The sequence below is a fragment of the Durotheca rogersii genome, assembly GCF_024521655.1.
Source record: "Durotheca rogersii strain YMJ 92031201 chromosome Unknown GGS23scaffold_19, whole genome shotgun sequence".
Classification (NCBI taxonomy): domain Eukaryota; kingdom Fungi; phylum Ascomycota; class Sordariomycetes; order Xylariales; family Xylariaceae; genus Durotheca; species Durotheca rogersii.
Window position 1 is genome coordinate 104729 of NW_026251250.1, and position 103018 is coordinate 207746.

General features: G+C 56.1%; 25 protein-coding genes across 25 annotated transcripts; 9 read left to right on the forward strand and 16 right to left on the reverse strand.

Annotated features, from left to right (window-relative positions):
• Window positions 1-1100: 1100 nt before the first annotated feature.
• On the reverse strand, window positions 1101-6921 carry GGS23DRAFT_155006 (uncharacterized protein). The gene is made up of 3 exons (XM_051511383.1): window positions 3148-6921; window positions 1345-3076; window positions 1101-1282 (listed from the first exon to the last, which is right to left on the reverse strand). The coding sequence occupies exons 1-3, from the start codon at window positions 6754-6756 to the stop codon at window positions 1221-1223; spliced, it is 5403 nt and encodes a 1800-aa protein (XP_051369847.1). The 5' UTR covers window positions 6757-6921; the 3' UTR covers window positions 1101-1220.
• Window positions 6922-11667: 4746 nt separating this feature from the next.
• On the reverse strand, window positions 11668-13708 carry GGS23DRAFT_577187 (interferon-related developmental regulator-domain-containing protein). The gene has a single exon (XM_051516908.1). The coding sequence runs from the start codon at window positions 13318-13320 to the stop codon at window positions 11941-11943; it is 1380 nt and encodes a 459-aa protein (XP_051369848.1). The 5' UTR covers window positions 13321-13708; the 3' UTR covers window positions 11668-11940.
• A 2533-nt stretch (window positions 13709-16241) lies between these two features.
• Window positions 16242-19428, forward strand: GGS23DRAFT_612106 (uncharacterized protein; the record flags this gene model as incomplete). The annotated part of the gene is made up of 4 exons (XM_051520461.1): window positions 16242-16776; window positions 16850-17070; window positions 17128-18067; window positions 18140-19428. Exons 1-4 carry the CDS (start codon window positions 16740-16742, stop codon window positions 19426-19428), a joined length of 2487 nt encoding a protein of 828 aa, XP_051369849.1. The 5' UTR covers window positions 16242-16739.
• A 630-nt stretch (window positions 19429-20058) lies between these two features.
• Window positions 20059-21396, reverse strand: GGS23DRAFT_577194 (uncharacterized protein). Its single transcript, XM_051516909.1, has one exon. The coding sequence runs from the start codon at window positions 21337-21339 to the stop codon at window positions 20275-20277; it is 1065 nt and encodes a 354-aa protein (XP_051369850.1). The 5' UTR covers window positions 21340-21396; the 3' UTR covers window positions 20059-20274.
• Window positions 21397-22283: 887 nt separating this feature from the next.
• On the reverse strand, window positions 22284-23729 carry GGS23DRAFT_155160 (uncharacterized protein). Its single transcript, XM_051511384.1, has one exon. It carries the CDS (start codon window positions 23563-23565, stop codon window positions 22417-22419), a length of 1149 nt encoding a protein of 382 aa, XP_051369851.1. The 5' UTR covers window positions 23566-23729; the 3' UTR covers window positions 22284-22416.
• Window positions 23730-24444: 715 nt separating this feature from the next.
• Window positions 24445-27020, reverse strand: GGS23DRAFT_577198 (uncharacterized protein). The gene is made up of 3 exons (XM_051516910.1): window positions 26596-27020; window positions 25801-26539; window positions 24445-25727 (listed from the first exon to the last, which is right to left on the reverse strand). The coding sequence occupies exons 1-3, from the start codon at window positions 26604-26606 to the stop codon at window positions 24912-24914; spliced, it is 1566 nt and encodes a 521-aa protein (XP_051369852.1). The 5' UTR covers window positions 26607-27020; the 3' UTR covers window positions 24445-24911.
• Window positions 27021-27829: 809 nt separating this feature from the next.
• Window positions 27830-29279, forward strand: GGS23DRAFT_577202 (uncharacterized protein). The gene has a single exon (XM_051516911.1). It carries the CDS (start codon window positions 28028-28030, stop codon window positions 29120-29122), a length of 1095 nt encoding a protein of 364 aa, XP_051369853.1. The 5' UTR covers window positions 27830-28027; the 3' UTR covers window positions 29123-29279.
• A 1000-nt stretch (window positions 29280-30279) lies between these two features.
• Window positions 30280-38776, reverse strand: GGS23DRAFT_155202 (putative polyketide synthase). The gene is made up of 3 exons (XM_051511385.1): window positions 37996-38776; window positions 31939-37889; window positions 30280-31732 (listed from the first exon to the last, which is right to left on the reverse strand). Exons 1-3 carry the CDS (start codon window positions 38623-38625, stop codon window positions 30406-30408), a joined length of 7908 nt encoding a protein of 2635 aa, XP_051369854.1. The 5' UTR covers window positions 38626-38776; the 3' UTR covers window positions 30280-30405.
• A 1172-nt stretch (window positions 38777-39948) lies between these two features.
• On the forward strand, window positions 39949-41825 carry GGS23DRAFT_155211 (FAD/NAD(P)-binding domain-containing protein). The gene is made up of 4 exons (XM_051511386.1): window positions 39949-40299; window positions 40490-40819; window positions 40878-41374; window positions 41456-41825. The coding sequence occupies exons 1-4, from the start codon at window positions 40113-40115 to the stop codon at window positions 41804-41806; spliced, it is 1365 nt and encodes a 454-aa protein (XP_051369855.1). The 5' UTR covers window positions 39949-40112; the 3' UTR covers window positions 41807-41825.
• A 1520-nt stretch (window positions 41826-43345) lies between these two features.
• On the reverse strand, window positions 43346-46317 carry GGS23DRAFT_612110 (uncharacterized protein). The gene is made up of 4 exons (XM_051520462.1): window positions 45813-46317; window positions 45410-45743; window positions 44088-45294; window positions 43346-43946 (listed from the first exon to the last, which is right to left on the reverse strand). Exons 1-4 carry the CDS (start codon window positions 46072-46074, stop codon window positions 43794-43796), a joined length of 1956 nt encoding a protein of 651 aa, XP_051369856.1. The 5' UTR covers window positions 46075-46317; the 3' UTR covers window positions 43346-43793.
• A 1080-nt stretch (window positions 46318-47397) lies between these two features.
• On the forward strand, window positions 47398-49044 carry GGS23DRAFT_577222 (NAD(P)-binding protein). The gene is made up of 5 exons (XM_051516912.1): window positions 47398-47637; window positions 47734-47833; window positions 47890-48038; window positions 48108-48347; window positions 48411-49044. Exons 3-5 carry the CDS (start codon window positions 47981-47983, stop codon window positions 48947-48949), a joined length of 837 nt encoding a protein of 278 aa, XP_051369857.1. The 5' UTR covers window positions 47398-47637; window positions 47734-47833; window positions 47890-47980; the 3' UTR covers window positions 48950-49044.
• Window positions 49045-49098: 54 nt separating this feature from the next.
• GGS23DRAFT_155300 (Clavaminate synthase-like protein) lies at window positions 49099-50739 on the forward strand. Its single transcript, XM_051511387.1, has 3 exons — window positions 49099-49886; window positions 49969-50266; window positions 50346-50739. Exons 1-3 carry the CDS (start codon window positions 49560-49562, stop codon window positions 50723-50725), a joined length of 1005 nt encoding a protein of 334 aa, XP_051369858.1. The 5' UTR covers window positions 49099-49559; the 3' UTR covers window positions 50726-50739.
• A 1458-nt stretch (window positions 50740-52197) lies between these two features.
• Window positions 52198-57860, forward strand: GGS23DRAFT_577234 (ATP-binding cassette transporter). The gene is made up of 6 exons (XM_051516913.1): window positions 52198-53476; window positions 53535-53702; window positions 53761-54711; window positions 54765-55644; window positions 55715-56105; window positions 56179-57860. The coding sequence occupies exons 1-6, from the start codon at window positions 52716-52718 to the stop codon at window positions 57429-57431; spliced, it is 4404 nt and encodes a 1467-aa protein (XP_051369859.1). The 5' UTR covers window positions 52198-52715; the 3' UTR covers window positions 57432-57860.
• Window positions 57861-58023: 163 nt separating this feature from the next.
• Window positions 58024-60673, reverse strand: GGS23DRAFT_577240 (cytochrome P450). The gene is made up of 6 exons (XM_051516914.1): window positions 60110-60673; window positions 59703-59980; window positions 59490-59646; window positions 59037-59354; window positions 58955-58984; window positions 58024-58885 (listed from the first exon to the last, which is right to left on the reverse strand). The coding sequence occupies exons 1-6, from the start codon at window positions 60445-60447 to the stop codon at window positions 58339-58341; spliced, it is 1668 nt and encodes a 555-aa protein (XP_051369860.1). The 5' UTR covers window positions 60448-60673; the 3' UTR covers window positions 58024-58338.
• Window positions 60674-64213: 3540 nt separating this feature from the next.
• On the reverse strand, window positions 64214-65667 carry GGS23DRAFT_577244 (Alpha/Beta hydrolase protein). The gene is made up of 2 exons (XM_051516915.1): window positions 64780-65667; window positions 64214-64678 (listed from the first exon to the last, which is right to left on the reverse strand). The coding sequence occupies exons 1-2, from the start codon at window positions 65501-65503 to the stop codon at window positions 64410-64412; spliced, it is 993 nt and encodes a 330-aa protein (XP_051369861.1). The 5' UTR covers window positions 65504-65667; the 3' UTR covers window positions 64214-64409.
• Window positions 65668-67666: 1999 nt separating this feature from the next.
• GGS23DRAFT_598680 (Nitrilotriacetate monooxygenase component A/pristinamycin IIA synthase subunit A) lies at window positions 67667-71363 on the reverse strand (the record flags this gene model as incomplete). The annotated part of the gene is made up of 5 exons (XM_051518817.1): window positions 67667-67985; window positions 69662-70453; window positions 70578-70928; window positions 70994-71195; window positions 71279-71363. The coding sequence occupies 5 exons, from the start codon at window positions 71361-71363 to the stop codon at window positions 67667-67669; spliced, it is 1749 nt and encodes a 582-aa protein (XP_051369862.1).
• Window positions 71364-72137: 774 nt separating this feature from the next.
• On the forward strand, window positions 72138-74730 carry GGS23DRAFT_606369 (sodium/proline symporter; the record flags this gene model as incomplete). Its single annotated transcript, XM_051519898.1, has 9 exons — window positions 72138-72219; window positions 72295-72358; window positions 72428-72812; window positions 72920-73179; window positions 73237-73282; window positions 73341-73487; window positions 73544-73648; window positions 73731-74429; window positions 74497-74730. The coding sequence occupies 9 exons, from the start codon at window positions 72138-72140 to the stop codon at window positions 74728-74730; spliced, it is 2022 nt and encodes a 673-aa protein (XP_051369863.1).
• A 3203-nt stretch (window positions 74731-77933) lies between these two features.
• Window positions 77934-80150, forward strand: GGS23DRAFT_577269 (quinon protein alcohol dehydrogenase-like superfamily). The gene is made up of 4 exons (XM_051516916.1): window positions 77934-78141; window positions 78218-78239; window positions 78332-78827; window positions 78900-80150. Exons 1-4 carry the CDS (start codon window positions 78120-78122, stop codon window positions 79554-79556), a joined length of 1197 nt encoding a protein of 398 aa, XP_051369864.1. The 5' UTR covers window positions 77934-78119; the 3' UTR covers window positions 79557-80150.
• On the reverse strand, window positions 80132-83435 carry GGS23DRAFT_577271 (ARM repeat-containing protein). Its single transcript, XM_051516917.1, has one exon. The coding sequence runs from the start codon at window positions 83096-83098 to the stop codon at window positions 80687-80689; it is 2412 nt and encodes an 803-aa protein (XP_051369865.1). The 5' UTR covers window positions 83099-83435; the 3' UTR covers window positions 80132-80686.
• Window positions 83436-83815: 380 nt separating this feature from the next.
• Window positions 83816-85688, reverse strand: GGS23DRAFT_155749 (FAD binding domain-containing protein). Its single transcript, XM_051511388.1, has 2 exons — window positions 85066-85688; window positions 83816-85014 (listed from the first exon to the last, which is right to left on the reverse strand). Exons 1-2 carry the CDS (start codon window positions 85559-85561, stop codon window positions 84002-84004), a joined length of 1509 nt encoding a protein of 502 aa, XP_051369866.1. The 5' UTR covers window positions 85562-85688; the 3' UTR covers window positions 83816-84001.
• Window positions 85689-88583: 2895 nt separating this feature from the next.
• On the reverse strand, window positions 88584-89813 carry GGS23DRAFT_598685 (homoserine kinase; the record flags this gene model as incomplete). Its single annotated transcript, XM_051518818.1, has 3 exons — window positions 88584-88925; window positions 88999-89297; window positions 89381-89813. 3 exons carry the CDS (start codon window positions 89811-89813, stop codon window positions 88584-88586), a joined length of 1074 nt encoding a protein of 357 aa, XP_051369867.1.
• A 1592-nt stretch (window positions 89814-91405) lies between these two features.
• GGS23DRAFT_598686 (uncharacterized protein) lies at window positions 91406-92209 on the reverse strand (the record flags this gene model as incomplete). The annotated part of the gene is made up of 4 exons (XM_051518819.1): window positions 91406-91525; window positions 91595-91708; window positions 91776-91796; window positions 91904-92209. The coding sequence occupies 4 exons, from the start codon at window positions 92207-92209 to the stop codon at window positions 91406-91408; spliced, it is 561 nt and encodes a 186-aa protein (XP_051369868.1).
• A 333-nt stretch (window positions 92210-92542) lies between these two features.
• Window positions 92543-92904, reverse strand: GGS23DRAFT_598687 (uncharacterized protein; the record flags this gene model as incomplete). The annotated part of the gene is made up of 2 exons (XM_051518820.1): window positions 92543-92747; window positions 92807-92904. 2 exons carry the CDS (start codon window positions 92902-92904, stop codon window positions 92543-92545), a joined length of 303 nt encoding a protein of 100 aa, XP_051369869.1.
• Window positions 92905-95099: 2195 nt separating this feature from the next.
• GGS23DRAFT_577319 (Ctr copper transporter) lies at window positions 95100-96002 on the forward strand. The gene is made up of 4 exons (XM_051516918.1): window positions 95100-95584; window positions 95642-95737; window positions 95800-95864; window positions 95920-96002. Exons 1-3 carry the CDS (start codon window positions 95214-95216, stop codon window positions 95846-95848), a joined length of 516 nt encoding a protein of 171 aa, XP_051369870.1. The 5' UTR covers window positions 95100-95213; the 3' UTR covers window positions 95849-95864; window positions 95920-96002.
• A 568-nt stretch (window positions 96003-96570) lies between these two features.
• On the reverse strand, window positions 96571-98930 carry GGS23DRAFT_598689 (S-adenosyl-L-methionine-dependent methyltransferase; the record flags this gene model as incomplete). Its single annotated transcript, XM_051518821.1, has 7 exons — window positions 96571-96883; window positions 96964-96999; window positions 97082-97221; window positions 97295-97643; window positions 97959-98218; window positions 98356-98588; window positions 98735-98930. The coding sequence occupies 7 exons, from the start codon at window positions 98928-98930 to the stop codon at window positions 96571-96573; spliced, it is 1527 nt and encodes a 508-aa protein (XP_051369871.1).
• Between the last annotated feature and the right edge of the window lie 4088 nt (window positions 98931-103018).

Consider the following 103018-nt stretch of genomic DNA (forward strand, 5'->3'; position numbering starts at 1 on the left):
TTCTTCGTCCCCCTCGCGCACTTACTACTACTACTAACCCGCGCGAGACCGATAGAACGGGTGCGATAGACACGGCTCCGATATTTCATAATCGCTTCCCAGCGGTAGATCGACCCGGTTTCTATTCCGCCGGATACCCCCAAACCTCTAGCCGCATCCGTCTGCGACAAGCCTAACGAGCTGACTTACTAGTTAGCCTAAGCTCGCTTGGCTTCGTTGCCTATTGTCCCGATAATGTCTACCGTTCCTACATCACTAAGATTTTCGCTATGCCAGGTCACGACGGGTAGCATTGCCATAACCGCAAGCAAAGAGTTGATGAGAGTCTTGAAAACTAGTCTTTGTGAGTTCTTCATTTCGGATATCTGAATCGTTATCAACTCGCCTCGGCCGAGAGGAAGATCTCAGCGACAAGTGAGGTGGTCATATCACATTACATTCATTCGTAAGTGTCGTAAGAGGTGGTGTGCGAGCGGGACAGGAAAGAGAGAGTATGCGACAGAGAGGAAGAGAAGGGGAAGAAAAAGAGAATGACGTTTCTGGGATATCACAAATCATCTGCCTTTTTTTTCGGTGGTATCTTTCACGCCTCTCAGTCCCCCTCCTCTCTCCGTCCTCGCCCCAGCCAAAGCTTAATGCAAACCAACAATAGATCAAACAATCCCCCACAACTATCATATCGTAACCCACAAGATATGCCATCACGATACACCCCTGTGTGTGTGTCTGCTTGCTGTGCCATGCCATGCCATGCCATACCCAACTCTTGCTTTTTTACCCTTTTCAAGCTTCTCCTCCTCACCTCCTCGATGAAATTTGAATGCCGTCCTTATTGTCCACCCTCCTGCTGGCTTCTCTTTCATTTTTTTCTTTCTCAGATGTCCTTGCGTGATGTGTTTCTAGATGTGAGAGGGAATACACGAAGAATGGGAAGGGGCCCGAAAAGTGCTGATGGGGCTCATGATGTGGTTGAGGTTTGAGGGAGAAGTTGCAACATCAATGTTAGGTTACGCATCCGAGGGGCAGTAATTAAGTAGGTAGTAATATCTAAAAGGGTTGAAGGTGGCCGGAGGCCACTACGCGAACCACCCAGCAGTCGCTTTAACATAGCTGAAACACAGCAGACTCTCGTCCGTTCATTTCTTGACTTTACCTTCGTCGAAATTCACGTGAAACGGCGAAGCCGGCGCCATCACACCAAGGTATGGAGTGCGTTTCTCCTAGAACGTCTCGGACTCTTGGCTGATGACGCTCGATGGGCTGGCTACCGTACCAAATGTGTCTGAGAAGCTCAAGTTAGTGGCATGCTCGCTACGGGAATTGGACGCGGACCAGAGGACTTACCTCGCTTTCGGCGTCTCTCTTCCATCTCCTCGCTGCCTCGGCTCGGGGTCATCGCCCTAGGCCCACTCGGCCTTCGCGCCGGTACTCCTAGAGCACCGCTCAGGTTCCTGTTCTCGAACTTTGGGCTTCCGGAATGATGGCTCCCCGCATGCGTTGCTGTGGCAGTGCCGTAGCCGCTCTCAACGCTGTGGAATGGCAGCGGGCTTTGCTTCTTCTGCAGCTTGCTCACCCTGTCGTACTGAGGTGGCGTGTTCGCAAATGCGGAGTGGTCGTCCAATGGTTCCTTGGGGGGGCGCGGTGGCCCTTGAGGGCTAGGCGATGCCATGTCTTGCCAGTGATAGTCGTCACCTCCGTGACCCGAGTGCATGGCACTGTTATCGCTGTATCGGTTGGTGTTCTGGCCAGCGTAACGCGGTAGTGAGCTGGCCGAGCCAGCCCAGTCTGCCGATTTCGGCGACATTGGAGTGTCATAGTCTTGAGCCGAGGTTTCCAATGCCGTTCTAAACCGTTCCGTCTGGCCCTTCTGAGGCTGTGGGTGCTGCAAGTTTAGCGAGTTGCGATGGGCCCGGTATTTGGGGTCTTCCGGGGTAGCGTAGGTAGCTGGCGCTGCGTTCAGCTGTGGCATTATTGGTGTTTCCGGGACGTAGTCGGGCACTGAGGGTGCCTGAGCAGGATGGAGATCTTGTTCGGAAAAGCCCGACTGCAACTTATCACTCGCATACACGTCCCTGTTTGGGAACTCGTCGTAATGCCCCATATCGGAGGCGGATCGGGAGGGGGGGTGTTGTAAAAACTCCTCCGGAGGGTCCTGCTTTTTAGAGGCCCCGCTGCTACGGAAGACTTTTCCGAGACTAGAGGTTGTGGTTTCAGACCAACGTGAGATTTTCGGGAAGAAGCTAGAAGAGCCTCGGGATTTGTGCTTCTTGCTTTCTTCGGTGCGAGGCGTGTTCTCGTTGCTCACCGAGTAACCTTGCAATTGCGGCTGTTGCTGAGGTGGAGTTCCTACCGGCGCTGACCCGCCTCGGATCCTCTCTCCGCTGGGGGATAGCATCCCTTCGGGCGCGCCATATTGGCTGGCTGGCGGCACGGAGTGGTCGTTGTACTCGCCTTCGTCTTCGGGCACGGTGCTGATCCGATGATCCGAGAACTTGCGCTCGTTACCCAGCTTGTTGGATGCACCACGAGACGGTGGGATCGAGAGATGTCCAGACTGGCTGGCGTGGCTGGCGGTTGATGTCCCAGCATGGCCCTCTGGCTCGTAGCCTCGGTCTTGCTCATACTGAACCTCCGGTTGCATATTGTCGATCGACTGCGCCCGGGTGCTTAACGTGCCCATGGGTCCGACGGTCTGATGCTTGAGGACGTCGACGTCGGTGAGCAATTGCATAAGCATATCCTCGATCCGGCTAAGGTCGGTCGTGCCCTTGGCGCTTAGGCCCTGAAGTGCGCGTCGGAGGAAATTGCGCTTCTTGACGTTCGGATCGTCGGTACCAGCCTGGGAACCGCCCTGGATCGATCGTGCACTACTGCCCGGGAAGGGCCGAGGACCACCTAGGTGACGCTTGACCGTCTTTTCTGTGTTGTCCTTCACCTCGTTGATGATTTGGTCCTCGCTATCTGCCAACATCCTCTTGATATCCTCGAAGGAGTTGCGCATCTCGGCCGCAGACCGGACGAGCGTGACGAGAATCTCGGTGTCTCGAGCGCTGCGTTGCGCATCGCGAACCATGAGCTGCAGAGCAATTAGTGTACATGCACAGACAAACGTGCAGGGGTGCGCTTTTATCGGCGGTGAAGGCTTACATGCTCCATTAGGGCGATGATATCTTTCGACTGGATCCTGTCGATTCCGGTTCCGGTGGCCGGGTCGTAAAGGGGCGTCCCCATCGCCTGTGAGAGACCTGTAAGGTGTCGGGCATCCTTTGGCGCATAGAATGGGTCCCCAGCCGTCGCTAGGTTAGTTTGGCTCAGGACTCCGACATCGTTGCCCTTGGGCCCGTCACGCGCCTCATTTGGCGCGGCAGAGATATAGCCTTCGTCGCCTCCGGGTAGTCCAGGACTACCTGTGTGGAAACCGCCTCGGTAGGCGTCTTGCCCGAAGCCTGTAGCATTTAACATGTTCCCGTCCAGGCCGGGAAGATTTGCGATTGGGCTCGCTCCTTCATACGGATTTGTGACAAGAGTATCTCGCTTACGATCGCATGATGTTCTCTGCCACTCATCCTCCTGATCCTGGCTCGGATGTCGGCTGTGTGAGGTAGCTAGTGCCCCCGCAGCCGCCAGAGTAGCCGCTGCGGCCGCGTCGGAAATCCCAAGACCATGGCTGTTGCCCGGGGTGGTGTTCGCCTTTGGGGTCACTGTCCCGTCATACTTATGGGCAGCCTCGTGAGTCGGTGTCTGTTCCCTCGGCCAGTGGTCTCTGTTTCCCGGGTGAGATCCTCCAAGTGGCCCTTGCACAATTGAGGGTGTCTGTTCGTCGAAGCCGTACCCAATTTCGGGGATGGGATGCTCCAAGTCAGGGGCACCACTAGCTCCCATCCTAGGTTGGTCGTACTCGGAGAGGCGGTCGACGCTGTGACGCGGAGTAACATCCGGCTGGTAACCATCCTTCGCCCGTTCCTTGAACGATTTGTTTCGGGAGACACCCTCGCCGACGAACTCCCCGTCATGAGCCTCGGCGTTCTCGCTCCAGCTCCGCCCCTCGTTCTTTCGCTTGAGCGCCGCGGCCGCGGCCGCCCGTCCGAGAGCGGCACTAGTAATGGCGGACTCGGAGGCGGTGGGAGAGTTCTGGTACTTGGATCGAGGGACCTTCTGGCCGTACTCGTTGATTTCGTACTCGGAGAACTCTCGAGAAGCAACCGAGGGATCGCGCTCTTTGGATGGCGCTGGCGACTGTTCCTGGAGTTGCTGGGCGGCCTCGTGACCTGCCGCCGCTGCGGCGCGCTTAGTGGGACTCATTCCTCTCGAACCAATCCCTCTTGCGCCATCATCGTAGGATAATTGTGAATCACGGTATTCCTGACGCACGCCGGTGGAACCGCTCATGAGAGAAGGGTCGAGCATCGACCCCTCGACCAGAGATGCCACGGCAGACTCGGGGGCAAAGTTCTGATGCACCATCTGCGGGTTACCCCCGATCATATGTACTGCCCGTCCCGAAGTTACTCGGTCAACTTCGCTGTCTTCGGTGTAGGTAGGGCCCCTGTAATTCGAGCTGAGGTTGCTAAACTCGTCAGTCAACCCATGGCTTTGGATGTTGCTAGGGGCCAAATTTGGCGACTGCTGGTCGCGATCGTGGTAGGACGACTTCTCTGGAGACGAGGGCGAGCTTGTGGTATGGACCGTTCTCGAGTCTCTATGAGCATGTATATCGCTTTCCCCCTCTGTGTAGCCCGACACACTCTGAATCGGGCTGAGCCCTCGCCGCTCCTGTTGGTAGGGGACATATCGTAGAGGGGCGGGGACATCTTGGGATCCGTAGAAGGACTGCATGGCTTGTTCATCCTCGTACATGCCAGGCTCGGAGAGCTGGCCCTGTTCTTCGTATTCTTCGTACTCCTCTCCATCGCGGGCAGGATATTGGTTCCCAAACTCGTCGGTTCTATAGTCCTCCCGATACTCCATCAGTCCCTTGCGGGGGAGGGCTTTCAAGTCGCCATGCGATATATTTGCATGATGGGCTCCCAGCCCTTGCAGGGTCTGGGCGGGGGATTGTGTCGGTGTGGGAGTTCTCTGTACGGAATCCCTCAAGGCAACTCCTCTCGTAGCTTCCCTGACTGGCGTCATCTCTTCGCTAGCAGAGTGCGGCCGATCCGTATCTACTGATAATATCGATGTTCGTGTCATGTCCGACGGGTTGACCTCGCTTTGAAGAGGCATGGGCGGCACCACCGCATGCTCGTGATCGTCAAAGCCCTCTCCATACCTATCGCTGTGGTCACGTTTCGGCGTTTCAGCTCGCCTTCTCCTGCGCTGCCTCTTCTCGTCCCCTCTCGATCTCGATCGCAATGCGGCACCTGTGACTACGGCACCTATGGCAGCATCTGCAAGCCTGTCATGGTTGCCACGGTCGCGACGCGGTGTGAGATCATCGTCCTGGGTATCTTCGGTGACAGACACCTGGTCAAGGCTACTTTGAGGCGACAGATCGTTCCTAGCTTCTCTATCTCGTTTGTCCTTTGCCTTGGCCGATTGAGCGGCATCGCCGGACTTCCTCTTCTGTGCGGGAGACGCATCCTCCCGGGACGCTGATGTGAGGCTAGATAACGAATCTCGATCTTTGCCCTGTCGAGATTCCCGCTGGCTTCGTTCCCTCTTGATCGCGTCGAGCTCTGGTAGGATGAGTCGCCGGATGGCGTCTTCGACGGTTTCGAGCAGCTTAGGATTATTTATGGAGACTTTCGACGAGACATGTGTGTCATACGAGCGGTGACTGGCTGTTATTTGTGACGAAAGATTGCTCGAGTCGGCAGCTGAGACCATGGATTCCTTGTGACTCCCTTTCGATCTACGTCTCTCGGGGTCCTTCTCACCAGAGCTACTTGTCCTATTCCTCGATTTGTGCCGTCGTTCTGGCTTGCTTGCCTTCTCAACCGCCTTCTGCATAACGCTTCGATCATGGCTCGAACTGCGGATCTTTCGATGCAGTCTTTCTGACGCAGCAATGGCAGGAACAGACTCGCTTCGCGGGCTTCTGGGCCGTTTTTCGCTTGTGCCACCTGTGCCGCCGGTGCCACCGGTGCCGCCAGACCCGTCTAGAAAGCTGTCGGTAGGAATCGCTGAGATATCCGACATATTTGGGGGCAGATAGGCCGAGGCCTTGCTATCCGCGGCGGGAATCAGCGGACTCGATACCTTTCGGCGGCGATGGGGACGACTCGAGTCGATCTCCACCTCAATCGGGTTGCGGGAGACATTAGACTCCTCTGTCGCGGAGGCGCAGGAATTCATACTTCTCGCGTCTTCGGGGTCTGTCATGTCCAACTCGCTGCGAGTGAAGTGTGGACTCGCGGGCGCTTTCCTCGAATGGGATGTCTTCCGCGAGCTCCTGGTCTCGGTAATCTGGATATGGTCGTTTCTGCCTCGGGTTTTGGAGGGGGTCAGTCGCACGCGGACACTGGGTTTGCGCTCGGTAGAACTCGAGCCAGCGCCCGAGATACCGCTAGTCTTCCCCCCTTCGAAGTACTCGATGAGAAGAGAGGTTTGGGACCGATTGGGCCTGTGACCGCGGGTTTTTATGGTGACAGGCGTTCCGTCGTCGGGAAGGGAATAATGAGATCTATCGTCATCGGCCGGTCTCGAGACGTCGGATGCAGCAACCTCTGTTGGGGTGGTGAGAGACTCTGACTCGGTCTCAGTCGGGGCAGGCAATGGGGGAATCTTTGTCGTGTCGACTCCCATCTTGTTGCTCATGGGTGTCTTGGTCCACCAAGCTGTACGGCCTCACCTCTGCTCGGTTCGGCCGCTTCCACCCTGTCCTGTTGTTGCCCCTGCGGACCTCCCAGCTCAGAAGCGCGTATTCGAGCTGCGCACTCAGGAGCCAACCAGATTTAGCTGGTACGAAGGGAGGATCGGGGAGCCAATGAACTCCCGTCCGCCTGGAGGAAACGTTGATGAGGACGTCGAAAAAAAAAATTTAGGTGTGGATTAATGAATAGGAGTGCGAAAAGGCGAAGAAGCTGGATGGTGCAGGTCAGTATACCGGAGGATCAAAACAATGGCAAGACTGTGCAGAAGTAAGGGAGGAACTATGGACGAATGCAATCGGCCGACGCTGTCGCGGTGATCGCATAGAGCTGGATAGGGTGGCGAGAGAATAGGGAGAGCGGGGGCCGGTATTACTGGACGATGTTGCAAATGCGGTGTTGGTGGTGGCAATGAGGCAGGAAATGGTGAAGCAGTTCGGGTGCAGCTTGAGATGGTCGGTCGGATCCCAGCCCCCTCAATTGCGCCGAGTGACCAGCGCAACCCACCCACGCCGAAAGTCGACGCTAAATTGACACCAGACATGGGATGGCCGCAATTACAAGGCAGAGAGCAGAAGAGCAAGAGCGCTCGATTGACACATACGTACCGACGTGGAAGAAATGGCAATACAGGCGGCACGAGATGCGACGAACGAGTTGAACAGGCTGCGGGATGGGTAGATGGGTGCGCACTCGATCTGTTGTTTTGTTTTGTTCCGGCAGAAGGAAATGCCTCCCTCTCTCTCTCGCCCTCTCACCGTCTCGCACTCTTTGCCGAGAGAGAGCGGTAAATTGGAGAGGGAAAACACCCCCCTCAGCTCCAATCCGGTACAATTCGTGGGCTGTATGGATATGCTGGAGCCACCGGGCCGTGGATAGAGTGCAACAAGCCTCGAGGCTCGCTCGCTCACCCACTCTCGAACGGACGTGGGAGAATTACGAGTCGTGGGGGGGGTGGGAAGAAAAGAAGGGGGGAAAGGGCGATAATAGGCCTGGGAATTTGTTACGATGGTTGTGGAAGGGAGGGAAAAAAGTTGGCAAGCCGTTCAGCAGATGGAGAACAGACCGGGGCTGGAGAGGGGATCCTCCTGCGCTGCGCGGGCGGTAGAGGCAGTATGTCGTATGCAGGTGGGTGGGAGGCGGTGGTCAGTGGTGGTGGTGGTAGTGGTGGTGGTGGTGAGGTTGCTGGGGTGCGAGGGGGAGAGGATTGATGCGTTGGCGGTGCTTGGGGAACCGGACCAATCGCCTCTCAGGAGGGGAGACCCTGACAGGACGGACAGGGCCCGGACCGGCTGCAGCAACAGGGAGAGAGGAGGAGAGGTCGGGATAGGCCAGGCGGCGCCCAGGGTGAGTCGGGCTGACCGGGGCTGTCCTGGAGGAGGAGAGAAGCCAGATGCGACGAGGTTCTGTATCTATTGCACGTCGGCGCCCGCACATCACCTTACTATACTACCTAACTTACTACCATTAACGTCGACATATTATATGCCCACGGCCAGCCCCCAATGCCTTAGGCACCCCTTACCTAGGAGGTATCTAACATCGTGGATGGAACAAGGTCCTTAGGAAGTACCTGCCCACAGGTAGGTTAGGTACCTTAGGTAGGTACTTACCTGCCTTATCTGCCTCCTACTTTAGGTACCTACCTGGTCAGGCAGGTAGGAGGTATCTGGCTGTACCGTGTCCATATAGGTACCTATAGAGAAGTACCTCAGCATGGGGGGAAAAGGGGATACCGATGTATTTACCTACTCCCTACATCGGAGGTGAGGTAGACGGCACAGCAAAAATCTATGAGTATACCTGCCTCCTCACATCCGAGAGTGGTTTTTTTTTTCCCACGAGCGGATATATAATATTATCCTGTCGAGTCTTTTTCATAAACCTGTTTCGCCTGAATTGACACGGATCCATGTGCGACGTAGTAGGGCGTTGCAATGTGCCGCGGACATCGACGCGCATGAATGTGTCGGGTGCTGCTGATGTACCTACCTATTCTACTGGCCTCCGTCTTATCCTCGAACGGCTCAGAGGGGCACATACGGGTGCGTGATGTGACGTGACGTGCAGGCAGCTCACCAGAGCTCTCGGTACCTCTTCTTACAGGAGCTTAATATCCCATCTTCCATCCAAGGTTATGGGTCAAACCGCTGAGCGCCTAAGAATAGCCATATGCCACAGCAAATCGGTGCGTGAGAGGCGGCATAGGTTGGTAGCCATGGCTTTATTTCCTGCCTAGGGAGGCAGTCCCAGACACCCGTATTAGGGCCATGCATCCATCCCGTTGCAAAGTTGAGCCCCATGTGGTTCCCATCCTTCGTAATTGGGCTGTCTTGGATCAAGATGCAGCCCGCGCCATGCCACCTCAGCAGGGTGGGCCAAGGACAGGCTCGATTGACTGACCGCGGGATTCGAGAGAAGGTGTGTCTCCCCGTCTCTTGCGTTTGTTTCTCATTCCCCTCCGCCCCCCCTCTCTCTGTCTTCCCGAACTTCCTCGAAGGGGGATTTTTTTTTTTTCAGGTGCTCTCTGCATTACATCCATGTTGCGCCCGGCCACCCGACATATCTGTGGGAAGAGGCTGGCATCTACCCAGAAATGAATATACCGAGGTATCCCGAGATAACTCGCCTTAGCCTAAGCTAATAACCGGTTAGCTAGAGGTAGCTGAAAGGGACACCACAGATCCGCGTAAAGCTGGAGCTCGCCCAAGCCGATAACAGCTAACCCGGCTGGGTGGGCGCTGTTTGCTGCCCAATATCTTCCCCGTGTCTTGCCTGCCTCTACTTCTTGCATTCTCCATGTCCTTGTTGGGGATAAATTCATGAGATGAGATGGGAGTTGGGCTCAGAACGTAGGCAGCCCCTCGGTCCAGCTAAGCAGACGAGCCCGGTCCCACGAAGTGGCTCCGACTTCTTCGCTGGGCGCTGAGCTTTGACGACCAGGTCGTTCTCTTCGCTGTCTGTGCCACCTTTAGGTCGCGATGGTTCTGGAATGGGACGACGATCCGCACGTTCGAGTGGACCCGGAGGGGGGGAGGACCCGTTTGGATCGAAAAGTTGACCAGCCCCGGCAAGCCCTACGCTGGTTCCGCTACCGAATCTGAGCTACATATGTAGGCATCTGTATGTGTAGGTATATGCCTATGTAGGTAGTCGACGTCCACACCTGGTCCGTGGCCAAGCAGGCAAGTTACGATGCAAAATGAGATGCTGCGGCTGAACACATTGGTTCCGCGAGCAAGTCATCCATCGTGCGTTGCCCCATCTCCCTTGCCCTGCAGATCTCTCCCTCTGGGCCAGCGATCGTGAGCTGCGCGCGGGTAGACTCTGTAAGAGAGGTAGGTAGGTATCTAACACCGACTTCTCTCTTCAACCTTCTCGCCCAATCCTACGCTAAAAGCACCTACGTAACCTACCAGAAGTCGGATCGGAAGGGAGCGTGACGGATATTCTCGATGCCGACCCACGTATATTAGAGGAGGTATCTACCTAACCTAGGTACTGCCTAAGAGAGTCGCATAGACACCCGTTAACATCGCCCAACGCGCCTAGCGGCAATGTCCCTTGTGGGCTTACCATCACTTCTCGAATGCGCCATCCCACTAATACCATTCGACCTAGGTCCGAATTCCTGCGATGCCACTGCATAGGACGGAACCATCTCTCCGGGTTGTGTAGGTACATATTGCGCACTCACACAACACACACACACACGCATATATACACGTACACACATGCACGGATATATAATGCGCGTGCGCGTGCGTGTGCGCCAAGTCCCAATCACGATGAGCAGCACTTCGATGCAGCGTCATCGCCAATTGGATGTTAGGTATCATCTCCCCCCGCGGGACAGTTCCTCTTTCAGCACTCAGTGAAGTGGCCCGAGAGGCATCAGGAGGAAAATGCCCATGTTCGCGGCTAGTTCGTAGCATCGCGGTTGTAGGTAGGTTGTCCAGGCTTGGCCCCGTGGGCTCCCGCGCAGCTGCGGCCACGAGGCATTCTGCGACCGACGAGAGCAGCAGCCAACTGCGTGCGGTCATACAAGTCACCCGAAGTGGCGAGCGAGTACGCGGCCGTCTGGATCTTGAGCAGAGGTCCCCGGGGCTGGTGCTCCCACAGTTGGCGGGCCACTGAGATCGAGGTGCCGTTTTAGAAACCGTGCCGATTCGACTCGTCAAACCACCTGGATTTCAGCTGGACCAATGTGGAGCTATGCTCGTTCGTGATTCGAAACAAGGCTTCGTCGACGCATCCGCCATTTTCGCGCTTTGTTAATACCTACCCACTCATCCACCGTCGTGCGCCTACTCTATGTTCGTAGCTACTGTATCAGATATCGGTAGGCCCAAGACAACACACACACACACACACACACACACACACACACACACAAGCCGGCGCGGCCCGGGTAGGAAAGTGCTCGACATCCCCTGCAATTCCCAACAGCCCCCTTGCTCTGCATCTGGCCGTCGGCTTCGGCATAGGATGAATCAACTGGATGTAAACTGGAAACCGGCCGCGAAGCCCATCGGGATGCATCGTAACGAACGAGCACCAGTATCGTAACGATGCGAGTTTCCAGCGTTCGAGATTGCGCAATCATCTCTCAGATCCGACAGGTTCCTACATTTAGCTACGCAACGAAGGATCATGTCGAGAGATCGCTTTGAGAGGCCATATTGCGTTGCGCATTTCGACCGCCGGGCCTTGGGTCGGGTCGTCCTACACCAGGAGGTAACGCCAATCATGCAGGCGGCCGCGTGGCGTGCCACAGACGTAAATCTCTTCTTTCACGGTTTTCCGAAGGTCTATACCTATGGGCACATATTAAAAATCGTACGGCTACACAGTGAACTGCGAAATGATCCGATCGATTGCTACGCTCCTTATATATCTAACTAAGCTGGGCTATCCGATGCGTGAAAATAATGTTCTCGAGTAACTGTATAGGCATAGGCGCGGGCACGCACTCTATCAACCCGTGGGCCCTACATGTGCGACCGCGAATTAGAACGGCACTCGAGCGCATCCAAGGTTGGGTGGTCTCTCGAGCCCGGTATGGTGCGCAAGTGACAAGGCGAGAGGGGCCGTCTCTATCACTATTATATATGTGGACGAGAGATGACGGTCAGAAACCACCCTTTCCTCTTGATGGCCTTTTCCCGCCCTCGGACGACTTATCACCCCTATTCTTCTTCTGTGCCGACGATTGGGTGTACTCAGCGTGGGCACCGCTCAGTAGCCCTTTAACCACCTGGTTGTCCGTGTAGTGATTGGCGAGGCCACTGCCGAGAACGGACTTGAGCATCCTTACTCTAGCGGACAGGGACCAGGTATCGATGAGGATGGTAATGTTCTGAATTCGTAGCTTTTCTCGGTAACCGTATTCTTGAAAGTCCGCCCGGAAGTCGGTCTTGTTTCCGCCGGTGTGGGGGTTTGTTGCCAGGCGGCGGGCAGTCGAGTACCCGGGACCTTTGCCATGCTGCAGAGAAGTAATGACGCTGTTAAAACTCGTATGAAGATGTCTTCGGTCCTTCTTGGATATCGATTTAGAGGATTCCTTAGTGAGAGCAGCCAGCTGCGAGAGAAGTTGGTCCTGGTCGTAGCGCATGTTCCAGGCTTCCCCCGTCTCGTCCTCATACACGCGTGCGGCCTCTAAGAGTAAGGCGATGTTGGATCCGGCGGCGACCTGGACGTCAACGTCGGTACTGTTAAGCTGTTCCGAAAAAGCCTCCAGCGCGCGTGTGCTCTCTTCTTCGAGGTCGTCGATATTGCTGGCAACAAATCCCCAGGCATCTAGAGCTGCGGCAACCACAGGGCCGCTGTCGCCAGCCTCTATGACGTGCCCGTCGGTCTCAACGATGTCAAGAAGGAATTCCATCAATTCCTCTGCTTCCGCTGTGCCACCACCACCACACATCGTCGCAACGCTCATGGCTCTGATAGCTGCGACCTTGACCGATTCATCGTCCAAGTCCTGGCAGATGCCCTTCAGCGTTGGATACACGCGACCGTATGCCGTCTCGAGCTCTGTCGAGAGGATTGTCACCGTGAGGGCTTTGATAGCGTTGACCGTCTCTAGCGATGTTATGAAACCCCGCGCGGCCTTCAGGAACAAAGGGATGAGGTCGTTGATCTGCTGATTGATCTCGTCGACAGCGGCATTTGGGTGGTGTCGGAGCATGTGCGCGTAGGCTGCGAGTTTGACTTCTCGATCTTGTACGCTGCTGCGCTTCTGATCTAGTAGGTCCACAATGTGGTTATGCAGGGCCTCCGAGCGGGATGCCGGAGGCGTGTCGTCACTGTACTCCGAGTTGGCGACGGAAACGGTCAAGCCATCATCCCAATCGGTATCGCTGGAGTGCTCGTCATCAGAGGGCTGTAGGCTGGGGGCCCGAGAGCCCGCACGGGAACTAGCCGGCGATCCCTGCCCAGACTGCTGGCGAGAGCGAGCCTTTCGAGAGATAGTCTTGTTGCTCTCGAAAACTTTCTTTCGCAAGTCGTGCATTCTTACGGAGCGATATTTGAACGTTGCGAGGTTTTGGAACGAGGTCGAGTCAGTCCGCGGACAGTCGCGGTAGGTAGGAGAGGTTCGTATCAAGTCTTGGATCCTCCGGTACGCGAATAGCAGAGTGACGGGCGGGCAGTTTGCGACTTGAGTTCCATGAGGATGGATCGAGAACCCTCGGATGATTTATTCGAGATGTCAGAGGGGCGGCCTTTCTGAAAGGAAAGACAAACGAAGGGATAGTTCTTAGGAACAATGCAAAGGACGGAGGATTGTGCGAAACGTACGTATGTATGGGGGTGATGAATAAAGAAGATCGATCCCAACAATGCGCCCGTACCAACGTCCGTTATATACTGCGATGTCGTAGTACCGAGGTACCTAGTATCATGATTGGCGTGCGGGACCACAATGACATGGATTCAGCGAGCCAAGAGGAGTCCAATATGTAACTCACTGTGCAGAGATGCCCATCCGGAGCAAGCCGTATTGATTTACGGTTAGCTTCATCGGCTCTACCTATACCTCTTAGTACTACTTGAACACGTACCATACAGGTACCAAAGCCTACCTCCTTAGAAACATAGGTACCCCTTACGTAGGGACATGCCAGGTACTTTTCCGTGCCCCACCAGAAACTGCCGAGTACATATACGGGTACGTTACGTGCTACAGACACTAAGCCACCAAGTTGGAAATCGGTGAATCGGCAAAAGCTGGACCTGTTCGCACGCAAAGGAATCAATCTTATTCATAGAGACGTACGTGTAGGTGAGGCGCATGTAGCGGTAGGATCCAATGGCAAGGTGAGAAACTTTCCCATACTTAACATATGCAGGAACTTTGGTGTTCGATGTCACTGAAACCGTCCAAGGGATCGAGTTTACATAACTGCGGGCACGCATGAGGTCCCAATTCGGAGAAGGACGGCGTCATATGGTCCCTCACGTCATTGGGACGACTTGCTGTGGGGCCACCTCGAACCTGTCTCTCGTTGAACCACAAGTGCCTCTCTCTCCGCTCGTATGTCGGCTGCTAAATAACAGCCCGCTCCGAAGGAGGGAGGCGCTACGATAGTGCGCGGGATATATCGGTAGGAATCTACTGCGGAGTAGTCCGACGTCCGTTTTAGCGCATCGCCAGACCTCGACTCGATCAGGACGAGAGAGGAGAATCTACCTTGGTAGGCTGGCTGCCTTAGGCATCGAACCTTGGCACGCGGGTACCTCCTCAGGAGGTTCACGTAAGAGCATGTAAATGATGGAAGACGTGCATGGCCGCCAGGTATATGTAGAATAAACGTTCACATGCCACGACGCTGTAGCCCACCTCACCTCGATATGCACATATTGTCATTCGCATTTAGCCCCTTGGGGGTGAGTATGAGTACATCTGATGCCGACTTTCCTACATCTACTAGGCGGCAGGTGTGTATGGGCACAGTTGGAGTCATTTGTACCGCACGATATCCTGTGGTGTGTCGGGTATAAGCTACCTGTACTCGAACCACGGATTTGCTGCCGCCGATCTTGATGAGTACCCACTGGATCATCAATAGCTGCACCTAGGTAGGTTACCCACCTAAGGTAGGTAGGTACCTATACCTGGTAGGTTAGGTACTTGCCCTCTAATCTGCCCGGCCGTTGCCGGTAATAGAGTAAATCTTGTCTGTAGTACAGAGGCATATATACCTGTATTTACTACGCCCCTCGTATAAATGTTGCATCTTGGATTACCTCCCATTACACCACGATTGAGGGGTATCCCAGGTAGAGGTATCTAGCGGTTCCAACATGCGGTAGAAAGTACCTGTATCAAAGTATCGGAGGCACACTATCATGTCGTTGTTCGCGGGTATCAGCTGAAGGTTGAGAGTCTGAGGTACCTTACGTAGGTATCCATTCAAGGTAGGATGGACGTCAGTGATTACCTGGTCTGTGACTCAACCCCGCCATCCCACCAATGCAATGTAGGAAGCCCCACTTAGCTGAAGCCGACAGATCCCTGCAATGTCTTATCGTGCCTCGGGCAGGGGAGCTCAAGTGCGCCAGTATCCTCACCTTCCTACGGTATAACGGCGGAAACCTACCTAGGTGGGTATGCTAGCGAGGACGACGCTATTTACTGCGGGAATCAACTGTATGGGATGCTCTCCCGGCGAAAAACCGACGCAGAGCCGGCCTCATTTGAATCCGGTAGGCCGTGAAGGTTTGCGGGTGGCAAATACTGATAGGGCGCTTATCAGGCTATGTGGCAATCGACCCACATAAGCCTTGGGTGGACTCCGCCCCCTCAATTCCTGGTGGGTACACCAGGCTACATAACTACCTACCTATCATGCTGTATGAGTAGGAGGTAGGTAGGCTAGAAAGCAGCGGGAGAGGTATATTAGGTATTTTGTCGAGCTGGCGCCTCGAACACCTTCTTCAAGGTTGGATCTGAAGTAGGTTATGTGGAGGCAGGCAGATGCCTGCCTCTGACATGTCCCGATTCATCCGTGGGTGTGTCAGCGGGGGGGTTCTGCTCATGTACCTTCACCAGAGTCCTGTACCGCACGGCCTTCCTTCCCTCCTCGCCATAGGTGCATACCTTAGGTGCGTTATGCCTATTGACGGTGGTGAATCTTGGTACGTACCCACGTAGCACATTAGGTATCTTGCCGGACACATGCCCAGGACTTCTTCTGCCTAATCCGTACCCGGTCAACTCCTCTCTCCTACACCATCAACCGTTCCGCTTCCTCAACAGCCTCATATTTGTACGTGCAGCGCGACCAGGGCTGCGCGCCGACCATTACCTCGACGAGAGTCATCGGTTGAGTCTCCGTATCCTATCGCCGAGCCCCGACGAGAGCTCCTTTTGGCCGACCGGGGCTGGTTGGGCGAGTGTATTTCCCTCGAGTTGCATGTTCAGGTAGGCAGTCTGGCCCCGCTCACCACCGCACCTCATCTCCCCTCATTACATGCCCTGCTGCTGCCTTCCTAAGTGCATACGGCGGCGCTGCGGCGCTGGTAGCTACCAACCGGGTCCTGCCTGCCAGGTTGCATGGGCCTTCTCAGCGCCCGTTCCCTCCCCTTCTCGCGCTGGCGGAGGTTAGACGTATCTGACACTCCACGTCTCCTCCCCCACCTCCCCTCGTACTTCTCTCACTCTCCCTCCCTCTCTCTCTCCCCTTTTCTCCCGCCCGCCCTGCTTCCTCGACTCTGCTCGGCCAACACCACCGCCTCCGCTCGTCCCTGCGTGGATTTCGTCACCACGTCCTATTTCTCTCCTCCTCTCGCCTATCTCGTCGCTTGAAAAGGCGGCGGTCTCGTGCACCGGATTTCCTGTTCGGATTTCCTGGGACACTGAATGTCCCCCTTGCACTCCTGAGGCTCGACAGCTAATCGTACCTGTGTCGTCAAGCAAAGGCGAACAAAATGGAGGAAGACGCCCCTCCTCCCACCGAGACCGGAGGTATGAATCTAGCTCTCTCTCGTTTCTCACCCGACCATAGTTAGGACCGAGTTAACATGCCTCCCTCTCCCAGTTGTCTTGACCCTTATTTCGCGACCTACTAGCTCTCACACCGTCGACATTCCTGAGCGTCAATTTGTTCTCAGCCGCAAGAACCCCTCCCTATCTATCGGCCGAGCATCCAAGGTCCCCACCAAGGGTTTTGTCGCCGCGGCAGATAACGCCTGGTTCGACAGCCCTGTAATGTCGCGGCGCCACGCCCAATTTATTCTGGACCTTGAGAATGCGCCCAAGGTGAGGTCGTCGTGCTTACTATCTCCGTCTCCCGCATCTGCTGACGGTGTCGTCTAGGCTGTGTTTGTCAAAGATATCGGATCCCTTCACGGCACCTTCCATACCCCCAACGACTTGCTCCGAAAGGAAACGAGACTAGAACCGCAGACGGCTGTGAAGCTGTCCAATGGTGACTGCCTCCGGTTCGGAATCGACGTGTTTAGGTCTAAGGAAACCTATCCTCCATGCTCGGTGAATGTCTACATTATGGAGCAGGAAAATACGCAGTGGGTTGACGACGCTACTCGTAATTTTTCGCTCAACACTGACCACTTCACTAGGCAACAGCTCTTGTCATCGGAAGTCAGCCAGACTACCAACCGCGTCTTCACTGTACCTGATGACGACCTCGATGATGACCTCGATGATGACCTCGATGATGACATTGATGATGAGGATGAAGATGGGGATGGGGCAGACGACAGCGTTATCATGCAGGAGACGCCACCCCAACGCCCTAGTCAAGTTAATCCCCGCCCTGGCATATCAATCGACCTTACTCGGGATGAGATTGACTCGGATGAGGATAACAGATATCCATCCAGTATGATGGCTCGCGTCAATGCCAACCCGGACATAATCGACCTTACCTCGGAACCCGGCCAAGATGCAGACTCCAATTTGGATGTAGCCACGCTTGCCCCGACGGCCACGTCGGTCGTACCCATCGTGCTGGGCCCGCCCGTGAACACTGAATTATCGGAGAAGCCCTCCAGTGCTGATGTCCCGCCCGGTGAGGCTCCTATCCAGTGCGGACATCGAACCTACGAGGAACTCGATGAAGAAATGGGTAACGGAGATATCGAGTTATCTGATTCGGAAGTTGGTTCGTTGCCGACGACCGAAGAATTTGCCACCGATGATACGAGTGATGAGGGAGACTATATGGAAGAGGAGGACGATTCTCTTCTAGATTTGACTAGTGGGGGTTCGGACTGGGACGAAGTTGACGAGAGCCGTATGTAATGTGTCTTTCTTTCCCCTTCGGTGCCTTCGTAGCCTTGGAAAACTAACGACCGTCTATCCTCAGAGCCATTCGCGCCCCACGCTGATAGCGACGATTCTTCGTCCAGCGACGGGACAGATATCCTATCGAACGAAGACTCTCCGGCCCCTGGTTTATCTCCACGTTCCTCGCCTGTTCCACAGACGCCGAAAGAACCTGCCGCCAAAAGCCTCGTGCCCAAAGTTTTTGAAGGCGAGCAGTGTTCGCCCGTTTTTGTCACGCCATCCTTATTTTCGGAACTTGCGGAGCGTAACACGTCGACTTCTCAACCCAGAGAGCCGAGCCCTTCGGATGCTGCGATGTTTCAGAGCCGTCCTGCCCTCACGCGAATCCCAAGTAGCCATAGAGCTCAGGCTCTTGGCGAGAAGTCAGGAAAATATCAGTATTTCGCGGCGAGGGAGAGCAATCGCATGGTTATAGACCAGTTTTCTAACCCACCTGTTTCGGCCATTCGGGAAACACTCTCCAACAACGCAAATCAGCATGCTGCTGGTACGACCTCAGAAACCGTTGCAGGCCCATGGGATGAATTTGATCCATCCACAACGATGCTCACCGGAGAGTCTGCTGATATTACCCACGTTTCGCTGAAAGGTCCACTCCAGACTAGCACCATTACAAGTGACGATCTTAAAACTGCTCCGGTGGTACAAGACTCGGTATGGTCGGCGTCTGGGGAGCGGTTCATCAACAATCCGCGAAACGAAGACCTTGCTTGGGCCTGGCCCGAGAGACCCCAGAGCCCAGAATTAGATATGACCAGTGCATATGCGTTCCAACAAAGCAAGCTGGCAGCCGACAGTAACGCCACCCAGGGTCTCCGCCGGGTCGGCATCCAAGATTTATTGACGCAGGAGCCCAGGGGTCGCCAGGGTGCGTTCACTGGTCTTAATATGAATGACGACGTTTCGGTCCCGACTCATTTTGCTATGGGTACGGGCCCGCTTAACTTGAAGCGGACTTTCGAAGATGCCTTCAGCAATGATGATTCAACCCGACAAGGTGATGCGCGTCTCCGTTTGGATGAAAAGCCGGCTCGGGTGCCCCCAACTCAACAAACACATGATGTGCCCCATGCCGAGGTGGAAGAGGTTCCTGGTGTGTCCGACACACAAGCTACTATCCCAAGCGCTGACATAGCAGTCCTCGACACACCGGTGCCCGACACGGCAGTGCGTCACGTCCCTGTCCCCACGAGACCAATTAATGTCCAGCCCTCCAAGAGGCGTCGGCTGGTCCAAGCAGCGGCCTGTGTTGCCCTCGGCGGTGCTGCTGCATTCACATTCATGGTCTCTACGGCGCCCGCCCTGTAGAGAAGTATTACTACGCTGACCACCCGACCGCGAAAGGTAAATAGACTCGGCGGATTCGGTACAGAGACTCCTCTCAGTTTGTCAACACAAATACGGTATACACTCTCGCAGATGCGTCTTGTGGAGCCGCTCCGGGATACCAAGACCTTCAAATCAATATTTGATTTGGTACAAGTCGTATGAAGATGGAGTCGGAATGGCGTTGCGGTTTCTTTACCCTCGGATGGACCATTAGGCTCGGTACATAGCATTGCATTTGACTATGGGAAGAAGGGAGGGTCCGACGGTTGTGGCCGTCTGGGGACAAGGGCAAGATAAGGGATTCAAGCCTCTGGCCCTTATATTGCCTGTCCCTCCACGCAATCGGGGACTACCGTACTTCGTAGCTTAGCTCAACTTTCATCCCAAGTACTTGTTCACAATGACTTCCCGCATTCTGCTTGACCGTGAAGTTCGCAGTAAGAAGCCACTGGATCTTCACTGCCTCGAACTTGCTTGGCCAACCGACAAAACGTACCTGGCTCAATTTCCCTAGTTGCAATGTGATATATGCACCCCACGGATGCCGCCCAAGCAGATCAGTCTCGTTTAATCTTGTCGCAGATGATGTGGATACGGGATGAAGAGCGTAGGTATTACACGGTAGCGACTATTAGAAACTAGAGCAGTAGACAGGAAAAGGAAATTTGCTTTCACATCCTGGGGGTTTGATATATATCAGATTGTATAAACTTCGCGGGGCGGATTGTGGACCGTCGGGAAAAACTATATACATATTCTTGCTGGGAGGAACTCCAATAGCTTCGGCGTCGTGATCTTTCCGAGGGTCGTCGGCAATATTCACATTTAACAAATGGTCTTCTGGGCATTGCCCTGGATGGACCAGGCGATATTCTGGCCGCATGGGGACTCTCTGACGGTGTTATCGTTCACCGTGAGGCTAATTGAGATGTCGCGGTTGTTCGGGAATTCGCTGCGAGCGGCGAGGCGGACCTCGCCGCCGCCCTGGACGGTGCCGCTGCGGATGGCGACGTTGTAGCAGTTCTCTATGAGGATCGCGTTGTTGCCATTGTTAGCGAGGTCGACGTTTTCGATGACGGCACCGCCGGACTGGGAGACGCAGAAGACGCCGCGCCCGCCGCCGCGCGAGACGACCTTGTCGACGCGGACGTTGGTGTTGTAGGCGCCGTCGGAGGTCTGGCCGTTGTTGTTGGCCATGCGGAAGGTGGCGTAGCCGTTGCCGGCGGCGACGTTGTCGCCGTCGACGAGCTTGACGCGCGCGTTGGTGGTCTTCTGGAGCAGGAGGCCGCACTCGCCGACGTTGCGGGCGATGACCTGGTTGACCTCGAGGCCGTCGATGTTCCAGGTCTCGACGGCGTGGCTGCCGGCGCCGGTGACGCGGACGACGTCGATCTTGACGTTGGCGTTGGCGGCGTTGTCGCGGTCGAAGCGGATGCCGAGGCCGCCGCTGAGGTTCATGGTGATCTGGCCGAGCTCGAGGTTGCGCGTGCCGTAGAAGCGCAGGCCGAAGTACGGGTTGCCGGTCAGGCTGAGGTACGGGATCTTGACGTCCGAGGTGCCGAGCGACTCGATGGCGCCGCGCCCGGACCGGTTGCCGACGTCGATGGTACCGCAGCCCTCGAACGTCTTGCCGCTGCTGATCGTGATCGTGTTGGCGCCGATCGAGCCCGACGCTATGACGGCGACGCGCTGCCCCGAGCTGATCGAGTCCAGCGCGCTTTGGATCGCTGCGCGATAGTCCGACCCCGAGTACACCGTGCTCGACCCCTTTGACGCCGTGTAGGAGCCGCTCGAGCCCGTCACCCGGGCGTCAGGCGTGCCCGAGCCGCACTGCGCGTTGACGGCAGAGGCGAGCGCCAGAACCGCCGCGACGACGAAGAATCGAGCCATGATTGCGTTTCCGTAGCGTTTTTTTTTCCGTTGATGTAGATAGTCAGGACGAACTACTCGGCCATGCTAGCTCCCCACGCCGCCTCGGGGGAAAGCGAGGCGACCTACTCATATTTATGCCATTCCCCCCTGGAGGCCCGGCGGGCATTTGCATCAAGCAACAACCGTCGCACGTACCTCGATCGAGCATAGCATGTTTATTAGAGCACTTGGCACTGCCGACGGAGTAATCGATTCCACGACAGATATTCGGTGCCAATACGCACGATCTTTATCCACCCGGCCCCCTTTCGTGGGAGGGCCCTCGTCGTCTTTCGGCAGGGGTCGGCCGCGCATCGTCCAGGATGGCCCTTGGCGGCGAAAAGGGGCACATAGCTCCGAGGCTACTCCTTAGAGTACGTCGCAATAATTACCGCCCGATCTAGCCTCCGAGGTGAGCAGGGATGCCGACTAAATACCGCCTAATACCGCCCACCGCTGCGACAAATCTGGGGATATCCTAACCGGATCTTGCTACGTATGGCGTACCCGTAGGTAGATGTCGATCACTTTCCCTGTATGTGCGTAATATGCAGGACACGGACTTCCTACACTCCCACCGCTCTTGGAGAGGGAGTTCGGGTAAACTAGAGGCGACATCGCCTAGGGTTGAATGGTAGGCTACTCCCGGCCCTTGTCGGTGTCTTTTCTTTCGGTGCGGCCGTTGGGTGGAGTCGGCCGCCCGGGGCAAGAACGGAGCCGTTAGACGGATCGGCCGGGATAAGACCGTGCTGAGTCAGCGGACACCGCCGGGTTCCTGGAATCGTGCTAGGATCCGCGGAGGGGGACTACGAATATAGGTGTTGCTATTGGACGATTTCGGGATCGAAATAATACATATCCTTGATTGGGAAAATACGAAGACAGAATGGGGCAGGCCAGGACAGGAATGACAAGACAGTTAGTTGACTGTGTAATAGTGATTGGGTAAATTGTCCTTTTGTGTGGACATCTAAGTAGCCTTGAACACAGCCGAGACTCCTTCTTATCCTCTCTATCTGCCGATGTACTGATTCAACCTATGAATTCCAGAGCGACTTAGAACACTAGAGACACCGATCCGTTCGTCTGCTCGGAGACTACCTTCTCGGAGAGATGTCCCTTCTCGCTTCCGCCGTTGGGGGTGGCCTGCCCCTTGACAAAGGGGGCAAGTATGCGGGCCATCGCCTCCGTGATCGGGAAGCGGATGTTTCCGCGCACTCGTTCGTGGTATCTATCCATCATAGGGACATACAGCAGGCCCGCGGACGCAAATCGCAGCAGGTGCGCGGTAGGTTTCTTGTCTAGATACTCGAGACACCGCAAGTATACCCAGCGCAGCTCTCTCTTTAACTGTGCTCTATCCCCAGCTACCGTCTCGGTCTTCTCGCCTTTCAGCACCCCTATGGCCTCCTTCGCCGTGTCTAAACTCAGGCAGTGGGACACCGCCGCCACCTCCAGCACGTCGTCTTCCAGGCCCAGGAACGGGATTCCTTCGGTGTGCAGGAGGAAGGAACCGCAGCCTAGGGTGTTCGCCGTGAAGACCCGGTACTGCGTCATCAGCAGCGTCTTGGACATCAGCAGCGGGCGCAGGCCCGGGTCGACCTTCTCTAGGTACTGGCAGATCGCCTGCCGGCAGAGGCACATCTCGGCGAACTTGACGTGCTCCGGGGATATGCCCTCGGCGAGCAGCCCCTCCCGGCACTCGTCCCACGTGTATCCGAGATACCGGAACGTGCCGTCCATGAAGTCCCGCGGGGGCACCTGGACGTCGTCGGGCAGGGTGGCGAACCCGACGTACATCTCCTTCCAGTAGTGGCTGGGGTGGTGAGCGCCGCCCCACTGGACCCACCAGCAGATGCTGTCGCGCATCGTGTACAGGCTGACCTGGTCGATGTCGGTGTCGCCCTTGTCGCTGGTGATGGCGTAGTCGTCCGGGTGGCTGCCCGGGAAGGTCTCGACGAACTCGTCGATGTGCCGGATCAGCGCCTGCATGTCCTGGCACGTGCAGGGCGGGGCGTAGGCGTCGCCCATCGCGGTGAACAGGGGCATCGCCTCCTCGTCCAGGTACATGCCGCGGCGGATGTTGTCGCTCTTCTTCGCCGGCCGCTTCATCTCGCAGCAGTGCACGTTGTACCGGAACGGAGCGGACCCGGGGACGTAGCCGTCCCCGAAGTACTCCTTGATGGTTTGCCACATTTCCTTCATCTTGGGCGCTGTTTCTTTGGCGAGCTTGACGTCTTTTGGTGTTGGCGGCGGCGGCGCTGGGGACAAGTCAAGGGGGCAGCTAGTGACTGGTAACTGAGTGCCGCCCGTGGTGGTCAGCTAAACCGTACGGCATTATCTCCGAGGGCGGATGATGCGGACGGAGGACCTTATGTGTAATTTGTGTATCATGTTGCCTCTCCTCCTCCGGCTGATTGAGGCCTAGTATCCCTTCTATCGGCACACGACAACATGCCCACCCTCCAGCGAATATTGTGAATTGTCCAGTCTATCACGGCGATAAAAAAGAAGGAGGAGGTTGCGCCGTGGAGTTAAACGGCGGATATATCGGTGAGTTTCCGTGAGGAGGTTCGGGTAGTATTTTCTTCGATTCCATCGTCCGGATATGAGCTGCATCTGAGTAAGCGGTATATTATCGGTATAGACCCGAAACGGCGAACCGCACCCGGCGAAGTATTTGCTGTCCAATAACAGCACGCCTGTTTAGTAGTGGCAGTCAGAGCGTAGGCAGTTAAGGAGATCGGCATCTCATGAACACTCTCACCCACAAGCCACCCCGTCTACACCGATTCGAGGGTTATGTAGGGCCGTGTACGTTGTGTAACGTAACAACAAGTTCCCGCAAGTTTTACGAATAGCCCAGAACTGTTGGCCTTGAGAGTCTCGGCGATCTCCCCAGCGAGCCTGTCTTGAGACAGCATGATGGCTTGTGCTAGGTAGAATCTGTTGAGAGCTGCCGGCGGTCTGCACGGCTTGATGGGGCCTGACTTCGCCTCTCGATGATGGATGAGATGTTGCCGTTGGTGTATTCTGTATTGATGTTAACCGGGCCGCTATTGGTCACCTGGCTCTCCATATTGTCTATAGAACGTGTTACCGTGGTCAGCAAATGGGTGGTTAGGAGCATCAACGCATATTAACTGCCATATTAAGTACACAGTGGTTCGCAAGACGGCTTAAGACGTAGTCTCGGAGTATTGATACATGGCCGTTTCGAGGCATGATTGACTCCCTCGACCAATTGCGCCCGCAGGCCTTCTTAAATAGCGGTCTAACACGCAGAATTTGAAACATCTGCAGTGTCGAAGCCCCTTAGAGCGTTAGTGATGATCTACATAAAGTGCCGTAGTTGGGTCATAAGACTATGGCCGAAGGCCCCTCGGCTTGTCCCGCGCTTCGGCCGGGAACCTTGGGATATCTTTGCATAGCGCCGTCTCACGCCCGCCTTTAGTTCCCTGTATTATCATGGAAACTCCGCCCTCCTTTTCTCCGCTGTTAGTCTGTGGTTCTGCGCAGCTCCTTAAAAACTCCAGACCCGGAGATTTCTGTTACGCACACATCCTGAGTTCTTGTTCCATGGCCTTCATGGTGTTCTGCAGAGCGGTGAGCAAAGATGCTACGTTCTCGGTCCCTAGATTTGGCGGGATAGGGGCGTTGTGAGTAAGTTGTCTCTGCGCCTCCTTCGACGAACCCGGATGCATGCTAGTAGGGCTTGGCGGAGTATTGCTGCTGATAATGCCAAGCTCAGAGATCGGGAACGTCTTTTGCCGGCCTGTACGTTCCCAGACGTGGCGCAAGGCAGCCGAGATAACGTGCAAAGCTCTCCGGATAGCCATGCTAATAACTTCGGCCTTTGCGTCCCCCGTCAGTTCGAAACTGCCGACAGAGACGGCGATCTCCGAGGGGGCGTCCGTGTGGCGGGGGCTGCTCCCGTTGAGCTTCTGGACGAGGGATAGGAGGATCCGAATGCTCAAGGCAAACAAGAGGAACTCCTCGGTCTGGTTATCTTCATTCTGGCACCGATTACATTGCGCGAGGCTTTTCCAAGGGCCCTCGGCCAATTGCACTCCGCGCAAGACTGAGTCGACAGAGGGGCTGTTCAGTTGCGAATGCCTCAGGTCCTCCAGGTGGTAAAGCAACCTCACCAGCTTCTGAAGACACAAGCAATGCGGGGGGTTTAAAGAAGATGCCGCGCATAGCCCCCTGAGATTATTACTAGGGAACACACCACTGCCAGGGCTTGGCAGAGAGGCATCGGTAGTTGGACTGACAGTACCGGTGCCATAGCCACTGTCATACTTTGGGAATTCCAGTGCTTCCGGCCGGTACGGGCCGGATGGCTGGCGGAGTACACCACTTCCGGTCTGAGGGGGGAGAGGATGGTAAGTAAGTGTCGGGCGGGGGGGGGAGAATCATCGTTCATCTGGACGTGCTTACCTCAGTAAGTAGAGCTTGAAGGTTCAAGGTTTCGTCCGCTCTCATCGAGTCAATCAACCTCATGTTGGGATCGAGCATAAGGTCACCGGCGCTATCGGCGACGAGGCTATCAGCGAAAGCAGAATCGAACTCGTGATCGATGTCGAAGTCGGAAGACATGGAGTCGACGGGGGGTGTTAGTTGTTGTTGGTGGTGCTGTTTCTCAAGTTGGTGCTGCCCGGAATCCCACTGAACGACGTCTGCGCCGCTTTTCGCCGCGTCCTTCGGGGACTTATCACTATCCTTGCCGTTTTCTCGCATCAAGGACCGCTTGTTCTTGCTTCCCTTGGGTCGCCCCAGCCGGCTGCCCGGGCTATAGGTACAACGAGTCTGCGACCATTCACAAGTCGAACATGGGTTCCCCCCAGAGCACCGGATCTTGGACTGATGGCACGAATCGCAGGCAGAGCGCAAGCGACCGGTTGTCTTACGAGTCTCGTCACGACCGGCAGGCGGGTCTCGCTCGTTAGGCGGAGTAGATGGGGGAGACTTTCGACTACTATGCGGAAACATCCCTAACGCGGCGTCAACGTCAAGTGACAAGACGTTACGGAGACTATGCAGATATCCGATTAAATTTCGGTGTATTAAAAGGGGGTTGGTTGGCATTGGGTACAGGTCAATTAGAGGTGCCGGCTGCTTGGCGTTAGCCGTGGAACGCGCCCAGATGTTATAAGAAGTGAGACACGGAATCACGCCCCTTTGGTCAGAGCTATGCCTACTTCCCCGCGGGATCGTTCGATGTAGCTGACAAGCAGTAGCAACATCGCCTAACCACTACGCGGTCCGAGCTCGTGTTGACCTGATAAGATGGCTGGTATGTAAAACGCGAATACCTGTGCCACCCACCTCGGCCAGAATGAGTCCAGTCATACTTGCGGCACAGGAGGGATCCCGTCGATGTGATGGGCCAGCCGTCCCCAGTCCCATATCATCGAGGACCCTCGATACGTGAGTGGTTACTAGCGCTTACATATGCACCGTGTTGGTCCTGTCAAAAAGTTGAAATCTGACCGTTTCTCGGCGGTTCAGCCACACGATTGCGTGCCATTTACTTACTACAGGCTCCCCGGTTCGTCTTAGTCAAGGAGAAGGGTGCGCCTCAGTACCATCGCACATCGGCAGCATAGTCGAGAGGGGCCTGCTGCAGGGCCTTATTAATCGTACTAACGGGAATTCAGGTAAGCCGCATTGAGGTGACCCGGTACTGTTACAATACCGTTATGCGGAATACTGGGCTATGTGGCTCAAGCTCATTAGGTTGTGCTCTGTGACGTGTGTCTGTGACGGCTCTGAATCCAGGTTGAGTTCCACGGGGATATTGAGTGTGAACATGTGAGTTTGGCTCGATACGCCTCCGGAACATATGGAACCTGTCGCTCCCGGAAGCGGGTTAGGCATTCAGCGACACCACCACTTGGCTCCCCCAGTATTTTCCGAGATACACTTTGGTCCATCCCCTAAGCTTCTATACGGCCCCGAGCATGCGTCATATTCTGACATCAGGAAGTAGGCGTGAACGGGGACAATAAACAGACAGGCAGCCTTTTGTCAGATCCGTTGGTCCTGGAAAGGGTTTGGGGAAGGTCATGGTGTACTATGCGTGGCCAATGAGGTGTGAAGACGCCCGGATCCCTCAGACCAGGTGGTCTCGCGGAAATATCCCCCATTCAACGCGTAGAGGCTCTGAAAGACGTGATCGGCTCCTCCATTACACCTGAATTTGTTAATTAAGTTCCGTATCACAGCCCGGTCTCAGTCACGGGGAGTTACTCTGCTCTGTAAGCCACTAAGAGGTCTAGATGGTAACGGCTACCTGTATTTTCGCCTTACGGAGTGGCCAGCAGCTCTCCGGGGTAGTATTTTTAATATCGGTAGTGTCAGCTGCCCGTCTGGGCCCTCTCAGGGTCAGGTTTATGCTGAGTCCTGGGACGTCGGGCACTTTCTGATTGGTATTTCTATGCCCCGAAGTGGAAAAAAATAAGACACACGCCGTAAAAACCACCTACCCAGAGAGTAGTGGCGCATAGGAAGCTTATATTATATCTACAGTTGGAATAGAATCAGCTAAGTATTAAAGCAGGTCGTTAGACAGGTGGGAACCAGACCCGGCCCTCCACCATCTGCAAGCTGCAAGTAACTATAATCTCACCCCTAACCCCCACGTCTGGTCGAGAACAACGAGGCCATGCGATCTTCCGCCTGCTCCGTCATCCTAGGCTTCCTAGCCTACACACCAGGCCTGGCACTACTACCGCGCGATAGGCCGGGTCCTGTTCCGTTGCCTAATCGCCTGCTCCACCATTGGCCGAACGGGACCTGGGTGGAAAACATTTCGGTGCGACCCAATGGCAACTTGCTGGTGACGACGTCCACACCCACTGGCTCGGTATTCCACGTTAAGGAGCCGTGGAAGGACGACCCGGAGATCGAGCTCGCGTACGACTTCGACGAGTGGGTGGATAGGCTGATTGGCATCGGCGAGACCACCCCGGACACCTTTGTCGTCGTAGGATCGCGGTTCTACGCTCCCGACGCCGTCTCGTCACCAGTTGAGCGGACCTTCTGCGCTATGGAGCTCGACTACAGCCGCAACCCAGAAAAGCCGACGGCTCGTCTGATTGCTTGGTTCCCCGAAGCTTATCTGCTCCAATCTGTTGCCGCCCTGCCCTGGGACCCCACTACCGTGCTCATCTCAGACCAGTATCTTCTAAAGCCGCGGCAGAATCAGACCGATTGGTCGCCGAGCCCCGGCCAGGTCTGGCGCCTCGACACGCGGACGGGTGAGCATAGTCTCGTCATGACCGACTACGTCGAATTCAACTCCACCGGACTCAAAGGCCCCGATACTGGCATCAACGGGGTCAAGGTCCGAGAAAACTACTTCTATTGGGTTAATCTGGACACTGGGTACGTATACCGGCTGAAGATCGACAAGAAAGGCGTTCCTGTGCCCCCTGGCAAGCCCGAGACGCTGGCTTACTACGACACGTTGTGGGACGACTTCGCCTTCGGCCCGGGCAACAAGGACACCATCTGGGCGACGGGTCGCAACGCTGTGTTCGCCATCTCGCCGAAGGGCGAGGTCGTCTCGGTCGTTGGCGTCGGCACGAGCGACAACCTGACCTTCCCGGGGCCCACTGCGAGTGCGTTCGGCAGGCACAGCAACGACAAGAACATCTTGTACGTTACCGGAAACCTCATCAACTTCCCAGAGAATCCGCTAGATGGCATCCTCGGCGGCTGGATCCGGGCGGTCGACACGACTGGCTTCCACTTTTGAGCTTGACGTCTTATCCCCCACGTTCACACCCTCTCCCCCCTAGCCGGGCAATCCTGCCTCAGCTCCCCTCCAACATACAATCCTTCGGGTGTCGCAGGGAGGTGAGAAGAATGGGAGGAGGAGGAGGAGGGGGGGGGAGGACGTGAGGGAGGAGGGGAGAAAAGAGGGGAGGGGAGGGGGGAGGGGGGAGGAGGGGATGTTGGGAGAAGATAGTACAGAAGACGGAGGATGCGGGGACGGCCGAGAGCGGAGATAATTTCGGCCGACACGTCTCGCTGGCATTTCTTTCGGGACTAAGAGGTAGCTGTCCCGTAGATCCGTCTACGGGCGGTTATGTCTGGTTTTATATACACGAGAATTCATTCATGCGAGATTACATTTATCTAGGTATAGGTATATGAGAATTCATTCATTTGCACTTTGCGGCTTCTGCGACGATGGGTGTATTTGCCGCCACCATTCCCATGCTATCCGTGCTGGTGCACGCAGAGCGAAATACCTGCCCGTAGGTTACAACGCTGCCGACGGCGGTGTTGGGGGACGGCCCCGCCGGGTTTACTGCTAGAGCTAGCCTCGTTTTGCGGGCGCATGTTGGCTGCCTCGGACTTACTTGGCTGACTGGATTCGCTCCACGTCCGATATACCTACGCTACACCCATAATTCAAATCGCCTGCCATCCCTACGCCCCCCCCCGTGCTTTCATCACCCGTAGCTGGAATGAGTTATGCATGTATCCATAACGCGGAGAACCGGGCGAGGGACAAGGCGAGATAGGTAGATAGGTCCAGGCTGTTGTGGTCAGCTACGGGATTACCTCGCCGTTACGTGGTTACGTGGTAGGTAGCATGGTAACATGGTAACATTGTCTATATATGTATGGATGTATATATGTATCGGATGTACAGGTGCCACCCGGCACGCGGCAGGGAGAAAGGGCGAGATACGAAATACAAATGTAGGTAACGAACACAAGCCGCGTCCAAGAGAAATCCCCTGCGCTAGACTGCGAGGCAAGTGCCGGAATGGGTAAAGAGGCAGGTGCCAAGGGACTACCTGGTCCCAATCTAAAAAAGCTTAACTCGACGTGGCTACCTCAGACGGTCTCGGGAAGTGGCATCCCATTCGACGGAGTCCAACTTCGTTTCCCCTCTCCGCCTGAGCCCTCTCTCTTCTCTAACCACGAGAAAGACACGAACAAGAAGAAAAATAAGAAGAAGAGCGACAGGAACGGTACGTGGTGCGAAGACAGGACGAGAAGACGAAAAACGGCACCGTGACGCCTCTAAGCCAGGAAGCCCATCTGCTGCCAGCTCCGGATAAACAATCGGATGAGATCTTCGCTGACGGGGCCCAGCTTGGCTAATGTGGGGGAGTGCTCCCTCGCCTTCGCCGTCCCCATCAGAAGACCGCCGCAGCTCATGCGGATGAAGTTGGTGTCTAGGAAATCCACCAGTAGGTATCCAGGGTTCGCCCCTTCGGGCCCGTTGTCCTCGCGTCGCGGCCAGGTCCGCACGCGCTGCACCCACTCCTGGAACGGGATGATGCTCGAGGGGCCCCGGGGGATGGATAGCGCGTCGGCTAGGATGGCGGTCACCTCAGACCACGGCTGCCGGAGCGGGTTCTCGATGTGGTAGATGGGATGTAGGGCCACCTCGTCCGGCTGCGTCAGGATCTCGATCAGGCCGGCCGCCACGTCGTCGGCTGGCGTCCACCCCATGCTGCCCGGAAGGTCGGGAAGGGCGCTGAGAGTCTGGGACGACTTGATCATGAAGGACACGTGCTCCATGGAGTTCCAGTGGCCGTTGATGGAGCTGCCGGCGATCTGCCCCAGGCGCACGGCCGTGGCGCGGAAGCGTCGAGGGAACCGGTGCAGCGTGGAGTCTAGCATGCGCTCGCATATGTACTTGGCGTCGCCGTATCCGGTCGGGAGGACGCTCTCGATCGGCACGCGCTCCTCCGGCACCACCGGCTTCCCCGTCCAGAGTGGATGGTGGCCGATCGTAGCGATCGAGGACACGAACTCGAACGTCACCAGGCAGTCGCTTGGTCGTCGCAGAGAGATGTCGCGGGCTAGTTCCAGCATGTGTACCATGATGCGTAGCTGTGGTTCAAAGCGCTTGACCGGCCACTTGGAGTGCATGAGCCAGGCGTTGTGTGTTATGTGCGTCACGTCCTCGAGAAGGGATTGGTACTGGTTGTCAGAGAGGCCGAGTTGGGCGGGTTGTCCTAAGTCAGTTTCTAGCACGTCGATCTTGGCTAAGACGTCGGGGGCCAACTCGAGGCCCTTCTTGCGTAACGCCTGGATTTGTCTCTCTCTCGGATCCTGTTTACTTGGTCGGTTTAGGCATACGACGCGCTTAACGTCGCTTCGCAGAGCGGCCGTGGCGACCAGATGCGCACCTAGGCCCCCGGTGGCTCCTGTTATGAGGACGCATTTGGCCTCGGGCCGGTACCGACGGGCTCCCGATTCTCGTGACATCGCTTCGTCGAAGCCCTGCGTCAGCTCGCGCACGTATTTGCTGACGACCTGTTCGCGCGCTTCGCAGTCGGCGGTGGCGCCTTTCTTGGGCAGGTAGCCGAGAGTGGCTACGTTTTCCAATCGTTCGGACCTGACGCGCGGGTTCAAAATACTGTCAGATACTGGGCGAACAGGAGAATAACAAGGAATCAATCAGGCAGCTTGTTTGCTCGAAGCCGAAACGATGTGTATATTCTATACAACATCCATACATGTACGTACAAACGAAAGCCGCGAACCTCCGGCGCGGTAGCATGAATGACACAAGGCCCACCACCCAAGAATACTATCACTTACCGACTAGTTAAGCTGGCGGCGGCCAGTATCAACTTCTCGATCTCGCTCTCCTGCCTTTCGCCAACCGTCCAGTCCACGTGGCCGTAACCGACAGCCTGCAGGTCCTTCTCCCACCTCGACTCGTGTGTCAATGCGTGTCGGCGACCGTCGTCGAATAGCCACCAACCCTCAAAGAGACCGAAGATCAAGTCAACCCAGTAGGGCGTGCGCGTCATTTCGAGCATGAAGAGATACCCGTCTGGGCGGAGGGCTTTGCGCACGTTCGCGGTGCTCACGCATAGGGAGTGTGTTGCGTGGACTGCGTTGCTTGCAAGCACGAAATGCTGTGTGCTCTCCAAGTCCGCGTCAGGTGCTTTCTCGATATCGTGTGCCCGGAACTTCATCCAGGGATATTGCTTGCCCCACTTCTTCCGTGCCGCCGCGACAAAGGACGGAGCCAGATCGGTAAATGTGTATTCGACCGGTATCTGGAGCTGCGCCAGCAGCGGTACGATCCGCTTCGTCGTGCCGCCGGTACCAGCTCCCATCTCCAAGATGCGGAGTGGCTTGCTCTCGCTGAGTCCGTTGGGCCTGGCCCGAAGCTTCTCGGCCAGACGCGTAAAGAAGTCCTCCATCTGCGCATACATAACTCGGTTCAGTGGCCAATCGGCGTAAAAGGCACCGACAAGCTCGCGACCCTCAGTGCTACCGAAGATGAGTTTTACCCCATCCGTCTCGCCCGAGAGCACGCGCTTGAGATTCGCACCGGCATAGTAGGTGAGCTTGTCGGCCGGAGCTTGGTCGGGGTAGCTTCTTGCCATTTCGTCATATATTTCTTTGCTATGCCGTCGCGGGAGAGGAACTGCTGTCCTGGTAATGGTGTCCCCGTCCAGTTTAATTATCTGGGTCTCGGTCTCCAGCATCTCGTACAGGTACGTCACAAAGTGCACATGCTCCTTGCCGTGCGGGATGCGCGAGAGCTGCTGACCTGGCTGGGCGTTGCTGAACCCAGCACCCAGTGCCTCGAAGGCCTCGATCGTAAACGCCACCGTGAGCTCATTTTGAAGCGGCAACGACTCGGCTACGTAGTGAGTCTGCCCCATGGTGGCGATGCGGCTATCAGTCAACTTCTTGGTCTCGTTGAAGGCCTCCATGACCGTTGCAAACGAGAGCTTGAAATCGTCTGACTCCCCATATTCTTCTTTATCCACAATGGACTCAGGGGAGGGCGAGGTGAGGTTCGTAAAGGCGGGGGCACCATCTGACGAAGCCATGCTGGCCGTGTCGGTATCTAGATCTTCATTCGGCTCCTCTGAATCGGGATGTGATTGGACGTCCACACCCATCGCCCCGGCCACGCACTTCATCAGCTCGGGGAAAGTTGTGACGGTGAGGATCTCGGCCTCCGGAAGATGCACCTTGAGAGTCGTTTCGATCTCGTGTACCATCTCCATGCCGGCCAGCGAATCGATACCCAGGTCTGCCAGATCGCTATCGTTCTTGATCTCAGAAATTTCTAGGCCGGTTAGGTCTGCAAGGATGGCCTTCACCTTCAGAAGCAGATCATCCTGGGACGCGCGTTTGCTTGACTTGGGCGCCTTCTGCTCTGCCGCGGGATTTTTAGTAGATGGGGGCGTCGTCGGCTGGTGCACCGATGGGGATGCTTTCGTCTTTTTCTGTACGTCGTCCAATTTCGTCAAGGTTATGGGCGAGGCGAGGGATGGTACGTTTGCTGCCGGACTCTTAGCCAGCCACCCCGGCTCAGTCAGGCGTGTCAGTAGTTTTTCCATGGAGGGTTTCGGAATCTTGACATATGCGACACCGAGGATGACCTCAACCAGGGATCCGTCAGCCGCGTCAAACACAAAGACGTCGGTTAGAGATAACCGATCAGACTGGCGGTGATGCACAGCGAAAGCGTTGAATTCGTTCGAATGCTTTCCAGTAGGGACCGCCCTGATCCATTGGTCGATCCCATTTGCAAGATACACATCACCCCGAGAACGGTCCGTCATGCAATTAATCCAGAGGCCGCCTAGTTGGCAGAAGGTGTCGGAAAGATGAGGGTCAAACCATAGGTCGGGGTCTGAGTTGACGCGGACGACATGGCCCGCAGTCTCGTTCCCACGAGTGACCATCTTCTGTAGGCCACGGAACTCATCGCCGTAGTCGACGATTTCAGAAAATATGCGGTAAATGCTGCGGTTGGCGAGCACCTCGTCGACATCGGTGCCCTGCAGGAGGTCGGTCGCCCGATTATGGCCGAATAACCGCTCGAAACGCACCATCTGACGCCTCAGGGCCGGGTCTTCTGGGCTGCTGAATGAGATCTTGCCGGTGGTGTGCACCATTCGTGCTTGTGACTGAGCTTCGGTGCTATACACCTCAAATCTCCACTCAGAGTCGCCCGAGGCGTTGTTCTTCACATCGATCCACGTCACGCGCGCTGAGTTGGCGCAGATAGGAGACTGGTACTCTACGTCTTGCATTTGAGGCTGCGTCTTCGCCTGATACTCCGGGTGCAGGCTGCCAATGGCGTCAACCACAAACCCAATCTGTATTGTGGCAGGGCATATAGGCGCGGTCTCCATTGTCAGGTGGCCTGAGAGGAGCTTCTTATATTTTTCCGTCGACGTATTTATGCGGAACCGCGCTTCCCTCTGGGTTGCACCGTCCTGGTACCCGAAGAAGGTCAGGAGCCCTTCCGGCTGCTTCTGCTCGATAGCTCCAGCGGTCTCTTCTTCGACTGGTAGAGACTTAGGGATGGCCTTCAGCTCCATCCAATGTCGTGCTTCGGGGTCGAATTGGTAAGGCGGGAGCAGCAAAGGCACAATATCCGCTTGGTGGTTTCTCTGCAATCCGTGATGCGCCCAGTGCTGTACCCGCAGGCCCGTTTTCCAGAGCGACACGGTGGTATCGGTTAACTTATCCCAGGCATCGTCGCAATTTGATATATTAACGCTGTGGAAGGAATACGCGCCCTTCACATTTCCAAGCGCACGGGCAGCCATGGATGTGATGGTTGAGTTAGTCCCGGCTTCGAGGAAGACGCAGGGCGATGAGGCGTACCGCCGCGCGAGACGCTCGACTGCATGGTGGAAATAGACCGGGTTGCGCATATGATCGGCCACAAACTTTGCCGTCAAGTCCACCTCTCCTGCGTTTTCCTTGGCGAACTCAAGCGGTATGACGGGCTTGCGGAATGTTAAGCTCTGAGCACCCTTCTCTAGGCTGTCGACTAACGGATCGACAAGCGCGGAGTGGAAGGCGTTTGTTACATTCAGTCTCTTGGTTCTGAGGGTCTTGGTGGGAAACTTTTCGACTTGGGCAGCGACAGCGTCAATGGCACGAGTCGAGCCCGCAAGGGTGAAACTCCTTGGCCCGTTGTAACAGGCGATACTAGCAGGCTTGTCCGAGTGGTCGCCATTGGCGGCAGCCAGCAGTTGCTCAACGTCGCTTAGGTCTGCTTCGATAGCCATCATGGCGCCCTTATCAGAGCCCCAAGAGTCTCTCACCAAAGTAGCTCGGCGCACGATCATCTTGATGGTATCTTCTAGCGACAAAACTTGCGAGACGCAGAGGGCTGTGAGCTCGCCGAAGCTGTGGCCGACTAACGCCTCCGGCTGAATTCCCGAGTCGATCCAACTGCGCGCACAGGCATATTGCGTAGAGAAGAGCATAATTTGCAGCTGGGCGGTATCCAAAATCGGCTCTCGCTGGAAGATCCCCGGGAAGATGCTCGGGTGGCCTATGGACTGGACCACGGCATCGACGTGGTTGAGGTGCTTGCGTAAGACTGCCACATTATCGTACAATTGACGGTCAAGTCCAACGTAAGTGGAAATTTGGCCTCCGAAGCACAAGATTACAGGCCGTTTCGTCGCCGAAGAAGCCGAGGGTTCTGCCAAAACATTGGAGTCATCGCTCTTCTCAAACGAAGCCAGGTTGCGATCCAGCTCCTCGATGGAACGCGCGGAAAACATCAAGCCCGACTCCAAGGTGCGGTTGCTCTGTCGAGCGACGTTAAAGGAAAGATTGGCAAGCGACGTGTCCCCCCCCGACCTGGAGATATATTTCCGGAATGCCTTCACGTATCGATACAGGCTCTTCTTATCGAAACTGCTGATCCAGAAAGGGTACTTTACATTTGCCGGGATTTGCGACACATTCTGAAGCGCTTTCCCGAGAGACGGCGACTGAGTAACCACGAGCGAGGCGTTCGATCCCGATGCACCGTAATTGTTGATAAGGGCAGCGCGAAAGTCGACGTCCCACGGCTGCACTCGGGTGGGTATGAACATCTGATCAGCGTCTGTGGAATTCAGAGCCGGATTCAGAGTCTTAAAGCTGGCCTGCGGGGGTAGCGTGCCCTTGTTCAGCATGAGGAGGACCTTTATCAAACTGATGATACCGGAAGTACACTCCATATGGCCAACAAGTCCCTTGACTGAGCTGACCATCAAGGGTTGTCCGGAACGGTTTGCGCCACCAAGAACCTTTCGGATACTATCATATTCGGCGGGATCGCCAACGGCGGTACCGGTGCCATGGGCCTCGACCACCGATATCTGCGACGGCTTGATATGTGCTTTAGCCGTCACGGTGCTGAAAAGGTCGCCCAACGAAGGAACGTTGGGGACGAAAATTGGGGTACAGTTTTGATTTTGCTGCACAGCCGTGGCGGCGATAACGCCTAGGATGGGATCCCCATCCGCGACCGCCTTGCTCATCTTCTTCAGGAAGACGGCGCCGACACCCTCACCCCGGCAATAACCGTCCGCCTTGGCGTCAAACGGCTTGCATTGGCCCGTAGGGCTGAGGAAAGACCCTGCTGCTAGGTTCTGGAACCAAGAGGCCGAGGTCATGACGTGCGTTCCGCCTGCGAGCGCCGCCTCGCATTCCCCGGTCAGGATCGACTGGCAGGCTTGATGTACTGCTACTAGCGACGAGCTGCACGCTGTGTCGATGGTGAGCCCTGGGCCAGTCCAGCCAAAAAAGTGTGACACCTTGCCCGCGATGAACCCCTGCAGGTTGCCGGTCGCGGTAAAGGCATTGGCGGCATGACAAGCCACGTTGTTATCGTAATCGCCCAGGCATACGCCTACGTAGCATCCGATCTTCGCATTGCGCTCCGACTCAGCGCCCCGGAAGTAACCACTCTGCTCGACCGCCTGGTAGGCCACCTGGAGAATCTGCCGTTGCTGCGGGTCCATGGTGGCGCTCTCGCGCGCGCTTTTCTTGAAGAAACGGTGATCGAAGTGGTCGTGGTTGTCGAGCAAATTCGCAAACCATTTCCTATTCATATTGGCATCGGAGCTCGTCCGAAACGGCGTGTCGTCGAAGGAGAAGCGGCTGGAAGTGCTGATTTCCCGGTGCTGAGACTCACCCGCCACCAGCAAGTCCCAGAAATCCTCCAAATTGCTAGCTCCGGCGACTCTGCAGGACATGCCCACGACGGCAATGTCGCTGTCTCTCCACAGGCGATCCGGTCGCCGGTCTATTTTACTTCTGACGCGGTCGGAGAGATAGTCTACTTTCAAATTTGGTCGCGAGGTGAGTGACAGGGGTATGCTGCGCTCCGGACCAAAATCGAAAACGTGCACGTTCTCCCCATTCCCCCGCAAGGTAGCAGCGGAGAAGGCGTCAAACCAACGAGGAGGCTGTAGAAGAATGGACCTCAACGCATGAGCGTGCAGCGCGCCCTCTTTCAGCAACGAACCGGCAAGGTCGTTGCCCCGTGTCGGCGTGGCCAGGGAAGCGGCATCTGAGAGTTGAAATTCGCCGCGAAACTCGCAAAAGGTGATGGCTTGCTCGACGAGGGCCGAGTTGCCCGCGAAGTGGAAGCGCCCGTATAGGCCAATTTCGGACGCGCTTAAGCCTGCGGCTTTCAGCCGTCGGGTTAGATCCCCTACGTGTTCGGCGGACGTGGTGATAGTCGCCCGATTCTCGTCAAAATGGACAGAGACGTACGTCTAGGAACGGGTTATTATCACGTCGCAGAAACAATTTTGATGGGCCGCAGGGAAACTGAGGGCTTGGAAAGCGGGAGAGGGGGGGCGACGGGGGGTTGCGATTTACCTCTTCGGAATCCTTCAAAATCTTGATCATCTCCTCTTGCCCTCCGTTCGGGCTCCAAGCTGCGCTTAGCGACCTATAACGGCCCTTGCCCGACAAGGCGTCCTGGTTATCGATCACCAGGCCAACAAGAAGAGCCAGTCTCACGGCGGCGGCGCCGTATCTTCGAAATTCCTCGGCATTGCGCGCGCTCGAGGCAGCAAAGGCGGATAAAAGGCCCGTGCACAAGCCCAGCGTCTGCCTGCGGTGCGAGACCCAGGCGTTCTCGCCGTCGTTTCCGAGGCTCGCCTGCTGTACAAAATCGGCATACAGAGCTAATTGGTTGATGGTTACGAGGGGTATTAGGAGTGCGTTGGGTAGCGGAAAAGGCGTCTCGGGGAGTCGACCTGTGGTGAAAGCATCGCTGAGGTCGGTTACTTGACTGCGGGCCGTGGCCACCGAAGCTTGTAGCCCAGGGATGCCGGATAGAATGGCGTCGCAGTCTCGGGGGAGCGTCCTGACCACGTCGGCGAGCCAGGCGCTCTCGTCGCTCTCTATAACCGCTTTTCGCACTTGCTGGAACGTCGAAGCGTCGAAGGATAATGCAAGCGACCCGAACAGCAGGGTGTCGGGGCCGCTACTCTGGTCTACCATGTTGAATGCCAGGTGGACGTCGTCGGCGACGAACTTCTGTCTCGCTTCGAGGGGGACAAGTGAAGTTCAGAGCATACAGCCTCAACCACAAGCATGCTCGACCGACTGTGCTCCCTGTTATCGTTTCGTCGAATTGGCTCCTTGGCGGAATTACAAGGGGAGTCCCGTCTGTCTACGGTTACTTAAGACTTGTATTGGGCCTATTCAGGGCGGAATGTGGTTGTCCCCCATCGACGGCACCCGCGCGTTCTTTATATTTTCGGTTACTTTCTTCCGATTCTATTTCGGTATATTTTCCATATACTAGCCGTATCCTCCTGCGGCCCCCGTGTCTCCCGCGCGCGCATCCCCCGCCTCTCTCTGCATCATGCTGTTTCTTAGGCACGGACAGGGAACATGAGCCATAAGCTTAGATCCAGCTTCTACTAATCTTCCAACAGCCCCCTGTCTTTCCCGTCTGGGTAAGACGGCCCCGCAGGTTTCTGTCCTCTTTTGTTGACCCGAGCTCAAAGGAGAGGGTGCAGATCCTACCGGAGTACCTAAGTGGTAACGGATTTTCTCTCGCGCGCGCGCAAACGGCTCGCTCTCGCGGTATCTCTCCCACTCTGCTTCTACGCCAAGCATGATCCTCTCGTGGCGTGACATAGCAAATGGGAGCCCGTATGCAGTTAGTCAGGAACCCATATGCCCCCTGTAGTAATGCGGGACGGGTGCGTTGAGCACTGCGAGGCCAGGACCACGTTGCATTGCATACTGCGTGTTATCTAAAAAAGAAGGGATGGGCTTCTGGTACATGCTACGTAACGGGCCATTGTTTGAGGCGCATTCTGTATTATGGCGAGCTCACGTTGGCCCGGAGCGGCTTGGGAGGATCGCCACCGTCGCTGAGTAATCTCTCGTGACTGGGGCTATATGCGGGCTCGAGCTGAGCGCCCGGAGTGGTTCGAGATAGGAGCGCAAACGAGATGCTCCGAGCCGAAGAGGATGATAGCGTCCCGTCAGATCAGATGCGCAGGCGGCCAGCGTGAGAGGGCTTGCGACTGGCCAGTCGAGTGTGCTTCCGAGCCGACAGCCTCTCTCACTGCCCGCCTCTTATCCGGGACGGTGTGTAATGCCGAAGTGGATGGGCCAATGAAACAAAACTCCGGCCTCGCGTAGTAGGATTGCTTGGGGGCTGTTCTCGAAGCCGCCGAGACCTCGACCAGGTGATATGGGGGTTCGCATACGGCTTCTCGTGAGGCGACTCGAAGCAGCTATCATGACTGATAACCCGCGTATCCTCTGGGAACACGAGAGTTAGAAGAAGACGTAGACGAGTCGAGCTTTAGCTAGATCTACCTACGACGCATACTACTCCTCCTCCTCCTACTGCTACCGCGGAGTAGCTAATCGCAAGTCGCCAGCGCCTAAGGCTGAAGGAGATCAACAGTAGCCTCTGGGTTTTCTCCCACCACCCATAATATCTCTCGCCTCCACGTCCCGCAGCTATGGGTGATGCCATTGTGACGACAGCGAAGCCGCCGCAGATCGCGATCGTGGGCGGCGGCATCGTCGGGATCATTCTTGCTCTCGGGCTGACCCGGCAGAACATCCCAGTGCGCGTCTACGAGCAAGCACGCGGGTTCCGAGAGGTCGGTGCCGGCATCGCCTTCTCGGCGTGCGCACGCCGCTGCAGTGAGTGGTTAGAAGTCTTTGGCATCACGCGTGTGACCCTATACATTCACGTCGCATACATCTCTCCGCTCCCTTGCCCCGGTCCCCCCCTGCTTTGCCCTTGGGGGCTATCTCTTGCTCTGGATCTCGAGGAATACGGAATAGGCAACGTTGCCGTTCTTTGATGTCTGCAGCTGACGAAATGGTGCAGTGGAACTCATTAACCCAGCGGTCGTCGACGCTCTAAGACGCTGCGGCGCAGTATCCATATCGGATGACGACGACAGCGACGATTACCTGCGTTGGATTGACGGCTACAACCAACACCTCAAGGACGACCCCACCTACCAGAAGCCGCTATCCCAGATCAGCGGTGGCGGCTTCAGGGGTTGTCGACGAGACCAGTTCCTGGAGGAGCTCGAAATCGACGTTCCTCCCGGCACGATCGAGTTCGGGAAGCGGCTAGAAGGGCTGGAGCAGGCCAAAGACGGGAGGGTCATCCTCAGCTTTGCCGACGGAACCAGGGCCGAGGCCGATGCTGGTAGAGCCGACTCGAGCGTCCTGCTGCTGCATTACCTACGGCTAACCTCATGGCACAGTTATTGGCTGCGACGGCGTCAAGTCCCGCGTCCGCCAGCATCTCTTCGGCACAGACCATGAAGCGTCCCACCCTCAGTACACGCACAAGATAGCGTACCGAGGCCTCGTGCCGATGGATCGCGCGATCGACGTGCTGGGCGACTGGAAGGCGCATAATTTCCACCACCACGTCGGGCCTGGCGCCCACCTCACCCACTATCCGGTAGCCAACCACAAATTCCTCAACGTGGTCGTCTTCCTCTCCGATCCCAACCCGTGGCCCGACTACAACAACATGGTCGCCGAGGGCACTAGAGAAGAAATTGAGATTGCCCTCCGCGGGTGGCACCGTACGGTGCTCGACCTCGTGAAATTGCTCCCAGACAAGATGATCACCTGGGCCCTGTTCGACCTCGGAGAGTTCCCGGTACCGAGATACAACACCAGAAATATATGTCTGGCCGGCGACGCTGCGCATGCGTCCAGCCCCCACCACGGTGCAGGAGCTTGTGCCGGGGTAAGTTGACCATCGTCACAGGCTTGGCCGCGGTATCGTTGCACTAACAATCCTACGCGATGGGCGTACGCATCTACGCAGGTCGAAGACGCGCTGTGTCTCACTGCCCTCCTGGGCCAGGTCTGCGCGACACCGCCGCCCGATGGGGACTACGTACGCGCTCTCGGGGCAGCGTTTGAGACGTTCGACGCCGTCCGGCGCTCGCGCACCCAATGGCTCGTCAACAGCAGCCGACGCGTCTGCGACCTGTACCACCAGTCCGAGTGGGCGGATCCCAGGCGCTGGATCAAGGCCGAGACATGCTTCGAGGAGATCCGCGATCGCTCATACAAGATCTGGCAGTTCGACGCCGACGACATGGTGCAGCGGACCCTGGCGGACTTCGAGAGGAGGTTGGCGAAAGAGAGCAACGGCGGAGTGACTGTGCACTGAGATGAGAAATAAGGATCCTTGGCAACTCATGCCAATGTCACGCTGCGTGTAGCAACATGTACATACATACGTAGGTGGATTCTCCTGCGAGTGCAGCTCGAATCCCTGTACGCTCTTTACTTTGTGACGGTTTTTTTTCTGGTCTCTTCTTCTTACGAGAGAAAAGCCTGTTGTAGAAAGGGGGGGGGGGGGTAACGGAGGGGGAGGGAGGGGGAGGGAGGGGGAGCAGTCAGGCATCTATGTATGTATCGTAGCGCTTGGTATGCACTTGTCTACAAGTTCGCATAACCAACTATACCTTGTCGATAGCATTCCTCTCTATTATTTCGTGCCAGAGCAGCATTCACCATTCCTTACATATACGCACGTACATATGTATGTACGCTAAGCGTACGCAACCCCGGTTCAGATCGGTAGCAACACAGACGGTGAGCCGGCGGTCATTCCAGGGGGGGTGAGCACAAATGCATACCCACCCACACACACAAACGCACACACATACAGAGTGGCTGCCACGACGACGTGCTTGGCAGCGGCCCACGGGGATGTTATCGGTAAATATACCCCTGAGCCAAGCCAACGGGCTGCTTTTTCGTCGTCTCCCTTCTCCCGGTAAGGCAACATGGTCGGTTGGTTGATGCTATAAGACGCTATCAGACAACAATTCTGGACTCGTGTACGCTTCTCATTCGCCGCAGGCAGACGGAATACGCCGCAGAACCAGGCGGGTTGGGTGTGGGGGGGAGGCAAAGAAAAAAAAAAAAATAACCGCCAGCAAGACGGGACGGCAAGTGAGGACTTCTTCTGCTGACCCAACGTCCAACGGAGCTCCCGCTTCACACCACCTCGATGAGGACCCGGAGATCATCGCGGCTGTAGAAGATCAGAGCGCGCGCCGTGCGCAGGTGCAACTCCCCACGGCCGGCTCGTGCCAACCATGCGAACCATTCCACGCGACTCTGCCGTGACGTGACCTCGCGTGGATCCGAGCCCCGACGGTACGACTCTGCGTTGATTTATGCTGCAACGGTAGCTACACATCACAATATGTCTTTCGTATCGCCGCCCTGGTCCATCTGAGAACATCGCGGCCACCCCCCCCTGCGGGTGGAAGTATGTACGTAGTAGCCTAGAAGGAATTCTCTACGTGGTGGTAGTGGTAGTGGTACCCTCCCGCATAGAGAGGTCCCCGCTCGATTGGGGGGGGGGGACTGATGATCTGCACGTATGTATGTGTATGTATGTACAGAGACCTGACCGCATGGAAGAAGAGAGAGAAAAAAAAGAGAAAAAAAAAGAGGCCCTCCCCGTCTGCTGGTGTGGGCCATTATCGCCCGCCTCGACCGAGGGAGACCCTAGAGAGGAGGCATGCTCCCCATACATAGTACATATGTATGCACACAACCTACATATGTAGTCCCTCTCGCATCCTTCCTTGACGACTGCAAAGTAGGCGTGTCATGTATGATTGGGAACTATGAGAAGATAAACGGCTGCAGATTCGTGCATCGGAACCAAGTCCTAGTTGGGTATATATATAGCCAGGTAGTCAGTTGCTCCATCGGTGTCTGTTTCTAAATAGAGCGACGCCGTCGTTCCCCACGGGCCCCAAGAGGCAGGGTAGAGATACAAAACCAAACTTCCTCCCCTCTTCCCGTCCCCACGGTGTCCGTGGGCAGTAGCAATACTCCCGTGCGCGCGACCTGCCCGTTTGATGCCATGTGATTTGACGGGAATCGACGACTGGGGAGATGCCAGCGAGGGAGACGAAGAGGAAAATAATAGGCCGGGGGTATATGGACAGGGGTCAGGGGTGGGACAATCGAGCGCACTACCTATATTGGTCGCAACAGTCTTGGAATATTGAACTAATCCGTTATCCACTTACATATACCTCCCAGGAAACAAGAAGAAGGACAGCGGCCCCCCCTGCCCAGCGCTAGAGCCGATGCGCCTTGGGCCGTCTGGGGAGGCAACAACTTTTGATCTATCTCGGATGCATCTCGAGCCTAGAGCATCTTAGTCCCGGCATGACCTCTGCGATATTCTCGAGTTGCCGAGAGTAGGTCTCGCCAAGCTCGCGGTTCGCACCGAGGATTTCACCGCAGACGGACAACGGTATGGGTAGGAGAGGGTGCAGCTGTGAAGTGCGCGTGAGTGAGAGAGAGAGCAGAGTCTACGTCGAGGAGAGCATCGGAAAGGGGACAGACGAAGAGCAAACAAAAAAAAAATTTACAGGCGTGGGCAGGTAAAATATAGGGGTTCGGTAAGATATATATACCTTCCAGCAATTAAGCCCCGCCATTTTGCCGGCCAGTCGAACGATGTCGTGGCTAGCGAGCGCTAGGCGTCTCACGTAGAAATCCTTGGCGTTGGCGTGCTGGTCGTCCAGCGGGGCGGCGGCGGCGGCGGCGGCGGCGGCAGAGGCCGTGGGGGGGGAGGGCGAGGACAAGGAGGCGAAGGAGGAGGGCGTAGCGCCGCCGTAAGTCGGCTGGTGCAGGCAGAGCAGCACGGCGCGCCACAGCGTGGCGACGAAGAGCTGCATGGGGCACGGGTCGTCGTCGTCGCCGACGCCGCCGTCGAGGCGCAGCGCGTAGTTGCGCGAGAAGACGTCCATGCGGCGGGCGGCGAGCGCGTCGAGCGCCGCGTGCCGGGCCCAGAAGTCGGACGAGCCGCCGCCCTCCTGCTGCCGGTGCAGCACCACGCGGCCGCCCACCGCCGCCGCCACGATGCACTCGACGAAGAGCCCGAACGCCGGCGTCGCGACGCGGCCGGTGCCGTAGTCGGCGGGGGCGGGCGAGATGGCCTCGGCGAGGAGGAGGCCCGGCGCCGCCGCCGCCGACGACGAAGACCCTGGCTGCTGCGGCAGCGGCGGCGCGCTCTGGAAGTCGGCCTCGGGCGCCGGCAGCCGCACGCGCGCGGCGAGCTGCTCGCTGAAGGTGGGCGCGGCGCCGGTGCGCAGGCTGATGAGGCGGTCGAGGCAGAAGGCGAGCCAGAAGACGCGGCGCTTCTGCTCGGCGTCGACGGGGTCGTCGGGGGGGTCGTCGTCGTCGGCGGGGGCAGCGGCGTCGCTGCTGCCGCCGCCACCGCCGTCGCGGCGCAGCAGCAGCCACTGCGGGCAGTTGACGCGGACGAGGGTGAGGGCGCGGCCGGCGGTGAGGCACGCGCGGCGGAAGCCGACGCACATGAACTCGTGGACGGCGAGCAGCAGCCAGGCCTGGGCCTGCTCGACGTCGGCGGACGACGCGAGCTCGGCGTCGCGCGGGTCGAGGTCGGCGGCGCCGCCCTCGAGCGCCGCCCGCGCCCGCCGGTACAGCGCCCCCAGCAGCCCGTGGTAGTTGGCCGACCCGGCCGCCGCGAGCGTCCACACGGCGTACTGCAGCGCCACGTGCGCCGGCCGCCGGTCGGGGCGCCGCCGCCACGCGAGGCACCGCCGCCGGTGGATGATGGGGACCAGGTGGTGGATGCGGTCGAAGTAGAGCTGGTCGCTGGCGAGAGCAGGTCAGCCAAGGCGGCAGGGAGCACAAGGGAGCGGGAGGCGGAGGCGCAGGGGGAGGCGGGTTCTTGGCTCCCCCTCTGCGCCGCGTAAGAAATGTAGCCTACAGGTCTGCCTGCATCAGGCTCGATATGGGGAACTCGTCGGCCGGCACAGCAACCGGGGCGTGCATCAGCTGAGTCATATCGGGGTAGGGGCCCGGCTTGAGGTCGCCCGGCGGGATCACCATCGGGTCGCCGTCGCCGGGCGGCGTCATCGACAGGTCGAGGACCGAGCCCGGGTCTTCGAGGCCGCCGTCGCCGAAGTCCCAGGACAGCTGGATCGGATCCACGTCCGTCATGTCGGGCGAGGTCAGGGCAGGGGACAGCGCCATGGCCGGGGGGAACTGCGGGTGCGGGTGTTGCTGGTGCTGGTGCTCGAGAACGGAGCCTTCGAGGGCGGCTGCGGGCGCCGCGTTAGCAGCGTCGCCGCTCGGCCAGGTGGAGGAGGAGGAGGAGGGCGGCCACTCACAGATGCGCGCTTGCAGGGTCTTGAGATAGCCCCTCCGGGGGCCTCCAGGGCGGCGAGACGCCTGGACCTGGCAGACGGCGCCGGCGGCCTTGCAAGCGCTGCACTGGGGCTGGCCGCGGTCGCACCGCAGTTTGCGGCGGCGGCAGGCCTCGCAGGCGTTGCCAGGCCGCTGGCGCTTCTGCTGCTGCGGCGGCGGCGGCGGCGGCTTCTCGGGCGCGGTCTTGGGCATCTCTCCGGACCTCGGCACTACGGGCGGCGGCATGTCACGTAGCCGAGTGAAGCTGTCACGAAGCGGGTGGCCGTGATGGGGGGAGCTACAGAAGACGCGAGCCCGGGACTACATGCATACGCGGCGACGGAGCTTTCTCCTGGTGCTTCGCCCGCTCGCTCTCGCGCCCTCTTCTCTCTCCCTCGCGCTATCTCGCTGCCACACCCGCTCGCCTTCAACCCCCCTATTGGTCCGGCGTTGGGGGGCTCTTCCTCCTCGCCGCCGGTCTTACTTGGCGTCTACCTATTTGTACGATCAAGACCTGGCCTCGCTTGGCACAGAGGCTGTCACGTTCGAGTCCGAGCCTCCGCGTCCTGGATTATCTGCCCGCGGAAGGGCCCGAGGCCACCGAATTCTGATCGAGGGGGTGTGAGACCGGCCCCACGGGAGTGATTCGGCGAATAAAGTGTGACAGGTCAATTAATCGCCGATTTCTTTTTATTATTTCTCTATTATTTTTCGTTGTTTTTTTTTGGTCTTATGTCCCTGTTTCTCCCCGACCAGAGTCTGATACGGGCTCGGCGGCAGATGGAACATTGGCCGGTGTTTCTTTTCTCCCCTGCTCTCTGTTTCTTCTCCCTCGTTCTCTTGCCAATGGCGTATCGTGAACCGACGTCATGGTGGCTTATCTCGGCTGACACCGCCCGCTCAGGTGCGCGGGCCGGCGAGGAATTCCATCCCCTTCGACGCCAGCGCCCACAGCTGCGCCAGCGCTGACTTTCCGCAGGGGGTAATAAGCCGCAAGGAGCAGGTGGGTAAGTAGCCGACGCCGACTTCTGCGTCACGGGGCTGGCTGTGTGCGCAGATCTGTCCGGGAATCCAGTCGTTTTTTTTTTCGAGACTCGATTCCAACGGGGGGCTGGGAGGCACACGGCATCTATAGCTGAGCAGCGATCGCAGGGAGAGACAGGCAACTAAACGCTGATCTGTTTCGATATTGACGGCGACATTCCGCGATCGCAACGATAGATGGATGTATTCGCACCAACCTCGGCGCGGATCGGAGAGACAGATAGGCAGACGCCTCCTCTTGTCGGATCCGAGGTTGTTAGCGAGCCGAATTGTCTGTGTTGTCCTACCCGGGTCCCTGGCGCTGGGTTCGCTTGTCGCCCGAGTTTTCACCGTCCTTACGAGGGATGCTAATATCTTGTTGTTTTCTGTTAAGGTCTTCCTGGTCGTCGTACTGCTACGACTGAGGATAGTTATAATACGTGAAACCCCCTGTCGTGCTGATCAATTACCGATCAGTGACCCCTGTAAATAGCCCTGTAAACAGCCCTGTAAATTCGGGGGAAACTCTGTACTGATTGGCTGAAAGTCCATATACGCAGGATATTCAAGACAAGATCTACCTATGTATCACTATTTACCCACCTACTAACGTGTTCAATCCCATTTCCTGCCTATTTCCTGCCTATTCTATTCGTATACGGGTCGATCAAGGTCAGTTTTTCGCCGTATAGATTTTGGGCACCTTGTCGGTCAGCCTCCTGTTGTTGACTGGGAACTGCCGCAACGCTTGCCCGTTCACCGGTTACAACGGTTGCCTTTTCACCTGTTAGAGAACCTGTTTATTCGCCTGTAAAAGGAGCCGTATAAAAGATCTTTATTTCGCAATTCTAGGACTTAGATATCCTCCTAATTAATCAGCAGCTCAGGTTCAGGTTTCAACGTTTCGTATGCCTTAGATAACTAGGTAATTACGACGCAACAGGAAGCGAGCCTCGCCAAAACGCACAGCCGAACGATCGAGGTCAGTTTCTCGCCGTTCAATCAAGCGTCAGTTCCTGCTCACCTCTTTCCCCCTAGCCTTCGGAGAGGCCCTATTTTTGGGACGGAAACGTGGAGAAGCGCGGAGTGCTTCAACGTATTTTAACTGCTTTTGGTCACTGCGTGAATTATGTCGTCTGCTGGAGCTCGCACCGTCGTGCTGATCACCGGAGCCAACGGTGGTTTAGGTGAGACGATCATGGTCTGAACTGTGCTGTGCCGCCGGATTGCCTTCTCTGACGCTCTCACCGCCGTAGGCTTCGAAATAGCGAAGGGTCTCTTCCTCCGTCCGCACTCCTATCACATCCTCGTCGGATGCCGCGGGGACCTACGTCGCGCGATCGACGCGATATCTAAACTCCGTCAGATCTCGCCTACCAGCTCGTCGACCGCGGAGCCGCTCTACATCGACCTCTCGTCAGACGAGTCGATCGGTGCAGCCTTCCGGCATGTCCAAGAAAAGATCGGCCACGTCGATATCTTGGTGAACAATGCTGGTACGATCTGCCGCTCCTTCGCCTCCTCGCTTAAGGATTGCGCTTACAATAGAACCGGAACAGGTGCGGATCTGGATACCGCGGTGGCTTCGGGCCATCTGTCGAGACGCGAGGGATGGAATCGAACATACGACACGAATGTGACCGGCACCCATCTTTTTACCGAGACGTTTGCGCCCCTCCTGCTGGCCTCCCGAGCCAAGTCGCCGCGACTCCTGTTCCTCACTAGCGGGCTGTCGTCTGCCACGGAGCATGCCAGCGGCACCAGTCACAAGTACGCGCTGGCGCCCGCCGGGTGGCCCAAGCCCAAGACCCTGTGGTTCCCGTACCGGGTTAGCAAGAGCGGGATGAACATGCTGGCGGCGGAGTGGGCCCGCCTCCTGCACAACGACGGCATCAAGGTCTTTGACCTCTCGCCGGGGTTTCTCAATACGGGGCTGGGAGACAACCGCGCTACCGGAGAGCCGAGAGACAAGGGCGTCTTGGGGGCTATCGACCCAGCGATCGGGGCCGGCTTCTGCGTCGAGGTCATCGAGGGCGTGCGCGACGAGCAGGCGTGGCCAATTAGGGTGATGCGGAAGGACGCAGTGCAGCCGTGGTAGGTAGGATTCGCCCAGGATTCGTACCTGGAGAATCTTCGCCACGTGGGAATAGTAGTAGTATTGAGATAATACGCCGAATCCATTTTCCGTCTCGAGCCTTGGCGTTAATCGCCTAGTTGTCCCCCCCCACCCCCCAGCTCCTAGTTCGTGATGCGTTGATCGACCATTCGGCCCGGCCGGTAAGGCTGGCGAACGGCATGGGGGGTTCCCTGTAGAGCCCTCGTAGTTTCACGTAGATACGGCAGAGGATGTGGCGATCGTCTTACAGTCAGACTCGGCTTGGCTATGCCGGGTCGGAGTCTCTCAGCTGCCGCACGCCCAGCCGCGCCGTGGATACTCCGATGCCGCCCGGTCAGGGGGGGAGGATTCCTGATTCAAAGCTGAGTTCCCAGCGGACGATTGTTATCGAGCCACCTGTAGAGCTGGTGGTCCGATATCGTGACGGACAGCACTCGCTAGCCGCCGATGTAGGTTGTATAAAGCTGAACCTTCGATAGAGACCAAGACCACGTTCATAGCAGGCCAAGCGCGCAGGTCGGCAACCAACCAAGATATTCCACGTGCAGTTATCTCTCCCGCTATCACACGTAGTACGCATACCGGAAGCAGAATGGCTACCAAGGACGAATCCCCGGCCATCCCCACGGTCAACATCGCCCCCTTCTTCGACCCTAACGCCTCCGAAGAGGCCCGCCAGGCGGTCGTCGATGGCGTAAGTAATGCCTGTCACACCTACGGGTTCTTCAACCTTGTCGGTCACGGCATCCCGCTCGAGGTCTTGCGCGAGGCATTCGAAATCAACAAGCGGTTCTTTGCCCTGCCCCAGGAGAAGAAGATGGAGGTGTGGATCAACAAGTCCGTCGGACGCTCGTTCCGGGGCTACGAGCCCCCGGGAATCCAGACCCACCACGAGGGTCTGCTGCCGGACACCAAGGAGGTAAGTCCATATCGGCGGTCTTCGCCTGGTGACCCTGTTCTCCCCTGCTCCGTGACCGCGAAGCTAAGCATCTCGAGCGAAGACGTTCATGGTGGGCCGAGAGGTCCCGGCAGACCACCCCGACTCCGGCTCGTTCTCCACCGGGCCCAACCTCTGGCCCTCGAGCCTGCGCAAGGAGCTGTTCCAGGATCGCATCATGGCCTACCAGGCTAGGATGCTCGAGCTAGTCGGCAAGATCCTCGCCCTCCTAGCTCGCGGCCTCCCGAAGGAGTGGAACTGCCCGACTAACGTGTTCGACTCGCTCCTCGTCGAGCCGTCCATTCCGATGAGGTACCTGCACTACGGCCCCGTGTCGTCTCAGGATCCTCGCCAGTTCGGAGGTAAGCCTGAACCAGCCTCTCCCGCCTCCCGCCCCCTGCCTGCGCGAGCCGTACTGACTGTGTCATCGCGCTTCGCTAGTGGCTGACCACACCGACTTCGGGTGCGTGTCCATCCTCCTGCAGGAGCCCGGCACGACGGGCCTCGAGGTGTTCTACCCGCCGACCGGGACGTGGGTGCCGGTGCCCGTGGCTGAGGACGGCTTCGTCATCAACATGGGCGACATGATGCAGAAGTACACCGGCGGCTACTACCGCAGCAACCGCCACCGCGTCCTCACCAACCGCGACAAGCACCGGCACAGCGTTGCCTTCTTCCTCAACGGCAACCTCAAGCTCAACGCCAAGGCCCTCGACGGCTCTGGCACTGAGACCGTCGTCGGCGACCACATCCGCCAGCGCCTGATCGATACTATGGGCGACACCGGGAAGCTGCTCAAGCGAGAGGTCGCTGCGGCTTAAGGGTGGCCGAGGACATTTTCCGGCAACGTCACAAGTGTATCAATGAAGTGTAGTGTCTAGGCAGAAACGTAGCTAATTGACAAGCTTCGTCACCTCTTACTGGTATCCTACGAAGCCTCCCCCTCGCTCTGTTCGACGGCGGCTATTTTTTCTACCTTTGCCAAGTGTTCATTCTTCGTAAAGTAGAGCTCGATTCGGCCCGCCACAGCGAGTATATAATGGCTAAGGCGAAGCGAGCGGGCATGCGTAGACGCACGTAGTCCCGCCGCCACCCAGGGCGCATCCGTGCCGGCTGGAGAAGCCCGCAGTTGAATTAAGCAACACTCGCATCAGCCCTGATCAGGACCAGGCCCGCCACCATCGGAGGCGTTTTCAGTGCACGCAGGCAACCCCGAACCTACTGATGATACCTATATGCAGGTATCACATTATCGGATCAGGCTGTTGGCCCGGCTGCTAACTAATTAGCGGCAAAACGTCTCGTGGCGGGCGCAGGCGGAGATCGTTGACGCTCCAGGTGCTGATCTGAACGCCGAGCTCGGCCGTAAAGGCTACTACCTACAACATGACAATAGCAGGAAATAACACGGGTTGTACGCGACGACCGATCCCCGGCTGTCGCGTTCGACGGCGTGCTTCGTAGCGCTACAGCCCCCGTTACGATTTCCCCGATATCCCCTTAAGCCTCGGGTTAAAGGGAGATTTGATCGCCTATTAATAGCACCTATATAATGGGTGATTTGCCCCTGTCGTTCAGGCGGCCCCGACGAGTGATCATCTAGTGAGTTAGGGTGTCTCATTAATATCCCGTGAGCCTGGTATCAAGCTCTAGAGAGCGGTAGGGGTTTACCTACAATTATTCCAGAGGGGGTGAGGGGTTATGGTCAAAGGAGGCCTTTTATCTGTGTTCCGCTGGTGACTCGTGGCGTAGGGCATTGGTTAGCTTACCAGCTAATATTACCTAGACAGAGTGTTGGTTATTTTCATTACTGACATGGCCTGTCTTATAGTGCATAACATGCTCATTGGGGTTTCGTTGACAAGTATTAATAGCCCCACCGTCGAACTACACAGGATCACCGTCGAGCTCCTCTGGGACATGATGGCCCGTAAAGGGCCAGTCTTATGTCGGCGATCATTACAACTAAGCTGTCCGGTCAAGCCAACAGGACCGATTACCAGAGAGGCAGACAAGAGCCTCGAGTGCGTGCTCTTCTTTCACTGCAAACGAGATCTGGGCATGTTCCGGTATTTCTACAATTCCACTCTAGGGGTGCTAATAGTTAGATACAACGGCAAACGCATTGTATTGGATGTTATTCTCGCAGCCTTTCTATGTACATATCACCAACTGACAGGAGGCCAGTTTGCCTACGTGCTTCCTACCACCCCCGTCCTTCCCCCTTCCTTCCCCCTTTAATTACCCAACACTGCAACTTCGCGTCTCCTGCGAAGAATTCGCATGACGACGCATCATGACATGGCAGACCTTTCCGCGGCCTCAAACGGCAGAAGCGTGGCCGTTGGCGCGACTGACTCGAATATGCCGAGATTATGTCCGTTACGGCCGCCCTTAACCCCGCTACATGTATCGTCGACAACCCCCTTTTCTTTGACATGTATATTTGCTGGCCAGTAAAGTCGCCGTCGCCTTATCATCAGTTATGTCCGCGCAGCGCTACCCGATCGAGCCTCTGAGATGGTGTGGCGAGTGCCTTCGATATGCCCGCTCCCGTCGGCCGTACCGCGCGCATCTCGGCCCTACCACCTCTGCTCGAACATGAGGGCCGCCAACCTTAAGGCGTTGGTGTCCCTGGTGCGGACTTTTCTTATATTCGCCTGCTCGTCTTACCGGCCATGGCCTCGGGCTGACTATTATCTGGCCGCACCACCTTATCAGCCGTCGGGACTAACCCGATCTTGCGTTTTCGGTCAAGTCGTTTCTTGAATACCTAGGTCAGGCTGACCTTGGCGCCCGCTTTCCGGAGTCATGGCCCACGTATCTGGGGCTGTCGGAGTCCTTAGCACTGGGATCCCCAAGCGCTCAGAGCCAGGACCGGAGGAAGTGGCCGACGGGCCGCAGCTGGACACGCCAGAGCCGATGGAGACAAGATATTCTACGGTTCAGGGACTCGCGCGCGAGTTCTCGCGCAACTCCGCCAGCGAGGGCAAACCCATCTTCGGCAGCGAGGATCCGGACTCCCCCCTGAATCCGCGCGGCGAACGGTTCAACGCGCATGCGTGGGCGAAGAACATCGCGAAGGTCGCGCACGAGAGCGGCCAGGGCTTCCGCCGGGTTGGGCTGTGCTTCCAGAACCTGAGCGTGTTCGGGTACGGCACGCCGACGGATTTCCAGAAGGATGTCGCCAATATCTGGATCGCCGTGCCGGGCATGATCCGCCGGCTCTTCTCCCACTCGGCGGGCCAGACCCGGATCGACATCCTGCGTCAGTTCAACGGGCTGATCCGCCCCGGCGAGATGTGCGTCGTCTTGGGCCCGCCGGGCTCCGGCTGCTCGACCTTCCTTAAGACTATCTCGGGCGATAGGAACGGCATATACGTCAACAAGGGCTCCTACTTCAACTATAACGGCATATCGGATAAGGAGATGCACAGCGCGCACAGGGGCGACGCCATCTACACGGCCGAGGTCGACGTTCATTTCCCAATGTTGACTGTTGGTCAGACGCTGTCTTTCGCAGCGCGCGCGCGTTGCCCCAAGGACCTACCCCAGGGCATCGATCGAGACCAGTATGTTTTCCCGCGTCAAATTTTCCCGTCCTTCTACAACTGACACGGGATGCGATAGCTATTGCGAGCATTTCCGAGACGTCGTCATGGCCATGTATGGGATTAGCCACACGATCCATACGAAGGTGGGGGATGAGTACACGCGAGGGGTCTCGGGGGGAGAGCGCAAACGTGTGACGATCGCCGAGGCGACGTTGTCGAATGCCCCGTTCCAATGCTGGGATAAGTACGTGATTGATGCCACGAGCTCTTCTTTCCTAGCCAACGCTGACTTCGACTCCCAGCTCGACACGAGGTCTTGACTCGGCCAACGCTGTTGAGTTCTGCAAGATCCTGAGACTCCAGTCGGAATTATTCGGCCAGGCGTGTGCCGTGTCGATGTATCAGGCTCCCCAGAGCGCCTACGACCTATTTGATAAAGCGATGGTTATTTACGAGGGCCATCAGATCTACTTTGGGCCGGCGTCCAAAGCAAAGGAATATTTCGTTAATCTCGGGTTTGAATGCCCAGAACGTCAGACGACGCCCGACTTCCTCACGTCGATGACATTCCCAGCAGAGCGTATCCCACGCTCCGATACCAACCCCCCGAGGACCCCCGAAGAGTTCGCAAGCGCTTGGCAGAACAGCCCCGAGTACAGGACCTTACACGATGAAATCGAGGAATATAAGCTGAAGCATCAGATCGACGGCCCCGACGCTGAGACCTTCCGACAGCTAAAGAAAGCCCACCAGTCCAAGGGTCAGCGTCTCAAGTCCCCATATACCCTAACGTATTACCAGCAAGTTCGTCTGTGCATGTGGCGCGGATGGGCGCGATTCAAGGCGGATCCGTGGCAGGCCATTGGGATGATGATCGGGAACACGATTATGGCGCTTATCATGTCATCCCTGTTCTACAACATGCAGCAGGACACGGCATCTTTCTACGGCCGCGCCGTCGTTCTCTTCATGGCGATCTTGTTCAACGCCTTCTCTTCCATCCTCGAGATCCTAACGCTCTATTTGCAGCGGCCTATCGTCGAGAAGCAGGCCCGCTACGCATTCTACCACCCGTCCGCCGAGTCGTACGCTTCTGTCTTGGTCGATCTCCCCATGAAGATCATCGGCGCCATTTCTTTCAATTTAGTATTCTACTTCATGACGAATCTGCATCGCACGCCGGGTAACTTTTTCTTTTACCTGCTGGTGGTATTCTTCATCATCATGGCCATGTCCGGTGTCTTTAGATCTCTGTAAGCCACCTTGACCTTAGAGGATAAAAGGGAATACTAACTGAAGATTTTAGGGCCTCGTTGTCGCGGACGGAACAGCAGGCCATGGTCCCCGCCTCCATTATGTTGCTCGCCCTGCTTATCTTCGCTGGATTCATTGTTCCCGTTGATTACATGTTGTCGTGGTGCCGGTGGATCAATTACCTGAACCCGGTGGCCTACGGCTATGAATCTCTGATGGTCAACGAGTATCACAACCGCAACTTCACCTGTTCGTCCTATATACCTAATTACCCTGGCCTCGATGCCGTTAACGTGGCTTGTAATGCCGTCGGAGCCGTCCCTGGCCAGAATTATGTGAACGGAGACTACTACATCAATACGGCATATAAGTATTACCACAGTCACAAGTGGCGCAATGTGGGGATCATCATCGCGATGATGGTTTTCAACCACATCGTCTACTTCGTTGCCAGCGAGTACGTCACGGCGAGGAAATCCAAGGGCGAGATCCTCGTCTTTCGCCGAGGCTTCGTTCCAAAGCACTCCACTAAGGGCGGCAGCGATGTGGAGAAATCTCTCACGGGGCCCGTCCACGCTGTCCTGGAGAAGCCGACCGAGTATGATTCCGGAAAGGAGGGCGCCTTTCAGGGCTCTACGAGCATCTTCCACTGGCGAAATGTGTGCTATGACATCAAGATCAAGGGGAAGCCCCGTCGCATCCTGGACAACGTCGACGGCTGGGTCAAACCCGGCACTCTCACGGCACTAATGGGCGTTTCTGGGGCCGGTAAAACTACTCTGCTGGATTGCTTGGCCGATCGCCGCGCTGGCGTCGGCGTTCTCACCGGTGAGATGTTGGTGGATGGCAAAATACGTGACGAGAGCTTCCAACGCAAAACCGGGTACGCTCAACAGCAAGACCTGCATCTCGAGACAAGTACCGTACGAGAGGTGAGTGCTCCCAGAAGCTAATCGCCCCCAGGATTTCCCAAAGGACCGGGAAGCTAACCCTGCTAAACAGGCTCTGAAATTTTCTGCTCTTCTTCGACAGCCCCACAATGTGCCGAGGGCAGAAAAGCTGGCCTATGTGGACGAAGTTATCAAGTTGCTTAACATGGAGGAGTACGCCGATGCCGTCGTCGGCGTGTTAGGTGAAGGGCTTAACGTAGAGCAGCGAAAACGCTTAACAATCGGGGTCGAATTAGCAGCTAAACCGCCGTTGTTATTATTCGTTGACGAGCCAACGTCGGGCCTCGATTCGCAGACCAGCTGGGCCGTCTTAGACTTGTTGGAAAAGCTGTCGAAGGCCGGCCAGTCTATCCTTTGCACGATCCATCAACCTTCCGCGATGCTTTTTCAACGCTTTGACCGTTTGCTTCTCTTAGCCGAAGGAGGGAAAACGGTCTATTTCGGTCAGTACTTGTGCAGCTTGTCGAAACCTTCCAACCACGTATCGAGAAATACTAATGCGTATTCGCGACGTAGGCGAGGTGGGCGAAAACTCCGAAACCCTCACCGGTTATTTCGAACGCAACGGCGCCAAACCGTGCCCGCCTGGCGAGAACCCGGCTGAGTGGATGCTAGAGGCTATCGGCGCCGCCCCCGGCAGCTTCTCCGAAACCGACTGGCATCAGACATGGCGTTCTAGCCCAGAGTACCAGGCCGTCCAGGAGGAACTAGCACGGCTTCGGGAGAAGGGAGATGGGCGGCCCTCCGTAGACGAGAAGCAAGACCCCGCCTCGTACCGCGAGTTTGCCGCGCCGCTCTGGGAGCAATTCATCGTCGTGACGCAGCGCATATTTGAGCAGTCCTGGAGAACACCTTCTTACATATACTCCAAGCTTGCTCTCTGCATTTTCACGAGCCTGTTTATCGGCCTGGTCTTCCTCAATGCGCCCCTAACTCGGCAGGGGCTCCAGAACCAGATGTTCGCCATATTCGAGCTGATGAGCATCGTCGGGCAGTTGGTGGACCAGCAGATGCCCAACTTCATCACGCAGCGCAACCTGTACGAAGTCCGCGAGCGACCCGCCAAGACGTACTCCTGGAAGGTCTTCATGGTCAGCCAGATCCTCTCCGAGATCCCCTGGAACTCGGTCGCCTCGGTTTTTATGTGGGCGCTGGTATATTACCCGGTGGGCTTCTATAAGAATGCGGAAGCGGCGGGGCAGGGCACGGAGAGGGGAGGGCTGATGTGGCTCTTGTTCTGGCAGTTCCTCCTCTGGGTGTCCACCTTTGCACACATGTGCGTCTCCTTCGCGGGGTCCGCCGACGAAGCCGGCAACACGTCAAATTTCCTCTTTGTTCTTATCTTCTTCTTCTGCGGTGTGTTGGCCTCGCCGGATCAGATGCCCCGTTTCTGGATTTTCCTCTACCGAGTCTCGCCGTTGTCGTACTGGGTCTCGGCGGTCATGGCGACCGGCCTGGCCAACGTCGACGTGACGTGCGCGCCGAACGAGTTCACGACGTTCGACCCCGTCGACGGCCAGACGTGCGGCCAGTACATGGAGCAGTACATTTCCACGTTCGGCGGCTACCTGCTGAACCCCAACTCGACGACTACGTGCAACTTCTGCACGATCAAGGACACCAACGTGTACCTGGAGCACATTAATTCCGAGTACGACACCAGGTGGCGCAACTTCGGTATTTTATGGGCGTACGTCGCCTTCAACGTCGCCGCCGCTATATTCCTCTACTGGCTCGCTCGGATGCCCAAGGGGAGAAAGCGAGTGTAGGTGAGAAGCGAAGGGCCTGATGTACGATTTAGCACACGATAACATACCTGCCCAGAAGATTGACGAGAGTAATTAGATAGCCTTCAGGTCGGATTTTCAACGGAGCAATACTACCAACACCCCTCATTCTCATTTCGCGGATTTAATCAGCCAGGGGGGAGCCAGGCACAACAGGGAGGAGATGCACAAACGGTGGTGACGCGCAAGAGATAGATAGACTCCCCTCAACGTAGATACAGATAAGACAAACGGCACGCTCCTAGGTGCAAATAGATATCATAAGCGGCACCTGGAAGAGCTGCTCGGGTTATCAAAGGAGAGATATGATCCCGTTCGCACCGAGAAACGCGGGCAAGATATGTGAATGTATTCGCGATGGATTTGTGGTAGTTGTTGTTTAGGTAGAAATATTTGAACCCGTGCGCTGAGAGGGCACGTCCAAGGTACATCGGATACCGTACCTGATGTACCTAATTGGTGGGCTTATGATTACGTAATACGGTCTTAAAAGGGGGCGGGGTAATAATGACGGAGCGATTACACATGAAGCCAATAGCCCCGCTTTCACATCTCCCCCGGTACAACGATTTAACGTGCTTGCAGGAGGTGTCATGCACATCGACTCGTATTGATGGTGTCTTGGGTATATATACGTACGCATCGGTGATGTGGCTATTTTACCGCCGTTATCTGAACGGGCGTACTCGTGTGTGGAAGCGCCTAAAATGGCAAATGAGGAGATCATGATATAAGTTCATAGGTTGGAATGACCGTATTATCTAACCCAGCTCTCTCAAGGCGCGGGGTCCTCACGCTACCGTTCCCGTGCATTCGCTCGCACCAGAGCGGTGTTCTAGCCCCCCCGGTCTGCGAGAATGGCAGTCTGTCTCCTCTTGACCCAGGTGGCTTATTTTGGAGTGAAGACAATATGCAGCGGGGGGACCCAGAGGGTCATCTTCTCCTTTTCCCCGGTCGCGAACGCGACCCCATCTTCTCCCGGCGCGAACACGATGTGGTATCGGAGCGCGATGCAACTTATTAGGATGCGAAGCTGCATCATAGCTAGCTGCTTGCCGACGCAGGCGTACGGGCCTCGCTGGAAAGAAATGTACGCGCTCTTGTCGGGCGAAAGCTTCTCCCATCTCTCGGGCACGAATTCGTCTGCCTTCTCGAAATAGCGAGGATCCCGCTGGACTGCCCAGGTAGGCACCGAGATGACGGTGTCCCCGGGTACGAACACCTCATCGATTTGGAGACCTTCCGGGGGTGTCTGCCGCAAGAAACCGATCGGAGTGGGGGGCCGAAGGCGTAAAGTCTCGTGGATTATGTAGTCCAGATACGGGACTGCCTTGGCCCTGTCGTAAGTCCACTCCTCGTAGCCCCCGGGGAATTCAGTTTCCATGAGATGTTGGATGATTTCATAGACACGGGGGTTCTTAGCCAAATAATAAAGCCTAGAGAGTATGCTTTCAGCAACGGGGTCGCGTGCAGGTGAGACGGGTGTTTACTCAGGGTGGACTAACGCATTTGTAAATGCACTTGCAACAGTGTCGCTTTGCCTTGGGTTAGTTTAGATAACCCAAAGACCAAGAGTCAGATACTAACCTTCCGGCCATGACGAGGATGCGAGAGTCCTCTTGCATCGCAGCCTCGGTCGGGGCACCTGTGTGGTCACGCTGCGCCTTGATAAGCCAAGACATCACGTCGTGAGGTTCGTAATCCTTATCGGCGGATATCGCTGAATCCAACGACCTTCGTTTGAGGTTAAGTTCCTCGCGACACCATCTCGCGAACTTGTCGAATTTCCCGGTGGCACCGGGGACTACCCTCAGCATGTTCATCAGCCACGGTATGGTAGTAAAGAGTCCTGCAATATCCAAAGCCTCGTGCAACCCGGCAACGGCAGGGTGCTCTTCGCCGGTCCTGTGATGCCACGTGTCGATCAGTCTCGACGTCGTTAAGACACGGGAAATAGCATGGAACGGGCTATTCAAGAGGCTTACGATGGATCGATAGCGTGAGTGCATACGAGTAACAGAGTGCCGGTGTTTAACTTACAGTAACATTTGAAAGTCTTTCGAGAATCCTATATCTCCCATGACATCGAAAGAATAAAACATGCCGTATTCGGTCATGTCAACCGGCTTGCCTGTTCCTATACGCGACAGGAGAAGGTCCACCTTAGCTTTCAAGCGGGTTTTATACGTACCCAGGGCTGAGATAGCTGTTACTTCGGGAAACATGCAGGGCGGGTTGTTTCACCGAACGTACCTCGAAATCCAAGCCCTCTATCCCAAGCCCTTCTTCGTAGCCTATGCTTCTCCTTATCGCGGACGCTCTGGACGGAGACCGCGTCGGGATCCCCCGAGTTCTGATCGTACCATGTAGCCTTCTTGCAGACGGATGACGAGCTATAGAGAAGGTTGATGGCCGATTCCCGAATCACGGAGAGTTCCCGTGGGCCGGTACGCACGAAGTCACCATAGCGCTGGTGCAACTTCTGGAGGTGTAGATGGTATTGCATGTTCGTACGTGCGGCTATAGTAAAACTTTTGCGTCCAGAATCAGCCCAGGAACAGGTAAGGATAGGAAGGGATTTCCAGGGCCTTGGTACGAGAAATGGTACATGTATTGGCACAGCGAAGAGTGATGGGTTCTCTCAATCATAAACCACATACTGATAAGCATTCGACAGTCGCGCGGCTGCCGGCCCTGGGAATTTTCTCAGGGGGTGGAAGAAGGCCCGGTATAGTAGCATGCTACCGTAGAAGCCTCCTAGGAAAGCCGCACCAGCCGCCCAGGTATGCAAGATTCCCTTTGTGACACTGAAGCTGGTCGATATCATGTAGCTCATGAAGAGAGACCCGACCAGACCCAGGTAGGCTAGCACCAATCCCCATCCGTAGTTGTCGACCTCAAATGGGCGAATCGTTTGGTGAAAGCACGCGCCTGTCAGGGCCGCGAAGCCCACCGTCACTCGCCACGACGACTCCAACACCGCACCTAGGCTTGTCATGGCAACGATACTCAGTAAGTTCGTAGAAAGGTGAAATCTCTTTCTTCGCCCGAGGAACCCGCCAGGGGAAGGAAAACGCAGAATTAGGATCTACTTTTCGCCTTACTAGGCGAGACCGTTCCTAGGACTAGGTAGGTATATGAATAGCCTTACTCAACCACGTAACACCCTCGACGAGAAATGTCCACAGATATCCCTCAGTACACAGGATAAGCCAACCCCGCCTTCCCCTGCGGTGCTCGGGATGTATTTCCACATCAAATACTCTCCGAAGATTACTCGGCGACTTATTCGCGCGGAAAAAAAGAGAGCGCATTTGATTGGTGTGGGTTTCCGTTTCGACAGCGAGGGGGTTCGATGCGTGGTGCTATTGGATGAGTTTTGTAGGACTTTCGCTCGCCTGGCGCATTTCTCGTTTGGCTTGATCATAATAGCAGAGCCATACAGTGATGATAGTTAAGACACGGCATGGATTGTGTTGCGCAAGAGGTAGGTAAAGTATCAACGATGATTTCACCCTTTGAAGAACGAGTTGCATTGACGTTGAGGCGCGAAAGCGTCGATATGAAAAGAAACGTCGAACCACTCTGCCACCTCGCGTAAAAAACAGGCCCTACGCGTACGAAAAAAAATGATAACAGTTCTAATGATATAACCGTTACCTAGCTTAAAGAAAGTGAAAAAATGTGAAAAGAAAGGATGGGTTTGTTCTCTTGGCCCAGACGATGGATGAAGCCCCAGTTGTTGTCAAGTTCGTAGATGCTTGAAGACCCCGATCTCGTTCTAACCTAAACAGTTCTATAATAAAAGTCGTCCCGGGCCGGGTAATGGAGTAAGGCGGTATTATCATTGGGCATTACAGTCGAGGTGTCGCAATGCTGCGCTCTCAGCCATGATCATTACGAGCGTTGAACATTCGGTAGAATGTGCGCGACCTGTAAATATATATAAATTCAGAACCCAGAACGAAAGACTTAAAAGAGAACCATTCCCATCTTGCTATTATCTATCCATTCGTCCTAAAAGGTAAGCTGAATGAGAGGATCGTTCAATCGCCGTTAGACTCGTTATATCGTATGGGGTTCGTGGTCCTTCCATTCAGAAAAGCTAACTGGCGCGGCCACGGCGTCCTCGTGGGATTTTCAGAAATTGCTCCGCTAGGAATGGCACCAGCTATTTTGCAGAAGGATCCGTATCGCGTCTTACTTCGAACGTCGCCACGGATGGGTTAGGGGTGGCTTCACGACGCCCAAGGTATTGGAACAAGAACACAAGTCAATGACGCGGCAGGGTAGTGACAGGCACGACGGTCCGGGCTGGCGTTAACTAGAAACTTCCGACCAACCGTTAGATTGGGGCTGAAACGAGTAGGTACATCAAATTGCTTCTATTTTGCGCCCCTTATCAGATCGAGTTGATGGCTCTACCGTCACCTCATGCCCCTTACCTTGTTTGGAGCTTTAGCATTACTCTTGAGCGATACCTGGTGCTTACGTCAAGAGGTTAAAGTGCTTATATTTTCCCGTATCTTCATCATATATTATTAGTCCTTGGCCTGTGGTGAAGGCCGTTTTAAGCGTTTCGTTGCCACCTGCATTCTGGGCAGACTGTTGGCTATCATATAGGAAGAGCGTAGGGGGGCTGGAACCGCGACTAAAGAAAGACCACGGCTTCCAATAGCTACCCTAGGTGTCGATTAACTACTAATGGTAGTTATTTAGATGGTGGTGGTCCGTAGCTGGGTGGCCTCTGAAAAAGAGGGGTGGTTAGCTTATCAACATTATTTTCCGACGTTAGAGCAGAACCTTCTTGGTTAATAATGTCGCAGACAGCCATGTCACCATTAGGCAGCATTTACAACTAGTTTCTAAGCTTTGCCACTAAGATTAAGGAATGAAAGTCGTGTACATCGATTGCCGTGAAAGTCTATGGGTTTGCGGGTGGTGAATGAATCGATTATTCCGTGCTTTTCATGGTGCTCCAGTGTCTCGAGTTGCCTCTCCCACACAATCTCCCGTAGCAGATTACTGGGATTATCGCCTTATGGAGACTGGGAGAAATATAAGCGAACGCATTTGACTCTTTGATCAAAGATGGCTGGATGGCGGTGCAGCCATCGCCGACACTAACAGGTTCGGGTCACGTATAAAAACAACCTTCGTTATATGCCTACCTGTCTAAATCGGAAATATGATATATTGATTAAATTATGTCACTGCGAAGAATATATGCCCGTATGGGTTGAGATGAGGGTTTGTCAAGATTCATAGATCCGGAAACGATTATGCCGCTCTACTAGTTCATTATAAGCACTCGTTGGGCAAGACGGACGTCTTTGACAATCTTATGTTCCTGTTCACCCCCCGTCTTCGGTCCAAATCGAACCGTGTTCCAAATCAAAATCGAGTCTCGTTGCGTAGGAGGAAGTCTAGTTTGCCCGAGAGTTTGGACCATCAATTGGTCCGGCGAGACTTCACTTGGTGTAATATCTGCGCCAGTAAAGGAGTACAGGAATGGCAATGGTTTCTCTACACTAGACTTGGTTTATTTCGTTACGTCTGGATTTTGGCTGCTCGTTCTCCTTGCACTAAATAGATGCCGTCCTACTCCGATGAACGCCGGGCCATCTCCCGCAACAACCAAGTGAGTCTCGGTTTGGATGGGTCAAAACTACGAAGGTATTCTCCCTATTCACGCTCAAAGACATCGTGCTTCAGTATCTACCAGCAGAGAGACTAGGACGAGCTATCTGCCGGGAATCATAAACTACGCCGGTTAACCGTATGTTTTCGAAGTGGTATCCTGCGTAATCCTTAGTATTATGTAAGAGGCACTGGCATTCTATGGAGACCCGATGAGCGGTTCCTCTGATACGTCGTTTTACGCTATTACTCAGCCACATCGTCTTGGACACAAGGATTAATAGGGATTTTGCGGATGATCAAATGACCCCGGGGACGTCCTAGTCCCTGAAGCTGATCTGCCCCTTACGCGCCTATATATCAATATATTACTCCGAATAGCAAGGAGGGATAGCCGACTCCGAAGATAATTCCACCGATATAATAACTCCTGCTGGTCTTGTAGCAACTGATCTATCCGCCAGAGAAGGACATACGTCGGACCGATAGGACGTCCGTGTGCCATCCGACATCCGATTCTACTCCGATAGATAGCATCCTTCTCGTAATTCATGCCGGTGTCTGTGTGTCAGCTGGTAGCTGTGTGGCTGGCGGCTGGCGGATCGTGAGACAGCGTTAGCGTGTCTAGCTAAATCTAGACCTTACAGCTGTCTGTCGGCTGTCGCTAGGCTACCGGCTTACTTGGACCCCTGCTGAAACTCCTGAACCCCTTAAACGATGAGATCTACTATAATCCTACGACAAGGACTACAGTGTCTTCTCCGGTGTTGGCGAATCCTACCAGGAGGGTCGAGCGAATTAACCGCTTTCTCGCATCGTTAAATCACGCCAATCGGATTTCGAGCTGGTTCGATTGTCCGTACAAACGAGCTACGCAGGAGCGAGACGGTAGAAGTAGAATTGTCTGCTTGGCCGCGTCTAAACCACGATCACGCCGCGCCGCGAGGCAACACGCGCCCGTCCTCGAGCTCATGCAACGTGTTCGACGCGATTTCTCTGGGCGGGAAATTCCTGCTCCATTCTATTTTCACGCATGAACATGCGAATATCAGGCCATCGGTACCATGTTTTTGAAACGCCGTGCCTGTATAAGGAGCCATGTATAATGAACCATGATAAATACAGCTTGTGCTTGGCAGTTCTACCAAAATATCCCGTATCCAACTTCGGCAAATATTAAATACTACAAGCATCTAAGCCCACTTCTCCTCCCAAAGGGGGAAGGCGGGAGAATAAAAATATTCGAGCGTGGGATGGAATCGTTGCAGTATGCTAGGTAGCCGATCCCACCTCTTCGTCGGCATTGAATATCCTCTGCTTCTAGAACCTCTGGAAGAAAGCTACCTCGGCATCGCGCAACCTTTGACCGGCTTCCACGCTGTAAACTAGGTCGAAACCGTGCGGCACGTCCGGGTAGAAGTCGAAATGCACATCGACATCCGCTTTGGAGAGCCTGTTAGCAAACGCAGCGTCCTCATCCCTGAACAAGTCCAGGTCGCCGACGCTAATGAGGGTAGGCGGCAGTCCTCTCAAGTCCTTGGCCCTAGCTGGCGATGCGTGGTACGGAATGCTGCAGTCAGATTTCCCCTCTGTCCAGGTGCGTTAGTAGCTGACGAGTCCGATTTGCCTCTACTCGATGCCTCCCGGGAAGTAGAAGGGAATGGAGATGGGGATGGGGGGCTTAGCTCACCTCTTATCTTGGAAAGATAGCTGGTCCAGCCGGTGATGTTGTCGTCGAGGGTCCAGGTAAAGGAGGACCACCGCGGGTCGGTCTCGTTCACGTACGTCCTGTCGTCGAGCATGGGATACCGCAGGACCTGGGCGGCGATCGGCGGATTCAACCCCCTATCGCGCGCTAGCAGCGTGAGGCTGGCTGCGAGCCCGCCGCCAGCGCTGGGGCCCAGGACGACGATCCGCGCAGGGTCTATGTTCAAGCTGGCTGCGTTTTCGTGGAGCCACAGCAGCGTCGCGTAGACGTCGTCGATCGCGGCCGGGTACGGGTTCTCAGGGGCGATGCGATAGTGTGTCGCGAAAACCTGGGTCTGGGACTGCGACGCGATGGTGGCAATGAAGGGGCGCTGGACGGCGACGGAACCGGCGATCAACCCTCCCCCAAAAATGTACAAGACAGCTCGGTGAGGCTCGCCCGAGTTATCCTGCTCGACTGCTCTGGGTAGGAAGCGAGCGATCTCGACGGTAGCGCCGTCCGCCGAAGTCGTGGAATGCGTGGTCTCGATCAAGTCCTCCGGGTACGGGAACGTTTGGGAGGCAGCCTCTACGCCCGCGTTACCCTCACGCCGGATCTTGAGGGCCTTCTCCCAGATCTCGGGGCTCATTGGCGGCAGCCCCGGGTTTGCTAGATGGGGCACCGGGAACAGTAGCAGGACTGTAGAAAATAACGTAGTGTACCGCATTGTGAGGGCTCGGTTCGCTTAGCGGGGGTAGGCTCGGTAGAAGAGAGAGGGTTGTTGGCGAAGAGAGAAGGGTTCTGACGGGAGGATTCGACTTAAATAGAGAATCGGCCAGCCAGGCGGAAGTACATGTGTGGAGACGGGAAGTTATTTGGGATAAAGAAATATCGTCAACAATATCCAAATTGGAATTTTTATATTTGGTATTAATACTACTCTACTCCTTAAACCTGGCCCCGCTGTCGTCGATCTTTGAAGACACACAATGTGAGGAACGGGTGCCCCAGTTGGTCATATGAGAGGCTACCATACCTGGGAGGTCGTGCCGTCCGCTAGACCAATATTTGCGGATACTCGAGAGTATGTGTAAGTGATACGATTGTCACATATACCTACGACTGCCCGTACTGCTCAATTCGTCCTTCCGCGGACATGGGGTGGCCTCTAGACCTAATAAGATGAATTACCAGCACAGATACTGCAGTTCCGAGCTTCCCCCTCGTCCTGTCAAGACCCCGGACCTGCGGTGTTAAGGGGCGGGAGGACGAGATGGCAGCGGCGTGCTGTTCACGCTACTCGAGAATAGCAAGTCATGTATGAAATAGGCACCCGCGCGGGTAATCACCATGAGATGTTGTTATGCACGCCGTGTCTAGGTTGATGGACGGCGTATTGTGTACCAATAGACGAGGACAAGACAGCCTTGGCTAGAGAGCCAGCGGTGGTGTGTATACTGTTACGATGCTCCACACCTCCATAAAGCTGTTCGCTATGAAGGCTGTCATAAGAACAGGTTAGAAATTGGTGCCTTTAGGTAGGTAAGCTGATGTTGGAGTATTAATTAACAAGCCTTGGCGTTTGGACTGTAACGCCGTTCAAATAAGTAATTCTAGAGATAAAAGATGGATCTTGTAGTTCTATTAGAAGAGGAACTGGTAAGACAGTAATCTGAGGTATTGTAGCTCTATTGACACAATACCTCACACGCTTCTCATAATACGCCCCGAGAGAATATGTCCGCCTAAGCTCCTGTCTTTGGCAATGCAGATCTGGGTCTACAAAATTTCCACCGTGGTAGCGTTTGGGAACCACGGAGGTTGGATGTCAAATACGATATTCCGTATAATAAATGCGTACAACAAGCACAAGTTTCCGATCGTATCGCCGCCTGCCCGTCCATGCCTACTAGCCAGTGCCTGCCTAGTATTATCACGTAGTGCCTCCTATCCAATAACACCCATTCAGTGCTCACCAGGTTTGTTATACGTTGAATTTCCCGCTCTGTACGCGTAATATTAACAGCAGCCAAGAGCATCAAGGCTGTGCGTTCGTCAAACATACCTAATCGTCCGTGCCAACGAACTCGGTAGGTTTTAAGATTGGGTTGATACCGGGGTGAGCCCACGGAGCCGCATAATAGAGGTGGCGTAATGCTGGTAAAGGGTATCGGAGGGTTTCCCTGACCGCTATTATAAGTTTCCGTGCCCACCCCCGTTCGACATTCCATCTAGACTCGGATCACCCTGTAATATTCCTTCCGAGTACGCACCCTCGTCTGGCACTTAGCACTATCCCCTGATAGGTACGTTATCGTATGTAGGTACATAGGTGTTGATATCTGTATGAGTAAACGGATATGTGGATGGTGAAACAACGCAAGGGAGGCCGGTAGGTAACGGCAAGGCCTCTTCTTCCCCGGACAACCGGCATCTACTGCTAGGTACCTAAGCTCTAATTCGGCGACCGCCCATTGCCTCTAATTACCTAACTCACTCTACTCTTTGAGCACAAGGACCCATGATCGATCGACGGCAGTCGAGGAACGGCTGAAGGGAGTCGACCAAGAATCGCCTTTTCCGGAATTGGCCCCTTTTCGGCCCCCGTAATAACCGTTCCTCCCTCCCTGCGGTCGAGCGGTCGCTTGGTCTGCCTGGGCGCTCACTCTCTAATCAACAACAGCAGCCCCCTATGCATTCCCTGTTCTTGATTAGCGAGGCCTTCACATCCAGACTACAGGGACAGCCCCATTCGACAAAAGGTGTTCATTGCCAGCGCATTCTCTCAAAATCCAGCAGGTCGGAACGTTACTCCAGGGGGGGCGGTCTCCATTTCCACTCTGCCGTCAGCCGAGCAGGCATATCTGCTGACCCCACCCCAGACACGCCATCACGCGTCGGCGCTCAGCTGGAGCTCCCGCACCCGCTTCTCGGCCTCCTGCGCCAGCCCCGGGTCGTACAGCCAGCGCAGCTCGCCGCCGTCGCCGCGTGCGCCTAACGCGAGCAGCACGGCATGGAGCTTGTGGTCGTCCTTGCGCAGCGCGTCCCATCCCGCCGCGTCTAGCTCGGCGAACCGCCGCTGCGACCCGACGAAGAGCCCCGACCAGTCCAGCTTCTGCGGCACGAGCAGGAAGGCGCCCGGCTTCGCCATGACCGTCGCCGGCAGGCTGTAGCCCTCGGGGCTGCGGAGCTCGGACCTCGGCACAACGCTGTTGATGCCGTAAGTGCAGAGGATCGACCGATGGTAGGGATTGGCGCCGTGAAACTTACAGCAAGACTATCGCCAACAGTTGCCACTTCAGAAGGAGCAGCGGCGAACGACTTGATGAGGATGGTTGCACGAGATAGAAGATATAGGACCCCGACATTTAGGTAAAGTAGAATGTGGACGTAAGCGTAATAGCGGCGTGTTGTGGTGGAGGGTACGAAGATGAGAAGGATGCGATAAATGGGTCGTGGATGTGCGTCCGCCGAATGTAAGCGAAGGATAGGCAACAGAAGAGAGGGCGAGGAGAAGATGTACTCTTACTTACCGCCTCGTTTAGAGGTCGACCGCGCTGACTATTACTCCCCAACGTTGCCGAAGTGGACGGTCTCCGGTCCGAAGAGTGAAGAACGCGGCTTGTCTAAACACTCATGTCGGCAGTTTTTTATAGAAGATCTGGTTCCGAGTCCTGTTGCCAGCGTGTAGTGTCAGTTGACGTCTTACATACGTTACTCAACCCGAGTCCACGCGCATGTACGTCTACCTTGGCGAGCTGACACTCGCATCGGCCAGCAAATACCGGCACGTTCGGAAGCGCGCTGCCAAGAAGTGCTATTTGTGTCTATCTTTCCCGTATAGAAGTAGTGGGCATATTATTTGTTGAATTCGGCCTCTCACGCCTACGCCACATGGCATACCACGTGGAACAACTAGCCCAATGCACGCCGTCGGAGTTATTAATGGCCTAAATCGTGAATGGCGGACGATCTCAGCTGGGGTATCGAGGCCTGGCTTACAGAAGTCTAAGTGAGGATCGGATGAATCGTACATACGGGCGAATCGATGACAGACATCCCGTCAGTCTAGAGGCGTGGTAAGCTTACATGTGATAATATTACGGCCAGTTTCAGATCGAATCCGGCTCATCGCGTGGCGAACAACAGCATACCTACTTCTAAGATAGGAAGATGCTAAACCGAACAATGCCAATCTATCATGACTTAATAGGTCTACCAGGCAGGTTTTCGAGTCCACTTTTAGACGGGATGCTCGCAGTCTGCAGCGGTAGTCACGTTGCTCCGTGGGCAATCGTGATGGCGGTCGCGTTACCTACGACGGCGTACAGGCCTCAATATGGATTATCCCGAGGATGTCCGTACAGCGTGAAAATAACACTGTATCTACGAGAACGGAATCTAGTTGGCTTCCACTCTATGTCCTCAACCCCAGGAATAGTAGCGTCAGGACGGACGGGGAGTACAAACTGCCTACCAGTAAAGCAAGCCTGGTTGACGATACCGAATACACCCTTACGGAGGAGAAATACACCGTGGGAGTGTCTTACGTAGGAACCAAGACCAGGGCATCAGCTTCATGACAGGATCGTGGGGAACAGAGGCATTAGTATCGTAGGGAGTCTGTAAGCACTCTCAAGGCGGGGCAACAGCAAAAGTACCAAGATTCCTAATCGGGTATATTCGCAGACTGTCATTCTAACCAGCCACACCGTCGCTACAGTGCCTTTAGGGGCGCGTTCAGTCCCCGCTCTCCAGCCACGGGCCCGCCCAAACAAGACGACGGATCGACACGCGCAACGCGCACCGCGTTTCCCTCTCCCGCACCACTTGCAACGACCCTCCGCATAATCGCAACCCTCGCCCTCGCCGGGCCCTCCCTCACTTCTTCTCCTCCTTAGCCTCCGCCGGCCACTTATGGCGGGAGCCGGGGTGGTCGCTGCGCAGGCGGGGGCCGCGGCCGTCCTGGAAGTAGTTCTCGCGCGTGGTGGCGGCGGCGTAGTCGGCCCAGAAGACGCCGCGGGCGCGCAGCTCGGGCAGCAGCCAGCGGACGACGTCCTCGAAGTCGCCGGGGCAGACGGCGTAGGAGAGGTTGAAGCCGTCGATGCCGGCCTTGTCGACCCAGGCCTGCAGGGTGTCGGCCACCGTCTGCGGCGAGCCGACGGCGCGCGCGTGCGCCCCCCCCACCGCCAGCTCCTCCGCGATCCGCCGCTTCGTCCAGCGCGCCCCCGCCGTCCCCGGTACCGTCGCGCTCCACGACGCGATCAGGCTCTGGATCGCGCCCGGCCCCGCGAACGCGAAGTCCGCGTCGTCCGCCCACCCGTCCAGGTCCACCCCCGTCCACCCGCCGAATAGCGCCATCGCGCCCTCCAGGTCCGCCTGCCGCCGGTACTCGGCGTACTTGGCCTCGGCTAGCGCGTCCGTCTCGTCCACCACCACGAGCATCCCCGCGATCAGCTTGATCGTCGCCGGGTCCCGCCCGCTCTCCCGCGCGAGCCGCCGCACCTCGTCCGCCGTCCGCCGCACCGCCGCCGGCGTCATCCCCGGCAGGAACATGCACTCGGCGTGCCGCGTCGCGAACGCCATCCCCGCGCGGCTCGCCCCCGCCTGGAAGAGGAAGGGCGTCCGCTGGATCGACGGCTCTGTCGTCAGGGGCCCCGCTGACTGGAAGTAGTGTCTGCAACAGAGAGCCGTCCCGCCAGCGGCCCCCTGAGGTCAGGACGAGCAAGGTAGGCTGGAGAGAGGCGAGAGAAGGACGAGAAGAGAAGCAAAATAGGGCGTGTGTGGAGACTTTGGCTTACCCCTCGTGATTGATCTTCCGCACTCGGCCGGGAACGGTGTACTGCTTCGTCTCGGTGTCCATGACGACGGCGTCGTCGTGCCAGGAACCCTCCCACAGCTGGTAAGTGAGGTCGACGAACTCTTCGGCGATGCGGTAGCGCTCGTCGTGCTCGATCTGGGTGGGCAGGCCGAGGTTGCGCGCCGCCGGCTCGAGGTGGCTCGTGACCACGTTCCAGGCGACGCGGCCCTTGGTGAAGTGGTCGAGCGTCGCGAACCGCCGCGCCAGTAGGAACGGGTTCTCGTACGTCGTCGACGCCGTGACGCCGAACGACAGATGCTTCGTCGCCGCCGCCATCGCCGAGACTGCCAGGCTTTTTTTGTTTTTCATCCCGTCAGCGGGTCTTGCATAAGTGAGTCGTTTCCCGTCAACACTTACAAGGGGTCATTCATCGGGAACTGGGCGGCGCCGGGGAGGCTCGGGTCGATGTTGCCATTGCCCTTGTAAACGCCGTAGTGGCTGAGGACATCCGCGATGAACAGGCCGTGGAACTTCCCCTCTTCGAGGATCTTGGCCAGGTTGACCCAATACTCGATATCTTTATACTGCGAGGCATGGTTGCGCGGATGGCTCCAGAGGCCTATTTTTAAGTGTCAGCATCCAGTACCTTTCCTATTCTCTGTCCTTCGTTCTACCACAGCCTGTCGAACCAGCATGCCATACCCGGGGCAAGATGACCAGGGGTGCTCATGGAAAATGCATTTAAGATCCATTGTTTCGGCCGGGGCCCGTCGACCTCGTCGGACATGGTGGCTTTTCGCAGCACGGTGGCGCTGCTGGGTAGCAACACGGTGACGGGCGTCCAAACAGAAAACGCATCCAAGGAGCCCAACTGATCGTGCCAATGACGCCTTGACCGTCAATTTCAGGATCGGAAGTCCACGTCTTCCTGAAATCTGTGTTTTTGTCTTCCTTCTCTCATAGCGGAATTCTGCTTCCTGGCTGATAAGACGGCGGCACGGCAACCCACTCAGGCTATCGCGCTCGCTCCGAATCCGGACATGGCGAAGCCGCCGCGATTCGGATTCCGGTCACGCCATCAATTCGTCTCAAGATGCCATTTCCTCCGTGTCCAATCAGGCCGGATGTGCCGCAGGCGTGTACGATAGGTCGGGACGCCTTCGAACGCTGCCGAGGGCGATCCAACGGTTCGGCAGTCTGTTACCGGCGATAGTCTCGCTTGCAACGATCCGGTACCAGCGCGACGGCACGACGGCAGTGCATGGGCATTTAATGCCCTGGCTTATCGATGAGAGTGCCCTTGGCATAGATACGGAACGTCGATGGTGCCCCAGGTCATATCCCCCTACAAAGATGTAATGTAACCCTTGTAGCTGTAGTACAGATGTGGCGTGGTTGGTGACGCCTTCGCGCAGCGACAATGCGCGGAGATGGGGCGCGAGTGTGGTATCTGAAGGGGGGGGGCCGTAGATCGCTTCCTGCTCTCATAAATACATCAAGGAACATCGTAGCCATCTTGGAGATCTCGATCGGAGTCGCATTGGCTTAACGCCTTCTCACAATGTCTGGCCAAGTGCATCCCCCCTTGCCTCAAGGCGCCGGCTACGGCGTCGTCGTCGGGTTCGGTGTCGCTTTCGCCCTAGGTATGGTATAGCACTTACGGGGCAGTGGGAGTGAGCCTCGATACCGAGAATTCTGATCTGACCCTTGCTGTGTAGGTATGATCTGGGTTACCAAGGCCTTAAAGAAGTCGTTCAATGAAGACAACAAATCCACCGAAACGTATGTCTCCGCTCGTGTCCGATTGTACGCCTATTCAGCCGATAGCTAATACTGGCGGCATCATGCTAGATTCATGGTCGCCAATCGTACCGTCGGCACTGGTCTGACGGCATCGGCGGTGATATCCTCCTGGCTCTACAGCACCGCCCTCCTTGGAGCCTCGCTACTGACCTATAGGTACGGTCTGGCGCTTGGTGTGTGGTGGGGGGCATCGGCCAGCACAATGGTGTGCTTCTTGTCCCTCCTCGCCATCGAGGCCAAGCGCCGGGCGCCCAACGCGCACACCCTGCTGGAACTGATTAGGGTGCGGTACGGGACCTTCGCCCACCTGCTCTGGATCGTGTTCTGTCTCCTGACCAACGTCCTGAACTTCACGGGCATGCTACTGGGGGCCAGCGCTGCTGTCACATCTCTGACCGGGATGGACGTCATTGCCAGCACTTATCTCCTGCCAGTGAGTTGATACATCGCAGGAGTGGGAGGTCTTCCGGGGGGGATGAGATGTCGTTTTACTGCGATCAGCTCACAACAGGGCCGTTCGACTAACGTAGACGTGCTTAGCTCGGTGTGGGCGTTTATACATACTTTGGCGGGCTCCGAGCCACATTCCTCACCGATTTCTTGCATACTTTTATAATCATGATCATTCTGGTCTGGCTGATGATCAAGATTCTCGTAGCTAAGGAGATTGGGTCGATTGGGGCTCTATACGACGCAGTGGTCGCGGCCGACAAGATCCGCCCAGTGGCGGGCAACTTTGAGGGCTCACACCTGACCATGCGGAGTGAGCAATGCCTGTACTTCGGCATCCTTCACGTCATGTATGTCTTGTCTGTGATATTTACGGATGCGGGCACCACTGACCATAAATGTCTCAGATCGAATTTCGGCGCTGTCATCATGGATACTGGGTTCTGGCAAAAAGTAACCATCAACTCCTGTTGTACGACCACCGCCACAGAACACTGACCTGGGAATATAGGGATTCTCTGCGGATGTTGCCGCCGCTGTCCCTGGCTATGTCCTAGGGGGCGTCGCGTCTTTCTCGGTCCCGTGGACCGTGGGAACCTTCGGCGGCCTCGCCGCTGTTGCCCTCGAATCAACCCCTGCTTTTCCCACGTACCCTAGGGTGAGCCAGAAACACGATAACCTCCCACGACATCATAGCTAACACACTCTCGGTAGTTGATGACCACGGAGGAGGTCAGCTCGGGGCTAGTCTTGCCGTACGTTGTGCAGGCGGTTACTGGAGCCGGCGGTGCTGGAGCGTTACTGATCACAATATTCATGGTCAGTGGATACCCATACCCAAGCTCCCCTCGGGATGCTCAATAAATGGGTTGGAGTTCTCATCATGGCGGATGCATAATAGGCTTGCACCTCTGTCGCGTCAGCCCACATGATAGCTATCAGCTCTATCATATCGTTCGATATCTACGGGACGTACATCAACGAGAAAGCTACCGACAAGCAGCTGATTAGGTGGTCGCACATCGGCGTCGTCGTCACGTCTCTCGTAATCCCCTCGCTAGCGACGGCCTTCGATCAGGGCGGCGTTGACATGACCTGGCTGCTCTACGTGGTCGGCAACATCACGAATCCGGGATGTTTCCCAACCATATTTGCCCTCCTATGGAAGGGGCAGACCAAGGCCGCCGCAATCACGGCGCCCATCGTCGGCGTCTGCTGTGCGGTCTCCGTCTGGCTCGGCACCGCGTATGCCTACTTTGGCGAGATCTCCATCGCGTCTACCGGTAGCACGATGCCGTCCCTCTTCGGGTGTGTCACCGCCTTCTTCGTCCCCTTGCCTGTGTCGTTGCTCGTGTCGTTGGCCCGGCCGAGTTCTTTCGAATGGTCCGTGTTCAGACGGCAGATTAAGAAGGTCCGCCAGTCGGAGGGAGAAAAAGCAGAGAACCAGGAGGACCCGGAGTCGTGGTTCACCCCGGAGAGGAAGCAATACATGAAGAAGATGACCAGATGGGCCATATTCTGGACCATATTCACACTCCTGGGGCATTTCTTCCTTTGGCCATTCGCTATGTACGGTGCGAAGATGGTTTTCTCAAAAAGCGTAAGCTTCACCTCTTCCCCTCTCTGTTCATCCATGGGCGGCCCTGAGCTGACACTCATGTGTGTAGTTATTTACAGCATGGATCGTGGTCTCCCTCATTTACCTCTTCTTCACGCTTTTAGTCAGCAACATATATCCCCTATACGATGGCGGTATCCGGAAAATATGGACAGTCGTTACCGGGAGGGCGTCTCGTAAAGGCGAAACCAGTATCGAGGGGCAACTGGAAGCATCGGATGGATCCTCTGACACCCCGCCGGCAAAGCAGGCGAGTGTCGAGACGAAGGTGCTCGAGGCCTGACGGAATACCGGAGAAGGCTGAGTTGTCTTTTGACATTGCATGGTGGACATAGGCTAGATGGTATTATGAATGGTTGGGTATGAAGCCACATGGTAACGAGTTATCCAATGTTCTAGATATATCCATCATAATGGATCGCAACCCCCCCCCCCTCACAGATAGGCTCGATGGGAGAAAGGAGAATAGTAGGTAGAATATAAATCAAACACAGACTTTCTGACGTGTTCCGATATGCGATGGTCAGGGTTAAGTCGAGCCGTAGTCTTCGGCTGGGTTCTTGAAACAGATACAACGTGCGATGCACACCACAGTCGTAGGGAGGACATTCATCCCTCGATCACGGCCAGAGGTTGAGTAGTTTCTGCCAGTGCTTCCTCCGCTAGGGCTTCATCGTCTCGAGCCCCGAAAGACAGACTGGTTGCCCTTAGAGCACCCGCGTCCCGAGCTGGGCCCTCCGGACGAGGTTTGATTGCTGGTCCGCCGCGTACCTCCCGCACTGATGCCGGGAACGCCCAACATTCCGGTCGCGCCACACCAGGTACAGTGTATACGGCTACGTCAGTGTCTATGTCAGCATCGCCTCTTATTGCGAGTCTTCCTACTAGGACAGCAGTGACGTGGAGTAGACATACTCTCTCGGGTTTCCTTTGCAGTTCGGGCACAAGGAAGGCATGTCGCGGTTTGGTCCGAGACCGAATAAAGCTCGATCTTCCTCCGAAGAATAGGGGTTCTGATAGCACCCGTGCGAGCCTTGCATTTGTTGGGCCATGGCTAATAAGGGGGTTTGATCGAGAGAAGTACGTCGGTTTAGGTTGCTTTTACCGTGTGCTGGGATTCATCCTGGGATTCAGTCTCTCAGCGGCGGGAGGCCGTCGCTTATGATTTATATGGATATCAAGAGTGCCACCCCGGTGTGTCAGATAACATTACGGACTCGCCAGACCCAAGATCAAGGGAATCCTAAGTTTCTCAGGGCTCACCGCTTCGTACAAGGCCGTCTAGTCCCACTACACTGCATCTTGAAACCGGCCACAAAGGAATGCTGTGGGGAGCGTGATTGGGCAAGGGAATAGCGTCGAGGCCCTTCCCGATAGCCTTCGAAGCGTTGAGATAGTGGAAGTTTGCGGTATGCCATCCTGGGGTTGGGGCATACTCCAATCGCGTCTTGGAGCTGGGATGTAAAGGCGTGCACCGGCTAAGGCTCGTCATACTCGGAGATTATGTTTCGAGGTTTCCTGGTACCTGACACGAGATCTGCGGATAGCACGAATCGAGATACGGTATTCTCGAGACCGTAACACGTCCCGACTTTTTGCTTCGTTACGGAGCCACGCTCGTAATCCGGTGCTTGTCGGCGCCCCGAGGAACATTCCCGCTCCCGCCACCCCCTTATCCCGTCTGCCCCCCGGATATTTTTAATTATGGTCAACTCGTCGGAAGACGGCCAGCCTCCAACTTCTTGAATGCCCAGTGCAGCCCTAGATTTAGATTCGGCACCCACCCACCCCACTGCGCAGCCCATTTTCGGATAATGGATAAGGAGGATCCCGGGTCTGAGGTAGCTGTATATGCATCCTGTAGCTATCCGAGCCGTATCTTATGGTGACATGCCCCCCGGCAAACCCGCAGAAGCCACGTAGCTGACTAACACACAGTTTGTACCCCCCAAGTCCCGGGAATCATGTTGCATGTGGAGTTTCTCGCGAGCCCGCAAGGGCGGCATCTGATATGACGTTCGCGTGATCGCGAGGTTGTGAAAGGATTCCTAGGTCCAAAGGAATTGTGGGATATCGAATTTGCAAGGGGGGAGGGGGGGTGGAACGAAATCACGGCCCGCGCTCACGAATATACACTCTTCGTTCCGTCACATAGACGCGAACCGGCCAGTTGGACACGAGAATTACGCGTCGGATCCGTCAAAGCCACCAGAATAGTGACGAGGTTGATGGTATCGAGAACGGCGTAAGCGTCATCGCAAAACCGGGGTCTGTGGTGGGAGGAGATCAACCCAGTCACACATTATAATGAATCCCTGGCAGCCTCAGGAGCACCTGGATAGACGCATGCTGCCGTCGATCGCGTGTCTGTTGCCGGTTGAGTAACCTTCGGGTTCAGGAAAAGTGACCTTGGTTCAGCTCTGCAGCTCGTATGGGTACCAGTAGACTGCCCGGCTCGCTTCATCCTCGAAGCGCCGTAAAGTCGCGGCACTGGGATTTCCGCTCATGTTCCCCATGGTAGGCCATGTTACTCTCTGTACTCACCCGCTGGTGGTCCCCTTCCGCTGGAGTATTCAGTATCTGGCTCGGCTGTGTCCCTTGCACGACACGCTTATTCTCACTTCCGGCTGACGCCAGGTCTGATTGGCCCTCAGGCTTGTAATGGATATATCGGACGTCTTCGTTTATCGCAAGGCTAGGGCCGGTAACGGGCATTGCCAAGCCCTAGGTTCATCCGACGACAACGTAGGATGAATGCTCTGCGTGGTGAGCCAGCGCGGACCGGAGAAGCGCCGGCGAAGGGTATGACAGATAAACATCCACCTAGCCCTACCATAGCCCCTTTTTTCCAACCCCCCCAACGGACAGTGATACGAGCTTAAAGTACGCCTGCCTCGGATACACCCTACCCATATCAATTAGAGATTGTTGTTTCTTTACCTAGTTTCACCGGATAGCCGTATCGTGCTCGCTTAGCAGAGCCATTGCTAAGCCGGACTGCGTCGGCTAGAGTAACAGTACGCGAGCCTCAGCTTGTCCTGTACCTGGTCCGGTATGACTTTGCTGTATGTGTACCAGCCGCAAGATCGGGTAGGGAATTGGCGCGCTCATTTGGCATCGTGAATGACTGCGGCCGGCGGGAATTGACCTGTTGATAAGGAGCCGTCCGCTAACACACGTCCGTGCTATCATCGCGTATATCACCCGGTCGAATGGCATTCGGATTAATCAGATACGGAAGCAGGGGCCTTTGAGATGGGTATGCTCAGTTGCGTGAGATGATGGCGATTGTAACCCAACGGCGTTCTCATGTGAAACGCGGGATAAGGAGAGAAGGAAGAAATTGGGCCCAAGGCGGTGCCGTCAACTCGTCCTAACTAATGCGCATACGCGTTATGTGCATTTCCACATACCGGCTACGGGGCTCAGGTAAAATATGAAATAACCCGGAAACCTGCCCTACGCCTTATCGGCTCTCTTTATCGGCCTATCCGCTTATCGACCAGACGGGTGGTGTTCCATAGTGCAGCTTTCTTCCGTCACAACAACAACATCAATATCACCACCAAACTCGACGCCCAATGCGACATCAAATTGTCCCGCCACGCCGTATTCCCCACCGCCATCTATCGGCTTGGCCTGTCATCTTGACGGGCCATCCATGAAGCTACCATGTCCGTCATTCTCTGCACCGGTCAGTCAGCTCCTGCGCGACCCTGGCCCCAATTGCTTAATGTGCTCCCGAGCTAACCTATACTGATTACACAAAGCCGGCTATGACCACACCATCAGGTACGAGAAGGGCTCATATCCTTGGGGAGCTCGAGAGGCGGCGTCGTATAAACACGAAATATAAGGGCCAATGGCTGAGAACGTAATTCCAGATTCTGGGAGGCGCTGTCGGGAATCTGCTCCCGAACCATCCAACATCCGGACTCTCAGGTAAACCGACTATGCATCTCTCCCGACAAGCGATTCCTAGCAGCGGCGGGCCACCACACCGTCAAGCTGTACGACATCAAATCGACAAACCCGAATCCGCTACTCACTTTCGAGGGCCACACCGGGAATGTCACCGGCGTCGCCTTTCACTGTGAGGGTAAGTGGATGGTGACTAGCTCCGAGGATGGCACGGTCAAGATATGGGAGACGCGCAGCGGTACCATCCAGCGCAGCTACTCCCACGGCTCCGCCGCCAACGACGTCGTCATCCACCCCAACCAGGGCGAGATCATTAGCTGCGACCGTGGTGGCAGTGTCCGCGTCTGGGACCTCGCCGAGAACAACTGCTCCCACCAGCTCATCCCCGAGGAGGACGTCTCCGTCACTAGCGTCACCGTCGCCAGCGACGGCTCCCTCCTGTGCGCCGCAAATAACGCTGTTCGTATCCGCGTGTGCGATTTCTCCTAGCCGATTTATCCGACGCTAACTAAGGCTCCCGTCTCGTCACAGGGCAACGTCTTCGTCTGGCAGCTGATCCAGAACCAAAACTACGACCGCACCAACCTCGTCCCCGTAACCCACTTCTCTGCGCACAAGGAGTATATCACGCGGATTCTGCTCTCGCCCGACGTCAAGAAGCTCGCCACCTGCTCCGCCGACCACACTGCCAAGATCTGGGAGGTCACTGTCTCGAGCAATGCGAGCTCGCCGGACGAGACGGCCACCACCACCACCGACAGGTCCGAACTGAGCCCCTCTGCCATCACCGGCTCTACGCCGCTGGGATCTGCAGCGGCCACTATTAACGGCAACGGCACCAGCAGCCCGCAGCAGCACGAGCAGCTCACCGGCAGCAGCTTGGCCGTTGGCGCAGGGCTAGGCCTGGGTCTAGGTCCGATAGGAACCGGGACGGCGGCGCTGAGTCCGGGGCTGGGCCCGGGACCTGGGGAGGCAAAGCCGTTCCCTCTCGAAGCAACGCTGACGGGCCACCAGCGCTGGGTGTGGGACTGCGCCTTTAGTGCCGACTCTGCATACCTGGTGACGGCGTGCTCGGATCACTACGCCCGCCTGTGGGAGCTGCACAGCCAGCAGGTCATCCGCCAGTACAATGGCCACCACCGCGGCGCCGTCTGCGTCGCGCTCAACGACTACTCCGAAATGCGGTGATGGGATAGGCCTGTCTGGCCGGGCAGGTCGGGGACGGAGCGGATACCGGGTTAGGCCCTCGTTTAGGGCGGCAAGCGTCCCATCCTAGCCAACTCCTCTTTTTCTAGCTGTCGAGGGCAAGCAAGCAGATCAACGTCGGACTCGGGAATCCTGCTCTCATCCATCTGGCGGTCTAGATCGTGCGCCCGAAACACTGACCATCATTTCTATATAGCATAGCACAGTAGGTTCCGGCGTTCGGGGAGTTTTCACGCGGGATTTCTTCTTTGCAATTTTTTTCCCCCACCTTTGGCCGATCCATCCTCCCGAGCACTGTATGGGTGGGTTACGATTGCGACGATGTCAAATAGGCGGCAGAGTAGTAAGCAAGCGAGCAAGATGTCCAAAATGATGCGGCCTTGTTGCTTCTGACACCTCGGCTGGGTGCTCGGCCTCCACAAGTTGCCCAGTTCCGCTGAATTGCCATCCTATCTATGACAAAAAACGATGCCATTCAGAGACGGGCACTTTTGGGTTATCTACATGCCAACCAACTCCCTTTTTCTCCCGCAGACGTGTGACCTGATCTGATCCCAGTCCCAACACCGGACCCATACAGATCGCCAGCCCCCTTCCGTCTAAAACCCCCACCCTGTAATCTGACATGTGATATGTGATATGGCCTCTCTGTGTATAGTAGGTAGGCAGTAGGCGCCGCCAACCCCAACACCATATATAACGTGTCCAAGCGGGGAGAGACAAGCAGGAAGAAACAACATTACTCCGGTTCTGCTTCACTAACCCAACCCACAAGCATACCTGCAGGCTGTATGTGCTCGCATGTATATAGGTATATGCATGCACGTAGCAAAAAGAAAAAAGACGACACCCCACCGCGGGTGGATAAGGTATCTACAATACCCTGCCGGCGCCTTTCATTCGAGCCCATCCAGGCGTTGTCGAATACGGGAATACTTCTGTTTTCCGTCTACTCCCCATCCCCCCCTCTCTATGCCTATCGGCCTCTCTAGACTCAGTAGTATACAAAAAGAATTAGTCCCAAGACCGAGACCCGACTCGTACCCCCTATTCGCGTAGACGGTGCCGTGTTTCCTTAGCTACTCCCCGAGATGCCGCGACGACATCCGGCCTCACCACCCGTCGCCCCACCCGTCGTCGTCGTCCGTCTCCTTGGGCTTCGTGTCGACCTTCTTCGCCACGACCGGCTTCGCCGCGGGCCGCGCCGTGAGCGGTTTGCGGCCGGCCGAGCCGCCGCCGCCGCCGCCTTTCCCGTTCGTCGCCTTCGCGGGCGGCTTCCCTAGCCCCTTGGGCAGCGCCTTTCCGCCGGCGGGGCCCTTCCTGTGCGCCTGGGCTGTCAGCCACCCCGCGAAGTCGGGCTCCGACCCGTCGTCGTCGAAGGGCAGCGAGGAGGATGACGCGGGCGGCTTCTCCTTCTTCCGTGACGGCTCGCTGGGCGCGTCGAAGAAGCTATCGGCCCCGTTGTCGTTGCCGCTTCCGTCCTCGTTCATATCTCCCATATCTCCCCACGCGTCGCCGTCGTCGTCCGCCGGCTCGGCGTCTTGGAAGTACGCGTCAGCCGGGGATTTCGACAAGTTGCGCGAGAGTGGTGCGGGAGACGGAGACTTGACCGCCTGGCGGTGGAGCGCCGAGGCTGATGAGGTTGACGAGACCACTCGCCTATTGGGATCGAGCCCTCGGGACGGCGGTGATGTAGGTCTCTGTCCCGCTGATGGCGCGGGTGTGCCATCGGCAGAGCTTTGCATCTGGCCGGACGCGGCCGAGAGCTTGTTGGTAAAGGATGAGATGGCCCAGCCAGCCCATGATGCCGCATCGCTAGGCGCCGGCGTGCTCATGCGTGGACCAGCGGCTTCGGTAGCATGCGGTAGCGGTTGGGCTGTCTCAGGCATCCCGGCTGCTACCTTGCGGATCCTCTGTAGATATACGTCTAATGCTTTACTCGCCTGGTCGCGAACTAATTTCTCTTTATCTATCAAGGACGGGCAGATCGTGGGTAGGATTCGAGATGCGCATTCGTCGTCCGAAAAATACTCGCAAGTAGCCGCTAGCGCCAGAAGTGCGGCGTTCCGAGCGTGCACAAAGGGATCTCGTAGTGATCGCGTAAACGCGGCTATCAATACCTTAGATCTCGACGAGGACCCGAGGTTCTTCGCAATTTTTCCCAAGCATATAGTGGTATTGGTTCTGATGCCAGGTTGCTCGTCGTTTGCCGTCTTGGCCAAATGCCGCAGCAGCTCGCCGTTGATAGTACGATCGGATAATTTGCCGATGATTACGAGAATTGACTTCAACGTCTGCTCCCTGACGACGGGGGCAACGTCCGAGAAGCCAGAGACTATTTGAGGAAATATTTTGTCATTCACCACCTTCTGAGGTAATCTGTCAATCATCAGCGGGAGGTTATCCAAGAGACAGACCCGAATCGCCCTGTCGGGGTTTCCAAATAGCCTGACGACGACGGGCTGCACTCGAGCATCGAAGTCTTCGCTTGTCAACTTGGTAGAGATTTTCATAACAACGCTAAACGCCTTTGGCCCACCACCGCCGAACTCGACCGATTTAAGCAACTCGGGAAGCACTTTGATCTTGAAGAAGTCCTCCGGGAAGTCGTCCGTGAGTTGGCTCAAGTCATCTAGGAATTCCTCTCTCTCGGTTTCCGACTTGACACCTAGGTTGTCAATTCCCTCGGTTAACTTGATCAGGGGCGAATCGAAAAACGCGCCGGATCGCAGCCCCTGCTCGAGGAAGACCCCCACAGTGATCCTCGCTTTGGGGTTCGGGTTGACGAGTCTCTTGTAAGCCGCGTGCATAGTAGGTGGGATGCCCTTTGTCTGCCCCGCTTGGTCGGCGCCCGTAAAGTCACCATTAAATACTTCAAATATTGTGGTTCCGAAATTATACGCATCAACGGCAGAGTGCGGGCCGCGCTTGATCGCGTCCCAGCCCGACCGTGCGAGTTCCGGCGGCGTGTATCTTGCGGATTCTGGCACCAGACTCCCGTACGTGTATATGATGGCCTCGTCATCCTTCACGTTGCTCAGTATCTCGAATCCGCCCAGTTTCCACTCGCCGCTCTCGGAGGTGTATATGGACGCGACGCGCAGGCTGCCGTGGATGGAGGTGCCCTCGTCGTTGATGAACTTGACGGTGCGCGCGACGCTGTATAAGCCCCATTTGATGGTCTCGGGACTCAGACTCTTCCTCTTAACATGCCACCTCAGGGGCACCAGCCTTTCGGTCGCGATGTATATATAGCTATCGGTCTCGACGGTGTCCAGCACTTTGATGACGCCAGGGTGTCGCATCGTGCGTAATTTCTTGAGCGCATTCTTGGCGAGAGGGAGGCGCGCCTTGTTGGCGGCGACGTCGAAGGAGAAGATGCTGCAGTTGGATCCGTCGGCCCGCCGTGTCCCGTTGTAGAGAGTCCATATGGATGCGTCGACGTCGACCTTGTCGCCAAAGGTATAGGGGAAAGGCGGGCCCTGAGCGATGGCGGATGCCACCGCCGACTTGAGGAATTCCATAAATACTGCCTGCCCCCACTTCCCGTCCCGTACGGCTAGGTGGTGATGTTGGCGGCAGCAGAGGAGGAAAAAAGGAGCCGTAGCAACACAAGGAATACCGGCGGGCGCGTATACCAGGCTCTGCGACGGGAATTGTTGTTGGACGGCTGTTTCGTCGAGACGTCGCGTGACTGGCTAGGGACTCGACTTGGTGATATTATTGCATCTTCGTTGGCGTCTAGGTTGGTTGGTTTCGCGGATGCATCGCAGGTGTATCGTGGTTTGGTGAATCGTTTTAGGGATGAGTTGTCCAACTCGTAGGCGCTTCGCTAAAGGGGTGAAGAACGTTACGTGTAGGTGTAGGTACGTAGTAGGTAACGACTGCGTTCTTCGCGCCGGGTGGGTCCTGCCTTTTTTTGGAAGTCCCGGGATCAACCCCGCACTAATCCGTAATGAGGCTAGCCTCACATCTGGGAGGTACCCAAGGTACCTGGGCGGGTGTACACAGATAAGGCACCTTAGGTAATCCGAGAAATGAGGATCTATGTACATAGGTACCTCCTATTCACGGGTCCGCGCTCGATCGTGGGCTAAGGACTCGGTAATATAATATCATTCATCGGATCCATGTAGATCTCCTCTCCCTTGGGAAACCTACACGTCGAACAAGCTACACAGAATACGACGTTATCTATCAGCCTCCTTCTCAACGTCCTCTACTCTTCAACGTCTTTCATCCTCCACATGAAGCCGGCCAGTCCGCCGCATTTATTTATCCCACGGGCTATGTCCGGTCATGGATATCACGGTATCAATTGACTACGGAACTGCCACAAGTGGGCGCGGTATCTATATACTGGTTCGGCCCAGGCGACGGAAGGGACCTAACGACTCTCTCGAGCCCGATCTCATTCCCCGGGCGGCCTATGCGGGGATCTTGAACCCGCCAGTCCTATGCTTCCAGAACCCATCGGGATCGACATCAGCCTGGACCCTCCGGGCGAGCTCCAGCTTCTCGGGTTTCAGCCTCCCGTAGTAATCCTGCGGGTAGAAGCCGTCGTTATAGAAGATAGGCAGATACGCCTCTCGCTGGAGCAAGCCACTCTGCTGGTAGCCTGAGACCATCGCGCCGATGCCTTCATACGTGTCGCGCATCGTCTGGTCGATCTTGGGGAAGTCTGACTTAAAGAGGAAGCTGTAGTCGAGCTCGACAATGATGAGGTTGACGTCGTTGTCTAGATCCAGCATATCGCCACCCTTGGATCGGGCGATCTTTGCGAGCGATTTGGGCACCGGCTGGAGGGCGATGCTGGCAACGACCCCCGGAACCCACTTAGCCGTGTTGCTCACGTTCACCCAGTGATCGTAGAGAGATTGCATGACTTCTAGTCCGTGTTCCTTCTCAGGTACGGGCATCGTCTCCGTTCCGATAGTGTAGACGCTACCCTTCAGAACAGCCCAGTTATTTCCGCTGAGGAGCGCCGAGTATCTCTGGGTCTTGCAGGTATTGAGCGTGGGTCCGGCGGCGAGGAATTTGTCGAACACCCCTGGGGGCGGCGTAGGGCCGTTGTAGTACAGGAAGAAAACCCAGATGTCAACCAGCGTGGCCAGGGTCCGCTCGGCCGTCGCGATAATGGCCGCCTTGTCGTCGGGGTAGTTTTCGGAGAAGTCTCGAATAGCCTCCAGCAGGGCTGCCGTTTTTTCAGGTGTCGCATCGAATACGAGGTTGCCGCCCCAGATGTCTCCTTGACGATAGGCCTTCAACAAGAAAGAGGTGACGATCCCATAGTTGTTCCCACCTCCCTTGAGGGCCATCCAGAGATCGGGATGGTCTTTCTCAGTCACTCTGACAATCGATGAGTTTGCCAGCACCACAGTGTACTCGAGGATCGAGTTGGAAGCCCAGCCGTACTCGGTGCTCATGAAGCTCAACCCATCTATACACAGTTAACTTTTGACCCCCAACGGAGTTCTCTACGCATCCTTACTTCCGAGCAGATAACCTCCAACGCCGACGTTGCCAATCCGTCCGCCGACGACAGTGTAACCAGTCTCATCGAGCTTCTCGCCGACCTCGTCCCACCGATTCCCGGGTCCAACCCTCACGGTCTCCGTAGCAGGGTCGAAGATAATCTCGTTGAGCCTCTTGGTCGAGATCAACGGCCCGCCATCGACACTAGCGAAGTAGTTGTTCGGGTTGTGGCCGCCGGACTTAACGGCGAAGGTCTCGTTATTACCACGGAGGATGGAAACGATGGAAGCAACTTCTTCCGTCGTCTCTGGTTGGAGAATACAGGTCGGCCTGAGGTCTCCGCAGTAGGTGGACCAGTAGTTGCGCTGCTCGTTGCTGAAATCTACTGTCAATCGATTCAGGATGGTGACCGCCGTGTTGGTCTTCACGGTCGTGCAGGTATCCTGGGCGGCAGCATACACGGTAAAAGCACTTGCCCAGGCCAGAGCCCTGATCAGAACCGAACGCGCCATACCGATCGTGAGCGCTTCCTAGGGGAGACTAGGCACTCTGACACTCAGAGCCCGGAAAAGGCTCGTACGAACGGTTGCGAAGGAGAGGTTAGAAGACCCCAGTGCGGAATCTCATGAGACGCCAATGCAGGAACGCCGGTCCCTCTTATCTACCTTGTATAGCCCTCCTCGATATCGTCATGGCTGCTACCGCCCGAGGCCGAGGCGCCAAGGGGAGCAAGACTAGCACATGAGAAAGGAGAACATGACCCCCGAATGAGCGGCGGCACAATGCACCTGCATGTCCTCTCCACGTCAATGCAGCCCAGACACACACGCGAAGCAGGCCTCGACAACCGGCATCCCCTAGGTACCCTACCTACCTACTTCAAGGACCTATCTACCTTGACAGTATCCGAATACGAAGTACGGCAGACACGCCTCGAGCTGGTTTTCGGGATGGGCATGCTACCACGCCAGCAATGACAGCAGGTCGACCGGGGGACGCACCGATGTACATCTCCATAGCACGCGGGCGGCGATGGCAGAAATATCATCACTCTGGTGGGTGGCGTTCTCTTTCCCTCCACAGCCAATCCTGCCCGCCTTAGCGAGATGCCGTACCTTGTAAGTGGCTGCTCGGCCTAGCCTTGACTGCTCTCGATTGGTGCAGGCTGTACCTATGGGCTCGCTAGCGGATGGTTGGAGTTGTCAAATTCCAGACTGAAGACTTCGTGCCCGTCGACGGGCTTGCAAAGCGGCTACCAGGGTGAGGACCCCATGATGTCGATCAACAGCTCCACCAGTGTGTGTGATGGGCTAGACTTGCTATCCACGTTGCCCTTCCTCGAAAGCCCCCACACCCCGGGACCAGGCCGACATCAGATGCGCCCCCCTCTCCCCCACCGGCCAGCTACGATGGTAATAGTATTATCGTGCGAAAACATGCATCCATGAGTTATAATTTCCCCATTCGCCCTGGTTCTCTGGTGCCACACACTGCACTAGGTAACAAATGAACATATCCTCCGCTTACCTGTCCGTCGGTGACCTCGACTGGCCGAGCCGACTCCGTCGATAGCGCGAGTGCTTCCTGGGCGGGGATACCTAGGTGTTACCATATGAGTAGTAAGCGATGGGGAGCGGAGCGGATGGGGCAGAGAAGGAAGAAGAAAGCGGGAAAAAAAAAACGGAAATACGGACTCGCAACAGACGAGGATGAGTCCAGACATAGGTAGGTAAGTCGGGGGAAGAGGGGAGCGGGGACATGGTACGTTAGGCATGTTACATTATTACACTGTACCAGTAATCTGCGCAAACCACCGATGGCAGCGATAGCGATAGTACCTCTGAGAGATCCCATCCGAGCTCCCGGAAGCGGGCCGTCCTCGAACCCACGCGCGACTCTAATTTGCTTATCGAGATCGGCAGGGCACTTCTTGACCGGCCTGGTCAGGCGAGGCGAGGCGAGGCGAGGCTGGGCTGGGCTCGGCATTAGGCTCGAACTTTTGCAATCTTGGTCTTCTACGAACCGTTCTGCAGCGCAGCTTGGGCGGCAGAGTTACCATGGGTGGGAGTGGCAGTGCCCATCGAAAAATAGGTTATTTTTAGGCGAGCTCGTCGGGGTGGGCGATGGAATCGGCTTGGGGTCTGTCGATGACCAGGTCCATTCCCAGTACCCGCTTACCAAGAATTCGTTAACGAATGTCGGCAGAGTGGCGGCTAATTAAGCCACACACACATGCCAACCTCGCGAGAGATAACCTCCCTTTAGCGACCCATTCAGCGTCCGCGCCGAGGACGCAAAGGCGCTGCATCGCAGACAGGTTGCCAGCACCTCTCCTCACGTACCGGTTTCACATCGCGAGACATCTCGAGGCTGCCCGCCATTCACCAATTAGGGCTGGGCACCTTGACGTCACCAGTCCGAGGCCCAGCCAGAGCCAAGGAGAAGGGAAAGTTGCACATGTGCAATATAACATCCTCACGTAATCGCCGCGGAGGTATACCTCGCGAATAGTATACCCCCGTCGAGCCATGTGAAATGTCCATCCTATACATATTAGGCAAGTACCTCGCCGGTACCATCAGCGACCTCTACAAGCCTCATCCCAGGTACGCATCCTAGCCCCCTAGGGATGCCTGCTACATTAGGTGGCGCTCCCCTCCCTACTCATACATACACGTACCTACGTCCTTCCTCCCCCCCTAATCTTGCAAGTTATAGGGGAAGAGACCCGTCTGGCCTTGTTGTTGCCAGCGCCTGCGCGCATGGCGGCGGAGGAGAAGGGGGGGCGAAGGGAGCTTTTCGTCCGCGGCGCGGCGGACAGATCATCTCCCAAATCGGCCGCCTCCAATCTTGCTCCTGTCTTAGCCTACCTCTTTTTTCTTTCCCCTGCCAACGCTGGCTCGTCGTCCTCGAGTTATCCGCCAGACCCCGTCACGCAGTCACGCAGTCACGCAGACGCACCTCGTTCCCGGGCACGTAACATACCGGCCGCCCGCGTGCACCCCTTCCCGCACCGGCCAACCGGGCTGCCCTGCCGGCTAATATCTGCCCGTGTCGAGCTAGGTGAAAAGGGGGGACATCTGCCCATCCCGTCCCCCTTCGTCTTCTTCACCGCCGAAAGACAAAAACCCGCGCCCCGAGACCTGTCGGCCCTGTCCATGCACCGCGTCTCCTGGGACGGTTCGCGTGCGACCGAATTTATACATACCTCACCGCACGTCTGGGGCACCGTGTGTGCGGGAAACAGGTTAGGTATTGCTATGTATAGGCCTACGTAGGTATCTCTATCCGCTTTTCTCTACCTCGCTTCCAGGCTTCTTGTTTTCTCCTGCTTCTGTCCGTGCTCCGATCCTGATTCCCAATCCCGTAGTAATTTCCGCACCTGCTAGCCGGCCCGTCGTCCGTCGTTTTTCCCCATTCCCTTACTTGCTCATTTCATACAATTATTTTCGGATATGTGTTCATTTTCCCTTCTCCCTTTCCCTTTCGGTAGTCGCGTTGTATATCGTACTATAATACTCTCCCGCTCCGGTCCTAGTTCCGGATGACTTTAGTACCCTCGGCGGGCTCGAGGATGAGCCATTGGCACTCGATACCCTCGCGTCGAAAGCGGTCGATGATGCGCTCGGCGATATCCTCGAAGTGGCTCGTCGCCAGAGCTAGTATGGTCGGACCCGCCCCTGACAGACAAACCCCGAGTAGACCTTCCTGCGAGCTTGGCGACATCGACTCCACAATCTCCCCAAGCCCCGGCACCAGCGTCTGCCGGTATTGTTGGTGCAATTTGTCCTGCATCGCCAGATAGATGAGGTCTGGATCTGGCGGCGACTGTCCGAGCGCCACGGGTAGCAGCGCTATTCGCTGGAGATTGAATGTCTAAATAGAAGGAGCGATTAGCAAGCTCGGGCCCGCAGGATACGACGGGAGGAGGAGAAGAGAGAATACTCACAACGTCCTGTCTGGGATACTCCTTCGGCAGCACCTCGCGGGCCTTGGCCGTAGGCACTTGGAAATTGGGCACAATGGCCACGGCCTTGATCTCCTTGGCCCAAGGGAACTTAATATGATGACCGATGCCGTGGGGCGGCTCCGGAGGGCGCTCGCCCGTGTCGAGGCCGCCCGCCGGCGCTGGTAGCACCTCGCTGAGCGGGATCTCGACGCGCGCCACATCCTCAGGTGTCAACGGCTTCAGGTACGTGCCGACAAAGCCGCCGAAGAGGGCCGCACCTACGTTATCGGGGTGGCGTTCTAGAAGGTCAACGAAGTTAGCCCTCGTTCTCGGGTAAGATACCGTGCCCGCGCTTTTAAGTGGGCCGACATGCGGGACATACCGATCATCAGACAAAAGTCGAACAGTCGATCCTCGCTCAGGTGGTCCAAGCCGCCCACCTGCTTTCCGAGCATAACACCAGCGACAACCGCAGCGCCGGACGAACCCAGGCCGCGGCCGAGGGGGATCGGGTTGGCGATGTGGACATGGGTCTCGACGGGAAAGGCACGCTGATCGTGGCACCGGAGCACGTAGAGGGCGACGCGGGTGATGAGGTTGGCGGCCGGGTCGAGGGGCACGTCATCGGACCCTTCGCCCTGGCCCTCGTACGTGATGCGGCAGTTGAGCGGTTGGTCCGAGGTCTTTTTGGTGCGGTCGATGGTCACTCGCAGCTCGAGGTAGATGGACAGGGCCAACCCGATGACGTCGAACCCCGGGCCGATGTTGGCCGACGAGCACGGCGTCCGAATGGTGAAGGACTCGATCCCGGCCATTGTCGCGGTCGCTTCTGCTAGTTTGGCCTGTACGTGGAGAGCAGAAGGTTGCGGAGGGCAGAAGGCGTGCGCGAATGGATGGATGGGAGAGAAGAATGCAAGTAGGCAGGAAGCCTGGATGCCGGGATCGGGATGTGCGTTCCCCGGAGTTGTGTGTGTTCGTGTGCGCGCGCGCCAATAATTAGCCGCTCCAACCGGGTTAGTTGAATGAAGGTAACGGCGCCCGTTGACCAGCGCTGCGAATCCTAGGCTAGGCGGGAGAGAGAGCTTAACGGAGCTAGACGCAACGATTGTCACGATACTGACAACGAATGGAAAAAAAAACACCAGCTCGCGCAACCAATGTTTCGTCAACAAGTAACGACGAGGCCCCGGGGGAACAAGGGAGATAAATGTGCTGAAAGGATGGGAAAATCTCTCTCGCAGGTCCCCGACGACGGAGCTAATGGGGACGGAGGGCTGGGTTGGGGTTGGTCGGGGTGGGTAATGTACCTGATGTGCGACTGGGAGGGCGGGCGGAGTTGGCACCGAGTACCGGGTGTAGCGAGCGCGGCAGCAAGGGACGATCAGGTTCGAATCTGCTTGCGAGCATAAGCACTACGCAATTTTGGGGAGCTCGCTGTCGCAATTGGCAGCGGTGTCTCAGCACGAGCTGCGTACGGCTGCGACGGACGCGGCGACGCAGCACCGCCAAGTCCTGGGTACTTCAGCGTGTAGTAATAGCGGAAGCACAGTCCCTGAGGCCGACGGGCGGGTAGCCTCGCCTCTCGACGGGATTAGCAGCGCTGACGAAACCGCCTGGCGCCCCCCTGATTAGCAGGGGCCCGTGCCAGGAGGTCTCGGTCGGGAAGCCCATACCACGGCCGGGTAATAACGTAGTCAGAAAGGCGTCGCTGACAGCGGGCTCGGCGCAACCAAAACGTGGGAGGATGCGCCAGGATCGAAGACAGACACTTCTTCGACGCCCTGCCTATATCTGGCCGCGATATTCGCTCGCTCGAGCCCAATGATCTGCACATGTGGGCAGATGCAGGTCATCGCCAACCATCAGCCCCGTCGTCCACCCCTTCGTCACTCATCACCATACGTGGGGAACGAGATCTGTCGGGAATCACCACCACATCGCTATATTAGACCGCTATGGAGGCACGTCGCGAAAATCAAGGCTCCGTTCTTCGGCTCGGGACCTTTGATGGAACAGGACAGACATGACGCCGATCCGACTATGTACTTATGCCATCCCAGCTGGTGATCGCTCCCCCAAGCCTCCGCCCGATCCCGTGGACATTTCGAATCACCATCCAAACGATTCCGTCTGCAGCGTGATGATCTCGACCTCGCCAGCCAGAACTCTCTTCTGCGCGATCGACGCCGCGTTTGCCAAGTCCATTCGGAGGCTTTCCGGACCACAACCTATAAAGGCTCACCATCAACACCCTAGGTACCACCACCCTATACTAGGCACAGCATTATAACCATGCCTTGTTGGACTCTGACATACCTAGGAAGAAGACTCGGCGCCCGGTCACGATGGCGGGGTAGAAGGTCCGGCAAAAACGAACGCTGCGTGCTCACCCGTCCCAGCGCCGGCTCTACCACGGCTGTACCAGCGTCGCTCGATCTGCTTTCGGGACCCTGTCGCCTGAGCTCTTCTCCGAATCCGTACTCTCAGCGGCGGATGACCCCGAAGAATGTGTCACGTAGAAGTCTACCTTGATCAGATAGTTCATCGATCATCCATCGCAGCTGGTCGGCAATCTGACCACCCAGATGAGACGGACGATCGACGTCGTCACGGGACCTGCTTCGATGCGCCTCGCGGCGTGCTGCATCCACGGCAAGCAAGCCGAGACGCCGTTGCCACCCGCCACGAGAGTCTGGGACGCGGGCACGTCCTCGATCCGTCAGTCTATCGTGAGGCTCATCAACAAGGACAGAGACTGATCGGCCGTGATCCCCCACCACGTCATGATCGGACATAGACTTGAGCAGGTCAAGAGTCAGCCTACGGCGTGCTCGAATATAGAATATCATCTCATTTGCCTCTGAATCCCACGTGATTCCGGCAGGTGGTTCTTGGGCAAGCTTACAATCGTGAACGGGTGGTTCTCGGGGAGAGAACAAGTGAGGGAGTCCCAGCCGGCAGTGCGCCCAGGCATACGTTGGAAATCTGGCGACGCAAGGATAGCCATCTTCGTGATGCCGGCGGGGAGCGCTCGCAGTCTCGAAGGGAAACCTTGGAACCAGTCGCGGAAGATACCGAAGGTCTGCCACTTGTAAAAGAGGCATGATACGCAAGTGGCGAGCCAGGTGGAAAGCGTCGCGTATAGATAGGCCCACGAGTCCCTCGTATCGTTCGAATGCCAAAACAAGAGGCCGATGTACAAGACGTACATGGGGATGCGAACCCGATAGAAGAAATTCTAAAACCTATGGCGAATTCACGGAATGGGCAGCACGACGTAGCCTACAAGAACACCTAGCGGCGACGTTCCGGTATACTAAGAACTATGATGTCAGCTATGAAAACAACCCAATCCGACTCGGGCCCAACAACGGGGGGGACGTTAGCCCACCTCCATGCCGTCGGGCTTATAATACTGTCTGCGCAGAGCGGCAGGATCGTCATCTCTCAGCAGTTGGATAATGAATAAGACGGCGCGAGCGGTGCCCAGAAACAGAGATGTCACGGTAAGAAAAGCTGACGTTCCCAGAGAAGGAAAGCCGAATCAGTCAGCAGCGCACCCCTTTAGGTGTCGGTAACCGGCCACGCAGATCAGCACCGGCACCTTACGCGCGAACGGCGACTTTGCAGCCGTCGGACTTGCCTCGTGCGCTTTGCGGTTGTGATACCGACGAGAGGGGTAGACGAGCGCGGCAACGCCAATGGCTGCTAGGTAGTACCAGGTGGTGTAGATAATGGCCATACTCGCACTGATGGGCATACGAAATAGCGACCTGGGAGGCTTCGTGGGCGACTTTGAATATGGCACAGGCGTCGCTGCCGCAGCGGGGGGTTGGACAGAGGAAGATCAGTGACGTTGATCGCGTCGGAGCTATCACTCATAGACACGGCCATGGCCATAGACATAATGATATTCGGGCGAGAAGCAGGTGTTAGGAGAGAGCAGTAGGATTCTACTAGTAAATAGGACAGCGAGACGCAAGAGCTGCGGCGAGGTCGCTTCAGCAGGTATACGTATTCGGCTAGGGAGGCATTTTATAGGGGTCAAGCCGAGAGGGCTTGCTAATGGGCGGGGACGATGATGATTTGAGTCGATGCGGTTCCGGGTCTTAATTGGTAACGACGAAGGGCGGAATGGGGGTGAGCAGGAATCGCTCGAGCACGAAACCGGCGTGCCGATCTTGGTCTAGCTATCCTGCAACTATATTCCGCTAAAACGACGAGGGAATGGTTTCTCGCTGGGCAAAGATAGATCTACTGCTAGTGACGGCGGCTCTCGGTTTCGGGTGAAGATAGCAAGAGTAGGCAGGGGAGAGGACGGATGGGAAGTGATGCTAGGCCGTGCGGAGGTTCGGAGGAATGCACGTAGGTATCTTCGCGACGGAGAATCTACGGAGAGCAAGTCGTCACGCAGTAGGTAGTAGTATGCGCTCGAGTTGGGATCAGATGCTGAATAGGGGTCAACTATGCAGGTAGGTAAGTAGAAAAGTCCGATATTGTTATCTCGTACCTACAAGAACATATAGCTAGGGGCACCTGTGCTACTCGGCTGGTCCGCTTCCTGTGATCCTACGATACCAGTTAATAACAGGTAGGTAGTATGAGAATCTTAGGATGCTGCACCGGATGAACCGTTGATCGATTAAAAGGGATAACTAGAAGCTACCGTGAACTGAAGAGCTTATTTATGTACCTACCTAGGTGTGTGCGTTTACGGATCGGATTCACGATAATCCGGGGATCCATAAAACTACAGGTAAGTGCCTATCATATAGGTACCTACCAAGGTACCTAGGCCGGGTGAAAATAGGATAGGCCCGTCGCCGTTCGATTGGACGAAGCAGCTAGCAGGTACCCACAACGTATGGTAAGATGGGAACTGGCTTCCTCGCCTCGCGGGAGAGTAACTGCCTCTATACCGCTCAGAGAAGGAAGGCCCCGCCTCCATCGGGTGAACTACACGTAGGTATTTACGTGTGTGTAACCTTGGAGACTGCCGTCAAAGGTTGGTTGGTTACCCAGGCAGGTGCGACCCCAGTAACCCCGCGGGAGGTCGTGCACACGGGAGATGAGCTAAATAGCGAAGACTACCAAGTAGCGCTATTAGGAATCGAACCTATCCTTCGTTAAGAGGTAGCCTGCTGATCTACGGGATAGCCTCACTAGGCAGTCCTTACGGGCGCTAGGCGATTTAACAGGTACCTACTACCTCCTACCTAGCATTACCTACCAAGCACGTAGGTACCTACCTCCTAGGTACAAGGCAGGTACCTAGGTGCGAAATAGGTAGGTAACGTACCTGGAAAAGAAGAGAAAGAGACAGAGAGAAAATGAAGGAGAGAGGGAGAGAGAGAGAGAGAGAGAGAGAGAGAGGGAGATACAAAAGGTCAACGTGACCCGGTAGACTCTCGTGTAAGTGACGCGAGCCTGGCCGGCGCAAAGTTTGCAGCTTTGGTGTCGGGTCGAGGCAAGGTTCAGCTGAGGCCACAATTGTCGCCTCAACTGCCTCAAACTTGCTCACGCTAAGCTCCCACCATGTGACTCGCGCCTCTGGGCCGCACCTCTCCGCGCCAGAGCCACAGCAGACACCGGCCCTTGCTAGGTAGGTATCTGCTTACCTACGCCGGCGATGGGTCAAGCGTGGTACGATAGCAGGACATGCCGATGACTTGCTTACATTTCTGCGGGTAACTGTGGTTGCTGCACCAGCCCGTCGGTCCGCCAGTCGATTCTATCGGATATACCTATATATATACCTATATATACCTATAGGTATATTCAACACTGCCCGTCTCCCTCGCGCGTGTCGGTAGCTTGCTCCCCTTCCTCGCCAGGCCGTTCACTTTTACGTCACCTCCCCAACGCGCTTTCCAGACGGACAGAACAATAACGACGACAATACTCGGCTGGCACCACGACCGGAGAAGAACTCAGCCGACCCTTTCCTCCTCCCACCCCGCTGCCGCTCCTCCCTACCTCCCAGCAACCCAAGATGGATCACAGTAATCACGATATGGGATCTTCGACCACGGGCATGTCCCCGTCCGCCACGTCGGACATGTCCATGCCGTCAGCTTCGGCTGCTATGTCCATGGGCGGCATGAGCAGCAGCTGCAAAATCTCCGTATGTTCTTGACTACCAAGTATCTAATATCTGCCCGTTCGCGGCAGGCGGTGACGAGAGGCTAACTAGGCGGGATCCTGGGCGAGAATAGATGCTCTGGAACTGGTATACCATCGATACTTGTTTCATTGCCAATACCTGGCACAACGACACCACTGCCAAATTTGCCGGCTCCTGCATCGGCGTCATCCTGCTGACCATGTCCCTCGAGCTCCTCCGCCGATCTGTCAAGGAGTACGACCGCTATCTCATCCGCAAGCATGCTGCTGCCGCTGCCCTCTCGGCTGCTACTGTTACGTCTGTTGCGACATCTGCCAAGGGCAGCGACGACAGCCAGGCCATCCCCTCCGGCCCGGTGCCTGCGCAAGCTCGATCGCCCGGGTACCGACCTACCGTTTTCGAGCAGGCCATCCGTGCTCTGCTACACATGGTCCAGTTTGCCGTTGCCTACTTTGTCATGCTGTGGGTTTGGCATTGAATCCTCGCCTTAGTCTGATCGCAGCTGACATCCACCGACAGTCTTGCCATGTATTATAACGGCTACATCATCATCTGCATCTTCATCGGCGCCTACCTCGGCTCGTTCATCTTCCATTGGGAGCACCTTGATGTCGGGTCAGTGCAGGGAAGGCGAAAGCTGAATTCCCGGGCGAGAATAAAGCGCTAACTTCTCACAGACGCAGTCCAACCAGTGCCACGCAGGAACCTTCGGTGTGCTGCGCATAAGCTCTCGAATTTAATGGTAAAGTCTGATCTCTACGCAAATGTGGTTGGTATTGGCTTATGACCATACCTAGCTATTGACAAGTAGCATGAGCGAGAAAGCCGACAAGGGTTACTAACGGCACTAGATCCAGAAAAAAAAACACTCTTAAAAGTAGCATTTGGGGATTGCCTCACGGTTGTGTAGTGGCAATTGTAACAGGAAGTGAAACTGGTGTGAATCGTTGGTCGATCAACTATATTGCGGGGTAATTTTATGAATGCAATGAGAGAAGAACTAAATACGGACCACTTAGAGATTTCACCAGTACCATCAGAATGACTATTACATTGATCGAAGCCCCCGACTGCGCTATTGTTCCCACTCGCGTATTGTTCAGCATGGTACCACACAAATATTTACATCATTTGTATGGGGTGACAATGGCAATTGTGACGAAGATAATGGGGGAGTTGAGCATTGGGGGAAAGACACTAAGTACGTAAGGTCTGTAGATAGGGCCCAGTGGTAGGGGGAAGACAGCGGAAGTTGAGCTTCCCGCGTCATAGGTACGTCCATCATATATACGTCTGCTACGCCACCTACATCCAGCAATTTGTACTTGCTACCACATACCAGCGCACGCGTATATTCGCCCCCTTTTCACGCGCATTTCCTGCCCCCCCCTCACCTCGGGGCCCGATCAAAGCTGCGCCCTCCTCCTTACGGCGGCAGCGCGCGGCGCTCAGGCGGCCTTGCGGGCGACGATGACGGCCTCGCGGGCGTCCTCCTCGTAGAAGACGAGGTCGACGACGGCGAGGCCGGCGTCGGCGAGGAGGCGGCGCCAGGCGGCCTCGGTGCGCGCCTCGGCGTTGAGCATGGCCAGCATGGCGAGGTCGAGCTGGGCCTCCCAGCGGTGCGCGCCGCGGTCCGGCAGCACCAGCTCGTCGACCAGCAGCAGCGACGACGCGCCCATCGCGTCCCGCACGTGGCCCAGGATCGCGCGCGCGTCCGCGTCCGGCCAGTCTGCTCGGCGGGGGAAGGTTGGGTCGGTTAGTCTGTGTGCGTGCGTGGGGGGCATGCGGCGGAGAGAAGGGGTAGAGGGCGAGCGAGCGCGAGCAGCTCGGGGAAGACTCACTGCGGAGAACGCTCCGGAAGTAGTACGATGCGGCGCCTGCACGCGGGGGGAGATGTCCCGAGTTAGCAAAGATCGCCACGGAGACGCGGGGAAGAACGGAAAAGAGAGAGAAAAGAACTTGCCCTTGATCGGCTGCTCCTTGAGGAAGTCGATCCCCAGGGCCTCGATCCCGTCCTCGAGCTCGGCGCTCGCCACCACCTCCTCGAGGTCCTCGAGCACGATGCGGCCTTGCAGGTGGGGGGCGCGCTTCCTGAGAGCCTAGTTGTCCACCACCGTGGTCAGCCTGTTCCGCCTCTGAAAGACAGGAGAGAGAGAGAGGAGGGCAGCGGACCTTGCACTGGTGGCCGACGCCGCCGCCGATGTCCACGAAGGCGACGGGGGCGGGGTCGGCGGCAGCAACGGCGGCGAGGGCGCGCGCGATGGCGGCGACGACGCGGCCGCCGCCGTCGTCGAGCCAGGAGCGCACGCCGGTGCGGTGGGCGCCCATGAACACGTTGAAGCTGCGCGCGTGCTCGGGGCGCGCGCGCAGCCACGCGAAGAAGCTGCCCGCGTCCGGCGCCAGCCCGTTGCCCAGCGCGAACGCCGTGTCCGTGCTGGCGTCCGCCGCCGCCGGCGCCCGGTACGCGTGCCGCCGCAGGAACGCCGGCAGCGCCACGAACGCCGCGAAGCAGTTGTCGACCCTGGCGTGCGCTCGTTAGCGGCCGCGCCTCGAGCAAGAAGGCAAGGATTGGGTAAAAGGGGGGAGGGGAGAATGTGGGGTTGGCAATACGCCCCGCCGTGCTGGTGTGGGGATCAGTAGGTACCGCGGTACATAGGTAGGGCGGTGGCGCTGCTAGGTAGGTAAAACAAAGCAAAACAGAGGGGAAGCTAAGGCGGAGCATCCCGCCCGTCCCGTCCCGTCCCGCCACAACGGCGCGCTTGGACGACGTGGAGGACGAACAACCTCTGTCTCTCCTCCCTGTCCGTCCCGTGTCTAACATTCTTTTCTCACTCACATGTGGCACACGCCGGCGCTCTGGCCCGTCCCGCACAGGTTATCACCGAGGTGGCTCGCGGCCCAGCGGCCCGCGCCGACCTCGCGCACGAAGCCGAACGACGCCAGGTACCGCAGCACGCGCGCTAGCAGCTTCGCGTCGGGGGCCTTGCCGGAGCCGCGCGTGAGCTCCTCCGTTGTCAGCGGCGTGTCCGCGCTCCGTGCCAGCTGCCCGAACACGTCAAGGTCAACGGCGATGCGGGCCGCGGGCAGCTCGAGGGCCTGCGGCGAGGGGAGAAAATGTTAGCCGGGTTGGATTGGAGATGGGGGCCTGACAGGGAGGCGACAAGACTGATACTTTTCAAAGTATCTACGTTGCTCTAGGGACGAAGCCTTCGAGCAGGAGTGAAGCTGCTTACATTATACAGGATTCGTTGGGAAGCCTCCGCGGGCGTCTCTAGCTCAGGGACTAACTTCTGAACGACCGCGAGTAGTCTCTTCCGAAGCTGGTCGTCCGCGTCGATGGCTGCTGGTATGCCGGACGGATGCGCAGCTAGGCCCTCGAGGAGCGAAACGGCACTGCTTAGCTTTACTTCCTGCGTCATTCTAGGATCTGCGGCGAGAGCTACGTATTTGGCCGAAAGCGTTAGGTCTGTAGGGGGTCTGGTAGGAGACTGGGTGTGCCTGATCAGTCACTGGTTCGCTCACGGGCCCTTGGAGGTCGCTGATGTCGCTTCGAACGATGTTATGACCCGTCTTCCCTCGTCTTTCCGGATGAAGTCCTGTTTAAATACCAACTAGCGCTGCTCTGGGCCGTCTCCCTCTTCGGCATTGCTAAGTGAATCTGGCTACCGGCAAGGAGGCTCGCGCACAGCACGCCGACGCGCATGGGGCTACGATCGTGCGTTGCGGATGCCGAAGGGTTACGTTGAGGCCCATCAGGAACGGGGGTATTTTCCAGCGTTCCGTAGTCAAGAACTAGGAAGACGTGCATGGTGGATTAGCGGGGACTAAGGGACCAGGAAGGTCGCAGGCGATTGGTGACCGCGACAAACCCTCGGGACCGACGACACGGTAAGAACCTTACGTGGCAGTGAAGGAGCCGGTCTCCAGCTCTTGGCTCCATGCTAGGAGTTGTGTTGAGTGGTATGGCTCTTAGGAGATCTCATGCTTGGAATATGCTGTTGGTGCAGGAGCTGCGGGCTAATATGGTAGTACGGGGGTCTCTTCAGCTCGCCTCGAGTTCCTGCAAGTCAGGTTCTGCAGCGGTATATTCACAGATTTCCCTATCGGTCTTACAAGAGATAACAAGGCTCTAACCCGGGGTCTGCTATTCCGTGAGCATTAACCCCTTTCCCGAGAAATGAGACGAGAATGCCTCCTAACAATGCATAGAAATGGTCGGGATACGGCTGTGGAAACTCGAGAGGTCACGGCAAGGAGCTCCCCACTTAGAGGCTACCAAGTACAGTTCTGGGTGACAGTAAGCCCTCGCTTTCCTTTATCGACCGCAACGCCGAACGGCTATTAAGATAACCTGACATGACTGAAATCCATAGGGCCATCCACTTGGAGCTATACACGCAACAGTGCTCTAGTCGGGCGGGTGATTCGTCGAAGGTTCGCCGCGAGAGAGGAAGCCTCGCGTTATCAGTTTACGTCTAATACCTCGGGAACGCGGAAGGCTCTCCTACTAGGCGGACGGAGGCTAGGTCGCGTTGGCTGCTGTGCCTACTTCAATGGGTACGGGAGAGTTGACATCAGGTTATCTACTTACTAGCAACCTATCCAACGTTGGCATCGTCGAACATGTCGTGGAGGCTTCAAGTTCGCATCATGCCACGCCCACGGAAGCTACCGGCCGCGTAAGCTTCCATCACATCCGGTAAGGCCCGTCCAGCTTTGGGACGATATATCACATAACTACCGGTAAGCCCCAGTTAATACCGCTCGTGCACGGGTTATTAGTCAATCTCTATTCTAACTCTTGCTCCCCCCGTCACCGCATCGCCTCTAATCGTTAAAAAAGATTATTACAGCCATTGCCGTATTACTTCCCCTCCCCCCAATAAGCATGGCCTCATACACGCAAAGGCGTCAGACTCGGGCGGACTTGGAGACGACGTACGACCGGAACGCAAGCTTGATTGGCGACGCTCTCCGCGCCACCGCCGCGGGTCCTGACACGTACGGGATCAGCCCTTATAAGCCTACATACTACAAGTCGTAGAAAGTAGGCGTCTACGTTTCACGCGACAGACCCGGTATATCACGAGTCAGTCCTGGACTATACAACCGAGCTCGATACGGGACGTATCATGTAAGATTTTACGAAAACGAGTTCCAACACTCCTCTTCTGCCGTCCTAATGGTCGCGCCGATTGATCGTCTACAACCTATATGGAAGGGCGCCGGTCCAAGACCCCGATCCAATTTCCTCGACCAGCGAGACTCTCATTGTGCCTAGGTGAGCTCTCACCGCCCCAGTTGAATCCCGCGCATCTCCGTCTGGTACCCACTGAGGCTAATACTGCGCACTTGTCGCTGGGACTTTTGAGTGGTTTTCTGTTCAAAAGGAGGCGAAAGGCGCGGCGGATCCCCGCGCTGCAATAGCTGCCGTCGTCAACTTGTCCACGGCTTAATACTCCTGAGAGCATGATATGGTTACTTTTCGATACTAACTCTACCGTGACTCTCAGTTATTGCCATAGGAAGACAGCCCCCAGATGACGCAACGCTCACTCCTAGAACCCCGCCGAAAAACGGCGGACCGGGCAAGAAACGCCACCGGTGTCCACGGGTAATACATCCCCAATTGTTGGCCCAAGTGGCGTGCTAGGGACCAACCGGAAAGCCGAAGCCGCGTGACGTGTACGCATTCTACCGAACGCCCAATACTGCTTCGTTTACTGACGCCCAAATGTAGTGTAATGAGCGAGAAGGCTATAGAGGCATCTTCGCCGGGACGCCAGACCCAGAGGCGGCACGTATTTTCCCATACGCCACATCCGCGTACAAGAACTCTAGCAGCCTTAACCAAATACTTTAAATATTCTGGGGCCCAGAGGCGGTCCACTCGTGGTCCCGTTTATACCAGGATATGACGGTATTAAAGTCACCCTGCAACCTCCTCTACGGTACACTAATATTAATACGTACCCGATAAACCGGCTCAGAAATTTGATTTTTTGCTCACCGCGTTAAGTTAAAATACAATTTCTACCCTTTCTAGAATTGAACTTAATATACTGGGGCTTTGTTTACATAGGGGAATTTAGTTATGGTTCGTTATAAGTTTCATATTCATAATTTCCAGCCAGAAATTATTGATTGTTGATTAGCGGGCAAATCTATAAATTCCAGGTATGTGTGCCCCCCTAATAATAGAGTTCGTCTACGTATCGAAAGGTAGGCACGTTAGAAAAAAAGCTAAGAGAATGGATCTATATCGGCGGGTACCGACGATTACTACTAATAAAGTAACTATATTAAAGCGAAACGGCGCGGGCACGGTGTTGGAAATACGGGATAAGGAACATAGCTACAGCTGCTGTTAGCGACTGACCCAGGTGCCGATCAATAGGATAAGCAGCCGCAAGGGCGGGAAGACAGCTATATCTAATGATCGGCTAGCTATAAACGGCAGCTAAGTTAGGATACCGCTCTACGGACCACCCCTTTACGGACTACCGCGTTTAGACCTACGAACGCGTTTTTTAACGCGATACCGTTACTTAAATAACCTATAATTTCTCGATTAGTTTTAATCCTTCGTAACTTATCTTATTATTAACTTATTCTTAAATTCTTTTTAATTCTCGTAATGCCTTTAAAAAATACCTAAATCTAGGCGAACGCCGCTATACGTATGGTTTTATACGGTACGAGTATCCGTTAAGCTACCCTTAGAATCTATACCTTTCGTTCCTACCTAATGCGCCGTATAGCTAATAAACCGATAAAAGAGGAGCTTAATAAGGATCGTTAGGCTTTATTACTTATTTAAGAAGCCGAATTAGTTCGTTAGGCTATCGGGTAGGCTAAGTTAAGCTTCGCGCTAGCGTTTACGTAGTTTAAGTTCATGGCCTAGTACTTATTAAACGCCGACGGCGGCTCTCGAAAGCTAGGAAAGCATTAGCATTATCGTTTTCTAGCTCGAAACCCGGAGGTTAGGTCGTTTAAAGCTACGGTCGTCGATTATAAGTAGATTAAAAGCGCTACGACGGTAAATATTAACATTTTTTTCGATAGGTTAAAGGCTCTTTAGTTAATAACTATTCCTAACGAACGCTTCTTTAACGTTAATAAAATAAGCATCGCTAAAAGCGTTACCGGGAATCATTAGGTAATTATAGATATTAATACCTAAAGGATACTTAAGAAAGGCGTCGAAAAAGGCTAATAGATTATTACTTTTAAGTATATAGGTTACGGCGGAAGGCTTCTTCTTCCCGTAATACTTTTTAGGGGTACCGACGTTTAAGCGTAATAATTTCCTAACGATACTCGCGAATTATAAGAGGATTAGCGGTTTCGGGTATTACCTAAAGGATAAACTAGTAACGTTATTACGTTATATTAGCTCTAAGATATCTTTATTTCTTATATTCGGGCCCGTTTCGGTAATATATAAGTAGTTTTAATTTACGACGGCTACGAATCGTATACTAACGACGACTTCCTTTAACGCTATCTTTAGAATAAGATATAGTTCGTTTTTTATTAGTCTTACTATAGTTACGTCGTTTAGGTTTTAAACGTAGGAGTATTCGGGTTATTAAAAAGAAAGTTAAAAAACTTTATCAGGGAGAGTTAAAACGTAGCTCTTAGTTTATACCTATCGAAAACGGATATTTTAAAGGTATACCGATTAACTAAGATCTAATCGATAACTTCGCGAAACATTAAGAACGCCTAAAAAACCTTTGGGATTATTCTACGGGATCGTAAGAAGCCTCTTTCGTCGAAATTCGTAGTTTTAAAGGATAAGGATATCCCTTAAATATAATCGGAGTTATCGGAGTCGGTTACGCGACCTAAAATATCTAATTTTACGACATTATTAGTTCTAGAGTATATTAA

Coding starts and splice junctions, on each gene's coding strand:
- GGS23DRAFT_155211 (XM_051511386.1), top strand. CDS start 40,113: ATGGGTGATGCCATTGTGACGACAGCGAAGCCGCCGCAGATCGCGATC. Junction 40,300..40,489: donor GGCGTGCGCACGCCGCTGCA/GTGAGTGGTTAG, acceptor GAAATGGTGCAG/TGGAACTCATTAACCCAGCG. Junction 41,375..41,455: donor GTGCAGGAGCTTGTGCCGGG/GTAAGTTGACCA, acceptor GCATCTACGCAG/GTCGAAGACGCGCTGTGTCT.
- GGS23DRAFT_577240 (XM_051516914.1), bottom strand. CDS start 60,447: ATGACAAGCCTAGGTGCGGTGTTGGAGTCGTCGTGGCGAGTGACGGTG. Junction 59,647..59,702: donor TAGAGGGCTTGGATTTCGAG/GTACGTTCGGTG, acceptor CAGCTATCTCAG/CCCTGGGTACGTATAAAACC. Junction 58,886..58,954: donor GCAAGTGCATTTACAAATGC/GTTAGTCCACCC, acceptor CATACTCTCTAG/GCTTTATTATTTGGCTAAGA.
- GGS23DRAFT_577319 (XM_051516918.1), top strand. CDS start 95,214: ATGCTCTGGAACTGGTATACCATCGATACTTGTTTCATTGCCAATACC. Junction 95,585..95,641: donor GTTGCCTACTTTGTCATGCT/GTGGGTTTGGCA, acceptor ATCCACCGACAG/TCTTGCCATGTATTATAACG. Junction 95,738..95,799: donor TGGGAGCACCTTGATGTCGG/GTCAGTGCAGGG, acceptor AACTTCTCACAG/ACGCAGTCCAACCAGTGCCA.
- GGS23DRAFT_155202 (XM_051511385.1), bottom strand. CDS start 38,625: ATGGTAGACCAGAGTAGCGGCCCCGACACCCTGCTGTTCGGGTCGCTT. Junction 37,890..37,995: donor TTTTGAAGGATTCCGAAGAG/GTAAATCGCAAC, acceptor ACCCGTTCCTAG/ACGTACGTCTCTGTCCATTT. Junction 31,733..31,938: donor GCCGCCAGCTTAACTAGTCG/GTAAGTGATAGT, acceptor CCCGCGCGTCAG/GTCCGAACGATTGGAAAACG.
- GGS23DRAFT_577269 (XM_051516916.1), top strand. CDS start 78,120: ATGTCCGTCATTCTCTGCACCG. Junction 78,142..78,217: donor GTCCGTCATTCTCTGCACCG/GTCAGTCAGCTC, acceptor GATTACACAAAG/CCGGCTATGACCACACCATC. Junction 78,828..78,899: donor TGTGCGCCGCAAATAACGCT/GTTCGTATCCGC, acceptor GTCTCGTCACAG/GGCAACGTCTTCGTCTGGCA.
- GGS23DRAFT_155749 (XM_051511388.1), bottom strand. CDS start 85,561: ATGGCGCGTTCGGTTCTGATCAGGGCTCTGGCCTGGGCAAGTGCTTTT. Junction 85,015..85,065: donor TGGAGGTTATCTGCTCGGAA/GTAAGGATGCGT, acceptor AACTGTGTATAG/ATGGGTTGAGCTTCATGAGC.
- GGS23DRAFT_577222 (XM_051516912.1), top strand. CDS start 47,981: ATGTCGTCTGCTGGAGCTCGCACCGTCGTGCTGATCACCGGAGCCAAC. Junction 48,039..48,107: donor CGGAGCCAACGGTGGTTTAG/GTGAGACGATCA, acceptor TCACCGCCGTAG/GCTTCGAAATAGCGAAGGGT. Junction 48,348..48,410: donor TATCTTGGTGAACAATGCTG/GTACGATCTGCC, acceptor GAACCGGAACAG/GTGCGGATCTGGATACCGCG.
- GGS23DRAFT_577202 (XM_051516911.1), top strand. CDS start 28,028: ATGCGATCTTCCGCCTGCTCCGTCATCCTAGGCTTCCTAGCCTACACA.
- GGS23DRAFT_577187 (XM_051516908.1), bottom strand. CDS start 13,320: ATGCACGACTTGCGAAAGAAAGTTTTCGAGAGCAACAAGACTATCTCT.
- GGS23DRAFT_155160 (XM_051511384.1), bottom strand. CDS start 23,565: ATGAAGGAAATGTGGCAAACCATCAAGGAGTACTTCGGGGACGGCTAC.
- GGS23DRAFT_155300 (XM_051511387.1), top strand. CDS start 49,560: ATGGCTACCAAGGACGAATCCCCGGCCATCCCCACGGTCAACATCGCC. Junction 49,887..49,968: donor TGCTGCCGGACACCAAGGAG/GTAAGTCCATAT, acceptor TCTCGAGCGAAG/ACGTTCATGGTGGGCCGAGA. Junction 50,267..50,345: donor GGATCCTCGCCAGTTCGGAG/GTAAGCCTGAAC, acceptor GCGCTTCGCTAG/TGGCTGACCACACCGACTTC.
- GGS23DRAFT_577194 (XM_051516909.1), bottom strand. CDS start 21,339: ATGGCTCGATTCTTCGTCGTCGCGGCGGTTCTGGCGCTCGCCTCTGCC.
- GGS23DRAFT_612110 (XM_051520462.1), bottom strand. CDS start 46,074: ATGCCGCCGCCCGTAGTGCCGAGGTCCGGAGAGATGCCCAAGACCGCG. Junction 45,744..45,812: donor GACCCTGCAAGCGCGCATCT/GTGAGTGGCCGC, acceptor CGGCGCCCGCAG/CCGCCCTCGAAGGCTCCGTT. Junction 45,295..45,409: donor AGCCTGATGCAGGCAGACCT/GTAGGCTACATT, acceptor TGCTCTCGCCAG/CGACCAGCTCTACTTCGACC.
- GGS23DRAFT_577234 (XM_051516913.1), top strand. CDS start 52,716: ATGGCCCACGTATCTGGGGCTGTCGGAGTCCTTAGCACTGGGATCCCC. Junction 53,477..53,534: donor CAGGGCATCGATCGAGACCA/GTATGTTTTCCC, acceptor GGGATGCGATAG/CTATTGCGAGCATTTCCGAG. Junction 53,703..53,760: donor CCGTTCCAATGCTGGGATAA/GTACGTGATTGA, acceptor TTCGACTCCCAG/CTCGACACGAGGTCTTGACT.
- GGS23DRAFT_155006 (XM_051511383.1), bottom strand. CDS start 6,756: ATGAGCAACAAGATGGGAGTCGACACGACAAAGATTCCCCCATTGCCT. Junction 3,077..3,147: donor TCATCGCCCTAATGGAGCAT/GTAAGCCTTCAC, acceptor ATTGCTCTGCAG/CTCATGGTTCGCGATGCGCA. Junction 1,283..1,344: donor AGAGAGACGCCGAAAGCGAG/GTAAGTCCTCTG, acceptor TGAGCTTCTCAG/ACACATTTGGTACGGTAGCC.
- GGS23DRAFT_577244 (XM_051516915.1), bottom strand. CDS start 65,503: ATGCGGTACACTACGTTATTTTCTACAGTCCTGCTACTGTTCCCGGTG. Junction 64,679..64,779: donor CTATCTTTCCAAGATAAGAG/GTGAGCTAAGCC, acceptor GCACCTGGACAG/AGGGGAAATCTGACTGCAGC.
- GGS23DRAFT_577198 (XM_051516910.1), bottom strand. Junction 25,728..25,800: donor TTCAAGCTCTACTTACTGAG/GTAAGCACGTCC, acceptor CTCCCCCCTCAG/ACCGGAAGTGGTGTACTCCG.
- GGS23DRAFT_577271 (XM_051516917.1), bottom strand. CDS start 83,098: ATGGAATTCCTCAAGTCGGCGGTGGCATCCGCCATCGCTCAGGGCCCG.